Source organism: Microtus oregoni, unplaced genomic scaffold, assembly GCF_018167655.1.
Source record: "Microtus oregoni isolate MIOR12 unplaced genomic scaffold, Mior012 000038F_ref0000394, whole genome shotgun sequence".
Classification (NCBI taxonomy): Eukaryota; Metazoa; Chordata; class Mammalia; order Rodentia; family Cricetidae; genus Microtus; species Microtus oregoni.
In genome coordinates, this window is record NW_024543097.1 from 21,098,953 (window position 1) to 21,243,131 (window position 144,179).

A 144,179-nucleotide genomic window follows, 5' to 3' on the forward strand; every position below is an offset into this window, starting at 1 on the left:
TTAAACTAAATTTACTTGTCTAAAGAAAATATATGCTTGTTATTTTATATAAAATTTTGGAGAATAACTCTGGAACAATAACTACAAGAAATTAACAACCCAAATCCTATGGTGGTTGTGATTCAAAATCTTTTTATTTTTCTATATAAATAGTGGAAATCTCTGCAGTCAGTTTTAAATAATATTATTTTAAATAATAGTTTGATGTAATATTTATCAACAACCATGTCCTAAAAGTTGAAAAAAGAAACTCTGAATACCCAAACAAACCTACTGGAAACTATATTAGATACTCTCTAATTGTTCACATACAAAAATCTCAGCACCTCATCAGTAAAATCTTTCTCTTTATGTTAGTTACACCCTGGGTGCATTATTTAGAGTTTTCCAAGATTAACATGCTTATTTTAATGCTCCAGGAAGATGCTGTCATCTTGCAGACATCTATGTGCTGTGATTTTGGTTATGACTTTGATATGTTGTATGAATATTTAGCCAAGAAAGTGTTGGAGAAAAGATGTGCTTACTATTATCGAAATTTGATAATATGACTCTGTTTGATTTCAGTTTTATTTCTCTTTCTTCATAAAATGGTTGATATTAATAAGCAAGAAACTATGGCAGCAAGAGACAGCATCCTCATGGAGCATTAAAATTGTATTGATCTGGTTTGATCATTTTCTAATACATGTATTAATGAAAAACATTGCATTATTCTTGTTAAATATGCAGCACTTTTCTCTATCCAGTTAAAAATAGTATAAAACTTCGACAAAAATCAATTCAGTACTTCTTGCCGTGGAATAGAAGGAGAAAGCCAATATGTTTTCCTTTCCACAGAACATTGGACAACGTATCTGTTTTGATGTGACTATAAATGTCCTTAGCAGTACAATACTTAGGAGCCATTATTTGTTATGTTCCTTTAGCAAAATAGTACTGCTTGGTTTTCTACTAGGACCCAAAATGAATGAAGTGAAATTTATGCCCTGTCAATACTGAAGTATACATGGACAACCTTTATATGAACTTGTCCATACTGGGTTTCACGGTCTAAGTTGATGAGGACGATTGACCAGGTTTCTTCCTCAAGAAGGCACCAGCTCTCATTACAGATGGTTGTGAGCCACCATATGGTTGCTGAGAATTGAGCTCAGGACCTTTGGAAGAGGAGATAATGCTCTTAAACGCTGAGCCAATTCTCCAGGCCACTAGAACAGTTATAATGATATTTTATTCATGTTTTAATAAATAAAGCTTGCCTAAAGATCAGTAAGGAAAGGTTAAGCCACTGAGGTCAAGATATGGCTCTATTTTCATTCTTCAACATGTTGATATCCAGTTATGGCAGCACCACTTGTTAAATATGCTTTCTTTTTTTTCCAAATGATATTTTTTGCTTCTTTATCATATACTTAGTTCTTAACTCAAAATTATTACTAGCAGAATGGCTATAAGCTTAAAGATGCTGCTAATAATTTATGTGGTCAAGAAAAACATTCACATTTTATTTTTCTTAACATAAAAAACAAAGCAAAGCAAAAATATATTACATAGTTTTGATCTTTTATCTTTTTTGAATTATTCTAAAGTGTGAATTTGTATTTTAGTCATTATTCTTTCTTTTGTCTAAAGGGCAGTTTAATCTTAACATATGGATTTAAGTAATGTCAATTTTAAGAGAGAAGAAAATACTCTCTAATGAAGAAGAGAATCATTATGAGTAAGATGAAGTGGACCAAAATTTTGACTTCCTTCTCTTTCATATGCAGCAACTGTTAAATATTCAGTACCCTATTTCAATACCTCTCTTGGCTATTACTGTATGAATAAAATATGTTGTCAGAGAGCTTCTGAAACTGCTTATGAGCCAGTTGAAGACTAACTAACCAGAGAGACTGTTTGTATGAGATTCACTTCAGATAAAGAATATAGAAGAAAATTCATTTCTAATAATACTTAATCAGTTTAACTGCATAATGAAATTATCTGTTTTAATTAGGGTTTCTAATGCTGTGAAGAGACACTTTGACTATGGTAGCTTTTCTAAAGGAAAGCATTTAATTAGGGCTAGCTTATAGTTCAGAAGTTCAATCCATTGTCATCATGGCAGGAAGCATGGTGGGATTCAGGAAGATATGGTACTGGAGAGATACCTGAGAGTCCTATAAACAGATTGGCAGACATCAGTGAGAGACAATGAACCTTGCCTGGCTTAAGCTTCAAAATCCTATAAGCCTATCCCCAAAGGTACACTTCCTCCTACAAGGCAATACATACTCCAAAAAGACTTTGCTTCCTAATGGGTACCACTCCTTGTGAACAATATGAGAACCATTTATATTCAAACCACCACATCATCCAAGTCGCTTTTAAAATGCCTGATTGCTAATCTTGAGAATGAATTTAACTAGAATAGGATACGGGTCTAAACATCAGATGACACAAAGCCCTCCAAAAATATTCTACTCTATATACAAGGTAGAGAAATACTGAAGTTATATTTGAGTTTGACTAAACATTTAAGATATAGGTAATTTTAGATGCAAACAGAATGTGTCTCATTTTTATATGTCACTCAACTTTTGTGAATCTAAAATATCTCCATGACAAACCCAAACAGATATAAAATAATGAATCTATTCAAATACATCTGTTATAATTGTGTATTTGATATAACATTATATGTACTCGATATTTTTACATGTTGATTTTTACATTAAAAATAAATGTAATCATGGTAGGGAGAGTTTGTTCTTAAGGTGTGGTTATTGGTATCCATTCATAATGCTTTCCTCAGAAAAAACAATTTGTGTTACAGAAATCAGGAAAAGAGAACACAAGACAAAAGAAGAAACAATGTTAAATTATTTTGTTTTGCGTTTAAAGAGCAGATATTTTTGTAGGTTTATCTAATGCAATGAATAATTAAATTGATAATATTTTCTTGCAATTTTGATATTTACTTGATTATACTCTCACACATGCAGTTTTCAATCTACTAATCAATGTACATTAAATGGTGCAATTAATAATTGTCTAGGAAGTTATAGTAGTTCAGTTTATTAAATGCTTGCATCATAATTATGAATGTAAGCAATTCACTTTAAATTATAATTGTGCTGATTTAAGGATGGTTTTAAATGTATAATCTTTTATTAAGAGAATATTAAGATGGTCTTTATTATTTTTCATGTACTCACTACTATTCTTTATATCGATGAAGTGGGTTACTCAATTAAGATAAAGATTTTTATTTTATTTATTTATTTCTTATCCTGTGAGGGATTTTTTTAAAATTATAATCCCTTTTTTTTACTTTATTGAAAAAACGGGAAAAAAAAGTTTCCGCCTCCTCCCAGCCTCCCAATCCCCTCCCCCTCCTCCCACGCTTCTCCCCCCCCCCACCACTCCTCTCCCCCTCCCTCTACAGTCCCAAGAGCAGTCAAGGTTCCCTGCCCTGTGGAAAGTCCAAGGTCCTCCCCCCTCCATCCATATCTAGGAAGGTGAACATCCAAACTGGCTAGGCTCCCACAAAGCCAGAACATTAAGTAGGATCAAAACCCCGTGCCATTGTCCTTGGCTTCTCATCAGCCCTCATTGTTCGCCATGCTCAGAGAGTCCAGTTTTATCCCATGCTTATTCAGTCACAGTCCAGCTGGCCTTGGTGAGCTCCCAATAGATCAGCCCCACTGTCTCGTGGGTGCACCCCTCGTGGTCCTGACTTCCTTGCTCTTGTTCTCCCTCCTGCTGCTCCTCATTGGGACCTTGGATGCTCAGTCCAGTGCTCCAGTGTGGGTCTCTGTCTCTATCTCCATCCATCACCAGATGAAGGTGCTATGGTGATATGCAAGATATTCGTCAGTATTATTATAGGATAGGGTCATTTCAGGTTCCCTATCCTCAGCTGCCCAGTCACGGAGTCTACAATTGGTGAACCTAAAGAAGCTAAGTAAGAAGATGAACCCAAGGAAAAACATATAGTGATCCTCTTGGCTATGGGAAGTAGACAAAATTGCTGGGGAGAAAATTGGGATCTTGGGGGTGGGGTGGGATGGGGGTAAGGGGAGATGGGGAGAGAAAAGGGAGAAGGGGAGGACGGGGGGAGCTTGGAGAAAAAGGATGTTTGGGATAAAGGAAGGTTGGATAGGGGAGCACGGAAGCACAATTTTTAGTTAAGGGAGCCACCTTAGGGTTGGCAAGAGACGTGAACCTAGAGTGGCTCCCAGAAGCCCAAGGCGATAAAGATTTTTAAAAGGAACAAATAGAACTAGTCTTTAACAATCTATGAAACATACCACATAACCTGAAGATCATGTTAGGAAGGCATGATAAACTTCTAGGATGGCTATAATATTAAAATTATGAAAGTTGAAGGTAAGTATAGTGGTATTTTTTGTGTTTTTATAAATAAGCCTTGCCTAAAGGTCAGTGCAAAGAAGCCACACTAGTCAGCCATACAGGCCAGTTAGTTGTTTCACACACCTTTAACCCCAGCAGCCATACTAGTTAGACATGGAGGTTGGGCATTGCTCATACACACCTTTAATCTCAGCACTAGAGAGGAATAAAAGAGGAGAGGAGACAGGGCTTACACTCAGTCTCATTCTGAGATTTCAAGGAGGATTCATTTTAGACTGAGGCAGAGGTAAGAGCCAGTGACAGGCTGCTTTATTTTTCTGATCTTCAGGTTGAACCCCCATATCTCTCCCTGGGTTTTTATTAATTGTGTTACAGGTATGAGAAAATTAAAGTGTGTGTGTGTGTGTTTATATGTATGTTTATTTTTTCTTAAAACTTTTGTACCATTATACATAATACAGAGATAATATGTTAAAGGTATTTATGTATATGAAAGTTTAAATAGATAACAGTCAGAATGAGCATGAATTAAAGATCATACTGACTAAATAATTTAGGAAGCCAATGATTTCACTGATAACTCAGAGCACATGAACTTTCCAACTGAAGTTATATTACAAAATATATAATTAACTAAATTAGATTTTTTTCACATGATCCAGGAGTTATTTTTGTATTTAAAAAAAATTTAATATATTTTAGTTACATAATTTTGAGAAGCTACAACATCTTTATCCAGACAGGATGACAAAGTGTACAAACCCGTCGAGAATGGCGGCATTCATCTCTCCTCCAGAAAAAGCACCAAGACCTGCTGAGGTGCTTGCAGAGGGTAGAGGAGGTACAGAATAGGTAGCAGAAGGAGATAGTTATAAATATCATCTAAGGACACATGACCAGAAATGAGGATTATAACTGAGTGCTTCTGTTGTCTGTTGTCTTTTTTTAGAATGCATTTGTACAGATATTTGGGCTCTGTTTAAATTTATTTAACAACAATTAAAAGAATATCATGGTTCTCTTATTTAAGTTTGAAATGTTAAGAAGATAGTCTACAAGGGGCCATCTATTCAAAATTTTAAATGTGTTTGTGGTTGTACAAGGGATAGTTATATCATGTTACGTGTAATTATCACCTGGTTAAATATATGTGTTTGCAAGTGTATGTGGGATAGTTATATTCTGTTTAGATGTTAATACTTCAATTTGGAATTAAGTATGACATTGACATAAGGAGATATGATTGTATGTCTAGGTGACAAGGGATGAAAGAGTCCTCCTTTCTCCTTGCACTGATCATACAACTAGAATCCTTCTACACTCCTCTCTATAGCTCCCCAAGCCTCCTATTCTTTCAATATTCTTGTTTTACTTTTTTAGTTCCTTTAGTTACTATAGGCTATGAACCCACATCATAAAATTTGGAGCTAGGATCTTACAAATACGGAGAACAAGTGACATCAGTCTTCTTGGATCTGTGTTACTTCACCCAATATGATCTTTTAAAGTTATGCATATTTACCTACAACCTTCAATATTTCATTTTATATTAGAACTGAACATATTCCTTAGTGTATATGGACCACATTTTCATTATCCATTCATCTGTGGAAGGATATTTAAATTTTTTTTCATTCCTTAAGAATAATGAATGGAGCAACAATGAATGTGGCTGAGCAAGTACCATGTAGCAGAATATGTTGAGTCATTTGATTATATGACATAAAGCCATATAGATTGACTGCATAGTAGATTGAAATTTAGCTTTTTAGGAATTCTACGCACTTATTTTCATAGTGCCGCACCAGCTTAAAATTCTATGAACCATGAATCAGAGATCCTTTTTTTCTTGCATTTCTTTTAATATTTATTAGTTGATTCCTTTTTTTATAAATTTATTTATTTATTAAAGATTTCTTTCACTTCCCCGCCAACTAATTTTCTCCCCCTCCCCCAATCAAGTCCCCCTCCCTCCTCAGCCCAAAGAGCAATTAGGGTTCCCTGCCCTGTGGGAAGTCCAAGAAACCCCACCTCCATCCAGGTCTAATAAGGTGAGCATCCAAACTGCCTAGGCTCCCACAAAGCCAGTACGTGCAGTAGGATCAAAAACCCATTGCCATTGTTCTTGAGTTCTCAGTAGTCCTCATTGTCCGCTATGTTCAGCAAGTCCGGTTTTATCCCATGCTTTCTCAGACCCAGGCCAGCTGGCCTTGGTGAGTTCCCAGTAGAACATCCCCATTGTCTCAGTGTGTGGGTGCACCCCTCGCGGTCCTGAGTTCCTTGTTCGTGCTCTCTCTCCTTCTGCTCCTGATTTGGACCTTGAGATTTCTGTTCTGTGCTCCAATGTGGGTCTCTGTCTCTGTCTCCTTTCATCACCTGATGAAGGTTAATATTCAGGAGGATGCCTATATGTTTTTCTTTGGGTTCTCCTCATTTAGCTTCTCTAGGATCACTAATTATAGGCTCAATGTCCTTTGTTTATGGCTAGAAATCAAATATGAGTGAGTACATCCCATGCTCCTCTTTTTGGGTCTGGCTTACCTCACTCAGGATAGTGTTTTCTATTTCCATCCATTTGTATGCAAAATTCAAGAAGTCCTTGTTTTTTACTGATGAGTAGGACTCTAATATGTATATATTCCATACTTTCTTCATCGATTCTTCCATTGATTAATCAATGGGGTGAAATGAAATCTCAAAGTTATCATCTGCATATCTATTATTACTAGGAACAATGAAATTTGTTAAGTATTTTTAAAGCAACTTTTTTTTTTTGTCCTTTGAGAGCTTTTTTTCATGCCTCAGGTCCATTTTTTGAATGGGTCGTTTCTTCTTTGGACTCCTTGTCGTTTTTAGTTTTCTTGAATATTCCAGTTATTAATTCTTTGTCAAATGTTTAGCTGGCAAAGATTGTCCCCCTGTCTGTGGGTTTCTTAGTTACCGTGTTGATATTTTTCTTTTGTTGTGTAGAAACCTTTTAGTTAGGTGAAGTCCCACTAGTCGATTATTGGCTCCAAATCTTGGGCAAATTGAATCCTATTCAGAATGTTCTTTTCTACATCATGTAGGATATGTTTATGTTTTATTCTAACACTTTCAGGTTTCATGTGTAGGTCTTTGTTCCAACTGCAGTTGGTTTTTGAGTGAGGGGATAGGTATGTGTCTAATGTCTTTCTTCTGTTTAGGTCTTTGGTCCAACTGCAGTTGGTTTTTGTGTGAGGGGATAGGTATGTGTCTAATGTCTTTCTTCTGTTTAGGTCTTTGGTCCAACTGCAGTTGGTTTTTGTGTGAGGGGATAGGTATGCATCTAATGTCTTTCTTCTGTTTAGGTCTTTGGTCCAACTGCAGTTGGTTTTTGTGTGAGGGGATAGGTATGTGTCTAATGTCTTTCTTCGACGTACAGCCATCCAGTCTCCTCATCTCTGTGTGTTGGAAATGATTTACTTTCTACATCATAGATTTTTCATGATTTTTTGCCAAATATTAAATGGCTGAAGTTATATATACTCATTTTGAGTCTTTTATTTTGTTCCATTACTCAACATGCCTGATTTTGTGCCAATATCATATTGTTTTTTATTATTATGACTCTTTAATGTATCTTAAAATCTGGGATTGTAATCCCACCAGCATTCTTCTTTTATACTCAAGATTATTTTGACTATCAGGGTTCTTTTGTGCCTCCATATAACTTGTAAGATAGGTTTCATGTGAAGAAGATGGATATTTTGAATGAGATTTACTAAATCTGTAAATAGCTTTTGGTAAAATAGCCACTTTCACATGTTTATCATACCAATTCATGAGCATGGTATGTATTTTCATTTTTAGTGGCTTCCTTTGTCTCTTTTCTCGGAGATTTAAATTTCTCATTATAGAAGTCCTCAAATTATTTTTAGTGGTTTATTCTTTTATATTTTATTTTCCTTGAGTCTACCCTACATGAAAACATGCTTCTATATTTGTTGCTGTGTAGAAGAGATATTGATTTATGCAAGTTAATTCTATATCCTGCCACATTGCTGAATTTGTTTATTGAATTTATATGGCAGGATGTTGGAAAGTTATAGTGTACATTTTATCATGTAATCTGCAAATATGAATAGTTTGACTTCTTTGCTTATTTGGATTCCTTTAATTTCCTTCTCCTGCCAATGCTGTTGGCTGTGCATATTTATAGTGTCTAGCATGTTCCCTATAACCATGTATACTATTTATTTATTTATTTATTTATTTATTTATTTATGTTTTTCAGAGAGGGTTTCTCTGTAGCTTTGGAATCTGTCCTGGAAATAGCTCTTATATACCAGGCTGGCCTCAAACTCATGGAGATCCGCCTGCCTCTGCCTTCCAATTGCTGGGATTAAAGGCATGTACCACCACCTCCCAGTTTATCCTGCATTCTTTACAACTTTTATCAGAAAGACATGCTTGATTTTGTCAAATGATTTCACTTGCATCTACAGAGATGAGAATCAATTTTTCTTTAAATAAATTTATCTTTTACTACATTTTTGCCTTGTATATGATGAGGAATATCTGCATTTCAAGGATAGAGCCAACTTGGTCATGGTTTATAATCTATTTTATTGATATATGTCTGTATACTGTCTGTAAGTATTATAGTGAGCAGTTTTTAGCCTATTTTATGTAGGCATAATGTCTTGTAAATTTCTTCTTTTTGTCTTTTCCTGGTTTGGGTGTGCTCCTTCTCTTTCTTTTTTCTTTTTCCTCCCTTCCTTTCTTCCTCCCTTTCTTCCTTTCTTCCTTCCTTCTTTACTTCCTTCCTTTTTTCCTTCCTTCTTTCCTTTCTTCCCTCCTTCCCTCTAGTTCTAGAAGGATTAGCTATGACGCTTCTTCATAGCTAATTCTGATATATCTGACATGAATTTATCTGGTGCTGGGTTTTTGTTTTATTTTGCTTTTGGTAGAAAGTTATTTTTTTAATGAGAGGTTTTTTATTATTATATCAATATCCTAATTCTTTATAACTTTGTTTATGCTGTTGAATTCACCTTGGCTTAATTTTCATAAAGTAAAACCTTTTTTTATACTGACTGTAGCAAGTTCCTTCATTTGAATCCTATGGACGACTTATTTAATTAAAGAAAACTTCCATGTATACAACAAACTGTTCTATAAGAGAAAAAATGTTCAGAGTAGTTTACATATACGGAGTTTTAATGTCCTGTGAAAGAAAGTAATTATATTAACTTATATCATGGAAGTTTTATTCAGTTCTCCTAAGAGATTATAGACAGTTTTATTTTTTTTTTTTTGAGTGAGCTGCATTCAGCAAGGAAAGGTTTATACATAAATGACTGTTTAATTGTAACTACATCTCTTTAAGACATTTTTCTACTTACCCCTCAGCAGCATATCCTTACTCTTGTTTTCCTGCTGATCACTTCGATCTCAGCATGTCTTTGTTCATTTTTCTTTTTCTCATACAGTTGCATGTTCAGCCTTTCTAATGCTATCTTTAAGCTCATTTACCTTCAGAGGTTAATAGTTTATTGAACATTGAGCAGTTTTACATCAATTGTTATTTCTCACCAAATAATACATTACATAGTTAGAAAATAAAATAAATGACTAGAATTTGGATAAACTTTATGCTGTAATTTTTGTTCTATTTGGGTATTGATTTTCTCCAAGATTTTATTTGCAGCAGTAGATAGTTTAGAGTTTTCTACATACCACACTAACAGTCTTAACTCTCTGTATTAGTGCCCAGGAATTATAGCAGCACTAGGTATGAAGCCCACACATCCCTAAAAATAGATTCATATTGCTGGAAGAAAGTACTTTTCAACCTTAGGAAAATATAGTAATTAAAAACAAGCAGCAATTTTTTTGAAAAAACAAGTCTCAAAATCAGAAGAATGATTCAGTACAGTAAAATTTAAACAAAACAGTGTAGACCATTTCTACAGTGCTCATCATGTTACTTATATTGCTAAATACTGCTGCAATAATACATCAGAGATGCACAGAGCAGGCCCTAATATTCTCTTGTATGGGGACTGGTCTATTTATGATTTATGATAATACTACCATTTCAGAGAACAATGCATTTCGACTTATTTGCAGAACTTGGTAAACATGTCAGTGATTGATGACTTAGACGAGAGCTAAAAGGCTTAGTGTCACCTATAAATCAAAGCCTGAGCCTTCTTTGACCATCTTTAAAACAGCTTGTTTAAGCATTGCTGCTGCATATGTAAGCACTATTATTAAAGACGCATTAATGATTCTAAGCACTTACTACCAAACATTCCCTGTTGCTCTATTGTTTGAAAGATTCTTATTAAATATTTAGCATCAGGATATGTAAAATGTATTAGTGCTATAATTATATTTCTCTTAAAATAACTTTTATTATGTAAGTGGACAAAGCAATCTTTAGTGCTTAGAGACAGAATTTCATCCGGAGTTAAAAAATACAAGTCTCAATATAATTGAAGTTTTTAATATTATTTCACTCAGGGAACAGTATTTTTTATTCTTCTAACTTAACATGGAAATTCTAGCAAATTTTTATTCTTAAAGATTAAAATTACATCATGAAAATTTCTATAAAGCAATAAAAAAAAACTTTAAAAAGAAATACCTGGCATTGTCCTCAGCTGTGAGACAAAGGGGTGGGTGTCCATGGGTGAGAGAACTTACACCCTGTTCTGGGAAGGAAGGATGCTACGCAGGGAGTTTAGTACATCTTGGTCACAGGTCACAGGCTGGATACGTTTTTGTTTTTGTTTTTTCCAGAGACAGGATATCAATATTGTACCAGCGTAAATGAATGCAGACAGAAATTGTAATAAATATATACAGCTTTAATTGGGAAATAGACTTACAGAACCACTGGTTCCAGCGGAGAACAGGAAAGCAGAAGGGGCGGCCAGGAGCATGCCTGCAATCTTTATAAGTAAAAAATATCCTCGGGGGACCCCGCCCTACAAGTAAGGTGATTGGCTGGGTCTCTCCTACACATTATAGCCCAAGCTAGCCTTAAACTTTATGTAGCCAAGGAAGCCCTTAAGAATGTGATCTTCCTGCCTTTACCCCTCAAGAGCTATAGTCATGTACCCCTAACTACAGTTGATGGAGCATTGAGGATCTAACTAACCTCAGGTTTCTTGCATGCTAAGCAACCATTCTACCAACTGAGACCCAATCCTACAAATTGGGCTTTTGAAGAGATTTTTAGTTTATTACTTTGGGCATGGATTCTCCAACCTTGGCATCGAGTCACTTATATCTGGTGCCTCCATCAGTTACCCTGTGTTGATGTCAGAGGCTTTCGCTCTAGCTGGACCTAGTGAAGACACTTAACTGGACGATTCCACGGATGAATCTGAGGGAATAACACCCCTGGAGGGCCCCAAGGCTATTTCTATTATAACAATTAGGAAATGTCCTGGAGGTGGGACACACAAGCGATAGGAAGCCACTACATTGACAGTTATGAAGACACATGAAATTGATTTTTTAAAAAGTGAAATGAAAAATGTACACACAGTGCTTGGTGGATCTCCAGAGGGGTAACAGAATGGTGTGATGTGGGAGTCCCCTCTGTATGCTGTGAATACCATTGGTTAATAAAGAAACTGTCTTGGCCTGTGATAGGGCAAACGAATAGAGATAGGTGGTGGGAGGGGGAGAACTAAACTGAATGCTGGAAGAAAGGAGGCAGAGTCAGAGAAGCCATGGAGCTGCCGCTGGAGAAAGATGCACTGAAACGTTGCTGGTAGGCCATAACCTCGTGGTGATGCACAGATTAATAGAAATGGGTTAAGTTAAGATGTAAGAGTTAGCTAGTAAGAATCTAGAGCTAATGGCCCAAGCAGTGATTAAAATTAAAAACAAAATTCCATGCATTTGTTCATTTACTCATCCATCAACCCAAACATTGCTTAATTCATTATTTAATCACCCAAAAATATTTGATAAGCTATAACACAACCACAATATTTCCGCTCATGTAGGAACAAATAATTCCCTGCAAATTTTATTTTTGCCTGATCAATCAGAGCAAGTATTACCATCTCAACACGAAACACACAGCATTTTAAGACATGCAAGATTACCTTTAGATTTTATTTTGTTTATCTACACTCCCTTTATTTATTTAAAAGTATTTTTCCAATATTTCATATTTGTTTTCTTCATGCTGATGTGTTTACTCAATACCTCTTTTGTTTCTATTAAACTTATTGTTCTTTTCTTGAGCTGTTAGTTATTTTCGTATAAAAGAATTCAAGCCATCTGTTACCTTGCATTAGAAACTGATATAGGCTAATAATATTGGTTATTTATGCCACATTTTGCTTTGTTGCTTATAGATCATTCTAATTTCTCAACTCTAAGTAAATGCCTATAGTAGGCTGCTGGATAATTTCTAGGAATGCATATGGGGTTACCTTACTTAGAAGACACAAAAAGAATGGCCTCATAGGAAACTGGTCTTCAGCTTAGATGACCATCCTATGCTACTTATTGAGTTGAAGCCAACTGGGCATATGTGAGACCCAGTCATTTATATGTATATACAACCAGCCAATAAACAAATGAAAAGTCAACTGTGCTAGAGATCTAAAGCAGCATTACTTGAAAGATTATATGCAAATGGCCAACACATATTTAGGGAAGATGATAGTCTGTCTCATTAATCATCATCAGAAAGATCACATCCCAAACCATAATGAATTAGCATATAATTGCAATGACAATAACACAACTGAAAGCACAATGGACATGGAGAGCTGGAGATATGGCTTATTGGTTAAAGCACCCGCTGCTCTTGTACAGGACCTGAGTCCGACTTGTAGAACCTAATTGGTTGGCTCTCAACAATCTGTAACTCCAGCTAAAACAGATGAATAACCCTTTTTTTGGCATAGGCAACTATGCATACACACACACACACACACACACACACACACACACACCGAGAGAGAGAGAGACATAAAGAGAATAAATTAAAAAGAAACATAGCTAATATGTTGGCAACAATAATTAATAACTCTTAAACATGGCTGGTTGGAGTGGAATTAGTAAATTCATTATAGAAGCCAGTTATGAATATACTCAAAAAATATACCCTTAATAGTAATATCATTACTAGGTATGTATCCAAAACAGTGACATCAGTATGCTGAAACATTTGTACTCGCTGTTCACTGAAGCTCTATTGAAAATGGCCGAGTATAGAGGAAATGGAGTTTCCATCAGCTGAAGAAGGCATAAAGAGAATGTGATCTAAATACAAGCAGATACAAGACTACAATACAATACAATAATATTCAGCCATGAGACATCCACAAGAGAATAAATGTCATGAAATCTGATTGTTGTTTGTTCTAAAAGCATTGCTCTCCTAGAGAGGAACAGGAAGTGTGATATGAGAATGCATATAAGTCCCCTAGAAATATGGAAGAATACACATCCATGAAGTCTCATCAATATTGCTTTTGCAATAATGTGTAATCAAGGATGCTATTCATAGGTATATTAACATGGTAGAGAGAAAAGTTTTGGTGCCTCAAATCAAAAAAATCACTCCAGGCAACAAAAGAATGCTGTGAGTGTGAGCACAAAAAAAAATGTTCTTGGGAGCGGCGGCGGCGCCAGATGCATGGAGCAACAACGCATACAGGAAGAGGCTTTCGGGGACCAGCTCAGCGGCAGACCCAAGCGGCGGGGACAGGCGTGCAATAAGGAGAGCAGATCGCCCTACTACAATTGAATCAAAGAGGTAGGCCTTTGGTTGGCCAGGTCACTGGCACAAGGGGAGCCTGGTCCTGTCCTGAAGATCCTTCGGAGGGGTGAGAGGGTTCTTGGCCTGCAGCAGGAACCACGAAAGAGAGTGAGGGCATTTTGTAAGCGGAGCCCTTGGCCAGCAGGGAAACCTGATCCGGTTTCTAAAGGACCCATTGGATAGGATCAATAGGAGGAGATGGGCAGGCGCCAAGGCAAGAACTCACCCAATAATCCGAAAAACAACATGAAAACATCAGAACCCAATGATCTTACAACAGAAGTATTTGAACAACCTAACACAGAAGAAGTGGAAAAAATCGACTTTATGAAGATAATAGAGTCCCTTAAACAACATGTAAAAAATGCCCTTATAGAAATGGATGAGAAGTATCACAAAAAGTTTGAAGAAATGAGTAAATACGTACATGATACCATGGGAAACCAAGAAAAAACCATCAAACAGGTAATGGAAACAGTTCAAGAATTGAAAACTGAAATGAAGGCAAAGAAGAAAATACAAACTGAGGACCAGCTGGATATGGAAAATCTAGGCCAACGAGCAGAGTCTACAGAAATAAGCATAATCAATAGAATACAAGAGCTAGAAGAAAGACTCTCAGATGCTGAGGACACCATAGAGAAAATAAACGAACAGATCAAAGAAAACAGCAAAGCCAACAAATTCTCAACACAAAACATTCAGGAACTATGGGACACAATAAAAAAACCAAACCTAAGAATAATAGGAATAGAAGAAGGAGAAGAGTCACAGCTCAAAGGCCCAGAAAATATTTTCAACAAAATTATGGAAGAAAACTTTCCCAACTTAAAGAAAGATATTCATTTAAATATTCAAGAAGCATACAGAACACCAAACAGACTGGATCAAAGAAAAACATCTCCTCGCCATATAATAATCAAAACACAAAATATACAGGTTAAAGAAAGAATATTAAGAGCTGCAAAAGAAAAAGGGCAAGTAACTTATAAAGGTAAACCGATCAGACTTACACCTGACTTCTCGATGGAAACTATGAAAGCCAGAAGGTCCTGGATAGAGGTTCTGCAGAAGCTAAGAGACCATGGATGCAAACCCAAACTACTATACCCAGCCAAGCTATCGTTCACTATCAACGGAGAAAACAAGACATTCCAGGATAAGAACAAATTTAAACAATACGTAGCCACAAATCCAGCCCTACAGAAAGTAATAGAAGGAAAATCGCAACCCAAGGAATCCAACACTGCCAACACTGCCTACAATAACCCAGGCATCTAATGACCCTTCATGAGCACATCTCAAAGAAGGGAGACACACAATCTCTACTACCAAAAGCAATAACAATAACCGGAGTAAACAACCACTGGTCATTAATATCACTTAATATTAATGGGCTCAATACACCTATAAAAAGGCACAGGCTAAAAGATTGGATACGAAAACAGGATCCAACATTCTGCTGTTTGCAAGAAACACATCTCAACCACAAAGACAGGCACCTACTCAGAGTAAAGTGTTGGGAAAAGGTGTTTCAAGCAAATGGTCCTAAGAAAAAAGCAGGTGTGGCCATACTAATTTCTAACAAAACTGACTTCAAACTAAAATCAATCAGAAGAGAACGAGACGGTCACTTTATACTCATAACAGGAACATTTCATCAGGAGGACATCTCAATCCTGAATATATATGCCCCCAATATAAAAGCACCTACTTATGTAAAAGAAATATTACTAGAACTCAAGGCAGACATCAAACCACACACACTAGTAGTAGGAGACTTCAACACACCTCTCTCTCCAAGGGACAGGTCAATCAGACAGAAACCTAATAGAGAATTAAGAGAATTATTGGAGGTAATGAAGCAAATGGACTTAACAGACATCTATAGAACATTCCACCCAAATAGGAAAGAATATACCTTCTTCTCTGCAGCTCATGGAACCTTCTCAAAAATTGACCACATACTCGGAAACAAAGGAAACCTCCACAGATACAAAAAAATATCAGTGTCCACCTGTGTCTTATCAGATCATCACGGATTAAAGTTAGAAGGCAACAACCACGCTGCCCCCAAAAAACCGACAAACTCATGGAAACTGAACAGTCAACTACTGAACCACACCTGGGTCAAGGAAGAAATCAAGAAAGAAATTAAAGTCTTCCTTGAATTTAATGAAAATAAAGGGACAACATACTCAAACCTATGGGACACAATGAAAGCAGTGCTAAGAGGAAAGTTCATAGCACTAAGTGCCCACTTAAAGAAAACGGAGAATGCATACATTGGGGACTTAAAAACACACCTGAAAGCTCTAGAAAAAAAAGAAGCAGACGCGCCCAGGAGAAGTAGAAGACTGGAAATAATAAAACTGAGGGCTGAAATCAACAAAATAGAAACCCAGAAAACAGTCCAAAGAATCAATGAAACAAAAAGCTGGTTCTTAGAGAAAATCAACAAGATCGACAAACCCCTATCCAAACTAATTAAACGACAGAGAGAGAACACGCAAATAAATAAGATCAGAAATGAAAAGGGGGACATAACCACAGACACAGAGGAAATTCAGAGAATCATTTGATCTTACTACAAAAGCCTGTATGCCACAAAACTGGAAAATACAAAAGAAATGGACATTTTTTTAAATAAGTATCATATACCAAAGCTAAACCAAGACCAGGTGAATGATCTAAATAGACCGGTTTCTCGCGAAGAATTAGAAATGGTTATCAAAAATCTCCCTTCGAAAAAAAGCCCAGGACCTGATGGTTTCAATGCAGAATTCAACCAGAACTTCCAAGAAGAACTAATACCTATACTCCTTAATGTATTTCACAATATAGAATCAGAAGAGTCATTGCCAAATTCCTTTTATGAAGCTACAGTTACCCTGATACCAAAACCACAAAAAGACCCAACCAAGAAAGTGAATTACAGACCGATCTCACTCATGAACATCGACGCAAAAATTTTCAATAAAATACTGGCAAACCGAATCCAAGAACACATAAGAAAAATTATCCATTATGATCAAGTAGGCTTCATCCCAGAGATGCAGGGCTGGTTCAACATACGCAAATCTATCAATGTAATCCACCATATAAATAAACTGAAAGAAAAAAACCATATGATCATTTCACTAGATGCTGAAAAAGCATTCGACAAAATTCAACACCCCTTTATGATAAAGGTCTTGGAGAGAATAGGGATACAAGGGTCCTACCTAAATATAATAAAAGCTATTTACAGCAAGCCAACAGCTAACATTAAATTAAACGGAGAAAAACTCAAAGCCATCCCACTAAAATCAGGAACACGACAAGGATGTCCACTCTCTCCATACCTCTTCAATATAGTGCTTGAAATTCTAGCAATAGCAATAAGACAACATAAGGAGATCAAGGGGATTCGTATTGGAAAGGAAGAAGTTAAGCTTTCGTTATTTGCAGATGATATGATAGTGTACATAAGCGACCCCAAAAATTCTACCAAAGAACTCCTACAGCTGATAAACAGCTTTAGTAACGTGGCAGGATACAAGATCAACTCCAAAAAATCAGTTGCCTTCCTATACACCAAGGATAAGGAAGCAGAGAGGGAAATCAGAGAAGCATCACCTTTCACGATAGCCACAAATAGCATAAAATACCTTGGGGTAACCCTGACCAAGGAAGTGAAAGATCTACTTGACAAGAACTATAAGTCTTTGAAGAAAGAAATTGAAGAAGACACCAGAAAATGGAAAGACCTCCCTTGCTCTTGGATTGGGAGGACCAACATAGTAAAAATGGCAATTCTACCAAAAGCAATCTATAGATTCAATGCAATCCCCATCAAAATCCCATCAAAATTCTTCACAGATCTGGAGAAGACAATAATCAACTTTATATGGAAAAACAAAAAACCCAGGATAGCCAATACAATCTTATACAATAAAGGATTGTCTGGAGGCATTACCATCCCTGATTTCAAACTCTATTACAGAGCTACAGTATTGAAAACAGCTTGGTATTGGCATAAAAACAGAGAAGTCGACCAATGGAATCGAATAGAAGACCCTGACATTAACCCACAAACCTATGAACACCTGATCTTCGATAAAGGAGCTAAAAGTATACAATGGAAAAAAGAGAGCATTTTCAACAAATGGTGCTGGCAAAACTGGATGTCAATCTGTAGAAGAATGAAAATAGATCCATATCTATCACCATGCACAAAACTCAAATCCAAATGGATTAAAGACCTCAATATCAGTCCGAACACACTGAACCTGATAGAAGAGAAAGTGGGAAGTACTCTACAGCACATGGGCACAGGAGACCACTTCCTATGTATAACCCCAGCAGCACAGACACTAAGGGCATCATTGAATAAATGGGACTTCCTGAGGCTGAGAAGCTTCTGTAAAGCAAAGGACACTGTCACTAAGACAAAAAGACAACCCACTGACTGGGAGAAGATCTTCACCAACCCTGCAACTGACAAAGGTTTGATCTCCAAAATATATAAAGAACTCAAGAAACTAGACCGTAAAAGGCTAATCAACCCAATTATAAAATGGGGCACTGATCTGAACAGAGAATTCTCAACAGAAGAACTTCAAATTGCCAAAAGACACTTAAGGTCATGCTCAACTTCCTTAGCGATCAGGGAAATGCAAATCAAGACAACTTTAAGATACCACCTTACACCTGTCAGAATGGCTAAAATAAAAAACACCAATGATAGCCTTTGCTGGAGAGGTTGTGGAGAAAGGGGTACACTCACCCATTGCTGGTGGGAATGCAAACTTGTGCAACCACTCTGGAAAGCAGTGTTTCGGTTTCTCAGGAAATTCGGGATCAACCTACCCCTGGATCCAGCAATACCACTCTTGGGAATATACCCAAGAGAGGCCCTATCATACAACAAAAGTATATGCTCAACTATGTTCATGGCAGCATTGTTTGTAATAGCCAGAACCTGGAAACAACCTAGATGCCCTTCAACGGAAGAATGGATGAAGAAAGTATGGAATATGTACATATTAGAGTATTACTCAGCAGTAAAAAACAAGGACTTCTTGAATTTTGCATACAAATGGATGGAAATAGAAAACACTATCCTGAGTGAGGTAAGCCAGACCCAAAAAGAGGAACTTGGGATGTACTCACTCATATTTGGTTTCTAGCCATAAATAAAGGACATTGAGCCTATAATTCATGTTCCTAGAGAAGCTAAATAAGGTGACTCCAAAGACAAACACATAGGCATCCTCAGGAATATTAACCTTCATCAGGTGATGAAAGGAGACAGAGACAGAGACCCACACGGGAGCACCGGACAGAAATCTCAAGGTCCAAATCAGGAGCAGAAGGAGACGGAGCACGAGCAAGGAACTCAGGACCACGAGGGGTGCACCCACACACTAAGACAATGGGGATGTTCTATTGGGATCTCACCAAGGCCAGCTGGCCTAGGTCTGAAAAAGCATGGGATAAATCCGGACTAGCTGAACATAGCGGACAATGAGGAATACTGAGAATTCAAGAACAATTGCAGTGGGTTTTTGATCCTACTGCACGTACTGGCTTTGTGGGAGCCTAGGCAGTTTGAATGCTCACCTTACGAGACCTGGATAGAGGTGGGCAGTCCTTGGGCTTCCCACAGGTCAGGGAACCCTGATTGCTCTTCGAGCAGATGAGGGGGGGGGACTTGATCGGGGGAGGGGGAGGGAAATGGGAAGCGGTTGTGGGGACGAGGCAGAAATCCTTAATAAATAAATAAATTTAGAAGAGAAAACAAAAAAAAATGTTCTTTATCTCAAGACCCCACCCCAACTGGCCAGACCTGAAAATGTATACATATATGTACATATATAAGTAACACTAGATTGCGAAGGTAGCATTCATATATTTCAGAAAACACACATGTCTATATGTGTATCTATGCATATATAATATAACAATTAAATTAATAGAGGTCATGGAATTGAGAGAGATCAGCAGGGGATGTTTGGAAGGACTGGAGAGAGCAAAGGGGAGGGAGAATGGTATAGTTGTATTTACTTTAAAATATTTTTAAATAAGGTTTAGATGGAGCAATGGGTTGTACATCTGGAGAGAATAGAAGAGAGACAGAATGAGATACAATTTTCTAATATGCTATTGGACACAAGATCAATAACGGTGATGGATTAAGGGCTGTGTGTCTATAAGGGCAAGAAGACAATATGTAGAATATTTACATCATAATGAAATAATAAATATTTAAGAATGATATTTTTAACCTGACATAGTCTACAATATATGCACATATTACAATATTCTTATCATCTCAGTAATATTGGTAATTTTTTTTCAGTTGAAGATGAAGTTAGCTTAAATTAAAGAATATTATTAGGTCTTTGCATTTGGTCTGCAAAACATGCCTTTTAAGTATAAAACAAAATGATAATGTAGTTTTTAGTCCTGCTTTCACTGTATAAGTACCCTCAAGTCAAACATTAATATTAATAAGCATTAATAATATCTCTAACAATTAGTTATTAGGAAAATGATAGAAAACTTTAAATGTCAAGTATAATTCATTATTTTAAAATACTGCACTAATTTTTCTTTGTTTAATAAAATTTGGAGATATTCTTTTTTTTCATTGAAAAAAAAATTCCGCCCCCTCCCAGCCTCCCATTTCCCTCCTGCTCCTCCCCCTCCTCTCCCCCTCCCCCCACTCCTCTCCCCCTCCCTCACCAGTCTGAAGAGCAGTCAGGGTTCCCTGCCCTGTGGAAAGTCCAAAGTCCTCCCCCCTCCATCCTGGTCTAGGAAGGTGAACATCCAAACTGGCTAAGCTCCCACAAAGCCAGAACATGAAGTAGGATCAAAACCCAGTGCCATTGTCCTTGGCTTCTCAGCAGCCCTCATTGTCCGCCATATTCAGAGAGTCCGGTTTTATCCCCTGCTTTTTCAGTTACAGTCCAGCTGGCCTTGGTGAGCTCCCTATAGATCAGCCCCACTGTCTCCGTGGGTGGGTGCACCCCTTGTGGTCCTGACTTCTTTGCTCATGTTCTCCCTGCTTCTGCTCCTCATTGGGACATTGGGAGCTCAGTCCGGAGCTCCAGTGTGGGTCTCTGTCTCTATCTCCATCCATCACCAGATGAAGGTTCTATGGTGATATGCAAGATATTCTTAACAGATAATACTGTATAAGAGGGTATACGTCAAGAAAACTCACAGAATCAAGTAATCTGTGCTCATAGAGGCTCACAGAGATTCAACCAACAACTAGGGAGCCTACATGGAACTGCCATAGGCACTCTGCCTATAAGCTTCAGTTGTGATCCTTTTGTGGGACTACAAACAGGAACAGGAGCTGTCTCTGACTATTATAAGCTTTTGGGACCCAATTCCTCATCCTGAGTCATCTTACTCAGCCTTAAAACATGGAAAGGTGTTTCGTCCTACTGCAACTTGGTATGCTATGTTTTGTTGGTATTCATAGAAGACCTGCCTTTTCCTGAAGTTAATTGGAGGAGGAGTGGATTGAAGGATGGGAACAGCGGGGTATATGTAGTAGGGACAGGGAGGACAGGGGGGAGGGGAAACTACAGCTGAGATATAAAATAAATAAATAAATTTATAATAGAAAAAGAGTCTATAAGTAATGACACTCACTTAAAATCCCATGATCATGATAACCTTGTCATGTTCTTCTAGAAACATATTGATCATTTTTTTTAGTACATGTCAATGCTCATTGATTTTCTTTTGTAGAATAATAATTTATTACTGTCTGCCTAGGCTTCTCGGGGACACTGGCAATGTTTAATTCTTAGTTGCAGCACATATAATTTATATGTTAAAACTAAAATTAAGTTTTTCTTAGCATGTAGTACCAGTTATGATCACAGCATGACAATTTTATGTTTCATAATAGAACCTTACACAATTACTTGTCACATTGTTAAGATATGGTCTGCATTTGAGGACATGTATATGTTTGAGCTCACATGTATATTTAAATTTTAAAGTGAGAGGTATTAGAACTAGCTCTTAGTAAACTACAGGAGACAACAGCACTTGGCCTGGGTCTGGAAAAGGCTGGGATAAAACCAGACTCTCTGAACATAGCAGACAATGAGGACTACTGAGAACTCAAGAACAATGGCAATGGGTTTCTGATCCTACTGCACGCACTGGCTTTGTGGGAGCCTAGGCAGTTTGGATGCTCAACTTACTAGACCTGGATGGAGGTAGGGGTTCCTTGGACAACCCACAGGACAGGGAACCCTGATTGCTTTTTGGGCTGAGGAGGGGGGGGGGGCTTAGTTGGGGGAGGGGGAGGGAAATGGGAGGCGGTGGCGGGGAAGAGACAGAAATCTTTAATAAATAAATAAATTTTAAAAAAATTAAAAAAATAATATATAAGATGAAATTTCTATTCAAGTTAAAAATGTACAAATTAATGTGTCTGGCTAAATATTTTTACATATGCATAGATATATCAAAACAGAAGTATATCCTCATAAATCATCTCATATTAATAAAATAGTTAAATATAAAGGGACTTATCCATGTGCTGAGAATCCAAGCAAAGTCAAACCTGGCTTGTATACATTGGCCAATATGAAACTAATGGCTACACTAAATTAAGCAGAAAAGCATGCTTTTGAATCTGTCTCTCTCTTCTTCTAATCTAACTTGCTCCATTTAACTTCTATTAATGGATAAATATTTTTTTGTAAAAATATGAATGATCGAAACATGATATACTCAAAATATGCACAATAGAAAGTGCTTTACAGCTGCAAAATATGTAAATGTCATCTTTTATAAAGAACAAGGCTACTAAAATTAGGCTTAGTTTATCACAACATCATCACTTCAAAACCTTTCTATCAGTTCAGCATAGTAAATGGAAATTCCTTGTAGGGTGGTAGAGTCCCAGAGATGAGTGTAAACCTGAAAGCAAAATTATACACACAAACAAACATGAGTTTTATGTCTTTTCTAAGTGGAATAAAGCTTCTTTAGGAGTTTATTTTGCTTTACACACTTGCCTTCTTAGTAACTTTTTTGTTATACTACGTTTACATAATTTTTGAATCTATCCATTTCTTCATAGTTTATTCTTTGCACTGAGGTCAAAGCTTCATACATACTTGGGGAAATTCTTTCACATCCCTGCTGATTCTCTTCTGGTTCTATATGATTGTCTTCCTTCATGTTTTGTGCACACCTGCCCTCCCCCTGGTAAATACTCAGTTATCTGTTTGTATATTCAGGAGGTATGTACTTGGTAACTCTTTAGCCAGATGATAACTTTGAAATCTATAGTGATGCAAACTATTGGAAGTCTTTTCAGTCTACAGGTATCAGATTCCTCAAATAGCCAGAAAAGCATGTTGTGCCACTCAAAGCTCAAACATGGATATGAGAACTGCATCAATGATATTTCCTCCGGCTTGTCTCAAATGTGCATGAACTATCTGTACAACAAAATGGAAGATATTGTTTTAAATTTGCTAATAATTTTGATGAAGGTATATTTTTATACTAAAAAAAATGCCTGTCCAGCTAATATTTCAACATAGAACAATGATCCATTATTTAGAAATAATTGACCCGTATGTGGTTACTTATCAAGGAGTAGATGAAATTTGGGCCTAAGTCATACATTTAAAAACTGATATTTGGAGTCAAAAATGTAAAGTTTACAAGTTATAATTGTAAAAATAGTACCGTAGAAATGGTAGACTTGAACCATACTGATGGAGGAAGGTCATTGGCTAATAAAGGCATTGCCCTGGCCCATTTTATTCTAGGCTAATTCTCACATATTAATTTAGCCCATTTCTAATCATCTGTGTGTAGCACCCCAAGGTGCGCTTACCGGGGAGATTCTAGCCTAGTCCATCCTGGGTCGGAGCTTCATGGTGTGTGTCTGCCTGGGAGCGGGGCATGGCATCTCTGCTGAGGCATCTGCTCAGGAGAGCAGAGCTGTGGAGTCTGACCTCACTTCCTCTTCCTCCCAGCATTTTGTTCTGTTTACTCCTCCCACCTATCCTCTAACCAATAAAATGGGCCAGGGCAGTGCCTTTATTAGCCAATGACCTTCCTCCATCACCATACCCAGAATTTTGAAGGCAGAAGACATAGTCTTCCTTAGGGAAAAGTACAGCAAATATTATCCAATACCAAACTGTCAACCTTGAAAACATACATCCAAGTAACCTTATACAAACTGAACAAGCTATATTTGTGTATTTAGAAATTTATATGCATATAAGTGTATACTTATATATGTAGCTGCAATTAATGAAAGAGAGGCCATGAATTTCAGAGAGAGGAAGGGGTGCATATGAAGAATTGGATGTAGGAAAGAGAAAGTAGAAATTATCTAATTATATTATAATCTCAAACAAAAAGAAGAAATAATAAAACTGGCTGGAACTCCAATATTTTTATTTATTGACTCTATGTCTATAAATTTCTGTGCATATATGTTTTCTTGCTGTTTTAAAATTATTTTCAATAATGATTTTTTTTAACATGATAGTTTAGCAGAATATATTTTACCTTTAAATAAAACATGCCAGCTCAGAATATTTAGGTGCCTCTGATACAAACTAGATCCAGGATTTGGTTTCATTTGTTATTTTATAAATATCTCTATTGTCATACCTTTTTTATCTCAAATTCTTGAACACATTGGCTGATACAGGTGGCTTCCTTAGTTGGTAAAGACACCTGCTGCAGTAACATGTACAAAGTCCACATATACAACACCCACACAGAAACAAAGCATAGCTGCACATGCCTGGACCTCCCAGCCCTGCTAGGAACAGAGTTTTGCTGGGGTTCACTGATAGCCTAGCCCCAAGTTCAAAGAAATCAACTGTGCCAAAGGAATCAGGCAGAGTAATAGACAGAACACTAAGTGTCCCTATCTCCTCCCAAAAGCACACATACATGCACACACACACATACACACACACACACACACACACACACACGCACACACACACTCACACACACACACACACATGTACAGGCACAGGCACATGCACACCCAAAGCACACACTTACACATACCATACCCACGTGCTATGTACTTTCATACATATGCAAAAAATGGGAGGGAAAGCTTGTATTTGTACCATTTACTTAAATTATTCTGATTTTTATATTGGGATTATTGGTGACACTAATACCACCAGCAAATCACCCCAGAACTATATGTGGCCTGGGTTTATTATTTTGATTATTTTAAACCAGGCTTCTGGGCATTTTGTAATTTTTCAGCATGTTGAAACCTTCAAAAGACTCCTCCAGAAAAATTCTCTCAGTCATTTGCATTTTACTTCTCCTAGCCTTCTTTAGACTAAACAATTGGTTAAAAAAAACATGGTTCACTGTTCTATTAGAACAAACAAAAAAAAATCTAAAAGGAATCAATGTACTTTTGAAAAAAATACACCTCGAATCCAACTAAGTATATATCAGATTTTCTCAAGGGCATGCTAATGCATACTTGTTAACTTCAAGCAATTTTACAACCAAGTCACACATAGCAATGACATCTTTAAAATAAGAATTAGACTACTAAGACAAGCTCTGTTAAAAATTAATTCCCCAGTGGCTCTCTACCAAGTCATTGTTTTTGCAGACTGGGCATCAGAAAGGAATGTGAACAGTTCTTCCATGGTCCAGGAAGGCATACTTATCAAACCGAAAGCAATAACTTTGCGTATTATTAATGAAAGGCCAAACAGGCAAATCTTGCCAAGGAAACTGTGAAATGGCTTATTTCTAGGACACTATATCTTACTTTTGTTATTTCCTTGTCATAGGATCAGTTGATTAAAGGAAGGACTGGAAGCCACAACTGCTGAAATCTAATTCAAGCCTGGACTTTTATTGATGCACTTAATCTTGATTCACTTGTTCTGTTCTAAGCTGTGTACGATTTTTCTGAGTGCATATTTCTGAGAACAATTCCCTTTAGGAATTTATCAATCATAAAAATTAAGTTAGTAGTTTAACAGTAAAAGGAAAGCTAATGTATACCTCAGTGTGCTTTTATTTTATTCTGTTTTGTTTAAACCATTTACTCTTACCTTTTCCCAAAGGATGCCATAAGCAAAAACAGATAGCTTTAGCAAATAGTAAGTAGTTTGATCTATTTGAGTAACTAGTTTAATATATTAAGCTCATCTATGTACATGTTTTAATCTTCTATTATATAATATGAATGTGGGAAGAAACTACTGGTATGGGAAGTCCTTCTGTATATGCGTTGCTTTTATTGATGAATAAATTTATTAAATTTATTAATGAATAAAGAAACTGCTCTTAGTCAATGGCTTAACAGAATACAGCCAGGCTGGAAAAGATATATACAGAGAGTGTTGAGGGAGCTGCGGGCTGCGTTCCTGCCACCCAGCTCTGGCTGCCTGGCTAGCTTATGCCCCAAAATAACAACACACAAACTGTATTCTTTTAAACACTGCTTGGCCCATTAGCTCTAGCTTCTTACTGGCTAATTCTTACATCTTGATTACACATTTCTATTAATGTGTGTAGCACCCCAAGGTGCACTTACCAGGAAGATTCTAGTTTATGTTCATCCTGGGTCGGAGCTTCCTCGCGTCTGCTCTGGAGAGGAGCGGCCTGGCTTCTGAGCTCACATCCTCTTCCTCCCAGCATTCTGTTCTGTTTACAACACCCACCTATGTTCTAACCTATGAGGCCAAGCAGTTTCTTTATTGATTAACCAATGACCTTCCCACATCAAGAGAGTAAAACAGAGTCAAGGAGATGCCATGTAGCTGCCAGAGGGGAAAGATGTGAGCTACCATGTGGTATCTTGCCAGTAGGCCCTGAGTCTCATGGTAAAATATAAAATAGTGTTAATGGGTTAATACTATATGTAAGAGCTAGCTAGCAATACTTTTAAGTGATTGGCAAGCAGTGATTTAATTAACACAGTTTCTGTGTGATTATTTCAGTAGTCTGGGAGGCTGGGAAATGATCAGGCACCCCCCTACTACAAATTGCCATACCCATGTGGGACCTGACTAAATCCACATAAAACCCAAGAAAGCCTGAAAAAAAGAATTCTAGGCACACACACAAAGTTTAGCCACATTCTTTTTTTTGGGGGGGGGGCTGGCAGTGTTCCACAGCCCCCTTAAAAGAGGTCTTCCTGATTCAGCAGTAGCAGAAAAGACAAAAACAAACAAATAAAATACATAGTTTTGAAATGGCAGCTCCCTAGGTCATACTGCCAGCACAAACTCTGGCTATTTCAGAAGACAGAGCTTTTAAATGGAGTTTGGGGGAACAACTTGCTTAATAGCAACATGGATCTGCTGTATGCCTGAAAATGGGGCTGCAAGCATGTCTCATGCTGAATGGATCTCTACCATGTTGGACTGGGCAGAGGCATAAGGCAAAGCAGCCTTAGTCTTAGTAACGCTGCTAAGCATTTTAAGAAATGCTCCTGGACAGAAAAGGATTTCAGATACACAATAGGACAGATTCAGACATTAAAGACCTCCAAACCAGACACAGTGTTTCTTAAAATACGTATGTAGGCTTGGGAGAGAGAAGAAAAAGAGTATAGGGAGTTTTAAAAAGAAGCAAATGTTTTTAAAACATAAATGGTGGGGAAGAGACAGAAATCTTTAATAAATAAATAAATAAAAACAAAAAAAAACAAAGTCTTTAAAGATATAGAGTAAACTTGTAGAAAAAAGTAATAGAGTAGGAAAAATAAGCCATGTAAAGATGGAAAATACATAGAAAATCTAGATTATGTATATTATTGTGTTTTCCTTACATTTTTTTTTTTGACTGAGAATCTGTGGAATCTTTCCAGACTAATATGATTTGATGGATGAAGTCTGCCTGAAAGGTTACTGGGAACAACCTAAAAATACTTCACTCAACAAAAATAGGAAACAATTTGAAGGGAAATATGCCCAAATTCCCAAATACTGTTTATAATTTTTTTTTTACATTTAAAGGGGATATGCTATAGATATGAATACTTTGGTATGGATCTTGGCCTATTGATACAAATTTAAGGTGAATTTTGTTATACTGTGTATATATATTTCTACTCTTGTTTAAGATATTGTGTTTGTGCAGGTCAATTAAAAATGTAATGTATAATTAAGAAATATAGGCTAATGGATAATCATCTAAAATAGTCAAGCTTCTAGGCATATTAGTTAGGTTTTCTAGATATACAGAGATATATTTCAGTTAGATAGGTTTTCTTCAAATCTTTCAGAGACCTTAGGAATATGGAATTTCAAACGTTTTAATAACTAAGACTCTTTATGACAATGAGACACATCTGCTCCCAGCATCACCATAACTTCAAGAGGAAGATGGGCATCAGAGAGGCTCCTTATTGAGTTGGTTAGCCATTTGGGCAAGAAACTGCTCCTGACTGTGTCTTCATGATTTTTCAGTTACTTGAGTGGATATTTAAAATTGCAAATATGGCTATTTGTATACTTTATAATTTTATTATTCTTTTATCTAATTTTTACTTTAGAATTGTGAACTTTCCCTGACAAGTTTCACAAGAGTCAATTGCCAACTGTTACTCTACAGACTATCCTAGGACATGAAAGTGACTCTTTGCCTAAGGTTTGTCTAGGTAAATTTTTTGTGTGTGTTTTAGAAAAATAGAGGAAAAAGTAAATCTGGAGTCTATCTCTTATATTTTTTTCCTAATCTTGTTCCATGTATCTTTTTGGTATATGAACTGCAATTAAAATGGATGTTGTTAAATTGAAAGCAAAAGTAGATAGAAATAAGTTAGATGAGTTATCTGTTTCGTTCTTTCTTTTGGGGAGGTGGGTTTGGAGTATTTGTTCCCTGAGAATCACTATTCACATTTCTTCATCTTGCTTTGTAGCCAGAAGAGTTTCCCAGAGGGAAGCAATGTCTCTTAACAGATTTCTCTTCAACTTTCATAAGCTGGGCTTTGTGACCATTGTCTCTCTTACCATTTGCTTTATTTCATGTTAGTGAAGACACTTGGCTGCTGTCACCTTATGAAATGGAAGCTCAATTCATTTGCTTTGCCACATAAACCATCCATGAAATTTAGAGCTCACTAGCCATTGGCACCACATTTAAGTATAAGCATGAAAGAACATAACAGGAAAACCTTAGCTTTAGGCACACATGGAGAGGATTTCAGTCTTGCAAGGAATTAGACATTGCTTTAGGCAAAATGGATGTCAAAACATATAGAAAATAAATGTTCTTGAAAAAAAAAACAACAACGGAAGAAAGGAAGATGTAGTGGGAGCCGTGGGCTACATTCCTGCCACCCGGCTCCTGGCTGCCTGGCTAACTTATGCCCTGAAATATCAACACACAAACTGTATTCATATAAACACTGCTTGGCCCATTTCTATTATTGTGCGCTTACCAGGAACATTCTAGCCTACGTCCATCCTGGGTCCTTCACCGCGTCTGCCCCAGAGAGGAGAGCTATGGAGTCTGAGCTCACTTCCTCTTCTTCCCAGCATTCTGTTCTGTTTACTCCACCCACCTAAAGGCTGGCCTATCAAATGGGCCAAGGCAGTTTCTTTATTAGCCAATGACCTTCCTCCATCTGGAAGATGTTCTGAAAAGCAAAGTAAATCAAACAAACAAACCTATCCCATAGAGGGAAAATGTGACAAGGCTCTTGTAAGGGGAAATAGACATAGAAAAGGAGCTGCAAAGACAAAATGTTAGACATGAAAACACACTGTGAATAAGGTTATTTATTGTGCATGCCAATACCAAAACCCACTGAGGCATTGGAAGCCGAAAGAGGGTTACACTCATATATCTGGCCAGAACTACAGAGAGAATGGGATTTCAGGAATGCAAATATCACTAAACACTTAAGCAAATAAAAAGACAATAAAGTATTAGAGATCAGTGATTACAACTATTGCTTCATAGGAACTTGACAGTGTGAAAGGAAATGAATCCACAACAAAAATTACATTAAATCTGGAAAATATAAACATCTTTAAAGGACTCAGATGATGTTGAGAAGACAGAGAAAAAAACTTTTTTTCCTTTGTGGAAATACACACTATATCCACATAGAACAGTACATGATATATTGTTATGTTCAACAGATTGACTACTTAATATAAAAGATTTAAACTAATCTTGTTAGGTAACCATAAAAGAGTAAAAGGAATAAAAACCAGCTAAAATTTAAAATTTGCTGCTAATGTATTTTTGGATTTTATGTTTTAAAAGACTATTATTTTTAAAGGTGTGTGTGTGTGATTATATATAGTGTTTCATTTTCTAGTATGTATTTATTAATTTTACATCCTTTCTGCTGTTTTCCCTTCCTCCTCTCTTCCCAGTCTATCCTACTATGTCCCCTTCTGCCTTCCCCCATCCACTCCTCCTCCTGTTCTATTCAGAAAAGGGCAGGCCTCACATGGATATCAATAAAACATGGCTTACAAGTTTCAGTGAGACTAAGCACCTTGTTTTGTATTATGGCTGAGCAATGTGACCAAGTACGAGGAATAGGATCTCCAAAGCCAGTAAAAGAGTCAGACAGTCCCTGTTGCCACTGTTAGGAGTTCCACAAGAGGCAAAAGAACACAGTTATCAAGCTACTTGGGTTGGTACCTACATCAGTCTCATGCAGGCACCCTGCTTATCTGTTCAGTCTCTGTGAGCGCCTATAGCACAGATTAATTGATTCTGTGAGTTTTCTTGTGATGTCCTTGAACCCTCTGGTTCCTACAATATCTTAGCCCTCTCTTCAGCAGGATTCCCTTAGTTTGATCTAATGTTTGACTGTAGGTCTCTGCATCTGTTTCCACTTATTGCTGGATGAATCATCTGATAGTTGAGCTAGGCACCAATTCATGAGTATAGCAGAATATTATTCGGCTTCATTATATTGACCTTATTTTTCCTCCAGTAATATCTGAAGCAATAACTAAAATAAATGGTGAACATCTTCAAATTCTTGGAAATTCGTAGTTTCATCAGGCTATTTCAGCAACCTGTAGGGATTGAGTATTATTCTTCCATGTGACACAAAATAAATTAAAATTAAAATTAAAAAGGCTACTGTGTCTTTAGAATAGTGACTTATTTTCTCCTCCTCTGAAATCAATATTTGATAAACTTCAGAGTTCTCTTCTTTTCACATAGGATGTTATTAGTTAAACTGAGCAGTTCTGAGAAAACCATGATGTATTTACCTTAAGTGTATTATTACACAAAAAAGTAATGTGGACAAGAGCTATGTATCTTGTACATGAAATCATGTCTTCCATAATTCTACCAGTAACAAAAATTCAGAATCTTAGATAGAATTCTCTTTTGTATTTACAAATGTGGTTTGTCAAAAAAAAGCTGTATTGACATATTAATGGTCATATTCAATTATGAGATATATGTTCATCTGATAAAAAAATCATACTTAGTATTATGTTAATGAATGTTAAATAATTTCTGTCTCAAAAAGATGGGATAATAACTATTTTGAGAAGCATATTTTCAAGTGGAGATGGATAATATTATAATACAAATATGTATGACCATTGAACCACACAACTAAGAAAAGTAAGAAGTAATAGAATTATTAGAGTAACAACCCTTCCTTTTACGTTTTCCTTTTTATTTCTGTATTGCAATTTTATTTCTATTGTCCATTCAACTTTAAGGTAGTGGTGTATGAGGATCTTCTGTCTATGTGTTACTTTCATTGGTTAAATAAAGAGACAGCCTTGGCTTTTTGATAGGACAGAAAATTAGGTGGGTGGAGTAGACAGAACAGAATTCTGAGAGGAAGAAGGCAGAGTCAGAGAGAGCTGCCATGGAGCCATCCATGCTGAATCTTTCCCTGTAAGCCACAACCCCATGGTGACATACAGATTATTAGAAATGGGTTGAATCAAGATGTGAGAGTTAGCCAATAAGAGGCTAGAAATAATGGGCCAGGCAGTATTTTAATGAATACAATTTGGTGTGGTTATTTCAGGTATAACCTAGCCAGGTGGCAGGGATGTAGCCTGCCGCTCTTTTTACAACAAGGTAGCAACATAGGAGAACTCAAGAAACTCCAATGCTAATCTGAAATAATTTGTTTTACCTGGGATAGTTATTGATGTTAATATGATAGTACATATTTTTAGGCAGATATTATGTGTGGCAAGAAGTTTCTTGACTGCTTAACTATATAGACAAGAAAATATAAACACAATTACCAACAATTGTTTAGGTGGGAGCCCTATTAGTATAAATATATATTCAAAAATGTTGGAATGTTTGGAATCTCCAGCTTGGGGGACCCATTTCACATTTAGGGCTCACTCTTCCCATTCCAAACCCCATGTTCAGTGTGTCAAGCAGCAGCCCCTCCTCTGGAGCTGCACTCTTCAAACTCCACCCCTGAAAAAACTCACGAAAAGTCAACCTCTCCTTGGGGCTGCTAAGACCAGGCCTATAGGCAACTTAAGACATGGTAGCAATATTTGCCTCGTGATTCCTCTCCTGCCCGCCTGTGTTTCTGTTCTCTCCTTAGAGCATCTGATGACCTGGTCCTCAACAGGACACCTGTGTGCTAGTCTGCAGCCTACTTCTCCCACATAAACATTTTCCTGTTTGCTCTCTTCTCCCATCAGCCTGGTAGACCCATGGCTTGGCTTCTAGCCCACTGAATGCCACCCATAACTTCTGCTCCTTCCTGGCTTTCTTTCACCTTGATGTCTCTCAGGCTCTTCCTATAGTTTTGCAATCCGTGCTTTCTAGGTCTCAGTATGGCAGCTGAAAACTAGAGACTGAAATACTCCCTCTAATCTTCTTGCTTTTACTAACATTGGTAATGATACCCTGGTCCTCAAGTACATTTACATATATGAGAAAATGGCATTTAAAAAATGCTTCTTATGACAGAGAGACATGCCAGCTCCTGACAATATCCTGTATCTCCCTAGAGAAGATGGTTGGCTGCAGAATAACATCCACCTGGAGACTGCATTTGGATGTGGAATGTGTAGTCACACAGCGAAAAAAAAAAAAACTGTCTTTCACCTCAGCTGCCTAGACCCTGCCTGCACTGGAAAAAAGAATACTGGGGGAATCAATCATCCCATCCTATCAAGACTGGTAGATCTATCTCCAAATTCCTACTCCACAGAAAAAGTCTGTCAGGCCTCCTTGGCTTAGCAGCTAAAGGCAAGTACTGCTTCTGAGACTTGTGTTCATCACAGACCACAGAGAGACCTGAGATTGCTGTCTAGGTAGCAGGTGTCTCACTTCTGCTCATTTACTTATCCCTCAGATCTGTCTGATGGTGTTTATGATGAGGATCTGGTAGCTCATCAGTTCATTAGTTGTTTCTTGTTAAAACCGAAGAGCTGTGCCTCTTGCACAGGCTTCATAGTCTAGGATTACCAAGTTTCAGATGTAATCTCAGAGGTTCAGAATTTTAAATTTCCTCTGACTGTCTTCTAAAATGTTCATGACTTTTAATCCAGAGACATGGCCTTTTTGCCATGATATTAAGATGTAAATCTGTTTGATTGTTTTACAGACACCTGTACATTCCTGGGAAGAGCTCTGTTTCTGTATCAAGAAATCTGGTCTGGTGAAAACTAAGTCTCCAGAGCACATCCTGACCCTACCCATTCTCGAGGTATTTTACAGGTTCATCCCCCCTGTGTTGGCCAAGGCCAATCCAAGAGGGCCTTCCAATATGCCAGACCCGGCACCAGCTCCTGGGACTTCACCACTGCAACCTGACTTCTCTGCCTCCTCAAGGAACTGATGCCTGAGGTCTCCAGGATGGCAGTTAACAGAATCCTGATCCACTCATACCTCCTACTGAGTCCACCAATCCCTGACTCTCCCTCCCCACATCATTCCATGCCCACTGGAAGTATCCAGACTTGAACCAGCACCCTGTTCCCAAGGAGTCTGGGATGTTTAGGTGAAAGCCCTACTAGTATCTATATTTACCCAAAAAGGTTGTAATGTTTGGAATCTCCAGTTTGTGGCCCCATTCCACTCTCAGGTCTCACTCTTACCATTACAAACCCCAACCTCAGTGTGCCAAGTGGTGGACCTTCCCTGGAGCTTCCCTTTTCAAACTGAGAAAGTACTCTAAATGCCTCTCCTTGGGGGCTGCTCAAGACCAGGACTAAAGGCTACATAACACCTGGTATCCATTTTTGCCAAATGATTCCTCTCTTGTCCTCCTAAGGGTTACCCAGGAGTTGCTTTGCTCTGTTCATTAAAGCTAGATTTAATAATTTGTCTTAATTGACTTATTACATCAGCAGTCATGTATTTACATTAACAGGGACTCATAATTTGGTTTGATTGGCCTATTGCATCCATGGCAGCTAATTTCGAATAACTGAGGATTCAAAACTTATCAGTAAGTAGATGCTTAAAAATTCTTGAAATCATTAGTGAGAATGTTTGCTTGCATGAACACAGCTTCATGTCTTTGGTTTCTCCCATAGTACAGTTTCAAACATACATGGTTTATGCTGTCATTCTCTAACTTCTCACATAGTTACAATGCATAATACTTATTTGCATTTCCTGCAGTTATTTCTCAGCATGTTAAAAGTACATAAGAAATGGAAAAATATCTCAACCAATCCTACATCCAACACAGGGCTGATTTCCAAAATATATAAAGAACTCAAGAAACTAGATATCAACAAATCAAATAATCTAATTTAGAAAATGGGGTATACAAATCTAAACAGAATTCTCAACAGAAAAATCTCAAATGGCAGAGAAACACTTGAGATGTTCAACATCTTTAGCCGTCAAGAAAATACAAATCAAAATGACTCTGAGATTCCATCTTACACCTGTCAGAATAGCTAAGGTCAAAGACACAAGCAACATCTCATGTTGAAAAGGATCTGGAGTGAGTGGAACACTCCTCCATTGCTAGTGGGAATGTAAACTTGTACAGTTATTCTGGAAGTCAGTGTGGTAGTTCCTCAGGAAACAGAGAATCAACCTACTGCAAGACTCAGCTATACTGTTCTTAGGCATATACCCAAAGGATGCCCAATTATACCTCAAGGAATTGGTCAACTATGTTAGTAGCATATTAGTTTGTAATAGCCAGGAACTGAAAAAAACCTAGATGTCCCTCAACTGAGAAGCAGACGAAGAAAATGTGGTACATTTGCAAAACAAAGTATTACTCAGCTGTTAAAAACAAGGACCCTAGGAAAATTTGAAGGCAAATGGAGGAAACTAGAAAAATCATCCTCAGTAAGGTAACCCAGACTCTGAAAAAATAAAAATATGATCTGGACTCACTCATAAACAGATATTAGCTGTAAAGTAAAGGATAACTATGCTATAATCCACAGACCCAGAGACTAGGTAACAAGGATGGTTCATGGAGGGGCACCCAGATCTCCATAGGAAGGGAAAATAGAAAAGGTTTTGTGTGTGGACTGAGGACAGATGGATATGAGACCATGGGTTCCAGGTGGGGGAGGGACAGAGGGAGAGAGTACTGAAAGAGATTATGGGGGGGGGCACATTTCTGGATCAGGTAAAAGCTTGGCTCATGGGAATCTCTTAGGAATCTGCAAGGAAAATCTCATTTTAGACTCTTAGCAAATGGCAGATGTGTAGCCTAAACTGACCATCGCTTGTGGCCAGATTTGTGCCTAGCCCAATATTCACGAGAGAGGTGTCATCCAGCAATTGATGGAAGCCAACACAGGCCCATAGCCAAACATTAGGCAGAGTTCAGGGAATCCTACAGAAGAGAAGGAGAAAGAAAAGTAGGAACCATAAGGGCCAAGGACACTGCAAGAAAAGTCAGAGAATCTGTTGGGGAATATTGTTTTAAGATGTGTAACTTTTGTTTGTGTTGCATTTATTTAGCTCTGCAAAGCTGTGTTACTGTGCCCACAGCACCTGATGGTCTAAAAAGAACTAAAGGGTCAATAATGAGGCATGAGAGAGTAAAAGGCAGGACTGACGGGCAGAGAAAATAAATATGAGGAGAAAATGAGGAGGAAAAGGGATCTGGGAATGAAAAAGGAAAGAGCAGGAGTTCAGGGACCAGCCACCCAGCTACACAGCCAGTCACAAAGTAAGAAGGAAAGAAATGATATATAGGAATAGCAAAAGATAAAAGCCCTGAGGCCAAAGACAGATGGGATCATTTAAATTAAAAGATGACAAGAAAGAAGACAGGCTAAGACCAGGCATTCATAACTAAGAATAAGCCTCCATGTTTGATTTATTTGGGAACTGGGTGGTGTGCACCCCAAAAGTCAAGACTAAAGAGCCAAAAGTGTAAGAGCAAAAACATCACTCAACAATAATCAACTAATCTTGGATCACAGGGGCTCACAGACAACCAGGTAGCATGCATGGGACCTAAGCACTCTGCACATATGTTACAGTTGTATAACTTGATCTGCTTGTTGAACTCCTAAGAGCAGAAACAGGTGTAGTGGCATTTTATTTGTATTTTAATAAATAAAGCTTTCCTAAAGATCAGAGAGCAAAACAGCCACACTGGTTAGTCTTACAGACCAGGCAGTGGTAACACACACCATTAATCACAGTAGCCACACTAGTTGTCATAGAAACCGGGAGGTGCATGCCTTTAATCCCAGCCCTAGAGAGGAATATAAAATGGGAGGAGACAGCTCTCAAGATTAGTCTCATTCTGAAATTCCTGGAGGCAGTATTGCCACTTTCAGACCAAGGTCAAGGTAAGCACCAGTGGCTGGCTGCTTTGATTTTTCTGGTCTTCAGGTTGAACATCAATTTTTGTCTCTGAATTTTTAGTATCGTCCTTCAAACAGGGGCTGACCCCCACTCTTTTACAGGCTTTTGGGATCCTATTCCTCATACTGGGTCACCTTTCCCAGCCTTAATATATGAGGAGGTGCTTAGTCTTACTGCAACTTAATATATCATGTTTTATTTGTTCTCAATGGAGACCTGCCCTATTCTAAATAGAAATGGAGGATTGGGGAATGGGAACAGAGTAGGAATGGAGGGACTGGGAGAAGAGGAGAGAAGGGAAAATGTGAGCAAGATACAACATAAAATTTTAAAAAGTATGTAGCAAAATGATTATAATACCTTTATTTTTAGTAGAAGCTTTAAGCATAAAAAGCAAAATGCGATTTTGAACATGATCTGCATGTCTTCTTGATGCCACCTCATGCATCTTCATATACTTCTCAAAAGAACCCAAACTCTAGAAATTGATGCTTATCTTACCTTTAACCTAGAACACTGCCAGGTTCTTTGTTTGTACTTATCAAATACTCGTTAACTCTCTTGATAAATATTTAATTATATTTTAAAATACATGAAGCAGAAATTGCTAACTATTCTATAGCAAAAATGTCCTTAGTTTAAAATTTTTCCCAGAGAATGGTCACATACAGATTTAAAAATAAGAAATGCTTTTGATTTATAAAGGACATTGAGAAAATGGATTTGCTCATTCTACTGTTACTATTGACGGATACTGAGGAATTTAGCTTCTTCAAGGAAGAGTATGTGTCCTTTGTTCCCTTATTTGTTGTCCAAGGGCTTGACACAAAACAGATGTTGAAGGAGCAGCTTTTGAATAAATTGGCCTTGCTTGAATATCTTCTTTATTGATTGAAGACAAAACAGTATACAAATCTAGATCCTACTATTTCAGATCCTGTGAACTTATCTTTTCAGTACATGAACAGCTCCCTGATATAGAAAAGGAAAGACATCCCCAGAGCTAATAGTTCATACTGCATAGACTTACCACAATTTAAGTTAGAATTCTCAGTGCTGTGTAGATATGCCTCAGAAACACAGCTTAGATGAGAAAGAATTTGTTCTGTCTCATAGATTTGGAAGTTTCAATTCAAAGTTGACGAGGGCCATTGCTTTGGGCCTAAGAGATTACAGAAAGTCATGATCATGGGAGGTTTTGATGAACAAACCTAATCAGGGCAGTAAAGCAAATTAGAGTGGAAGGGAAATATGGCCAGCATGGTCAAATTCACACACCTCTGTTATATCTACTTAAGGCATTCATCTCTACATTTCAAATAATGACAAGGCAATCAAATATTTCCATTGCTCATATAAACAGTTCATTTTGTATCCTATAGGTTTATATTTGACTGTCACATCAACATTTAGAAAATTCAAACAAGAGTCACTGAATTTCAATAACAACTAAAAAGAAAAGGCATTCCTAAGATAGCGCTGGCATTCATGTGAAAGATTCCAGTTTCATATCCTCCTGTCATTCACTCTCATATCTGCTGCTTTACGTTCTTCATAGTTAGCACACCTTGAATCACCTGGTGAGGAATAGCCCTTTCCACACGCTGACCTCATTCAAATGCAAACTCTCTCTGCAGACACTTTGTATCACTTGTAACCCCAGTATCTACACAATATATTGCCTTCTGGTAGATGCCTGCAAGTATTTAGGGAATAAGTGAACATTTCTAAATATTGTTGAAGATTGTAGAGAACATAATACATATGACATGAATAATTTTCCACTGTCTATTTTGGACAGGCAGCTTCCATAGTTGGATTTAAGACTAAACAGAACACACATTCAGAATGTGAAATTGTAATTCAGAGTATGACTTTCAATTCCATAAAAGACCTTTGAAGTACAAACAGATGTATTTGTAATCAGGGAAGAGTGATATGTAAAAGACCCTGTAAAAGAAAATTGTGCTTCGAAAGGAGTCATGTGCTACACACCAAATTGACTTTTACTTTTCCCATAATGTAACATTTTCAGTAATGGAATATTTTCTCCAATACTGATTGAAATTCCCATTTAACTCTGTTTCTTCCTAGTAGACTATAAGCTTGTTAAGGAAAATATTTTTTCTAGCATGACCCTGTTTGAAAATACAGATGTAGGAAATTGGAAAATTGTCGGGTGAAAATAGGGAGGGAAGAACAGCAATACAGAGTAGAGTAGAGCAAACATGCAGATTTTATGTCCAGTGTTTCTGAGTGCATGCATAGAAGACACATAGGTCACCCTGTTGTTTCCACGTGTGCTCTTGGAAACACACACATGCACACTCATGTTTATGCACAAAAATAGGGAAGAAAGGGAAATACACATATAATTCTTTGTATAATAAAATGTACAAATAATAGGCGTGTACAGTTAATTACACTCTTTTCTCAAAATATATTTGATTATGAGAAGGAAGTCATTTGGATATAACATTTATAGGATAATGTGGTTTTTAACTTTGTGGCTTTTCCTTTTTTCAGCAGTAGACAATGTAACATAGCAATGTTTCCTTGTTAAAATGGCTATAATCTTCATATGTGTATATGTGTGTACTTACAAGAACTGGTATGTGCATAGTAGGCAATATATATATATATATATATATATATATATATTGATACTTGAATTCATTTTTCCAACTGAAGTAGGAGCAGACTATGTAAGTAAGCACAGACTCAAAATTATTCACTCCACTATTTATTTAAATTGAAATAATATTCTTAAAACTCATTAATTTAACTTATAATTGAAATATTGTAACTGAATGCTAATTTATTCTCTCAGTAGTTTGAAAAATAATTGCCTATTTTCATAGTATCTCTATCAGCTAACTAAATTGAAATTTAGAACTGATATCAATTATTTACTTGCAGATTTAAGCATAGCAAAATTAATATTTTTCTCAACCATGAAATGTTTAAGATTTTATTATTTTTAAAATAAATTTCAAAATAAATCCTTAGAATCATCAAAATTGTAAAGATAAATAAAGGCACTGTCTACTATCAGCCAATTAACTAAAAATACCTTATATTAGTTTATTAATTTAAATAACTGACTCTCGTTTTAGTTAAAAATTAATATTAACTGTTGTGCAGGCAACAAGTATTATAGTCCAGTCATGTACAGAAGATAACTGAGTTTATCCTCTAGTCTTTCCACGTGCGTATACACACAGAAACATATTTATCCATACACATAAAAATAAAAAACATAAATGCAGTCCTACTTACTTAGTATAATATACAAATATCATATTACAAATATCAACTTTTACAAATCAATACATTTTCTCAATATAGGTTTGACTATGATATGAAGGTCATATAAAAATTATTCTCAGGTCTTACAGTGCATGGTACTTCCCTTGTCTAAAACCATATATTCCCTGTCTTCTTGTTAGGCCATATAATTCGTTGTCAGATATTTGAAGTGCTGAGGACAGTATTTAACTCTCAAAGCAAACTAGTATTTATTTCACTTTTGTATGAAATGGGTATTAGATATGGTTCTATGTACCTTGTTTTACACATCAGCATCCAGTTATGCCAGCACCATTTGTTGAAAATACTTTATTTTCTCCTTTGTATAGTTTCATCTTCTTTGGCAAAAATCAAGTGACCATAGGTGTGTAGATTTAGGTCTGTTTCTTCAATTTGATTCAAGCAATCAATGTGTCTTTTTTACATTGATACCATAATTTTCATTACTATAGCTCTGAGGTAGAGTTTGTGATCAGGGATGGTAATACCTCTGACAGTTCTTTTATTGTACAGGATAGTTTAAGCTATACTGTGTTTTTTTATTTTTCCATATGAACTTGAGTATTGTTCTTTTGAGGTCTGTAAAGAATTGTGTTTGAATTTTGGTAGTAGTTGTGTTGAATCTGGAGATTGTTTTGAAGTCATCCTGATCTACAGTGTGAATTCCAGGATGGCCAAAGATACATGGTTTTTGTCTCAAAAAACCAAAGCCAAACAAACAAAATTGGACATTTTTATTTTGTTAATCCTACTGAATCATGAGCATGAGAAATATTTCCATCTTCTGATGTCTTCTCCAATTTCTTTCTTCAAAGTCTTGAAGTTCTTGTAATAAAGCTCTTTCACTTACTTGATTAGTTACCCCAAGATATCTTATATTGTTTGTGGCTATTGGGAAGGGTGCTGTTTCTCTGATTTCTTTTTCAGTCCTTATATCATTTGTATATTAAAGGGCTATTAATTTTTTCAGCTTATCTCGTATCCAGGCACATCACTGATGGTGTTTATCAGATGTAGGAGTTTCTTGGTAGAGATTTGGGGGCCACTTATATATACAGTAATGTTATCTGCAAATAGCAATACTTTCCCTTCTTCCTTTCCAATTTGTATCCCCTGGATCTCCTTTTGTTGTCTTATTGCTCCAGCTGCTATAGTGAATAGATATGGAGAGAGTAGACGCCCTTGTCTTGTTCTTGATTTTAGTGTAATTGCTTTGAGTTTCTCTCCATTTAATTTAATATTGAACGTTGACTTGCTGTATATTGCTTTTATTATATTTAGGTATATTTCTTGTGTCCCTGATCTCTCCAAAACTTCTATCATGAAGGGGTGTTGGTTTTTGTCAAAAGTGTATTCAGCATCTAATGAGATGATCATGTGATTTTTTTTCTCTCATTGTGTTTATATGGAGGAACACCTTGGCAGATTTACATATGGTGAATTATCTCTGGGATGAAGCCCACTTGGTCATTATGGATGATCTTTTACAAAATGTATTATTGCCTTTTGTTTTCCAGTATTTTATTGAGTACTTTTGCATCAATGTTCATGAGGGAGGCTGATCTGTAATTCTCTTTCTTTGTTGAGTCTTTATGTAGTTTTAGTATCAAGGTAACTGTGGCCACATAAAAAGTATTTGGCAATGTTCCTTCTGTTTCTATTTTGCATAAATTTTAGGGGTACTGGAATTAGTTCTGCTTTGAAAGTCTGATAGAATTCTTCACTGAAGCCATCTGGCCCTGGGCTTTTCTTGGTTGGGAAACTTTCCATGACTACTTCTATTTACTAAGGGTTAATATATCTATTTAAATTGTTTATCTGTTCTTGGTTTAAATTCAAGTGGATCAAAGACCTCAATATAAATCCAGTTACACTGAAGCTGATAAAAGACAAAGTGGGGAATAGCCTTGAAAGCACAGGAGACAACTTCCTGAATAGAACACCAGTGGTACAGACACCAAGATCAACAATTAATAAATGTGATCTCAGTGGTGGCACACGCCTTTGATCCCAGCACTCGGGAGGCAGAGGCAGGCAGATCTCTGTGAGTTCTAGGCCAGCCTGATCTACAAGAGATAGTTCCAGGACAGGCTCTAAAGCAACACACAGAAACTGTGTCTCAAAAAACAAAATAAATAAATAAATAAATGGAATCTCAAAAAACTGAAAAGCTTTTGTAAGGCAAGGACATTGTCAATAAGACAAAACAAAAACGGGAAAAATCTTCACTAATCACACATGCGAAAGAGGGTTGACCTCCAAAATGTATTAAGAAATTAGACATCAAAACCCCGAATAATCTGATTTAAAAATGGAATACAAACCTAAACAGAGAATTATAAAAAGAATTATCAAATGAATTATCAACACAGAGAAACTTAAATAAATGTTCATTACCCTTAGCTATCAGGAAAATGCAAATCAAAATGAATATGAGAGTCCATCTTATACCTGTCAGAAAGACTAAGATCAAAATCACAAAAGACAGCTTAGGCTGGAGAAGATGGGGAACAAGGGAGACAATACTCCATTGCTGGTGGGAGTGCAAACTTGTGCAGACATTTTGGAAACCAATATGGTGGTTTCTCAAAAACTTGGGTGTCAATCTACCTCAAGACCCATCGATACCACTCTTGGGCATGTACCCAAAGGACATTCAAACATACCACAAGGATACTTACTCAATTAGCATACCAATGTTCTTCATAATATATGGAGCTTGGAAACAACCTAGATGCCTATCAATCAAAAAATAGATAAAGAAAATTTAGTACATTAACTCAGTTGTTAAAAACAATGACGTCAGGAATTTTGAAGACAAATGGATGGAAATAGAAAAGATCTTCCTAATGAGTTAATACAGACCCAGAAAGAAAAACATGGCATGTACTCACTCATAGGATATTAACTGTAAAGAAAAGAATAACTATGCTACAATCCACAGATCCAGAGAGACTAGGTAACAAGAAGGGCCAAAGGGGAATCATGGCTCTCCCTGGCCACTGGAAATAGAGGAGATCTTTTGAGTAGATTGGGGATAGGTGGGTATGGGAAACCGATTGAGTTGGGAATGGGCAGAGGAGGAGACTGCTGAGAGAGATGACTGGAAAGGGGCGTTTTTCAGGTCAGGTAGACTCCTGATGCAAGAGAAACTCCCAGGAATTTACAAGGTTGGTTCCAACTGGGACTCCTGGTAGAAGTGGATGTGTTGCCTGAACTGGCCACTCTCTGTGGTCAGATTGGTGACTATACTGCTTGTCATCAGAGAACCTTCGTCACTTCATCAGGTGACTGACGAAGGCAGATTCAGAGACCCATGGCCAAACACTGGACTTAGCTTAGAGAGTCCTTCTAAGGAGAGAAAGGGGCTATTGTAGGAGCCAGAGGGCCGGGGACATTGCAGGAAAACCAACAGGAATGGCGATCCTGCTTCATGAAAACTCACAGAGTCTGAACCAACAACCAGGGAGCTGGTATGGGACTGACCGAGGCCCTCTGCATATATGTGATAGTTGTGTAATTTGGTCTTTTTATGGGACTCCTGACTATAGGAGCAGTGTCTCTGGTGCTTTGGCTGCCTCCTGGGAACCTATTCCTCATGTTGGATTACATTGCCCACTCTGAATACACGGGGAGGTGCCATGCTTTGCTGGTTCCAATGGGAAACATGCCCATTTCTGAGCTGATACAGTGGAAGGTGGATTGTGGAGGGACAAAAGGAAAGGAAAGGAAAGAGAGGAGGGAGAGAAGGCTATAGTAGGGGCATAAATAGACAAACAAATAAAACTTAAAAAGTGTATGAAGTGATTGGCTTTAATCACTATATGTTTATTTTTCTAATTTGTTAATAAATTATTGATACCACAGAAAGAAAAGTCTTAGTCCATGACTCATCCTTTTCCATTTATGTGAACTGTCACTCTTAACTGGGTCCTGGATAGAAAATGAAGTATTTACCCACCCTTTGTTGTTTTCTTTCTAAATGAAATTGTCAAAGACTGCTTTCTAAATTCCTGAAATATAGGCACCCAGATCACTTTACAAACAAAAAAAGAAAAGCATGTCAGGGCATAATAAAATCTGGAATGGACTTTTTTAAAAATTTATTTAAATATTATTAGGTTTACTACCTGAGGTGTTACAGAGAAATATCTAAAAGAACATGGTTAAACTCAGAACCTCAATTGAATCTGTCCATTGAAGATAACACCAAACAGGCACCACTGTAATTACAAAATTTGTTCAGCATTGCCTCTGGCTGACATATGTTTACTTACAGAGAAAGCACAGATCATTATATATGCTTGTATCTTTTTCTAAAAATAAAAAGAAATCAGGCCTGACCTCCAATACATCTGGAGGATGACGACTTTCAGGCAACTCTATAGGAGCCACATGAATTATCTTCAAAGTGTTAGCATGCTCCAAACATTATTAACAATCTTCTGAATTTTAATATTTTATAATAGAAGTCACCTTAAATGTGTATGGGACTGTAATATACTTAAGCCAGCTGAAGGGCAATGTACAATCCCTTACACATTTAAGGTGACACTGTCAAGCAGAAAAACATAAAATTTATGTGATTATATATCTATGCAAGCATCTTACTCTAGTTGCATATTTCAGAGTCTCTTTCTTGCTTAACATACTTTGCTCTAATTAGTTTTATTATTTTGTGTGTGTGAGAATGTGTATGTGTGTATACATATATGTAAGTGAGTTCACATGTGTGCCACGGCAGACAGCATTTAGGTGGAGTTCAGTTGACAACTCTGGAGTTGATCTTCTCTGCTCTCTTTTATGTGGGTTTATGCATGAAACTTAGGTCATCGGGCTCTTGGGACGAGCTCTTGTACTGCTGGCACCATCTCTCCAGGCAGTTTGGTGTGCTTGTCTGCATAAGGAATTAAATTCATTCTTCTACTTCTCTACCCTGTTTCACTTCCTAGCCTGGCTCAATAGTCTCTAGGTTCACAGCCTCTAACAGGGAAGAGAAATTAGTGTGCTCCTAGGTAGATTCCCAGGGTGAAAAAATGGCTATATCCAGAGTATTTGGAAGGCCTGTACTACAGATCTAAACATAAATAATTCATGTATATGGAGATTGGGATTCAATGCTACAAACTGCTGGACAAATAAATAAAAACTTGGGTTTTCTTCCAATCGTGTAATTGTAAGTGATAAAAGGTTACTTTTCGTTCTGGTACAGTAAGAAGAAATCAGAACTTTAAAGGGTTCTCTTGCCATTCAGGAGAATTCTCTCTTTACAAATGATTGAAGAAGGAACTTTGCTCTAAGAAAGTCTGTGGCTCCTCAGACCTTCGCAGTTCCTGCTGGAAGAGCACTTTCAATAGTAGTCAACTCTCTCAGTGTTTAGAAGCTTAGCACAGGCTGTCCCTTATGTCTTGGACAGTGTGTGCCCTGTCATCCTTTACTCTGAGTGCATGTTAGTACTGTTACAGTTCTGATTTTAGGAATGTATTTACATGGATATGGACTTTATGAGAAACAGGCCACAAAGATAAAGATTGTGTAACCTCATTAAAAAAGAAGGCAATGAGCACATGTATAACAATAATTCAGCAATAATGGCCATAAAAATTTCAGGCCTATGTGAAATATAATCAGTTGCAATTGCAGAGATATTTGTTCATAAAAGGTTATGCATGGATTACAATTGAAGTTACACTTGCTGTCTCACTATGAGCATGACTATCAATGCCCATTCTGTATAGACTAGATATATGAAATGAAAAAACAAAACAAAGAATAGCATAATGTTGGAGAACATGGTGAATCTTGCTCTACCCAATTGGGGAAGCAAAGGAAGAACTAAAAATTTATATTCACTCTCAACATGAAGATAAATCAAATTTCAAAACAAATATACACATATCTTTTTAAAACGCAAAATAGGATGGGTGGAGTGACAGGGTCTGTGGTTTCCATGGAACTATTTTGGATGTGACTCATTGAAGCTGGAAGTTGGATGTATTCAAATAAATTTTTATAATTAAATGATATGTTAGAAACTCATACATCAATATGTAATTTAAATGCCTGATGAGTTCACAAGCAACCAAATAGTTATTTTGTGTTAATATTGCAGTCCAATTCACCAGACACATGAATGCCTCTTCCTTAACTAAAATGCAATTAGCATCCATGAAATTATACAATTTTTCCATTTTCCTTTGGCCACCTATGATAATTGTGGCTAATGACCATCTAAATTATTCATTTTCTATGGAGAACAAATGATTATTTTTTTAAAAGACTCTGTGTTCTTTCAAATTGCTTTTCTCCACTTGGCCCAGATCATTACTGAGTTAAACATTTCTTAATGAAGAATATTGCCTCCCTGAGCCTTGCTTCTTCTGAGAATTAGAGGAATACTTTAAAATTCCTGAAGGCCAGAATTTCATCTCAAAGTAAGCTTGTGAAATGCCAGAATTCTCTATTTTATCATCTTTAATCTTCTTCAGAAATACATTTTGATTTTATTTTACAAATAATGGACCCTTTGTGGACATATTTTAAGCTTGCAGACCCAGATACAAATATTTGTTGCATTTATTATTTTATATAGTTGCTTTGGCAGACAAGACACAAACAAAAATCATGAAATAATTTTTAAAATAACTACTTGGAATATGAAAAGGAAAGTAGACAAGCTATATCTCATTTTACTCTGAGCCTCCATCCTGGCCTTCTTTTGCAAAGAGAAGCAGCCAAACAGCTTGAGTCAAAGGGACTAATAGACTACCCCATGTAAAATGTGAATTCGGGTTAATCTCTGTTTTGTACTTTTATTGTATGGAATTCACTGCTCTTGGGGTAAGCCATTCCAATGGTGGCTATATATGTCTGATGATCTTGTTTGTCTTTTTCTGTTTTGTTGAAGAGATGTGTGAAGAGAAAGAAATGCTAATTTAAGGAACAAAGGAAGTATGTCTGTATGTCTGCTAATGTACACACCACATGGCAGTCTATACCAGACACAACATCATGATAGAAATTAAATCTATCTCCTGATGATGCAGAATTTTGACTTGAATGTAACGTACCACTGTCTTCCTGGTATGCATGAATATGTTTGACACTCATTACAGATATCTGGTGGTGTGCTGCTGGTATTCTGTTCAAATAACATAAAGCAACCACAAGATATTCTTAATTCTATATACTTTACATGAATATGCAGACTTGGAATTGTGTTAATATTTTTTAATTCAATGGCCGAAAACTTGGTTTACTTTATGAAATTATTTTAGTGAGCAAATAATTGCTCTTAAGTGCTTGTGTGCCTGGCTCCATGGCTCTGCAATCAGTGGGTGCAAACATACCAAATTGGAATTTGAAAGTTTCAAAATCCAGTAACATTTACTTTTAGTTTACCTGTATTTGCTTGAGCTCCTGGCTGACACAGCACATCTCTAAGATATGGAAATCTTGTCTCCTTCACTCTCTTTAGCTGCCAGCAATTGAAATAGAGCCCCCGGAATAACATGACCAGGAGCGTCTTCTCATTTCTGCCTAGAGCTTAACTTTACCTTGCAGCAAAAAAGTAATCCAAAGACCCTACAGTGTCAATGTCTCAGTCTTCTAAACATGCTAGCTATGTTACTCTGAAAAGTAGCATACAAAACATTTGCTTTTTCTTAGGATCAAAGCTGCCCATGTGCCTAGCTAAGAAGGTATTCAATGAACTACGCTTTACTGAATCACTCACTTAACTTACTTATTATGCAAAAGTTCAAGGATTATTTTAAATCCAAACTTTCACTGTATTAATAAGATGTAACTTCAGTTATTATTCAAATATGAATTAAATTGCAAAAGCACATAGGCACAATTCGTTATAAATTCATGAATGTAATAAATTCACACGACATAGTGTAGCAATTATAAAATTTCTATTAGAAAATTACCACAAAGTCTTCGTAAGTCATAAGAACTGTATTAGCCACTTATATTTCTCATATCACATTTATTCTCATTTTTTAACCAGCACAATTATTCAAGAAAGAAGACATGAGATAAAATCATACTCATTTCCACGGACAATAAACACTACCAAAAATCTTGCAGAGGTTAGAGATTTTAAGCTATTCAAAAATCTTGTGAACAAAGATTTAGTAGAGTGTTTCTGAGGAAGAGGCCCCTCAAAGCATATTCGTATCTCTCAAGCATACAGGGGTCACAGTAGCAATCACAGAAGGGAGCAGTGAGAGCTGGCAAGTGCCACGACTCCAATATGACAGCAGAGAAGTCCTCATTACCACTCAATCACCGTAGCTGACTAGGAACTCATGCTCTCAGCATACAGCTCCTAAAATGCCTGAAAACTGATCTATAAAGTTATGGTATTTTCTACTTTGTGAAGCTGGAGAAAATGAATCTGAAACCTTTTTATGAAGACAGCCTTATACAACCAAAATAAACTCCACCTTCTAAAAGATTTAATCTGAGAATACTGAATAAATGTTTTCCTATAAAATTAATTAATTAATTTTACATACCAACCAGAGTTTCCCCTCCATCCTCTCCTCCCATTCCGTCCCCACACCTCCTTTTTATTCCCCATCCATTCCTGCTCCATCTCCATTCAGAAGGGGTAAAGCCTCCCATGAGAACCATCAAAGCATTGCTATATCAAGTTGTGGCAGGACCAAGCTCCACCCCTTGCATCAAGGCTGGGCAAGGCATTCCACCATAGGGAATAGGTTTTAAGAAGCCAGCTTATGTGTCAGAGACAGGTCCTGATCTCACTGCTAGGGGCCTCACAAAAGATGAAGCTGCACAACTATCACCTAGATGCTAAGGGCCTAGGTCAGCCCCATACTGGCTCCCTAGCTGCCCATCCAGAGTCGGTGAACTTCCACAACCCAGATTAGCTGTCTCTGTGGGTTTCCCCTTCATGATCTTGACCCCCCCCACACTTGCTGATATAATCCCTCCTCCTCTTTCTACAACTGGACTCCTGGAACTTGGCCCATTGATTGGCTGTGGATCTCTGCATCTGCTTCCAATCAGTTACAGGATGAAGGCTCTATGATGACAATTAGGGTAGTCATCAATCTGATTACAAGGGAAGGCCAGTTCAGGCACCCACTCCACTATTACTAGGAGTCATAGCTGGGGTCATCCTTGTGTGTTCTTGGGAGTGTCCCTATATTTTTCATTGTGTAAAACTGATTGATTTAGTAATTGTCTTTGTACCATCAACTAGATCCCAAATAAAGACAGAGACTTGATTTAATTATGAATTTTTTGCCCTAGCTAAAGCTTTTTTCTAGTGAGCTTAACTTTTTTAAATTTTTAAAAATTTAAGTTAACCCATTTCTATTAATCTCTGTGCTGCCCCGAGGCTTTTCTGCCTCATCTGCATACTTTCCATCCTGCTTTCCTGATTGCTCCATGTTTGACTGGCTGGTTCCCAGCTGGGTAGCGGGCTCCCTTTTTCTCTCTGCCCATCAGCACCCACCCCCCAACCGCAGTCTGCTCCCTCCTCTGCCTAGTTATTGACAGTTCAGTTTTTTAATAGGCCCAACAGGTTCCTTTGTCATGCAAGTTAAAACAGCAATACATCTTTACATAATTAAACAATTATTCTGCAACACAAAGAAATGCAACATGTCTTTATATAGTTAAATATTGTAGTTGACAGCAGATTTTGGTTCAAAACACTTTTTAAAATTTACCTAAAGCTAAACAATCCACCAAATGAGTACATATTTTTTCAGCATGATATGTATCTTTAATAAAGACAATGAACATCATTTAAATGCTTCTCTCTATTCCATTAATTATCATTCTGCCTTATTAAAAATATTTTCCCTTTTATATTTTATTTCGAGTCCTATGTACAGCACTATAATTTCCAAAGGGCTTCCCTTTCCTGATCCCCAAATGAGGCTTGATCTTTCCTCCATCTGATACTCATTTTTAAAATGGCTCAGAAATCAGTTTTCTCATTGGTCTTGGGTTTCCTTAGATGTTCATAGGTAGCTATCTGTGCCTGTGAACACAATCTACTTAAGAGCATGCCAGTTTTGGCTTGAACTATTAGAAAGCTTTATTACCATTAATATGACAAAATAGAAATAATATTTATGATGTCTTTATCCAAGTCCAGACATTTGCTGTCATGTTTGTTTCTGGTTTTGGAATTGCTAATGTTTCATTGGTGATCTTGTAAAAAATAAATCATAGTCAAGCCTCAAGAACTGATGTACTTGCATGGTACTTTCTGTGAGGAAACACACATATGCATGACAGATCTTCCATTCATGTCCAAATTGCTGTGCTCATCTTTGCTATTCTCTTGAAAGCATCATATTGTAATCATGTTTGAAAGACTTAAAGATTAGTGTGTGTGTGTTTGTGTGTGTGTGTGTGTGTGTGTGTGTGTGTGTGTGTGTGTGTGTCTGTGTGTGAGTGCAGATGCCATGAAATCCATTGGCAACAGAGCGCATGAGTTAAAGGCACTTGTAAGTAGCCTGAGGTGGGCTCTGAGAATCAAATTCAGTCATCTAGAAGATCAGCTTCTGCTCATCTATCTCTCAAGCCGCAGGCTGGTAAATTTGTATCTGATCCTTGTATGGACTCTAAAGCAAGCTGGTAATTCTCTTCTTTTGTCCAAAAACCTGCCATGACATTTCACAAACCGTTAAGAGTTCTTGGTTCTAAGGAAGAGTTCCTACTTCTGAGCAGCTTCTGAAGTAACATCTAACTGATGCTGGTGTCCCTTTTTCTCTTTCTTTCCCACCTTGCTGGGAGAACTTGCTGCCTTTGCACAAAGACATGAAGCCCTATCAGTCACAGATGAAGGCGCACTACCAAACATACATACAGTAGATAGAACAGATATAATCTAATGCAGAAAACTAAGTGACCATATGCAAATGGACGTTCTGAAGGCTGAAAATCAAACTCTTATCTACCTTGGATTCCAGGATTCCATGATTTCCATGGCAGTGAAGAACTGATATACTCAGCGATAAGATTTGGGGTCTTCAGACAGTTATAGACTCACTGTTTAGAAGGCAAGGCAAGGTTCTTTGAGAGAATGAATTATTTAACATTCAAAGAATGTGAACTCATAAAAAGAAGAGCCTGAAAAACAATTTAAATATTTAAGTATGTGAACAGATTGCCTTAGGTTTTATTTGTTTCCTAAAGCTAGATACTTAAGACAAAGATCAGATGAGATAGAGCTGGTTTATTCTACAGGTTTTGTCTTATCAAATCTTTAGCCCTAAGCCTTATAGCTATTTTTATTCCAATTTAATAGATGCAAAAATAATCTTTAAGATAATTTTTTCTCAATTCTCCTAATTTTATAGTCTCCAAGGCTCTTAGTTCAGTAAAGTGGTGTTTATTATGTTTACATTTTATTGCAAAACAAAAAGTAAAAATATAGTATAGATTTGAACAGATTTTAACTGGAAAGGTTAACCTCAGTAAAAAGGACAATTCTAAATTTATATGCCTGGGAAAAAATAATGTATTATTTAAATAGATGAAGTTGATTACTTGACAAATATTCAAGTTATATAGAGGACAAATGATACCATTTCCCGCTATGAACAGTTGTTGGGATAATGTGTACTCTTCCTTCTTAATAATTACATGTTCCTTCTTGTCTCTTCAGCACAAGTCCAAAATAATTAAAGTACATTAGCTGCCTTGTGGGAAGGACATTTGGTTTTAATTAACATTAGACAATGAGACAGGCAGTTTGGTTTCTATTACCATTTTCTATTTGATGTCCACAACTCTCACACAGTCTCCAACAGAAAGGTTACCGTGAAAGGCAAAGCAAAAGCTCTGAGGCTGCATTTTGCTAAATGTGTACAGAACATTTTATGAAAAAGTTACTTCTTTTCTTGGACAATTTTGAAAATTGTGTGCCATTCTAATGTGAAAAAGATTATAAGCCTGGAATCAGTTCTGTAGTAATCATTCCAAAAGTAAGCTGTATAATCTTTACATTTTGTGTCTGACAGGACTAGAAATCAGAAGTTCAGTGACAAGTGGGATCTTCATATATCTTCATATGACCTTAAACTATAAAGAAGGATGAGTGATACTTATGGTTTGATTCATATATTTTTTTGTGAAACACAAATTCACATTTAGTTGACTAAATTGTCTATCCCATTCATTGGTTATATGGTAGAAGTTCAGCTAGACGGACTGTGTGATACAGTCGAATAACCACTTTCCCTGCCCTTGGGATATTCAGATCTGTTCTTTTCTATCTAGCAAACCACTCCAAATTCAATGGTTAAAAATAGGAAGTGATTTATCAACCAATGATATTGTGATTTATATTAGGGTTGCTCTACCTGGATAATGCTCTCGTTCTCTTTGTGTCTTATGCTCCACCATGCTAGCCAGAAACTACTTACATAGTAAACTTGCAGGCCACCTCTCTCTCTCTCTCTCTCTCTCTCTCTCTCTCTCTCTCTCTCGCACACACACACACACACACACACACACACACACAAATACACTACCAAAAAGAAACAAACAAAACACAAAATAAACAACAACAACAAAAATGAAAAAGAGAAAAACATTGCCTGGACCAGTGAAACAAAGGTGCAGAGTTGGTAAGCTACCCCATTCAAAGTCCATGGTTAAACCAAGTCAACAGAATATCCAGTTTATTAAAAAAAAAAAAAGTAAGAAGAATGGATGAAGAAAGTGTGGAATATCTACACATTAGAGTACTATGCTGCGGTAAAAAACAATGACTTCTCAAATTTTGCATGCAAATGGATGGAAATAGAAAACACTATCCTGAGTGAGGTAACCCAGACCCAAAAAGATGAACATGGGATGTACTCACTCATAATTGGTTTCTAGCCATAAACAAGGGTCACGGAGTCTACAATTGGTGATCCCAAAGAAGCTAAGTAAGAAGGTGAACCAAAGGAAAAGCATATAGTTGTCCTCTTGGCTATGGGAAGTAGACAAAATTGCCAGGGAGAAAATTGAGATCTTGGGGGTGGGGTGTGATGGGGGTAAGGGGAGATGGGGAGAGAGGGGGGATAGGGGGAGAATGGGGGGAGCTTGGGGAAGGGGGAGGATTGGGATGAAGGAAGGTTGGATGGGGGAGCACGGAAGCACGGTTCTTAGTTAAGGGAGCCACCTTAGGGTTGGCAAGAGACTTGAACCTAGAGTGGCTCCCAGATGCCTAAGCCGAGGTCCCCAGTTAGTTCCTTGGGCAGCTGAGGATGGGGAACCTGAAATGACCCTATCCTATAGCAATATTGACGAATATCTTGCATATCATCATAGAACCTTCATCTGGTGATGCATGGAGACAGAGACAGAGACCCACACTGGAGCACTGGACTGAGCTCCCAAGGTCCCGATGAGGAGCAGAAGGAAGGAGAACATGAACAAAGAAGTCAGGACCACGAGGGGAGCACCCACCCACTGAGACAGTGGAGCTGATCTATTGGGAGCTCACCAAGGCCAGCTGAACTGTGACTGAAAAAGCAGGGGATAAAACCGGACTCTCTGAATATGGCGAACAACGAGGGCTGATGAGAACCCAAGGACAATGGTACGGGGTTTTGAACCTACGTAATGTGCTGGCTTTGTGGGAGCCTAGCCAGTTTGGATGTTCACCTTCCTAGAAATGGACGGAGGTGGGAGGTCCTGGGTCTTACCACAGGGCAGAAAACCCTGACTGCTCTTTGGACTGGAGAGGGAGGGGGACAGGAGTGGGAAGAGGGGGAGAAGGGTGGAAGGAGGGGGAGGGAAATGGGAGGCTGGGAGGAGGAGGAAATTTGTTTTTTTTTTCTTTTCTCAATAAAAAAAAAAAGTAAATTCCTTTACTTTCTTATTCTACCACTGGTTGGATATCTAGTTGAATCCATGTTTCAAAGATGTGAACATTTAGCCGGGCGTTGGTGGCGCACGCCTTTAATCCCAGCACTCGGGAGGCAGAGGCAGGCGGATCTCTGTGAGTTCGAGGCCAGCCTGGTCTATAAGAGCTAGTTCCAGGACAGGAACCAAAAGATACGGAGAAACCCTGTCTCGAAAAATCCAAAAAAAAAAAAAAAAAAAAAAAGATGTGAACATGAGGAGTGAAAGACCATGGTCCAGTTACTCAATTTACTTCACTGTAAATTCTAGAAAACAGGATCTTTGTTGCTATATTTACTTTCAAATTGTTTTTAGTTACTGTATTTGCTTGACATTATTAGTGATAATAAATAAAATTATGACAAGCAATATTTATTTGTATTACAAAATACAATTTGTTCATAAGCAATTCTCTTGATAATGGAGTATACTTCAGAACGATGAGATTTCTATGAAGAAAACAATGCCAGAAGAGAACCATTGCTTAGTTCTTCATGCTTTGTAGCCTTAAAGCATCACAGATAGATTTTCATTGCCTTCACATCTGACTGAAAATTTAGATTTTTTTTCTGTCTCATCTCTGCAAACTTGAAACTGCATCACCTCTTTGTTTTTTGCCCCCAGACATGGAGGGGGATTAACTCTCTGGGTCTTTTCTTTTTAAAAAACAAAAATAAAATTTATTTATTTATTTATTTTTATTGTGGATAAAACATTGGGTTTCCCACATGTAGGCAAGAACTGTATCTTTGTGCTATATCCCCATTCACTCTCTACCTTTTATTCTTTTTTACTATTCAGAACATTTTTTATTGTTTTTATTGAGATATACATTTTTCTCTGCTCCCATCCCTTCCTCCCCTTCCCTTCTATCCTCTCCCATGATCCTCAAGCTCTCAAATTACTCAGGAGATCTTGTCTTTTTCTACTTTCCATGTAGACAGATTCATGTATGTTTCTCTTAGCGTCTTCTTTGTTGTCTAGGTTCTCTGGGATTGTGAATTATAAGCTGATTTTGCTTTGCTTTATGTCTAAAACTTTATGAATGAGTACATTTATATTTGTCTTTCTGGGTCTGGGTTACTTTATTCAATATGATGTTTTCTAGATCCATCCATTTGCCCACAAATTCAAGATGCCATTATTATTTCCTGCTGTGTAGTACTCCATTGTGTAAATATACCACATCTTCTTTATTTATTATTTGGCCAAGGGGCATTTAGGTTGTTTCAAGGTTCTGGCTATTACAAACAATGCTGCTATAAACATAATTGAGCACATGTCCTTGTGGTATGATTGAGCATCCTTTGGGTATATATCCAAAAGTGTGGGTCTTGAGGTAGCTTGTTTCTTAATTTTCTGAGAAATATCCATACTATTTACCAAAGCAATTATACCAGGTTTTTCTGCCACCATCAATGGAGGAGTGTACCCTTTACCCTATATCCTCTCCAGCCTAAGTTGTCTTCGGTGTTTTTGATCTTAGCCATTCTCACAGGTGTAAGATGGATCTCAGAGTTGTTTCAATTTTCACTTCTATGATGGCTAAGGATGTTGAGGATTTCCTTAAGTGTCTTTCAGCCTTTTTATATTCATGTGCTGAGAGTTCTCTGTTTAGGTTTGTACCCTAATTTTTTAATTAATTTTTTGTTGTTTAGATTACCTACCTTAAAAATGTAATTAATGTAAAGCTAACCTGATGATATGAATATTATTTCAAGGAGAAAACATCATGCTCAGGCAGAAATAATAAAATAGCAACAACCCTTCACCTGTTTTACATAGTAATGCCATGTAGATAATCAATGACTTGATTTATAATTAGAATCAGTATATGTATCTATTTACCATATTTTCTTTCAGATTATAATAACAAGTCGCAAACAGAAAAGAGTTTAAAAACAAGGACAGATTCTTTCATGTAGCACACAATTACTGAGCTTAATGGCTTATTATCTAAATAGAATTGAAAATAAATTTGTGAATATATGTATTGTTTTCATAGAAGCTACAAATTTGGATGATATTAAGTTCAATTTTCTTCAGTTTTGCAAATGTTATAGTACTGTTTCAATTTAGAAGTCTTAAGGTTTCCTTGAAATATGTTTACTAAAAATACAATACAATTATTTTAGATGTAATATACACACACAGTTTATTTTAAATATATAAAACCATGAAATATTTACCAACATGAGTCACAATTGCAAGTAAAAAATGAAAGCAATGGATTTTCTCCTATATTATCTTAAAACACACACACACATATACATATGCACACACAAGTGCACCCATGGCACACTGGTATGTAAAAAGCTAGGAGAGTTTGTCTCATGTATATATTATTGCCCTGGTAGAAGGCTTACTCTATACCAGTTTCATGAAAAAGGGAATTTTATTGTTTTAAAATAAGAAGAATGAAGTTACTCTCCTATTTAATAGTTAGAATGTTGAGCACTAGAAAGTTTAAATATCTTTTTGTATGTTTCAGGAAGACAAGCAATTTAAGGGACTTATGTTTTCAGAGATTATAATGCATGGTTCCACAGAAGATTGATTGTCTCCTTGGAGGCTAAGGCAAAGCAGAACAGAGTGGCTGTGATACTCCTTGATGGGGCAGTACTACTTAGCTCATAACAGCTGAAAGGGAAGAAAGAGAGATGCACACACACACACACACACACAGAACAATAGAGAGGGGGAGGGAGAGAGAGACAGACAAGAGATTTAGAGAGACAGAGAGACATAGACACATGGAGAAAAATAGTGCCCAAGAGATACAGAGAGAAAGGAAAAGCAGTTAAATGATAGACCTTTCAAAGGCATACCCCTCGTTACCTACTTTCTCCCACCAAACCCCAGCTCTAATAGTGCAATCAGTATGAAGTCATTAATGAATTTTAGTACACTTACGATCTAATATGCTACCAGCTAGATACCAAAATTTCTTTTTTTCTTTGTAAAATTATGTTTATAAACCTTAGTATAAAAAGCCTTGCAAATAATTCAAAACATCACATATCAAAATTAACCAGGCTCAAAGTCTATATAATTCAGTGAACTTCTATACCATTAAAGTAGACATCCAGAACAGAAGATGCAGAGCTTTACCTTAAATGTTACACATTTGGAATCAAATATATTTTATGTTCTTACCTTCCACTAAATCCAAACCAAACCAAAAAATATCTATGCCAGAGTTAGAAGTAGAAAAGCAGTTATTTTTATCTCTTCCTTCATAACCCCTGTCTGTTACCTGCATTCAGTCCTTCCTCATCTCCTTTTCCTAGTCACCCTCTCTTATTCTGTCATCTTGATCTCTGTCATATCCACACCTGCATTTGCTTACTATATTCATATATCATTCACTAGATTCTACATGAGAGAGAACATGTAGTTTATTTTTGAGGTTTTATGATCTTGATTAATATCTCACATTCAATTCCATCTGTTTTCCTGACAAGTTTTAATTATTTACTGATTGATTGATTATTTGGAAATATCACATCATGTACCTCATTCACGATCACCTCCCAGTCCTTTCTCCTCCCATGTCCTCCCCATCCTCTGTAACTGCTCCCCCGCCCAAAGAAAACAAGTTGGTTTTGTATTTTCTTTTTTTTTTTAATTTATTTATTTATTAAGGATTTCTGCCTCGTCCCCACAACCGCTTCCCATTTCCCTCCCCCTCCCCCGATCAAGTCCCCCCCCCTCATCTGCTCGAAGAGCAATCAGGGTTCCCTGACCTGTGGGAAGCCCAAGGACTGCCCACCTCTATCCAGGTTTAGTAAGGTGAGCATTCAAACTGCCTAGGCTCCCACAAAGCCAGTACGTGCAGTAGGATCAAAAACCCACTGCAATTGTTCTTGAATTCTCAGTATTCCTCATTGTCCGCTATGGACATTGAGCCTATAATTCATGTTCCTAGAGAAGCTAAATAAGGTGAATCCAAAGACAAACACATAGGCATCCTCAGGAATATTAACCTTCATCAGGCGATGAAAGGAGACAGAGACAGAGACCCACACGGGAGCACCGGACAGAAATCTCAAGGTCCAAATCAGGAGCAGAAGGAGACGGAGCACGAGCAAGGAACTCAGGACCACGAGGGGTGCACCCACACACTAAGACAATGGGGATGTTCTATTGGGATCTCACCAAGGCCAGCTGGCCTAGGTCTGAAAAAGCATGGGATAAATCCGGACTAGCTGAACATAGTGGTTTTGTATTTTCCATGTACTCACTGGAGTATAGTCAAACTACTGCTGGCCAGCCCCTTATGGGAAGGTGAGCTTTTTTCAGCTTGCACTCCGGTAGAAGATATCAACTATGCAGAACCATGCAGCTGTTGGCAAGAGATAGAGGGCCAACCCTCTCATGTCCATGCCCATGCCACTGCCTCTACCACTGTGAGTAACCTGGTGAGCGGCCCAGCCAGGTCAGCACAGCCCATAAACATCAACATGAGTTTAAGAGGGAGGCCCAGACCATGGGCATGTGCATGGTCTTTATTAACAAAGGTCACAGATAGCAACATGGACCCTGGCCATATCAGAACAACCAACCCACTCATTCCCCTCAGTCTATGTGTGGGCCGTGAACCTCCACACAACCTCACATGGCTACACATTCCACTCCTTAGATACCAAACTTTCAATGTATGAATCAATTTAGAAAATATACCATCTTGGAAAAACATTATTAAAAGCATTTAAAGTTAAAGCATAAGGACCAACACAAAGATGCAGAAAAGTTAAGGACTTAATACTTGTTGATTAGACTGGAAAATATGCTTTAAGAACTGTGATAATACGAATATATAGCCATAAGTGATCAAAATAAAAATAATCCCCCTAACCAATCTTAAAATAACTAAGTAATCTAACATTAAAGGTTAAAAGGACTCAGATTTAGCTTTGTTGCAAAACCTTATAATAAATCTGACTATTATAACATTATTCCATTTATATGGACATGCCATTTCTCCTAAAAAAAAAAACCATTATCTGTACTCCAGTTATATAGATATGTCATTTCCACTAAAATTTATAATAAAGAATATATTATAAATCCTCATTTAGATCCTTTTAGTCACATGTTTATAGGTATGAGTCACGGGTTAATGCAAAATATCCTAGTGAAATAGTGAGATGAAATGTGGAAGTAGCCAACAACTATTTAATGGGATCTAAGGTCCGCTCACTCTGATGAAACCTATTTCAATCTTGCTCATATATCCAAGAACCTGAGAATCGATAGATTGGGGACTTAGGGGAAACCAATGTTGTTGTTCTGTTGAAGGCGCATAGCAATGAAATGCTGACAACATTCTGCCATAATCATAGCTCAGCACCTTGCTCAGCTGTCATCAGAGATTCTTCTTCCTGCAGTGGGTATGTGATAATGCAGAGACTCATAGTTGGGCAATGTGCAGAAAGGGAGACATCTTGGAACGCTCTGTCCTCAATGGGGTGCCTCCACTAAATTTCCCTGAAGCCACAGGAAACCCTGTGGAGGGGGAGACAGAAAGACTGTAAGAAACAGAGGAATAGAGGACACCAAGAAAGCAAGGCTTTCTAAACCTGTCTAAACCATCATACATGTGATCTCACAGAGCCTGGCAGTATGCACAGAGCCTGCATGAAAGGGGCCCAGAGCTGAGACAAGAGTGGACACAGGTCCCCATTTCTGGCCCAGAATCTGTCTCTAATTATAACCACTCTCAAATGAAAAACAAAATAGTTTTCTCCAATGGCTTCTTACTGGGGATACAAACTAAGTTAAGGTCAGAGCCCATGGCGATCAGTGGGCAGCCAACACAAAGTGAGTAAAGGTAGATCCCATAGCAAGCAGTGGATTGCCAAAGCAAGGTGAACTCAGTGGAATCTTTGGAAATTCTTTGTTTCGTATCACTCAGTCAGGGCATTAATTTATTATTTATTTATTTTTACCACAGAGGTTTTCACATACACATTATAGATTCCAGTTTTGTGTTTTTATGGGATTCTTGTATATGCAGGCATGTGTGTCTCTGGGTCCACATTTTATGTTTATTGTTCTTTTTCTTTGACTCCTTTTTCTGTTTATTTGTTTTGTCCTATTCCAATTATTTTGTTTTATTTTATTCTCTTATTATTCTTTAGATGCTTCATTGTTTTCTAAAAGAAACATAGGGGGTGTGGGTTTGGATTGAAGGGGTGGTTAAGGTCTAGAAGAAGTTGGGGTAGCAGAAACCATACTCAGAATATATTGTATACAATGTATTTTTATAAAAGAAAAATAGAAAAAAGGAACGAATTCAAAAGTCTTTAGGACCACCTGTAAATAACATCTGCAGGCTCATTTGATACTGGTGTTTTCTCTTTGTTTGCACCAACATGAATAGTTTCTCAAGGCTTCAAGAAATGAAAGATCACCTGTAAACATCTTTTGAACTCACTATAAAAATAAGACATCAAATGTTCCTTTAAAATTTGTCTCTTCCTCATTTTCTCTTGGATATAAAGTAGAAAAGACTGTTTTTCAGAAGAAGATGTGGTTTGGAGAACAAAGCCTGGGAAGCAAACAGGGGCCTTTTGTCAGGCTTCCTGGAACCTCTGAGAGAATGTCCAAGATGTAGAGAGGCTTCAAGCAAGACACAAGAATAGCTAGCAATTCTTAAAGGAATCTCCACTAAAACAGATGCTATGGACACTTATAACCAAAAATTAATACTATCAAACAGCTAATATTAGAAGAAATTAGCTTTACAAATGAATGAAATTGGAGCATTGACTTCTGTGCTCTTTTCACATGGTTTATTAGGTGGGTGAAATTTTATTTTTGTATTATGCTGCAAATAGATAAGGGGAAGCATGTAATTCAGGTATCAATCATATTTCAACAATAACAAACAAATCTGTTGCAATTTTAATGGGTATTATAACCAAAAATATTGTCAAGTTAAAGCAAGAAAATATGTTGTATTTAATGTGAATACATTACTTTTCTCAGAAAACTTAGTTCCCTATTTTCACCAAGTGTATGTTTCATATATATTTTAAATACAGTATTACAATTTTTCTTTACTTGTGTTTGCCTTCTTGGTCTCCAATCTTTGAATGAATGTGAAAACAAAGAACACAACTGTAGGCAATATTAGTTATGAATACTATATTTGAAAAAGCTGCAATACTGTTGATTAAGTTTATATCACATATGAACAGAATTTGGCCTTTATGTTCCTCAGTTTGTAGGCCAATCAGAGAATAAACATGTTAAATGGTGTTTGTTATCTTTTCAAGACTCAGTTTATTTTAATATTACCTCTTGGATCCTATTCTCTTTTTTCCTTTAGGTATATTACTTTTATGTCTGTCCTTCCTTACTTATTTTATTACCGTTGTTTTGAAATAGAGGAATATATATCTGTGAACTGAAATTTCCAGAAACAACAGTTTTGTTGAAGTTTCTACAAGACATATCGACCAGTCTGAACTTCCTGAATTGTGAAAGCTGGACATATTCCAAATCATTTTTATAGTGTTTTATTATAATCTTAAGTATGGAGTTATCATTTCCAACACTAATATGGGATTCTGGAAATTTCTTTGTATTATAATTATTAAAAGCTAAGTAATGAAAATTTGGAAGACTGCAATTTAATTGGCCAATGAATACATAACAGAAACTCTGCTTTTGAAATCATCATCATGAAAAGTTTTTAGGAAATTTATAAATTTATGTTTTCATACATGTGTTAGAATAATGAATGGCTTTAGCCAAGCATGTTCTAGAAAATTTTGACCCATTTGTAAAAAAGTATTTTACTGTTTGGTCCCATATTATCTTCAATTTATTTCAGCTTGTTATACACTAGTGACAATATATTAGTTGTCTCTCTAAGTTCCTGTAAGACTGCGTAAGTACATATAGGTGCACTATTACTACTGTGATATAATCACTTCTCCATATTCTTTTTTATCTCGTTGAGGACAAGGATCTATGGTATTATTCTTTTTTCAACTATTAACTTAATTTATGACATGAATCATGACTGATAAATTGAATATGTTTCTAAGTCTTTCCATGAAGAATTCGTGACTCATATTAGAAAAATCAAGTTAATTTTGCCTAATTTACTATAAACCCTGGTTGATAATTCTTTTACTAACAAGATATGTACATAATTGTAGCAGTTTGAATCAACCACAAGACTCCCAATACCATCATAGAATGTAGCCAATGCTCTATATATTGTACGTGACATGAGAGAATAAAAACCAGAAAAGACTAGAAGATCGGTATATAAAATTTTCAAAAGCCTAACCCTAGTCACCTCCTTCTATATGTCATGTCCCATGCAAAAATAAAGCTTCATAGTCTTCAAAATTACTGTCATACTACAAGCTAAAGACCAAGTGTTCAAACATGAATGTTGGGGAGCATCTTTGATTTATATCATAAAATTCTACTTGAGCTCAGTGAGGCACAAATCCAACTAACATTGCAAAATATGGTCATCCCTATATCAAAATTTCCTATAGTTTTAATATCTCCCAAACTGTCCAGAAACCTCAAGAATTTTCAGAGACTAAACTCATTGCCTTGGGACTATTCCTGGTAAAGTCAAAATGTAAATTTTATGTTTCCAATGGTACAGAATAAATATTTAAACATGGAAGAACTAGAGGGCTTCAGGAAACATTGCACACATGTAAACAAGTGAATAGAAGGTCAAACACTGAACCCAGTTCCCTCTCTGGCATTTGGCACATGTGATATCCTCTGAGTTACAAGAATCTGAGAAAACACCATCTGTATACACTTTCTATTTGCAGCACTTGAGGCCTCTCTCTGAAGCCGACCTCACTAATTACCTGCATTCTACATTGATAGAAATTCTATATTCTACTGAAACTGATGTTTCACTTTTAAGATCTGTGCATTGCCTTTTTAGAGACTTTTCCTGGGGAATTCAATACTGCTACAAATCATCTGGCCAGAGAGATTCTATCATTTCATAATTCTTGCATTCTGCATATCTGGAAAATCACCACAACATGAATTATTTCAGATTTTGTTGACAGCTAGAGAAGGTGTTCAGCATAACTGTATTTGCTTTTTGATTATTTGGAAACTAAACCTCAGATAACATTAGTAGAAGCTTTAAAAATGGGTTGGCATATTCAAACATTGGAGTCTTCAATAAAAAGAATGCTATCTTCTAGGTAACATTGATGTCCAAATCTAAAGTAGCCAGTGTGTTTCTTCGATGACATTAATTTCTTTTATAGTTAGGACTGTTTCATCTGTACTTGCTTTTTCTGTGACATCATGCCCATGCTCTTTATCTCATCAAGGCACACTATTTAATACCTCTCTGCTTTACTCTGCTGCAGGAGCTTCTTCCACTCCTTCAGCCAATGACTAAGAAGCTAAGGACAATGGCACTGGGTTTTGATCCTACTGCAAGTACTGGCTTTGTGGGAGCCTAGTCTGTTTGGATGCTCACCTTCCTAGACCTGGATGGTGGGGGGAGGACCTTGGACTTCCCACAGGGCAGGGAACCCTGACTGCTCTTTGGACTGGAGAGGGAGGGGAAGGAGGAGGGGGAGAGGGGGGAAGGAAATGGGAAGAGGGGAGGAGGCCTACTGACTGGAAGAAGATCTTTACCAACCCTGCAACAGACAAAGGTCTGATCTCCAAAATATATAAATAACTCAAGAAAGTAGACTTTAAAATGGTAATTAACACAATTAAAAATGGGGCACTGAAGTGAACAGAGAATTCTCAACATAAGAAGTTCAAATGGCCAAAAGACACTTAAGGTCATGCTCAACCTCCTTAGTGATCAGGGAAATGCAAATCAAAACAACTTTGAGATACCATTTTACACCTGTCAGAATGGCTAAAATCAAAAACACCAATGATAGTCTTTGCTGGAGAGGTTATGGAGTAAGGGGTACACTCATCCATTGCTGGTGGGAATGCAAACTTGTGCAACCATTTTGGAAATCAGTGTGGCGATTTCTCAGGAAATTCAGGATCAACCTACCGCTGGACCCAGCAATACCACTTTTGGGAATATACCCAAGAGGTGCCCTATCATATTACAAAAGCATTTGTTCAACTATGTTCATAGCAGCATTATTTGTAATAGCCAGAACCTGGAAACAACCTAGATGCCCTTCAATGGAAGAATTGATGAAGAAAGTGTGAAATATACACTTATTAGAGTACTACTCAGTGGTAAAAAACAAGGACACCTTGAATTTTGCATGCAAATGGATGGAATTAGAAAACACTATCCTGAGTGAGGTAACTCAGACCCAAAAAGATGAATATGGTATGTACTCACTCATAATTGGTTTCTAGCCATAAATAAAGGACATTGAGCCTATAATTCATGATACTAGAGAAGCTAAATAAGAAGGTCAATCCAAAGAAAAACACATAGTCATCCTCCTGGATATGGGATGTAGACAAGATTGCTAGGCAAAAATTGGGAACTTCGGGGTGGGGTGCAATGGGGGTAAGGGGAGATGGGGAGAGAAAAGTGAATAGGGGAGGATGAGGGGAGCTTGGGGGAATGGGATGGTTGGGATAAAGGAAGGGTGAATATGGGAGCAGGGAAGTATATATCCTAATTAAGGGAGCCATCTAAGGGTTGGCAAGAGACTTGACTCTAGAGGGGCTCGCAGGTGCCCAGGGAGATGTCCCCAGTTAGTTCCTCGGGCAACTGAGGAGAGGGAACCTGAAATGACCCTATCCTATAGCCATACTGATGAATATCTTGCATATCCCCTTAGAACCTTCATCTGGCGATGGATGGAGATAGAGACAGAGACCCACATTGGATCACCGGACTGAGCTCCCAAGGTCCCAATGAAGAGCAGAAGGAGGGAGAACATGAGCAAGGAAGTCAGGACCACGAGGGGTGCACCCACCCACTGTGACAGTGGGGCTGATCTATTGGGAGCTCACCAAGGCAAGCTTGACTGAGACTGAAAAAGCATGGGATAAAACTGGACTCTCGGAATATGGTGGACAATGAGGGCTGCCGAGAGGCCAAGGACAATGGCACTGGGTTTTGATCCTACTGCATGAACTGGGAGCCTAGTCTGTTTGGATGCTCACCTTCCTAGACCTGGATGGAAGGGGGAGGACCTTGGACTTCCCACAGGGCAAAGAACCCTGACTGCTCTTCAGACTGGAGAGGGAAGGGGAAAGGAGTGGGGGAAGAGGGAGAGGAATGGGGGGAGGGAGAGGGAAATGGGAGGCAGGGAGGAGACGGAATTTATTTCAATAAAAAAATAAATATAAATAAATAAATAAACAAATAAATAAAAAAAGATACCAGCGCACTTGTGCCTGGTCTCTTTGGCTTAAAAAAGCAGCCGTAGCCGTGTGCTCTCTCTTGCTTCGGTATCTGCTTCTAGCTACCGGATTCTTTTCTTGGTTGTACAGAGGACTGTTGTCTAGGACAGTGATCTGTAAGTTTTTCCCTTTAAATAAATAACCCTTTTATTAATCATAACTCCAAACTGGTGTGGGATTGTTTTGTGATTTACTCCTTTATTACCCTGTTCTCAAATCAGAACATAAACTTGGCTACAAAGAGAGAAAAATAAAACTATGACAAAGTTTAAACATTATGATGTCTCAATTTTTTTCATAAATAAATAATTTCATATATTTTTCATATTCAACTTTATGACAGTTGTGAGGATATGGGACAAAACAAAAACATTCTTTTCCATAATGTGATAAAAATGAATCCCAGCTCATTTCCTGAAAGTACGTGTCACTTGTGAAACTTTATTGGTACTGTCACAACTCTACCTTCCTACCATCATTCTGTATATTTCAGATTCCACTAGAATGGGCCAACAGACTCTGTGGACTTCTAGGGTTCTTGAGTGTTTGATTTTTGCATTATACTACTTTTACTCAAGGATATCTGTAAAGAAAGCTCTATAAGTCTACAACACTTTCCCAACATTACAAGTAAGCTTCTAAGTCTTACTTAATAAGCCAGATAATCAAGCTGACTTTATTTCATCCATATAAGCAAGTACATCTAATAGATAAAAAAATAAACTTCCAAAAAACAAAAAAGCAAATGAAGAGTATAAAAATTAAATTTTAATTTAGACTATTTTCTTAACAATGTCAAAATATTTAATAAGAGAATCCTTGTCACAATTATCAAGAAAACAGAAGGCTGACGGGAGGGCTCAGTAGATAAAGGAAGTTTCTGCCAAGCTTGTTGATGAGCATTCAATCCTTGAATCAACATGATGGGAGGAAAGAACCAACTCCTGCAAGTATCCCCCAAATTCCAGATAGGTACTCTGCTTATACCTCAAATAAACCATGAATCTAAAAATAATCAGACCATGAAACTGAAAACATAGCTTATTCATATAATCTTTGCCTAGCTCACATGAGGACCCAGGGCTATTAACCAGCCCTACAATCAGAGAAGCTGCTGTTGTTCACTTAATACCATGTTGGTGGTCTGAAAACAATCACAGCTGCTAAGAAACTATGTTATTGGGTTGACAGAGTAGTTTAGTGGCTGCACACTTGCATACCATAGGAAGCCTTGGGTTCAATTAAAATATAGCACATCTTTTAATTACATTTTATTGATTCATCAAAGTTGCTGTGATTAGTAGAAAGTTTTCAGTTATATTTTATGACAGTTGACAATGCTGCAAGTAAAAATACTTTCATATACTTGAAGCATTATTGATAATAAAATGTTTATAGCACACAATGGATATTTAACTTAATAAATGATGCAGTATTTGTAATTATTCTTTAAAGATAATAAATATTGATTATTTTTAATAGAAAAATCAAGTATTACTAATATTTCAAGATTATAATGTGTAAAATACTGGATTATAAATAATTGCAATAGCAAAATTGGGGACTGAAACCATCTCAACATACGTACAAATTTTCAGACTTTAACAACAGAGTATAGATACATGATGCAAATTTATTGAAACTTGGTTCATGAAAAATCTTAGAACCTTCAAAATCAGTGTTATGCTATCTTTTAAAAGCCACCAGGATAAAAAACTTACCATCTTCTCTTTTCACTCTTAAAAAATGTATTGGAGTCTACAAGCCAGCTGAGTATACCATAATTCTATAAACATATTATCATATAGTAAATATGAAACTCACCCAATCTTTGTTATCTAAACAAACAACCTATTTCAAAGAGAGTAAAACACCATTATCACTTGATCACATCATTTCTAATTTATATGATTCTGAACGAATTTTCTATTTTAAAAAGTTTGAAAGACATAGCCTTAGAATACTTGATTAACACCCACACTATATGGTTCAAGTCACACTACTGAAAACTGTTGTAAGAGGCTGCTTCTTTGTTTCTCAGCCACCCAGACTCCCAAAATAACCACACAGAAACTGTGTTAATTAAATCACTGCTTGGCCCATTAGCTCTAGCTTCTTATTGGCTAACTCTTATATTTTAATTTAAGCCATTTTTACTAATCTCTGTATCAGCACGTGGTTGTGGCTTATAGGCAAAGTTTCCTCTGGCCTGTGCCTGGCAGGGCTATATAGCATCTCTCTGACCCTGCCTACTTTCTCCCAGAATTGTTTAGTTTGCCCCGCCTAGCTCAATTCCACTTATCATGGGCTCCAGACAGTTTCTTTATTAACCAATGGTATTCACAGCATACACAGGGAATCCCACATCATCTCCCCTTTTCTGTTTAAATAAAAAGAAGGTTTTAACTTTAACATAATAAAATCACATAAAATAGGAAGAATTACAGTTACAAAATTTGTATCTATTAAATCTTTTATCATAACTAAAGAAAACTACATTATTACTATCTATTCTTCAACTCCATCAAATCCTCCAGAAGGATATAATATTACCTAAGTAAATATGAAGTGTATTATAAGCACCTTCTAAAACTCTAAAATTGACAGAGACATCTTGCTTCCTGGACAGTCACCTAAAGTTCTTCTGTATTGTTAGAGCATCCATCTGCAGTCTACAGATCCATAGTATTTGGTAGACTTTTCATGAAGCAGGAAATTTCATAAACAGTTCTGCTTATATTGACATTTTGTCAGTCACATTTTTCTGTGCCCTGCAGAATGTCTAGATGATTCTTTCATGAAGCAGGAACCTCAAATGACCATCTCACATTTAGGCAAGTTCAGCGGTCAATTTTCTGTGTGTCCTACATGTCCAGTTCATACAGCATAGCATCAAGTAGTGCAAGCAAGAGCAGTTTCTTGGCCAATGGTCAAATCAACATCATAAGGAATCTCTTTGATGCCCATCTTCCTTTTGAATTGGTACTGCCAGTAGCAAATGTATTTCATTGTTATGAAAAATCCTAAATTCTTAAAACATTTTAATGCCATATTCTGTAGTCTTTGAAAGGCCTGAAAATGCCTATACATCTGAAATACATCTCTATATATCTAGAAAATATAACTAATGTGACTACAAGCTTAACTATTATAGATGATTATCTATTAATCTATATTTCTTGATTACACATTGCATTTTTAAATGAGCTGTACAAATAACACCTTAATCAAGAGCAGAAATATACATATAACAAAATTTGACCTAAAATTTGTATCAAAAAACCAAAATTCATACCAAAGCAAATTATTCATATCTACAGCATGTCTCCCTTTAAATGTAAACAAAAATTTATAAATAGTTTTTGGGAGTATGGGCCTAATTCTCTCCAAACTACTTCCTACTTTTTGTTGAGCAATGTATTTTTTTGAGGTGTGTTCAAAGTGATCTTTCGGGGTCTTTGGTCCATCAAGCCATATTATCCTGGAATAAATCCATAGATTCTTATTCTCTGTGAAAACAAAAGCAGAACCTCTTTTTCAAAGAAGCAAATTCTTGGGCCCCAATGTTAAAATCAAGATAGCTTAGCAGTCTGTACAATGAAATGTTTCTCTGTACTTAGCTCCTTTGCAGTCAAAAATTCAAAGAAAACACAATAATGTATATAATTTAGACTCTCTGTTATTTTCCATATTTATGTGGCTTATTTTTCTCACCCTATTACTTTTACTACATGTTTAATATTTATTTTATTATCTTAACTCCTTTAGCCTATGACTTTTATACTCTTTTCTACTACATTCACTGTCTCTTTACTCTTTTTCTTCTCTCTCCCAAGCCTAAATACATTTATTCAACACTGTGACCCATTTAGAGATTTTTTTATCTGAATCTGTCCTTATTGCATATCTGTAATTATTTTCTGTCCAGGAATTTTTTTTAAATGCTAAGCACTTCTAAGGCTGCTTTGCCTTTTGGCTCGGCCCAGTCCAACATGGTGGGGTGGAGGTCTGTTTAGCATGAGCCATACTCAGAGCCCCATTTTCAGGCACACAGTGGGTCTACGTTGCCATTAAGCAAGTTGTAGCACTCTGCTCACAAATCCATTGAAATGCTCCATAGCTAGACCTCATCAGAGCTTGTATTGGCAGCACAGCTGAGGAAGCCGCCATTTCAAAACTGCTTGGCTTTTTTTTCTGCTACCACTGAATTAGAAGGAGTCACAGCATTAAGCCATGCTTAACTCTGTTTTGTTTGTTTGTTTGTTTGTTTGTTTGTTTTGCCTAGAATTCCTTCCCAAATTCTCTCTGGTTTTAGTTGGCCATGTTGACATGCCAATTTGTTGTAAGAGGCCTTTTGTTTATTTCCAACTGCTTAGCCCCAAAATAATTACACAGGAACCATATTATTTGTTATACTGCTTGGCCAATATTTCTGTTTAAGCAATAGTTTAAGCATATTTCTGGCCAACTCATATCTTAAATAACCCATATCCCTTGATCTGTGTATTGCCACTAGGCTGTGGCTTACTGGGTAAAGTTCTAGCATCTGTCTCTGGCAGGGCTACATGGCTTCTCTATAACTCTACCTTCTTTCTCCCAGCATTGAGTTTAGTTTTCCCTGCCTACCTAAGTTCTTCCTTGTGCAGACATAAGACAGTTTCTTTACTAATCAATGGTATTCACAGCATACAGAGGGGAATCCCACTTCAGAAAAACAAAATTATATTTTTTGTCACTTTTCTTTCTAAGACCTCCTAAATCATTGTCCCAATAATATCTATAAAATTTGATAAACTACTATACAGACTATTATAACTTCAGCTTTAAAATAATAATCACTGACCAGGCATGAGGATCTCTACATAGATTTCCTTGGGAAAGATCACTGGCTTTGTTACTAAATGAAGAACTTGTCCTCATAGGTCCTCCTTCCATTCTCTTCCCAATATCTTCATGATCCATTTGAAAAACTTTCTTGTTCTTCCATGTGTCTTTTTTATAGCACATGTTTTCTTTTATATGAATAAAAAATCAGTATCACAAAACAATTATGAAGTTAGATTACCATAGCCACTAAAAAACCCCATGTGGCCAGACCAAATCTGTATATCTTTTTTTTTTAATTTTTTTTATTGTGAAAAGAAGAAAAAAAACATAAACAAAAAACAAGTTTCCACCTCCTCCCAGCCTCCCATTTCCCTTCCCCTCCCCCACCCTTCTCCCCCTCCTCCCACCCTTCTCCCCCTCCTCCCACCCCTCTCCCCCTCCCCCCACTCCTATCCCCCCCCCCCTCTCCAGTACACAGAGCAGTCCGGGTTCCCTGCCCTGTGGTAAGTCCCAGGTCCTCCCCCCTCCGTCCATATCTAGGAAGGTGAACATCCAAACTGGCTAGGCTCCCACAAAGCCAGCACATTAAGTAGGATCAAAACCCCCTGCCATTGTCCTTGGTGTCTCATCAGCCCTCATTGTTCGCCATGTTCAGAGAGTCCGGTTTTATCCCATGCTCTATCGGTCACAGTCCAGCTGGCCTTGGTGAGCTCCCCGTAGATCAGCTCCACTGTCTCAGTGGGTGGATGCACGCCTCGTGGTCCCAAATTCCCTGCTCATGTTCTCCCTCCTTCTGCTCCTCCTTGGGACCTTGGGGGCTCAGTCCAGTGCTCCTGTGTGGGTCTCTGTCTCCACCTCTATCCATCACCAGATGAAGATTCTATGATGATATGCAAGACATTCGTCAGTATTGCTCTAGGATAGGGTCATTTCAGGTTCCCAATCCTCAGCTGCCCAAGGAACTAACTGGGAACCTCATCTTGGGCACTAGGGAGCCCCTCTAGGGTCAAGTCTCTTGCCCACCCTAAACTGGCTCCCTTAACTAAGAATTGTGGTTCCGTGCTCCCCTATCCACCTTTCCTTTATCCCAATTCTCCTGTTTCCCAGGTCCCCCCTCCTTCCCTTCTACCTTTTCACTCCCCATCTCCCTTTACCCCCATCCCACCCCATCCCCAAGATCCCATTTTCTCCCCGGAAATTTGGTCTACTTCCCTTAGCCAAGAGGACAACTATATGTTTTTCCTTGGGTTCACCTTCTTACTTAGCTTCTTTAGGTTCACCACTTGTAGACTCCGTGGTCCTATTTATGGCTAGAAACAAATTATGAGTGAGTACATCCCATATTCATCTTTTTGGGTCTGGGACACCTCACTCAGGATAGTGTTTTCTATTTCCATCCATTTGCATGCAAAATTCGAGAAGTGATTGTTTTTTACCGCAGCGTAGTACTCTAGTGTGTATATATTCCATACTTTCTTCATCCATTCTTCCATTGAAGGGCATCTAGGTTGTTTCCAAGTTCTGGCTATTACAAATAATACTGCTATGAACATAGTTGAACAAATGCTTTTGACATTTGGTAAAGCATCTCTTGGGTATATTCCCAAGAGTGGTATTGCTGGGTCCAGGGGTAAGTTGATCCCGAATTTCCTGAGAAACCGAAACACTGACTTCCACAGTGGTTGCACAAGATTGCATTCCCACCAGCAATGGATGAGGGTACCCCTTCCTCCACAGCCTCTCCAGCAAAGGTTATCCTTGGTGTTTTTGACTTTAGCCATTCTGACAGGTGTAAGATGATATCTCAAAGTTGTTTTGATTTGCATTTCCCTGATTTCTAAGGAAGTTGAACACGACCTTAAGTGTCTTTTGGCCATTTGAAATTCTTCTGTTGAGAATTCTCTGTTCAGTTCAGTGCCCCATTTTTTAATTGGGTTAATTAGCATTTTAAAGTCTAGTTTCTTGAGTTCTCTATATATTTTGGAGATCAGACCTTTGTCTGTTGTGGGGTTGGTGAAAATCTTCTCCCAGTCTGTAGGTTGCCTTTGTGTCTTAGTGACCATGTCCTTTGCTTTACAGAAGCTTCTCAGTTTAAGTAGGTCCCATTTATTCAATGTTGCCCTTAATGTCTGTGCTTCTGGGGTTATACATAGGAAGCGATCTCCTGTGCCCATCTGTTGTAGGGTATTTCCCACTTTCTCTTCTATCAGGTTCAGTGTGTTCGGGCTAATATTGAGGTCTTTAATCCATTTGGAGTTGAGTTTTGTGCACGGTGAGAGATATGGGTCTATTTTCATTCTTCTACATGTTGACATCCAGTTGTGCCAGCACCATTTGTTGAAGATGCTTTCTTTCTTCCATTGTATACTTTTAGCTCCTTTATCGAAAATGAGGTGTTCATAGGTTTGTGGGATAAAATCCGGGTCTTCTATACGATTCCATTGTTCGACTTCTCTGTTTTTATGCCAGTACCACACTGTTTTCATTACTGTAGCTCTGTAATACAGTTTGAAGTCAGGGATGGTAATGCCTCCAGAAGATCCTTTATTGTATAGGATTGTTTTGTCTATCCTGGGTTTTTTGTTTTTCCATATAAAGTTGATTATTGTCTTCTCCAGATCTGTGAAGAATTTTGATGGGATCTTGATGGGGATTGCATTGAATCTATAAATTGCCTTAGGTAGAATTGCCATTTTTACTATGTTCATCCTCCCAATCCAAGAGCAAGGGAGGTCCATCCATTTTTTGGTATCCTCTTCAATTTCTTTCTTCAATGCCTTAAAGTTCTTGTCAAATAGATCTTTCACTTCCTTGGTTAGATTTACCCCAAGATATTTTATGCTGTTTGTGGCTATCGTGAATGGTGAAGCTTCTCTGATTTCCCTCTCTGCTTCCTTATCCTTTGTGTATAAGAGGGCGACTGATTTTTTGGAGTTGATCTTGTATCCTGCAACATTACTAAAGCTGTTTATCAGCTGTATAAGTTCTTTGGTGGAGTTTTTGGGGTCGCTTATGTACACTATCATATCATCTGCAAATAACGAAAGTTTAACTTCTTCCTTTCCAATTTGAATCCCCTTGATCCCCTTATGTTGTCTTATTGCTATTGCTAGAACTTCAAGCACTATATTGAAGAGGTATGGCGAGAGTGTACAGCCTTGCCGTGTTCCTGAGTTAAGTGGGATGGCTTTGAGTTTCTCTCCGTTTAATCTGATGTTAGCTGTCGGCTTGCTGTATATAGCTTTTATTATATTTAGGTATGACCCTTGTATCCCTAATCTCTCCAAGACTTTTAACATAAATGGATGTTGAATTTTGTCAAATGCTTTTTCAGCATCTAATGAAATGATCATATGGTTTTTTTCTTTCAGTTTATTTATATGCTGGATTACATTGATAGATTTTCGTATGTTGAACCAGCCCTGCATCTGAGGAATGAAGCCTACTTGATCATAATGGATAATTTTTCGGATGTGTTCTTGGATTCGATTTGCCAGTATTTTGTTGAGGATTTTTGCGTCGATATTCATGAGTGAGATTGGCCTGTAGTTCTCTTTCCTGGTTGAGTCTTTGAGTGGTTTTGGTATCAGAGTAATTGTGGCTTCATAAAAGGAATTTGGTAATGACCCTTCTGTTTCTATATTGTGGAATACATTAAGGAGTATTGGTATTAGGTCTTCTTGGAAGTTCTGGTAGAATTCTGCATTGAAACCATCTGGTCCTGGGCTTTTTTTGGTAGGGAGGTTTTTGATAAACAGCTTCTAATTCTTCGCGACTTACAGGTCTGTTTAGATTGTTCACCTGGTCCTGGTTTAGTTTTGGTAAATGGTATTTATCTAAAAAAGAGTCCATTTCTTTTACATTTTCCAGTTTTGTGGCATACAGGCTTTTGTAGTAAGATCTAATGACTCTCTGAATTTCCTCTGTGTCTGTGGTTATGTCCCCCTTTTCATTTCTGATCTTATTAATTTGCGTGTTCTCTCGCTGTCGTTTGATTAGTTTGGATAGGGGTTTATCAATCTTGTTGATTTTCTCCAGGAACCAGCTTTTTGTTTCATTGATTCTTTGGATTGTTTTCTGTGTTTCTATTTTGTTGATTTCAGCCCTCAATTTTATTATTTCCAGTCTTCTACTCCTCCTAGGTGAGTCTGCTTCTTTTTTTTCTAGAGCTTTCAAGTGGGCTGTTAAGTCTCCAATATGTGCTTTCTCTGTTTTCTTTAGGTGGGCACTTAGTGCTATGAACTTTCCTCTCAGGACTGCTTTCATAGTGTCCCATAAGTTCGAGTATGTTGTTTCTTTATTTTCATTGAATTCAAGGAAGACGTTAATTTCTTTCTTTATTTCTTCCTTAATCCAGGTATGGTTCAGTAGTTGACTGTTCTGTTTCCATGAGTTTGTAGGCTTTCTGGGGGTAGCATTGTTGTTGAATTCTAACTTTAATCCATGGTGATCTGATAAGACACAGGTGGTTACTAATATTTTTTTGTAACTGTGTAAGTTCGCTTTGTTACCAAGTATGTGGTCAATTTTCGAGAAGGTTCCATGAGCTGCAGAGAAGAAGGTATATTCTTTCCTCTTTGGGTGGAATAATCTATAGATGTCTGTTAAGTCCATTTGCTTCATTACCTCCATTAATTCTCTAATTTCTCTGTTAGGTTTCTGTCTGATTGACCTGTCCATTGGTGAGAGAGGAGTGTTGAAGTCTCCTACTATTAGTGTGTGCGGTTTGATGGGTGCCTTGTGTTTTAGTAATGTTTCTTTTACGTACGTGGGTGCTTTTATATTAGGGGCATAGATATTCAGGATTGAGACTTCTTCCTGATGAATTGTTCCTGTTATGAGTATAAAATGTCCCTCTCCATCTCTTCTGATTGATTTAAGTTTGAAGTCAACTTTGTTAGAAATTAGTATGGCCACACCTGCTTGTTTCTTAGGTCCATTTGCTTGATAAGCCTTTTCCCAGCACTTTACTCTGAGTAGGTGCCTGTCTTTGTGGTTGAGGTGTGTTTCTTGTAGACAGCAGAATGTTGGATCCTGTTTTCTTCTCCAATCTCTTAGCCTGTGCCTTTTTATAGGTGAGTTGAGCCCATTGATATTAAGTGATTTTAATGACCAGTGGTTGTTAACTCCGGTCACTTTTTTCGTAGTAGGTTTTGTGTGTTTTCCTTCTTTGATTTGCGCTGGTGAAGAGTCTCTAGATGTCTGAGTTATTCTGGTCATTGTTGGACTCCTTGGTTAGTGATTTTCCTTCTATTATTTTCTGTAAGGCTGGATTTGTGGCTACGTATTGTTTAAATTTGTTTTTATCCTGGAAAATTTTGTTTTCTCCATTTATAGTGAATGAAAGTTTGGCTGGATATAGTAGTCTGGGCTTGCATCCGTGGTCTCTTAGTTTTTGGAGAACATCTATCTAGGACCTTCTGGCTTTCATGGCTTCCATAGAGAAGTCAGGTGTAAATCTGATAGGTTTACCTTTATAAGTAACTTGGCCTTTTTCCTTTGCGGCTCTTAATATTCTTTCTTTATTCTGTATATTTTGTGTTTTGATTATTATATGGCGAGGTGATGTTTTCTTTTGATCCAGCCTATTTGGTGTTCTGTATGCTTCTTGAACCTTCATAGGTACATCTGTCTTCAGTTTGGGAAAGTTTTCTTCTATAATTTTATTAAGTATATTTTCTGTACCGTTGAGCTTCACTTCTTCTCCTTCTTCTACTCCAATTATTCTTAGGTTTGGTCTTTTTATTGTGTCCCATATTTCCTGAATGTTTTGTGATGAGAGTTTGTTGGACTTGCTGTTTTCTTTGATCAGAGTGTTTATTTTCTCTATGTTATCCTCAGAATCTGAGATTCTTTCTTCTATCTCTTGTATTCTGCTGGTTATACTTGATTCTGTAGTCTCTATTCGTTTACCTAGATTTTCCATGTCCAGCCGGCCCTCTGTTTGTGTTTTCTTCTTTGCCTCCATTTCAGTTTTCAAGTCATGAACTGTTTCCTTTATCTGCTTGATTGTTTTTCCTTTGTTTCCTTGGGTATCATTCACTGATTTACTCAATTCCTCGAACTTTCTATTATACTTCTCATCCATTTCTATAAGGGCGTTTTTTATATGCTGTTTAAGGGTGTCAATCACTTTCATGAAGTCAGTTTTTTCTACTTCTTCTTGATTAAGGTGTTCATGTCCTCCTGTTGTGGGGTCACTGGCTTCTGGTGGTTTCGTGTTGTTTTTCAGATTGTTGGGAGAATTCCTGCATTGGCGTCTGCCCATCTCTTCCTCCCAATACTCCCCTTTGGATCTTCTTTTACAGGATCAGGTCTTCTTGCCCACTGATGTACCTTCCCAGTGATGTCACTCCCCACAGATGTTTCTCCACAATGATGTTTCACTCGGTGCCCAGATCAAAACTCCTCGCTGCTTGGTTAGCTCGCGAACAAAGGGCCCACCCCGCTCGCTGCGGGCAGGCTATGGGAACAAAGGAGCTACTGGCCACCCCTTTGTCCTCCGGGTTTGGTCCCAGTGTCCTAGCAGGCTGGGCAGGGAGGCGCTATGCCCCAAAGGAGGGAGAGAGGGAGGGAGACAGGGGGTGTGGGGATCTGGATGTAAGCTGAATGGGATAGAAATACAGAGGCGGTTTGGGCAGTATAGCCCCTGTAGGATGGCCTGGAAGTGTGGGCGGGCTGAGGTATGTTCCCAGCTGCCGCAGCACTCACTCACCACAATGATGTTTCACTTGGTGCCCAGATCGAAACTCCACGCTGCCTGGTTAGCTCGCGAACAAAGGGCCCACCCCGCTCGCTGCGGGCAGGCTATGGGAACAAAGGAGCTACCGGCCACCCCTTTGTCCTCCCAGTTCGGTCCCAGCGTCCTCGCAGGCTGGGCAGGGAGGCGCTATACCCCAAAGGAGGGAGAGAGGGAGGGAGACAGGGGGTGTGGGGATCTGGATGTAAGCTGAATGGGATAGAAATAGAGAGGCGGTTTGGGCAGTATAGCCCCTGTAGGATGGCCTGGAAGTGTGGGCGGGCTGAGGTATGTTCCCAGCTGCCTCAGCACTCACTCACCACAATGATGTTTCACTTGGTGCCCAGATCGAAACTCCGCGCTGCCTGGTTAGCTCGCGAACAAAGGGACAAATCTGTATATCTTTCATTAAGTTTTTACATACACATATCAATATGTACATAATACATCAATACACATAAATGCAACCTGCTTAGTATGTATAATGTTTCCTGCATGTATGCTTTTAGGATTGACTGTTGGCGTAAAAAAGAGTTCCACAATAGCCTGCAATGGCATATAACAAAGGTTTATTCATCTGTGGATAAACTCACAAAAATAGCTGTGATCCACAGTCCTCTTCATGACCTGGGAACTGAAACCAAATCCAGCAGTCAAGGAAACCCATAAATAATTTTTATCTACATTTGTAGTACATGGGACCATGCCCAAAGTGGGCTGGTATCTTAAAGGCTGTGGCTGAAGAAGTTCCCACAGCACCTCCCCCCATTTTATCTAAATAAGAGAGTCCTAAGCCTAAGACAAAACTTTATACAATAAGAATAAATAACAAGTATCATCCAGGGTAAAGAAGAGGTGAAAACATACATTAAAAATTAGAATTACAACCAGCATAAACAACATCCAACAAGAAACACAAGTTAAATGTTTCAATAGTTAGCCTATCATAAGGAGTCTCAATCTTATATTAAAAGTGGTTTGGATAAGTCATAAGAGAAAAGCAAATAGTCTTCAAACCCATCAAAGACCTGAGAAGGGAAATAATATTATGTGAGTAAACAGGAAGTGCAATCAAGCAATTTTCAAAACAACTGGCTTTGTAGACAATCACCCAAAGTCCCAACATTGGGGCAAACAACTTTGGCTAAGGCCTAGAGTAACTGACAGATCATTTTCAGAAGCAGGAAACTTTTTAAAACCATATTACCCTGTGTTGGCAAGGTTTGGAGGTCTTTTTACTTGTACCCTGCTTGTCCAGTCTGGACACCATGCCTTTTTTTCAGTGGTCAAGGAAGCAGCATTTCTTTGCCAAAGACCAGTTTTGCCAAGAAGAAAACAGGCTCGAAATGAAGTGTCTTCAGTGACCAACATTCTCTTGGAAATAGATTGGTGCTGCCAGGAGCAACTGTGTTTTACACCAACAGAATCCTAAGTTATTAAAACGCCATATTCTACATTTCCTTGAAGTGTTTGTAAATTACCTATCTATCTGAAATATATCTCTGTACATCTCGAAAACCTAACTAACATTATCACAATGTTTGATTATTACAGATGACTGTCTATTATCTTTATTTCTTAACTATACATTACATTTTTAAATGAGTGGCATAAACACAATACCTTAAACAATAGCAGAAATACATACACACAATGTAGCTAATCAACTTTAAATTTGTATCAAAGAAGTCAATATCAGTGAAAAGTATTCACCTATATATATCATATCCCCCTTTAAATAAAAAACACATTTATCAACAATAATTGTAAGACTTTGGGCATATTTTTCGAGACTACTTCCTGCTGATTGTTGGGCAAAGAATTCTTAGGGTTCATGGAGACGTTTGGGGGAATTGTTCCATCAAGCACATTATATCCTGGAAGGAATCCACAGATTCTCATTTCCTGTGAAAACAAAAGCAGAACCTCTTTTCCAAAGTAACATATCCTTAGACTCAAAATTTGAAATCAAGATACATTTATGTTCATTTAACTTAGTAGCCGCAGAATCAAATGTCTCTCTGCAGTAAAAAATTCAATAAAAACACAATAATGTACATAGGACAGAAACTGTTATGTATATTCTCCACTTTTACTTGGCTTATTATTCTTTACTCCTTTAAACTATGACTGTCTGTGCTCCTTTATATTACTTCTACTGTCTCTTTAAAACTGTTTACTATTTTTAAACTGTCTATACTCTTTTTCCTCTCTCTCTCCCAAGCCTATGTATACTTAAAACACACTGTGACCTGTTCAGAGGTTTATTTTTTTTTCCAAATCTGTCTTTATTGCATATCTGCAATTATTTTCTGAACAGGATTGCCTTTTAAGAAATGCTAATTGGGTATGGCTAGGACCAACTCCATGGTCCAGTCTGTTTGTTTTGTCCAGTCCAACATGGAAGAGGCATGTTGACCACCTCTGTGAGCCATGCACCCTGCCCCAGCTCCAGGAATGTAGTGGGTCTATGTCACCATTAAGCAATTTGTAACATACTGCTCACAGAGCCGATTTAAGTGCAGGACCTCCCAAAAGAGCCAGAGTACCTTTGTCCTGACAGCAGAAATAAGGAAGCCACTTTGTAAGGAATCCGTGCCTCTGCAGGCTGCCAGCAAATAGAGCCCATCTGAAAAAATATGGCAACCAAGAAGCTGTACTTAACTCTGTTCATTTGTATCTAGACTTGATGTGGGATTCCCCTCTGTATGCTGTGAATACCATTGGTGAATAAAGAAACTGACTTGGGCTTGTGCAGGGAATAGAGGTAGGCAGGGAAAACTAAACTGAATGCCAGGAGAAAGGAGGCAGAGTCAAGAGAGAAGCCATGTAGCCACTGCCAAAGACAGAAACTGGACAGAACTTTACCAGGTAAGCCACAGCCACATGGTGATGCACAGATTAATGGAGATGGGTTAAATTCATATGTAAGAGTTAGCCAATAAGAAGTTAGAGCTAACAGGGCAAGCAGTGATTTAATTAATACAGTTTCTGTATGATTATTTCTGGGCTAAGCAGCCGGAACCAACAAGTGGCTCTCTTCTCCAACATAGAATTACTTCCCAAGCTCTCTCAGTTTTTATGTGGATGTAGCCACCCTCATTGTTGTACCATTTTGTTGGCTTACAAAAGAGTTCCACAATAGCCCAACGTGGAATATAACAAAGGTTTATTTATCTGGGAATAAACTCACAGAAAGAGTAGCAATTCAGAGTCTTCTGCATGTGCTGGAAATTGGAGCTGAATACAGCAGCCAAGAGGCCTACACATTATTTTTGTTTGCATTTATAGTACATGAGACCATGCCCAAAGTGGACTGGAATCTTAAAGGCTATTGGCTGAAGAATTTCCCACAGCAATTGACCATTTGGTATGGATAACCTATTAGTGTGTCCTGGAAAAGACTATTTCTTCTTCTCTCAGCATTTTTTACTTCTTTGTTCTTAGTGTCAAGTTTACACCTCTTAGGCTTTCTACCATCTACTATTGATATCTATTGATGTTTGTCTTGTTCAGTTCATGTTTAGGCCGCCATGTTTATGAAACTTTTATGAGCATAGCTTTTGACATATTTAAAAGACACAATTTCACAACAAACTCCTGTTCCTCTGGATATTACAATTTCTCAATCCCCTCTTCCATAATAAGGCCTGAGACTTAAGTGTAAGAGTTGTACTGATAGATACATTTTATCCTTTGTAGAGTCCTCTTTCAAAATCACTCTGCCATTTGTCAAGTTGACATTATACTATCTAGTGCACATTCTCAGCTATTTTATGTTTATGACAGGTGGCATATCATAATTTTAATAGCTGCCATTAAGAACTTAGTATGAACTCTTCAAAATTTGTATATTTCACTCTTGTGCTGTCATCTAGCACATATGCAGTGTGTAATGCTGACTGTACAGTATCATAGTGCAGTTTAATGCTGTTTCTCATCTGTCTACTCCAATGTTTGTCAGTGCTTTCAAAACTACTTTTAACATTTCTCAATATTTCTTCTAACACGTATTTTTTATTTAGCACACTGTACTATATTGCATTTTTATGCTTTTATGTCTTCTTTGGATCCAACTTTGTTAACATACTATGTTATATGCCTCAATATTGAATCATATATGGGCATGTACGTATATGGGCATTCAATAGCAAAGAAATCACATCACCCTTTTTGACATTCTATTTATTTAACAATCCTGAAAGAATGTTTACTGTTAAATATTTAACTATGTCAGAGTATATCAATGTCAGAAACAAAACACCGAAATTACCTGACTTCTGTTTTAACTAGAAGTCATACAGTTTTGGAACAGGTGTTTCTCTTCTGCTATATGCCTTGCTCTTGTTTCATTGACATGACAGCATTCACTGTATTATTCTACTTTTCAAACTTAGTCTGAGGATCAATTCTTGTCATCTGAAGGCACCACATGCATAATCTAGCTAATTATTCAAATCATATGATTTACAGTTTCACCACATTAATGCATTGGCTCTTTAAGTTTGCATGCACATTGCTATAATATTTTAAAATAAAGGATGTTGTAATTTCAGTACTTATAATAAGGTGTAGATACTCATTACATTTGGTCTGATTCTTTAAATGAGTGGCCAATTTTTTCCTATAATAAATACCACCAACTAAAAAGGTAAATCATTCTTTTTACAACACATTTGTTTGGTGTTAATAGAAAAAATATTTTTCTAAATTGTAACATAATGTAGTTGAATCAATTTTGATTTAATATTATATTGTTTTACAAGAGGAGAGTTCAATATAGATGTCTATATTTACAATAATATCATAGCAATGAATTTTAAATGCTGGGACTGGGGAGATAGCTCAGTGGTTAAGAGCACTGGCTGTTTTTACAGAGGACCTGATTTAATTTCCAAGCAACCACATGGAAGCTCCCAATCCCATACTTTATTTGTGTGTGCAGAATATACATGCAGAATAAATACCCATATACATGAAATATATAATAAAAGCTAAAAAATAAAATGCTTTGTTAAGTATATGTTCTTATGGCCCTTTGTTAAAAGTAAAGATACTTCATATTAATGTCACCATAATAATTTCTACTTTGAAAAGAAACTTCTGCCATTAGTCAACATAAAGGCATAAGGTTAATCCAAACACCCTCCTGAATCCATTCTGAATTGTATTCATGTACCACTCATAGTTTTAAGCCCACTTATCACATCATGGAAGCTGTTGACTCTAATTCAACTTGATTTTAAATATTCTTGCAATGTTTTTACAAATGGGCAAGATGCTTCTGCAGTTTTCTATAGAGGTCCCTCAGGTTCCAGAATAAAGATTCCAAGCAACAATAAAAATGTTACTTGTTTTTACAAGCTTTAGCAACGAGTACAAACCTGCTTGATTACACTCATTTCTTTCTGCTTACAGTAGGTACAAACCTAAAGAACTTATTTTCATTTTCAAGATGTAACTTTATGGTAGCAGTTTTAGTCATAAACAAGTTAAAATCATGTTTATTGTTTTTAGAAAACTCAATTATGCACACAATTTGTTAAAGAAAGGGAGAGGCAGAAAGAGAAGATCCAATCAACATTTAGCCTTTTGAAATATCCACAGTTATATGTATTTGTATATATTATTAGTAAACTTTCTGGATAAGTTGACAATGGTACAAAATTCTTGTGGTTTCTGACTGGCCGTGTTTTGAAATCAGTAGTTACCCTGAGCATTTATAAAGGAACACGGCTTGAGCACTTGGAAGAGGAATTCTTATGTACTCAGATGGTTCAAGAGCACTCAGGATATGGATCTCCAGCATGCATTTTGTGTGTTGGGTTCAGGGGTTCTTCTGTCATTGTCAACTTCTTGAGAAAGTCAATAGCATTTGAAAAGAAATACCACAAAAAAGTTAAATTACACTGCATTTTAAAGAGAAAGATACAGCAAACAGAAGGTTTATGTGTCCAATTATTTATTCAGCTCTGAGAGCAATGTCTTATTTAGAAAAAATGAGAGATCAACTTTGAGGGTAGTTAAGCATATTTTTTTTGACAGATAAAATGACCAGTTGTGGGATACAGTGCCATACATCTTCTTCTTGCCTTGAGAGCTTTCCAAAAGATAAGAGACAGAAGCAAATTTCCTATGTGACTTTCAAGTAAGAAATAAATAAAAGTATATTTGTACATAGTTAAACTTATTGCCTTCTAAGTTATAAGATAATAGTTACAATAATGTGGTACAATTGCTACTGATAAGAGTTTAATAAGACAATGAAGAGCATTTTCAATGCATCTCTTTGCGATGATGTAGACCGCATAAAGACGTACTTCAAATGTATTTCTCACATTTATTTATTTCACTCAATATCATGCTATACCATTTAGTTTGTAGAAAATATAGGTATCATTAATTTTATATATAATAAGATGTATATTTAAGATATATTGTGGGTATAAACAATGTCTTCTATCTAAAAACAAATATAATTATAGCATTTATGAACATATAGCTGCTAACATTCTTTGTTCTAAATCACTAGCAAATAATTTGTTGAACTTTCTTATCTTCCTTCCTTGAATATTACTCCATCTGCATTCATATATTTTCAATATTGCTTCTGTAATATCTATAAAACTACTTAGGGTAAAAAAGATAAGATCTAATTAATTCTTAACTGTGAAAATATTATTCCTTTTCTAGATAATAAATAATCACATTATCATTAATGTGTTGAAAAGCCTTTATTCAAAGCAATAGTGAGCAGAAATTTTTAAAGAGTTTTAATGGGAAATTGCTAATTTACTTGAGTGCACATTATGAGTTAACTTGAAGATGAGATGTTAAACCTGAAATTAACTTAATCTTCTCAAATAACTTTCACAATTTTCATAAAAATGTCACACAAAATTAAAGAAAATATATCAAGGAAACAAAATATTTCTTATTGTGGAATATCCATTTATTATGCCTGATCAGTGCTCAAAGAAATTTATTTTCAAGTCGGTTTTAGATTAAAAAATAAATAGCAATCTATGTTTACTACTTTTAAAAAATGCTGAAGTTTTCCTGCTTTGCTGTTACTTTAATTTCCAATATTTTAAAAAGATTTTAATATTGATGCTGGTTGGCTTACAGTATATCCTTCTTTGCTGTGAAAAATTTCTAAGCTTTAGAAGGAAAATTCTGTCATTCACTATTTTCAGATGATTTGAAGGTAGCTCACCATAACAAAAAGGTTGCTTCTCTAGAGGCAGGAAAATGCAGGCTCGGGTGCTATTCCAACATTGTGAGTCCTTACAGTCTTCCTCAGCTCTGGCCTCTGAATCTGATTACAAATTTTACTCATTACAAATGAGTAAAGCCATTCATTGTTTTGTTACCTGGGCAGGGTGGTGTTTTACACTGAATGAATCTGTAGGCACTGTGTTTATCCTTAAGGTGAGCTGTCTTTCCTTTATCCTTTGTCTGGAAAACTTGTGTGATGACATTCTAGAAAACATACTTTTATTATTATAAAACATTACATTGGTTAAACTGACAGTTTATGCCTTATTTCTTTCCCCTGGTGTATAGTAAAACAATATCATAAGTTTTCCTTAGGATCTATGATCTCCTAAATCATACAGTTTGATGAAGCTAGAAGTATCAGGCAAGAAAATTTTCCTGTGGTGTCAACCTCAAATTCAGCCAGTTGTTGGTTAAAACTGCCATGCCACTATTGCATCAGTCTGCACAATTTGCCTGCTTGGATGGTATTGTAGTATGTAATAACCAGTGCTTGGTAAAGCCATTAATAAGTTTCCCTCTAGCAGCCCGCAGAGGGAAAGCTCTTTCTAATACTTGAGTCAAAAAATAACAGAATAATTTTCAATGAAGGTATGGCAGTCTGCATGAACTCCACTAAAACTAGAAACTACCAGTACTGAGGAATCCCAGTGTGTAAATTGCTACTTTAAGACTACTTATGAAAACTACATTTCTAAATATGAATTAAAAGATTTAAATATGTAATACCATCAAATTTTAAACTCAATTTTGTCTGGCATGATAACAACCACTCAACATTGTATTGTACTATTATTACAATAGAAAATTTTTACCATTCATGAAAAAAGTAAATTTGTTTTTTAAAAACTGACATAGTTGCCGGGCGGTGGTGGCGCACGCCTTTAATCCCAGCACTCGGGAGGCAGAGGCAGGCGGATCTCTGTGAGTTCGAGGCCAGCCTGGTCTACAAGAGCTAGTTCCAGGACAGGAACCAAAAAGCTACGGAGAAACCCTGTCTCGAAAAATCAAAAAAAAAAAAAAAACTGACATAGTTATAGGAATAGATATTTTTTATTTAATTTTGTATATTCAGTTAAAACTCATAAAATAAATCTGTGAAGTTCAAATTTTCATAGTTCAATAAAATAAATTAAATTAGCTACAGTGAGTTCATTCTTCCACCTTTAGATTTACTGAGTGCCCTTGATGCTGTCCAGCAATAACTCTATAATAAACTTTGGTTTTTCAAGGACTTGGCAGATAATCACTGTCCATTGTGAATCTAATGCATTCTAATGTATCTAATAATATATATGTCATTATGTCATGGGATATTTGATCTCCCTGTGAAATTCCAAGACTGTGATAATAAAATTAACCTTGAATCATGGGTTGGAGACAAGAATTAGTCTTTGATCAGGTTTAAAAAAAGTTTGTTAAAACCCCTTTTACTTAACAAAGATATAACCTGCCAAGAAAGGAACTCCCCAAAGTCAGGAATGTGACAGGGTTTTGTTTGTATTTTTCCAGGGGAAAGAAAGAATCCAAATAAGGAATCTAAGTCTAAAATCCATTGGATAATTGAGACATCTGAAAAAGAAAGTCATCAAGAGAAAATTTCCCAAGAAAAAAAGTAAATTGGCCTAATGTACAGCTCTAACGGGGTAGAATTTCCCAGATATTTTTAAATGCTTGCCTTTGCTTTTCTCTAAAAACATAAAAGGCAAATAGTCTTCCTGTAGTTCCAATAAGGCTACTTTTGGAGATGTACTATGACTCTCTCCTTCTCTAAACCCAAATGTGCTTATTAAAGAAAAGTCATTCTGAGATCAGAAGAGTCACCAGGTATGGGACAGAAGAAAACAAAAACAAAGGGGCTATTTTGTTGCCACTAATCTTGTAAGCATTTGACTTTATTTTTACTCTCTAAAACTTTTCTTAATATGTAAATTTATTTAGCTTCTCTAGGATCACTAACTATAGGCTCAATGTCCTTTGTTTATAGCTAGAAACCAAATATGAGTGAGTACATCCCATGTTCCTCTTTTTGGGTCTCGCTTACCTCACTCAGGATAGTGTTTTCTATTTCCATCCATTTGCATGCAAAATTCAAGAAGCCCTTGTTTTTTACTGCTGAGTAGTACTCTAATATGTATATATTCCATACTTTCTTCATCCATTCTTCTATTGAAGGGCATCTAGGTTGTTTCCAGGTTCTGGCTATTACAAACAATGCTGCTATGAACATAGTAGAGCATATATTTTTGTTGTATGATAAGGCCTCTCTTGGGTATATTCCCAAGAGTGGTATTGCTGGGTCCAGGGGTAAGTTGATCCCGAATTTCCTGACAAACCGCCACACTGATTTCCAAAGTGGTTGCACAAGTTTGTATTCCCACCAGCAATGGATGAGTGTACCCCTTTCTCCACAACCTCTCCAACAAAGGCTGTCATTGGTGTTTTTTATTTTAGCCATTCTGACAGGTGTAACATGGTATCTTAAAGTTGTCTTGATTTGCATTGCCCTGATCGCTAAGGAAGTTAAGCATGACCTTAAGTGTCTCTTGGCCATTTGGACGTTTTCTGTTGAGAATTCTCTGTTCAGCTCCGTGCCCCATTTTATAATTGGGTTGATTAGCCTTTTACGGTCTAGTTTCTTGAGATCTTTATATATTTTGGAGATCAAAAACATATAGGCATCCTCCTGAATATTAACCTTCATCAGGCGATGAAAGGAGACAGAGACAGAGACCCACTTTGGAGCACAGGACTGAAATCTCAAGGTCCAAATCAGGTGCAGAAGGAGAGAGAGCACCAGCAAGGAACTCAGGACTGCAAGGGGTGCACCCACACACTGAGACAATGGGGATATTCTATTGGGAACTCACCAAGGCCAGCTGGCCTGGGTCTGAAAAATCCTGGGATAAAACTGGACTCGCTGAACATAGGGGACAATGAGGACTACTGAGAACTCCAGAACAATTGCAATGGGTTTCTGATCCTACTGCACGTACTGGCTTTGTAGGAGCCTAGGCAGTTTGGATGCTCACCTTACTAGAACTGGATGGAGGTGGGGTTCCTTGGACTTTCCACAGGGCAGGGAACCCTGATTGCTCTTCGGGCTGAGGAGGGAGGGGGACTTGATTGGGGGAGGGGGAGGGAAATGGGAGGCGGTGGCGGGGAAGTGACAGAAATCTTTAATAAATAAATAAATTAATATATATATAAATTTATCTCATAATCTATAAAATTATATACATATATACAGTCATACATACATATATATAAAATTTGTTGGGATATTAGTAGTCATACAGAATACTAACTAATTTTAGAAATAATCTTCATTTTGTATTATCTATGTGTTTTGGGGTTTGAGTCTAAAGCAGATAATCAGGAAGGAAGTTTGTGTACCCCATATGCACTTAATATATTGTGGCCCTCTAGCCTTTAGGAGATATGCTTTATGTGACATTTTAAGTGTCTAAGTGTTCTGCAATACGCCATGACTATCCCTAACAGTGACCTTTGAGGTCTCTAAAAGATTTAGTCCTGCAATGACAAATATACCTAGACTGTAATAATGCCATTAAGTTGACAAACACCAGCCAAAGATCAGTTTAGGACTACAAATTTCTCCAGTCAACTTCAAAGTGATTAGCTAAGATGATGTAGCCTCATAGACTACTCTAGCCAAGACTTCGGATAAGCCATGTACTTTCCCATTACATGGAGACAGGGCAACAAATGATACAGTTAGCTCTTCCAGAACTTGAACAATAAACTAAAATCAACTACTAATCTCAAATATTTTATGTTAGTATTCATTATTGCATATTGAAACAAATTTGAGCCTATTTTTGTTACAACATGCTGCAAGGTATTGTAACTATGCAACTCATATAAAAGTGTAATGCAAAGTCTAGTCTTTGAAAGTTACTATTACAATCTGTTTAGGATAATAAAGATAACAATGAAGCTTGTATTAGTCATGTTAGGTATGTTTTCAAGGTCAAGCAGAGATATACTTTTGATAAATAGGTATTGTTCAAAAACTTCAGAGATCTGCAGAATATGACATTTGCAATATTTTAATACAATAAATGTAGACAGAATTTGCTTTCCTGCCTAGTCCCACAAGAAACACACAGAAGCTTATATTGATCATAAACTGTTTGTACTATTAGTTGAGGCTTACTATTAACTAGCTCTTGCAACTTGAGTTAATCCATATTTCTTAAATACATGGCTTGGTAATTTTTCTGAGTAAGGCATTCTCATCTGTCTTCCTCTGCATCTGGCAGGTGACTGAGTCTCTCTTTTCTCTTCCTAGAATTATCTCTTAGACTGGTTGCCTCACCTATACTTCCTGCCTGGCTACTGGCCAATCAGCATTGTATTAAACCAGTATGAGTGACAAATATTTGCAGTGTAAAAGAGTATTCTCTCACAGTAGATAGGTTGTTTATGACAGTGAGACACTTCTGTTGCTAGCAGCAACAACATACTACATAGAAAATAATGGTCATTGAAGAACCTCCATATGAGTTTGCTTTAATTGTTACAAAGTTAGTCAAAAAACTGCTCTTGCCTCAATGCTGACAGTATGCTCTCCATATCGAACAAGCAGGACACAAGGAAGTTGACTGACAATTTTTTCCAAGATAAGGTATTAAAAATCCTCAAAATTCCTGCTTCGCAGAAAAGTCTATCAGATATTTTAAGCCTATAGGACGAAGATGGATTCCTCATTATTGAACAAGAAACTTGTGTGACTGTCCAGGCAACTAGATGTCTTTGCCACTTCTATGGTTTTTGAAGTTGCTTGCCCTTCATTCCTGTTTATTCAGGTAATATATATCCTTCTCAGGTCTCTGATTGGGGTTCAAGACTAGATAGTTACACCACTTTCATTGTTACCAAACTCAGAAAAAAAGCTTACAAATGAAAATTACACAAGAAAGAAACTTACAAAATAGATGAAATGTTAATAATATTGAGAGGCATAAAATTTTAAGTTGCTTATCTATGAAAATGTGTTAAGGTCTTAAAAGACATTTTTAGGTTTCTAACACAGGTTATGATAGAAAGTAGTTTAGCTATAAAACTTTGAACTCACAAAGATAAGATAGATAATGAAATGTTTTCTACTAATTTGCCAAACACTAATGAACTAGAAATTGTGAATTAATTGTTAGCTGATATTTGTACTTATTGTATATAGTTTTACTATGTTAGAGTAAAAAACCTTTCATTTTTATTTAGAGAAAGAGAGGTAAATGTGAGATGTTTGATCTCAATGTGAAACTCTGGGACTGTGTTAAATAAAATTAACCTCAGATCAGGGGGCAGAGCCAGTGACTAACTTACAAGAATTGGCCATAGAGAGTATTGAAGACCCAGACAGATGGATACAGATGTGCACAGGAAGAAGTAAGGAGGACCATTTTGATTTGGGAGAGGTGGAAAGACACTCTTTTGCTGGGTCTCTGGTCAAAATGCAAGGTCAATCGGTTGCTTCTTGGCTTCTCTGATCTAAAAGGCTTTCATGCCAATATTTGACTCCCAAGTCTTTGCTGGTGAATAGAACAATTTAGATAAAAAAACAACAGTTTTCCCTGGTTTCACAGATCCTCCAATGGTTGACTTTTTCAAGCATAATTAATCCTTTCTTTTTAAAAAAATTCATGGGCTCCCATGGGAAGTCAAAGTTATCAAAGTCTGGCACATTAAATTGGGGCAGGACAAGTTTCTCCATCCTGTTTTAAGGCTGAGCAAAGCATCCCAACATAGGCTATGGGATTGAACAAGCTAGCTCATCCACCAGGGATAGATCCTTGTCCTACTGCCAGGGGCCTCTCAGATTGTCCAAGCTTTGCCACTGTCTCCCACATATGGAGGGTTTTGTTTGGTTCCTTGGAGGCTCTATAGCTGCCAGCCTAGATTTCATAAGTTTCCATGAGCTTGGTTCAGCAGTGGCTGTAGATTTCTTCATCACATCTGCCATCCACAGCTCCCAGAAAATCCACAGGGTGACAAAGAAGAACCTAAGAAGGATTCATGGATTTCCTTGGGAAGGGGAGTGAGATGAGGTCCCCTAGGTAAATTGGGGGGTAAAAAAGAGGTGGTAAAGGGGAGGAAATGAAAGACAAGAAAGTGAGGGAACCAGATGGTTGAGTGGGAAGAGGGATGGAGTGTGAGAGCAATGAAAGAGAGATCTTGGTAGAGAGGGCCACAATGTGTTTAGGGAGAAATCTGGTGCTAGAAAATTCTCAAGAATCTGCAAGAATGACCACAGCTAAGACATCTAGCAATAATGGAGTAGGTGCCTGAACCGGCTGTCTTCTGAAATAAGATTGGTGAATATCCCCAGTTCTTTCATTCTTGTAGTCATATACTAGCAGAGGTTTAATTTTCAATCATTTGGGGAACATGTTTGAAATTCAAAATCACAGGTTTCCATGTTAAAGATTTTAGGTATGCTTAATTTCTTATAATCTATAAAAAGAATCGTTAATCAACATCTTTTGCATTATATCAAAACATAACATGAAATCCAAGCATCTTCCCATCCACCCTCTCCCCTTTACATAAACCTTGTCTTTCTCTTTTCTCATTTTGAATATCTTTGACTTCCAGCAGGATTTATACATTACACTATTGATTACTGTCCACTGTGACTCTAATGCCTTTGCTTCCCTCCTTAAAAGACAAAGCTCTCCACTGCCTAATTAAAATCATTCTTTCCTGTTTTCTTCATTTCAAAACACTGTCAAGGAAAACCTCAATTCTCATTAATTACTTTTTTCTTCTGCTTCATGAAGAAATCTGCCCAAAGGAACATAGCTAATAAACCATAGTTGTTTTCAATTAAAATTTATGATGACTAATGTAAGCTCTCTAAGACACAGACTGTTTTGTTTACTCTCACATCATAAGTGCCCGAGGAATACTTAGAAAATAGAAAAAGTTCAATAAATATTTGTTAAATAAATGCATATGTGCAAGATTATTCATTAATGAGGTACAGATTGGATGATTATAATTTTATTGACTCCTTTCCTTTATATTTCTTATCTTATGCCTTATCTTTCAAGGCATCACTAGCATCCCATTATAACTCTTAGATAATGAGTCTCTCTCTTTATCTGTCTTAAAAAAGTAGATCAAGTATAGAGGATACAGCTCCCACTGCAAAATGCACACTGCATTCAAGAATATAAATTGAGTATTTCTCCTTAAAAGGTATCTAAATTCTTTACTTATCTCCTATATTCCACTGCTTGCCTAACAAGTTCCAAGATTTAGCTGGATAACCATTTTATATCTTGTTAATAAAATAATATAACCAGCAATTTTAGAGGGATTTTTTTTCTTAAGAAATATCACTTATGGGCAAAGGAAGCTGGCTTGTTGGGTAAAAGCACTCATTGTTGGCACAAAAGCATCAAGACACCCCTCTCCTCCCCCCTCACCCTCCCTCACCCTTCCTCCCTTTCTCATTCCCTCTCCTCCCCTCCTTTCTCTCTCTCTCACACACAAACAGAATATAGCTCTGTTTGTAAGACTGGGCAGGAAGGAAGGAGAATTACTGTGATTTCTTTGGCCACCTGTCTATTTTCAGTTTCAAAAAATACCCGATTTTAAATAAGTTGTTAAGAATATGATAGGGGAAGACATCTTGTGTCTTCTTCTGTATCTATGGATATTTGGATGGTTTAATCTGTGAGCATATGAGCACATGCATTATAAACTTACACCACATATAACACGTATAAGAAAAAGAACACAAAATCGCAATGTTCCCATAATTATACTATGAGATTGTACACATTATAATGCACTTTTAGTTCAGGCTCCCCTAAATAAGACTTTTAATCTCAAATCCAAGCCCATGTTCATCTATTTTACTTCATTGCTATTGCTTTTATAAAAACATTCAAAACCTCTCCATTTGTAAATTTTTTAGTTAATTCTTAGATCTCATTCTACAGAATTTATCAGTTTGACTTTGAAACGGTAATCATACTCATTTTATTTACTATTGTGATGATAGAATAACTTGTTTTTCCCTCCTGTCAGTGGCTGGGTTCATAAATGTATTACTAATTTTCTATCATTCCAATATGAAGACATAGCAGTCTATGCTATTACATTGGTGATTTCAAATCAGTATGCAGTTCAAATATATCTGCACTGGAAAGGTGTTTATAACTATATCGTCATTCTAAACATGTTCCATCAACACACACAATCAGCTTTCCTGGCACAATCATGTCAAACTATTGGTTCTAAGTCAAACTCATGACCTTCCCCATGATTTCAGAAAATATCATCTTTGCTTCTACAGTTTTCTTTGTTCAAAATTCTTGTATTACTTACTACTAATTATTTTCTTTCACATAATAAATTATTCCAGAAAAGTTTTTGATTCCTCATTTTGATGATTCCTCTCCATCTCTATTGACATAAATATAATGAATTATTATAATTTTTTGTTGTAGTATCTTCTATATTAGTAAATTTTGCATCATTGTGATAGACATCGTAGATAAACAATATAAGGAGAGAAAAAACTATTGGAACTCACCATTTCAAAGGGATCAGTCCTTGGTTGGTTGGCAGAATAGAATGTCAGTCAGTGAGCTTAAAGCTGTGCACATCATAGCAAACAGGAAGCATATATGAAAACACACGGGAAGAGGCCAATATAAGATATAGCACTCAGGTATACCTGAGAGACCTACTTCCTGCAACTAGAGTCTATTTCTTACATTTGGTTAACTCCCAATATAGTTTCAAATAACTGCCTTCAAATCAATATCTAATCCATTCATTATATGAGAGCTCTCAGAATGTAATCTTTCTTCCTCTCTTTATTTTTAAGACATACCATATTTTAAGTATTAAGTTGATGGACAGTTGAGTTATTTCCACTTTTCATGAACTATGCAGCTTTGACATTCATAAATAATTTCCTGTTTTCCCCAAAATAAAGATATTTCCATTACTTATCACCTAGTATACAGTAATTTTTTCTTTATGTTTTTAACTTTTTTTTTACACAAAATTAAATATAAGTTAAAATACAAACCATCACATTGAAGTTGGGCAAGGCAAACCAAGAGATGAAAAGAGCCAAGAATCAGATACCCACATATTCAAAGGGATCATTCACATATTCAGAAGTACAATAAAAGCACTAAACTGAAAGCTATAATATATATGCAGAGGATCTGGTGTAGACCTGTGCAGTTCCTGTGCTTTCTGCCTTCTTCTCTGTGAGTATATATAAGCTTTGCTCAGTTGATTTAGAAAGCATTCTTCTCCTGATTTTCTCCTTCCCCTCTGGCTCTAACACTCCTCTATCTCCTCTTTCATGAAGTTCATGAACTCCAAGGAGAGGGACTTGATGGAGAAAACCTCATTTAGAGGTGTGTTTTTTAAGGCTTCTCTGCCCTCCTCTCTCTCTCTCTCTCTCTCTCTCTCTCTCTCTCTCTCTCTCCATGTACAGCATGTTTTAACACAATTATTCTTAAATTTGTATCAATATACAAAATTTGTATACAATATACAAAAGTAAAACCAATGTAAAACATTTAAAAATAATAGTTTATTTTAAAAGTAGAGTCAATAATCTACCTTTCTATTTTATTATTTTTATATCCTTTTTAGGTATGTTTTTAAGGATGAACAAAGATATAATTTAGATATATAGGTCATCTTCAAACACTTCAGGGATCTACAGAATATGGCATTTAAGATGTTTTAATAACCTTGGTTCTTCTTTTTCTAAAAATGAGACTGTGTTTGAGAGTTCTCTCTTCCCATTTTGTAATGTTCTCTAGGGCTGGGGTTAAAGGTGTCCACCATCATGACTGAAGTCACGCACCACCCTATTTCTATGGCAACTAGTGTGACCACTGAGATTAAAGGTGTGTGTTACCATAACCTTGTCTGTAAGGCTGATCAATGGGACTTTTTTACTCTCAGATATTCAGGCAGTCTTTATATATTAAAACACAATTAAAACTCCACTACACCTGTCCCTTGTGACCTTTGTCAAAGAAATTAAATAAGACATGGACAGGCAGAGTTCACAACAAAATGATATGAGATACTCTCAAGGGTTAGAACAACCATTATCAAAGAACTATTGCATAGTGAAACTCTCTACTGAGTAGACAATATACAGACTTTTTTGTCATCTACATGCCTAGTCAGGCTTCTGGTATGGAGCGATAGACACCTAATTGAGGGAATCTTTTTTATTGAGATTCCTTAAGTCCCAGAAAGTTCCAAGTTAAATCTTCCATCCTGGATGGGAGTTCATTAAGACTTAGAACGTAAACAACTGACTACTTCCAGAAAGTTAATGAAATGTAGATTAGTAATGCCCTTTTCTTCCCAAGTTTATATAAGCAATAATGACTGATACATCAGAAAGCAGTCTTTTACATTTTGAGCTGCAGGAAAGTCAAGCAGAGAGTTTCATGGTGGAAGATTTTGTAAGTCCTTACACATGATGGAATGGGCTTTTTAGTGATGCAGCTGCCCTATCCTTCATGCTTTTGTAAAAACCCCTTACTCAAATTCCTTTGAGGAAGTACAATAAACTGACTGGTTTTACAAGTTGAACTTTTTGACTTATTTCTTTGGTTTTTCATTAGTCCCTTACCTGGAGCTGATAGAATTTTGTTCATATTTTCTCAAGAAGAAGCATATAACAGTTTTATACTATTTTCCAAAATTTCTGAACGAATCAATTTTCCTGTGGTTTACTTTCTTCAACAGGTGATTTGACAGATCTAAGTAGAATAACTATTATGGGAGGAAACCATGATATATCATTTTTTTTATTACTAAAAATGTTCTTGTTAGATAGCACTTACAATGTCCTGGAAAATTCTAGAATGTCCCATCTATACCCAGAGACACAGAAATGACTTAGATCCTATACTGTTAAGCAGAAATCAATGTTATATAGCTGCAGTTTTATTTTTCATGTTGCTAATTACAAAGGCATTGATCCACAGTGGACTTCAGCTCAACTAATGGTACCTACAATAAAGAGAATGAAACTTTACTGTTACTGTGTGTCACTTGACCAGTTCCTTTAGTCACTCTAGAGTGGTTAGCTTTGTGATCCCATGGCCACATGCGTCTTTAGTAACAGTCACAAAAGATATGTTAACATTCTCCTTTCTTTCATTGTGTAGACACCTTTTCATCCACAGTGTGTGGTATACTAGGAGTGATCAAAGTGACCTTTACATTTCTTACCTTGACTAAAAATTATTGAAATTTTATCCTCAGTTTTTGGCTTTTGACCTCATTTTCCACAAAATATTTACTTGAAGAAAATTGTCACTGTAAATTCTGCTCCAACCTTTTTGGGATAGTACTATTTAAAAACCTAGTTGTCAGTTTTAGAAACCAGGCAGTCTTTATCCAGGATCAAGATCAGGGCATTTTTCCTTTAAAATGAAGCACTCAGTGAAGATGTAGCCTCTATTTCTCAGTCTCTGTAGGAAAAGGTCTCATTTTGCTGAAGTTTAAAAAGTATATTTTCTCACAAAAATGAGGAAGTTTAATTTGTCCTCATGATTAAGGTCAATGAGCAAACATAAACACATGGCCCTTTTCCATTCAGCTCCTAAAAAGCCTGTTGCCCTTTGCTCAGATTTCATTTTCCCCTCTTTCCTTTTACATTGCCCTTGAACAAACCCCATATGCCTGTGGTTTTTGTCATTGTTTCAAATTAGCAGTTTATTTTGGAATAATAACAGACATAGTGATAACTCTAATTTTAAAAAGAGCAAACATTAAATCAAATTTAAAAAAAAAAGTTTTGACAAAGCATTATTAGATAAAGGACCTAACAAAATGTCATTGAGTTTATTTTGTTTGGCTTTGTACTTCTGGGCATAGGGCCTGCCATTCAGAGTGAGACTCCATTGAAGATAATGGCTTTTCACTTGCAAGCTGTTATCAGTTAGAGATAGATTCCAGGTTAAGACTGCACACTTGCCTTCTTGGCACCGGGATTTCATTTGGCCCAGACCTGTGCACCCCTAGGCATTCTGCAATAGTCTCTACGGGTTCATATGCACATTTGGCTTTCTGTGTTTAACAGGTCTTACTTTCTTGATGTCATCCAAACCCTCTGGTTCTTACAACCTTTCTGCCTCTTCTTCAGCAGGGTTATCTTTCCCTCGAGCATCAGGATTTGATGGCTACTTCCCATTTTGGACAGATTTGCAAAGGTCTCTTACTCTCCGCATATTGTCAGCTGTGGGTCTTTGCATTTGTTTTTATCTACTGCAGGAGGAAGCTTCTCTGACGATGGTTGAGCAAAGACTGATGTATAAGTAAAGCAGAATGCCATGAAGAGTCATTTTATTGCTACATTACTTATGCAGAGCAGTAAATGCTTCAACAGAGGAGTATTTATCATTTTCTGAAGCCCATGGCCTTTCTAACATTAGGTTCTTGACTGCCTGGGCAGTTTCAGGGATGAGTTCTATCTCATAGACTGGCCTCAAATCCAAACAGATACTAGATTTAAGGCTAGCTAGCCCTATAAACTTTGTGTCACTGTTGCACTGGGGCATCTTGCAGGTAGGTCACCTTGGAAGAATTTTCTTCCTAGGATGATCCAGTTTTCCTCCCTGGTGTTTTTTCTCTATACTGACCCTTTAGTGTTATAGGAATATAGACTTTTTATCAAAGACTTAACAGCTAACATCAACATAAAAAGCAAGTGCAGATTATGTTTATTTTTCTGGGTTATCTCATTCAGGATGATGTTTTGTCTAGCTCCAACCATTTATCTAAAATTTTCATGATTTTTTTAAATGGCCGAGTAATATTCTATTGTATAAATTGCCAACTCTTAAAATACATTCATTCTTTGATGGACATATAGTCTGTTTCCAATTTCTGATTATGACGAATAGTTCACCAATAAACATGGTTGAGCAACTGTCTCTGTAGTGGGATGCCAAATTTTTTGAGTATATGCTCAAAGATGATATAACTAGATCTTGAGGAATACCTATTCCCAGCTTCCTGATGGACTGTTACCCTGGTTTCCATAATTACTTTATAAGTTTACAATCCTACCAGGAATGGATGAGTTTTCCCCTTATTCTGCATCGTGAACATATGAACTGTAATTTTTAAAAATCGATTTTGGCCATTTCTGGGTAGATATGGCTGGAAAGAAATGTTGGCTATGATGTGGGAGGGTCCTCTGAGTGAATGGATAGGTAGTAAGTAGCCTGATGATAGCCTAGAGTTCCTTTGTGGTAAAGTCAGGGAAGGTCAGTCTAGGCCGGGTTGTAGGATTCAGGCAAGGTCTGGAACATTGTAGGAAAGGCATGGTTGGGGAGGCCAGGGATACCAACAGGAATAAACTCTGAAACAGGGCATGGGAGTCTAGCCGCAAAATAAGGTAGTTGGAGAAGATACAGTATGGCAAGAGCTTACAGTTTAGCTAACAAGCATGCAAAGGTAGCCAGAGAGAATGCAGAGGCCATTCTGAGGCTGTTACTAGATCTGGAGAGTTGCAGAAAAGGCATAGTGACTTCAAGGGGACTCATTGGCCTAGACCTTGGAAACGAGTGTATGTGTGTGTGCCTGTGTGTGTCTCTCTGTGTGTTTGTTTAATTGATTCTTTTAAAATTCTAACCTTAAGTAGCTGTATATAATTAAAATAGGCAGTCTTAGTATTTCAGTCAGTACTTTTAGAAAATTATTTTCCAAAGAAGTGAGTACTCAAAAATCAGTGATTGAGAAAGGTTTATGGGGTTTCCATAGAATATAACATTATCACCTTAGTATTCCAGAAGGGAGGGGTAAATCAACCTAGGATCTTTAATCATAAAGGGAAGAAGCCATTGAAATAAGATGAGTATTGAAGACTGTAGCATAATGTAATGTGTGGCTGGCCTAAACCTAAAATCTGTTTAGGAAGATGGACAGTTTCTGAAAATAATGGGAAGGAAAATGCACTTTGTAGTGAATAACTTTAATTTGGGTCTAATTTAGGGATTGGTATTGGCAATTATTCGTCATTGAAATGATGCAGGTGAGTATCCCTTTGCTACTTGTTAAAACTGACCCAGTTTCAATACAGATAAACGAATAGGCCACTTAAAAAATGACACTGTCGGTGGTCCTTAGACTCTACATGCACAGGCCTTAACACATAAACACACACACACACAGAGAGAGAGAGAGAGAGAGAGAGAGAGAGAGAGAGAGAGAAGAGGAGAGGAGAGGAGAGGAGAGGAGAGGAGAGGAGAGGAGAGGAGAGGAGAGGAGAGGAGAGGAGAGGAGAGAGAGGAGAGGAGAGAGAGGAGAAGGAGGAGGAGGAGGACGAGGAGGACGAGGAGGAGGAGGAAGAGAGAGAGAAAGAGAGACACCACTTGTCCAAAAGACCATAAACTAATGAGGAGTTTGGAGAAGTTTACTCTGGTAAATAATGTGTCGCAGGATGTTCAAATCTGGGGAAGCAGTATATATTAGGAGAAAGCTGCAAATAGAAAAACCACGGTCATAAACTGATTTTGTCTTTAAAATGAAATTATTGCCAAGTGTAATTATTTCTCTGTGACCCATTTCAATTCTGGGAGAATTTAAAGTATTTTGGACCTCAGAGTTAATATAATTCTGGACATTAATTGACCATCAGTCTGCCTGGTCATGAAGAAAACTAACACATTATAATTTATTAATAGCAATCACAGCAGGACAGAGGAAACCACGGAGAATATTTAGTGATTCTGAGAACACTCATTATAATTATATTTAAAGAAAATTAAATTTCCAGGAGAAGTTAAATTGTTTAGAGCTTTGATGAGTTTTATTTGCTTTCATTGGCTTTTATACCATAGTGGTAAAGAAATATTTATTCTTGACTTTTATTGTACATAAATTTGAAAGCAAATGTAGTTCATCCTCTGTGTTGTCTTCATGTCCAACAGATTCTCAGCTTCTCACATGCTTTAAACAGATAGTTGATTATGTATACTTTCATAGCTTACAAATTTGCACTATCTGTATAAATTGCCTGATGTTTTTAATCATTATTTTTTGAGAATTTATGCATGATTTTTTATATTTTACATTGTTCATACCCTTCTTGTTTCTCTTCAAATCTTCTGATGATACTCTACAACTTACTATTTAGTTCAAGATCTATTCATGATATATGTCTATTTTTTTTCATATATGTGTTTAGGGCTGATCACTTAGGGTTGAATGATTCATCCTTGGTCTTGTCCCTGGAAAAGACAGAATCTCCCTCACAGCAGCTGTTTACTGCCTAAAGCTCTCTAAGTTTGGGACCCTCTGAGTTTTTCCCTATCCACCCTGGCATGTCGACATTTATTGTCATTATGCTTTCACGTGTGTGACTTCACTGGGCCATATAGACCACACTATCTCATGGACGATATTGTGATCCCCTGGTTCACAGAATTTTTCCACCCCCTCCTCTGCAATGTTTCCTGAGCCACAGATGGAGGTGTTGTGTTGTAGATATATCAGACTGAGCTATGCATACTGTACTCAGTTATTTTTGACTTTGATCAGTTGCGTCTTTCTGTAAAGTCCTTTGTGTCCTAGAAGAGAAGCTTTTTTGATGATGGCTGAGAGCTACACTTATCTGTGGTACTAAGTTATAAATTGTACTGCTATTGGAAGTAACAGTAGAAGGTTCTCTTTAGGGTCCATAGCCCCAACATCCTTAGGAGGTTGGCTAGGTTTACAATATGAGACATGAATTTCCTCCTGTTGATTTGGCCATGAGTCTAGTTAGATAGCTCTTTGTCACCCTCAATTTTTTTTTATTTTATTTTTAAAATTAAATTTTTTTTTTGCTTTTCCTCCTCCTCCCAGCCTCCCATTTCCCTCCCCCTCCTCCCACCCTTCTCCCCCTCCTCCCACCCTTCTCCCCCTCCCCCCACTCCTCTCCCCCTCCCTCTCCAGCCCAAAGAGCAGTCAGATTTCCCTGCCCTGTGGTAAGTCCTAGGTCCTCCCACCTCCGTCCATTTCTAGGAGGGTGAACATCCAAACTGGCTAGGCTACCACAAAGCCAGCACATTACATAGGTTCAAAACCCCGTGCCATTGTCCTTGGGTTCTCATCAACCCTCATTGTTCGCCATGCTCAGAGAGTCCGGTTTTATCCCATGCTTTTTCACAGTTCAGCTGGCCTTGGTGAGCTCCCAATAGATCAGCTACACTGTCTCAGTGGGTGGGTGCTCCCCTCGTGGTCCCGACTTCTTTGCTCATGTTCTCCCTCCTTCTGCTCCTTATCGGGACGTTGGGAGCTCAGTCCAGTGCTCCAGTGTGGGTCTCTGTCTCTGTCTCCATCCATCACCAGATGAAGGTTCTATGATGATATGCAAGATATTCGTCAGTATTGTTATAGGATAGGGTCATTTCAGGTTCCCCATCCTCAGCTGCCCAAGGAACTAACTGGGGACCTCGGCTTGGGCATCTGGGAGCCACTCTAGGTTCAAGTCACTTGCCAACCCTAAGGTGGCTCCCTTAACTAACTAAGAACCGTGCTTCCGTGCTCCCCCATCCAACCTTTCTTCATCCCAATCCTCCCCCTCCCCCAAGCTCCCCCCATTCTCCCCCTATCCCCCCTCTCTCCCCATCTCCCCTTACCCCCATCACACCCCACCCCCAAGATCTCAATTTTCTCCCCGGCAATTTTGTCTACTTCCCATAGCCAAGAGGACAACTATATGCTTTTCCTTTGGTTCACCTTCTTACTTAGCTTCTTTGGGATTACCAATTGTAGACTCCGTGACCCTTGTTTATGGCTAGAAACCAATTATGAGTGAGTACATCCCATGTTCTTCTTTTTGGGTCTGGGTTACCTCACTCAGGATAGTGTTTTCTATTTCCATCCATTTGCATGCAAAATTAGAGAAGTCATTGTTTTTTACCGCAGCATAGTACTCTAATGTGTAGATATTCCACACTTTCTTCATCCATTCTTCAACACCCCTCTCTCACCAATGGACAGGTCAATCAGACAGAAACCTAACAGAGAAATAAGAGAATTAATGGAGGTAATGAATCAAATGGACTTAACAGACATCTATAGAACATTCCACCCAAATAGGAAAGAATATACCTTCTTCTCTGCAGCTCATGGAACCTTCTCAAAAATCGACCACATAGTCGGTAACAAAGCAAACATCCACAGTTACAAAAAATTATTAGTAACCACCTGTGTCTTATCAGATCACCATGGATTAAAGTTAGAATTCAACAACAATGCTACCCCCAAAAAGCCTACAAACTCATGGAAACTGAACAGTCAACTACTGAACCATACCTGGATTAAGGAAGAAATTAAGAAAGAAATTAAAGTCTTCCTGGAATTCAATGAAAATAAAGAAACAACATACTTAAACTTATGGGACACTATGAAAGCAGTCCTAAGAGGAAAGTTCATAGCACTAAGTGCCCACTTAAAGAAAACAGAGAAAGCTCACATTGGAGACTTAACAGCCCAACTGAAATCTCTAGAAAAAAAGAAGCAGACTCACCTAGGAGGAGTAGAAGACTGGAAATAATCAAACTGAGGGCTGAAATCAACAAAATAGAAACACAGAAAACAATCCAAAGAGTCAGTGAAACAAAAAGCTGGTTCCTGGAGAAAATCAACAAAATTGACAAACCACTATCCAAACTAATCAAACGGCAGAGAGAGAATTTGCAAATTAATAAGATCAGAAATGAAAAGGGGGACATAACCACAGACACAGAGGAAATTCAGAGAATCATTAGATCTTACTACAAAAACCTATATGCCACAAAACTGGAAAATGTAAAGGAAATGGACACTTTTTTAGATAAATACCATATACCAAAGTTAAACCAGGACCAGGTGAACAATCTAAATAGACCTGTTAGTCGTGAAGAAATAGAAGCTGTTATCAAAAACCTCCCTACCAAAAAAAGCCCAGAACCAGATGGTTTCAATGCGGAATTCTACCAGAACTTCCAAGAAGACCTAATACCTATACTCCTTAATGTATTTCACAATATAGAAACAGAAGAGTCATTGCCAAATTCCTTTTATGAAGTCAACCTCAATTTTTATGTGCCAACACTGAGATGGTTATCCTACCACATTGTTTGCTTTGTGGTTTGCAGGCATCCTGCTGGGAAGGGCTACTAATAGCTTTTCTCCTTTGGCAGTAGGTATAGCAATTTCAGACACTATGAGAGCCACCCACCAGTGAGGAGACTTCAAGGTCATTTCCAGCTCAATTCCTCCAAGTTCTGTGTCTGAACTGTGTGCTCTCTTCAGCATTAAGGATTGACCATCAAGATCAGGAAGAAAACCAAGGGCAAGAAAAATAACTTATATGGTTAGATGAATCACTTGAACTCTCATACACAAAATCTTGAAGAGATATTCTCCATGCCTGGCAGTGATGATTTTGTCAGCAATCTGTGGCAGATGGGGAGAATTATAATCCTGAGTGGTGAAGCTTCATATCTACATTTTTAAATAAACACAAACACATACACATACACAATACACACACATACACAATGTATTTTTAAGTAAACCTATATACTATTTCCCTATTTGCCTTTCAAATATTCACAATGTAATTTACAACTCCTCCTTCCTTCTCCCTCTAGATTGCCCTCTTCTCACACTTCCCTAGTTAAAATCCCCACCCAGTTTTCTCAGTTTTTAGTGAATAGGATACGGGTCCCATCATCCACTTCTTTATAACCCCTTTCCATACCTGGTACATGTTTAACATTCTGAATTTCTGAGGTTACTACAGGCTACTTATTCACATCTAGAGACATAAAAAGAGATAGCTTTCTATGTCCTTCTGGTTTTTAGGGTTTTTGTTGATGTTGTTTTGCTTTATTTAGTTTATTTGTATTGTGGTTTCATTTGCTTTTTAACACAAACACTCAGAATTCTAATTTAGATTCTAACTTAAAGTTAAAAATAAGAACACTTTACTTCAGAGATGTATACTGGTTTATTTTCAGCATTAGCACTTCTTTTTTCTTAGTTGATGAAAATCTTTCTTGATCTGAAGGTTGTATACTGTCCCTAAGTTCATATTTGATCTCAAGGTAGTTTGATGCCTTTTCTTTCATGTATCTTTGTAAATTTTATGTTGCATAACTAATGAAACAAATGAACTAGAAATGTTTAATATAACTCTAATCCAATTATAGAAAAATATGTATGCATAATATTATAGAGATTGGCTGGTGAGTTTTGGCTATATACATCCATACCTATATAAAATTATATGTAAATCCTGGAATAAAGTCACTGAAAAATTCCTGTATGTATCAAGAAAGAAATACAAATATTTAAACTAGAAAATGTTCAAGAAGATAAAGAAGTCTTTTAGCATATATTTTAATTTAATTTTGATAAAGATATAAGTATAGAAAGAATTACAAATTGAATTATGCTTCCTAAAAAGGGAATATTGAAATTAACGTTGACACAGGAGCATTGCCTTGGTGGTTAGTATTAGAAATTTTCCCCATAAGCTCATGTATTTGAACACTTGGTCCTCAGACCGTGGCACTGCCTGGTTAGTGTTGTAGCTTTGTTGGAGGTGAATTTTGAGAATTCATAGCCTCATCTAACTTCAAGTTTACTTCTTTTCTTCAGTTTGTGTTTGAAGTTGTAATCTCAACTTCTTGTTATGACTTCCTGCTAACACTTCTCACTACCACCCAGACTCTCTCTTCTTTCTATAAGTTGCCTTGAATATGCTGTTTATCACAGCATCAGGAGAGTAACCAATTTACACCTTACTTGGCAATGGAATCATGACAGATACTAGTTAATAACAGTGGTTCTCAACCTTCCTAATGCTATGACCCTTTAATAAAGCTCATCAAGTTGTGGTAAACCCCAACCATAAAATTTTTTTTGATGCTACTTCATAACTGTAATTTTGCTACTGTTATGAATCGTAGTGTAAATATATAATATGTGACCCCTGAGTCATGAACCACAGGTTGATAATTACTGATTAAAAAGTACATATTGTAGTAAGATAGCCAATACCTCTAACATATATTGTCATGTTTCGAGATTCCTGACATATAAGACAATGCATTTCTGTTTATTTGTCTAATCCGGACTGTAGTGCTCTGTGTGGGTGTCCTAGAAAACCACACGAGATAGTTAAGGGACAAATGTAACAAATACAAGAAAGTATTGAATTGAATTCAGAATTAGACCACGAGTACAGGTTGGAGTCATTTTGAGAACCATGAGAGAAGCCCTGAGTTGTCTTAATAGTCTACTACTTTTAATTAAAAACAGTAAACATGATTTTACCGTATATCAGAAAGAAATTAGTAATAGATCTAAAGTAATAAAAGAGGGGGTTATGGGTAGGTTTGGAAGGAATAAAGGAAATGGGAAAATTATATAATTTTATTATACTATCAAAAATAAAAGAAATAATTTTGAGTCAATATATCATGATGTATGAGTAGAAATGTGGTCGTTGTTATAAATGAATAGAAAAGGTACCCAATGAACATGGATTCCAAGAAGTAATGCTGAATGTGCATCCTGATTTCTCCTTGCTATGTGCATTAATATAAAGGATTAGCTGAAGTGAAGAAACAGTCAGCAATAAAAAGCACAAACAACTAACAATAGTTGACATATAAATCTCGAAAGTTTGAAAACCTATGAAAAGACAATATTCTGTGAAACATTAGGTATGTGACTGAAGAGCCAATTAACAACTCAGTGAAAGACAGAGGTAGCAATATAATTACCTAGGATAGGTCTTTGGAGACCCCTCTGGGTGGCTGGCTTAGCTTCTAGACAATTGGAAAGGAGGTTGAAGAAGATTTTGAGGATAGTAAATCAGGAGCAATGTTGCTAACTTGGACAGAGGGAAAAGAGTTAAGAAGAGTGGCCCCAAGGCTAAGTTATCAAAGCATCGAGTTGGATGCCAGAACATCCTGCATATGTTTCTGTCCAAGGCTGAAGAAATACCCCTGTATTTCTATATGCTTGGAGAACGTCAAGTCCATTACAAATAATTTTATGGCTGTGATTCTAGCTTGCTTTAGGCCAGTGTTCCTATTCTTCCCTCCTAATCCTTCTCTTTGGAATACATATGTCTGTCTTATAATGATAATTTTTCTTTTCACATCAACAGAAGGAGAAGAATTCTGCCTCAGGATCCACATATGTTGAATTCCAACCACACCTAATTTAGATTACCTGAATTTAAGATTTGGAGTAGTAGTTCGAATGCATTAAGATTTTTGAAAATATTAAAATGGCATAGGCTTAATTTGTGTGAGAGAAAATGTGAACGATGAGGATTTGCACCCAGCAATTATGCTTTCCCCACAAGCTATTTTGAGACACTAATATTTGGTCTCTCAAAAAGAACCCACTAAAAGTGGGATCATTGTGGATATACCCAAGATGATATCTGATAATTACATCTCATTCAATGGAAAGTGGATTAAGCGTTAACCTGTATGGTTATTGCTTGTATAAAAAGACGTAAACATGGAGGTTATCCCATATGGGAAACATCACATGAAGACAAAGGCAGGGTGAGTAAGTCTTGCAATGGCAAGTGAAGAAACTGCAGTGACTTCCTACAGCCACCAGAAGCTAGACCAGTTAAAGAAAGAATCACCAAGAGGTTCCAGTGGGAACCTGGTCCTCTCTGTTGTTTAATTTTAGACCTCTGGATTTTAAATCATGAGATAACACAATTGGTTTTCGAGCCATCTAAGAGTTAATTGCTAGCAACAAAGGCACTGATCTACTCAGAAGTCACCCTACCTCCTTAGATGTTTGAAGAACTCCCTTTCCCTTATTTTTATTAGTGACTTATAGAGCTTTGATTTATGAATTTCCCACAGAAATCAATTACAGGATGAGCCAATATATAGTAGAGGAATGCATTTTTACAGAAGTTCAACTAATAACTAAGAGACACCCATGTTCGTCACATGTGGGGATGGGCTTTGAAAGTAAATCACAATGAGGTTTAGCATGTGTATTTGTGGATCTGTGTGTGCACATCTCTCTCTCGCTCTCTTTCTGTGTGTGTGTGTGTGTGTGTGTGTGTGTGTGTGTGTGTGTGTGTGTGTGTGATTTAGGGGCTCTCAAGTTACATCTTTAAAGTCTGCTAAGAAACCTCACCTCTTTTGTCAACATGGCTCAAAGCGTAGTTTACAGTAAGATTAGAGGTTAAAGAATTGTCTTCTGTAAACTGATTCATAAAGTGGGATTATGAGAGATATTGGTTACATGTAGGGATGAGATTTGGGCCCTATATGAGAATTTTACTTATGGTCTTTGTCAAGGTGTCTTTGGAAAACATGTGTTATTACTGTGTGTAATTTGGTCTCTACCAGTGGCATCCAAAGGTTCGGGTCTCTCAACTGGATAGGCAAACCAGAACTGGAAGGGAAGGCCTGTTCCTTTCTTCCTCGTGCTTTTCTTTCTGTGTCCCCACTTTTTTCAAATCTTTCAATCCTGTTTTATAAAGTCCAAATAGCATGATGCATAGCAGCTGGCATGCAATTATTTGGGTGGGAAATATAACAACTGAAAGACATGCTGTCCTGTCTGGATAATGTACACACAATCTTTTTCCTAGATCATGGTTGTTTGGGTATCAATTTTCCATTGTTTTTCCAAGAAAACATTCAATCAGAATTTTTTTTCATTTTACATTATCAACTGATAGAGTCCCATCATAGCAAATAAAATCGATTGCAGTGAATGTTATGTGGTCACTGCTTTGCAGCTCCCAAACCTGTTTGCGTGAGTAGTGGAAAGAAAGTACATTACTAAATCGTGAGAGACTCTTAAGAAGTTCAGGTCAGTGGGGCTGATCTATTGGGAGGTCACCAAGGCCAGCTGGACTGGGACTGAATAAACATGGGATAAAACCGGACTTTCTGAACATGGCAGACAATGAAGGCTGATGAGAAGCCAAGGACAATGGCACTGGGTTTTGATCCTACTTCATATTCTGGCTTTGTGGGAGCCTAGCCTGTTTGGATGCTCACCTTCCTGGACCTGGATGGAGGGCCTTGGACTTCCCACAGGGCAGGGAATCTAGACTGCTCTTCAGACTTGGGAAGGAGGGGGAATGGAGTGGGGGGAGGGAGAGAGGAGTCAGGAGAGGGGGAGAGGAGTGGGAGGAGGGGGAGGGAAATGGGAGGTGGGGAGGAGCCAGAAATTTTTTCAACAAAAAATGAATGAATGAATGAATGAATAAATAAATAAGTAAATAAATAAGAAGTTCAGGTCTGCTAAAGTTTTTTCAGTCATCGGGCATGTTACATAAACCTTCTTCCATTTTAATCTTCAACAAGAACAATTTACTGATGTGGGAAAGTGAAAGATTTGGCTCCCTTGACCTGGGGTTTTGCAACCTGGTTAATTTATACCAGGAATTCTGTCATTCTTATACACCTTGATTGCTAGAACACCTCAAATTCACCATGTAGCCATCCTACTCAGCTGGTAGAAGCACAAAATTTGAAATATTCACAATTTATAACAATGACAGAAACTATGACTCTCTAGTGCAGTCTTTGTCATTCTTGTTCAATTCATATGACATATAGCACATCTATTTTTTTCTGAGAAATACTGACTAAATCATTATTAAACCACACTAAATGTACTCATCTGATTGTGGTCCTTTTAAAATTATGTTTTATCTAGATATAACCTAATTCCTATATTGTGTTTGATTTTTCACAACTGCATACACAAAACCTTATGAAAATGATATCAAAATTGCCATATATATCTAAAATAGTCATGACCATATATATGGCCATGCCTGTCTCTCTACTAAATATTATCTGTTTTTGAATGTATGCTTACCTACAATCATGATAGCATATTTTTAAAATTACTTTACCTTCTTGTACTTTACAGAAAAGCTATTTCTCTTCATTCTATACTTGGGCTTAGATATAAATTGATTTATAATGTGAGTTTTTTCATCACTAGGAAAAAGTTTTTAGGGACTAAATTAATTAATATTCAAACTGGTTTCACAAATGAAATACGTTAAATATGAATTCCATTTTCTTATTTTCAAATGTGAAGGAAAAATCCTTTTACAGATGCAGCATTTCATTTGGTTTGGTTTTAAATCCATTATTCTAATAAACTAGCCTTTATTCATGTGAATACTGATTTAAGCTTTATTCTTAAAGAGAAAGAAAATGTATTTAAGAAAAGCCATGAATTTAAAACACCAGAATAGGAAAGAAATAAATGAACATAAAAACAAGTCCTAGAGAAGCATACATTTATCCTGTGTTTTAATACTACTTTGCAAATGAAAACATACTGTTTATGATACCTGTAAAAGAGAGAAAAACCTTTGTAGAAACTGTTAATTTATAATTCTTTAATACTTACTAGAAACAGTTTATGGATTTATCTCAGAAGATACCAGCACACCTCTGTCTGGTTGTCAATAAACTGTTGGTAATTAACAGGTTGCCATCTGTTTTTCTAAAACACCCATATCTCTAGTTCCCATGAGTGCCACTCAGTCTAAATCCGTGTTTCAAATATTCAATTCTGTTCTGTAAAATATAGAAGTATGTTTACATAGCTTCCTGCCAGTGTCTGAGTATTACAAATATTAAAAGTATTTTTGAATGTATTTCTTTTCATTTAAAAACATCCAAGGACACAACATCCTCCTAAAATTAGTGTTTATAAATGCCGCAGAGTAATGTATATAATATCTATTACCACAATCATAAATGAGTCACTGTTATAAGAAAATGTGGCATTTACTTTTTTTCTATGGTAATTTTTCCCAACTCATCCCAGAGCACAGCTGTCCCCTGGAGAAGATCTGAGTGTACCTTCTAAAATGTACTGCTGTCATCACTACTGCCTATCAAAGGAGAACAGTAACAGGTCACCTAGATCAGGTCAGCTCCCTAATCATAAAGAACTTACACCTGAAACAATTTCATACTACGGGAGCTCAGAACTATTTTCGTCCATCAATCTTGAACATATTAGTTGGAGATTCAAACTATCTATGAAAAGAAACAATCAGAGGCATTGATCCACATGCTTAGCCTTTTCCTTGTCCCAATACTGACCTTATGGGTCTAGTGCCTCTCCATCACAGAGCTGTAAAAATATCTGCTTGAGAGTCTATGAGGCAGTATTTTTAGAAGTTACAGATAAAGTAACAATAATCTCTTAACATATCCCCTTTTGTCCACATCCATTCCTTTTTATTAACATGAGCCTTGTGCAAGGAGAGCAGCCTGTGATAGTTGAGACCATAGTTATGAAAAACAATTAATCACAGGGCTGTGACTGCAAATGTGAAGATGTCATAATTATATCCCCTATCTTTACAATACTTAACATGCATAAAAATGCTTTTGTGCCCTAAGAGAGTGATTAATACATTTTATTTCTATCTTTTTGTCTCATACCTGTTGCCTTTAAAGATAAGAAATGCAACAACTTTAAGTAAAATTATATGTTATATAAAAAGTATAGTTATATAGAATAAAAACTATAAACTATGAAAGAATTTAATACTTTACTATAAAGTTATTAAAAAGTGTTTAATTAAGTATCAGAAGGCACACATACCCACTGAATTTAATCTTAGCTCAGATACAGAAAATAGTGATCATCCTGCAAAAATTGATTTGTAGCTTAGAATTGCACAATGAAAACACTTCCACTTTTCCAGTTGTTAGGTAGGAAGTTACCTCTAAGAGCAAACAACCAACAACCCTTTGGTAACAACATATAAAAAACAATAGGTTGCACTTTCAAATACATGAAATACTATGTACAGATAAAAGTGTTGGTGGATGCTGGACAGGATATAAAGATAAAGCTGTAAGCTATGAGCTATGGCTTCAAATATATATTTATTCACAGCAAGGGTATTTTGTATAAGTTCGAGCTTATTGAAACAACTTGAAGACTGTCTCGGTTGGGGAGCATGCAGAGGGTTCCTTCCACCTTTTCTAGTTTAATTTGTCCCTTTTAGAGATTCTTATACATTATCTTTTGGGGGGGTGGTTTATTTATTTATTTTTATATTTTATTAAATATTTCTGCCTCCTCCTCTCCTCCCTTTTCCCTCCTTCTCCCCCCACTCCCCACACCGCACTCCTCTTCCCCTTCCTCTCCAGTCCAAAATCCAGGCAGGGTTCCCTGCCCTGTTGGCAGTCCAAGGTCTTCCCCACTCCATCCAGGTCTAGGAAGGTGAGCATCCAAACAGGCTAGGCTCCCACAAAGCCAGTACATGCAGTAGGATCAAAACCCAGTGCCATTGTCCTTGGCTTCTCAGCAGCCCTCATTGTCCACCATATTCAGAGAGTCGGGTTTTATCCCATGCTTTTTCAGTCCCAGTCCAGCTGGCCTTGGTGACCTCCCAATAGATCAGCCCCACTGTCTCAGTGGTGGGTGCCCCTTTCACAGTCTTGACTTCCTTGCTCATGTTCTCCCTCCTTCTTTTGCTCATTTGGACCTTGGGAGCTCAGTCCATTGCTCCTGTGTGGTTGTCTGTCTCTATCTCCATCCATCGCCAGATGAAGGTTCTATGGTGATATGCAGGATATTCATTAGTATGGTTATAGGATCAGGCCTTTTCAGGCACTCTCTCCTCAGCTGCCCAAGGACCTAGTTGGGGACATCTCTCTGGACCCCTGGGAATCCTTCTATGGACACATATCAGACTGAATTCTTGGTTAAATGAATTTCCCACAAAATCACACCTCTTTCCTAAACAAACCCAGATAAGGGAAGCATCAGGGAGGAGACAGAAAAGAGAAGAACAAGGTCCAGTGTCCCCAGCATCATGCCTTTGCTCTTTGGCCATCTCTTCTCTAAAAAGTATACTTTTGCTCCCTTGTTTTCTCTGCTTAAATTCTAGACTACTTAGACTTTTACTATGTCCAGTCCAAATTTTCCTCTTTGGGGAATATAAGAATAGAGTTTTCTACTGAATCAAGACCAGAATAAATTATGGAGTGTCACATAATATAATTATATTGACATGCTGCTAAGCACACACACACACACACACACACACACACACACACACACACATTTAGTTCCAACTAGGATGGAAGCTATTCATGTAGAAGATTATCCTTCATAAAGCTGTTCTAGAAACTTCAAGAAACTTGATATACCTAAAGTTGCGAAGCTAGGAGGAATAATTAACCCATGAATGGCATATGCATTTGCGGAATCTAAAAGGACCTCCCTTTATTCAGTACTTACAGAACCTGGCACAAATTGTGCTTGCTTTCTTGAGTAACATTTTATGTTATCCTGTTCCTTTCTTCCTTATGCAGATACCAACCAGAATCCTTGCACTGCTTGCAGTGTTACTGTTGACCTCTCACTTGTACAGGCATAAATGAATTTAGACTGATTGTAATAATATATACAGCTTTAATGGGGAAATAGACTCACAGAACCTCCGGTTCTCACAGAGAACAGGGAAGCAGAGAGAGCGGCGGGCTCATGCTCGCTAGATTTATAAGTAAACATTAGCCCGAGGTGAACACGCCCCCTAATGGGCTGGGCTTATCCCTACATCTCCCCCTTTTGTCTAAATAAGATAGAACTATACCAAATACAACGATATACAATAATAACAAATAATAAATATAACAAACAATATTGAGAACAAAAGTTTTGCTAAACATTTTATCTCAAGGAGTCTAAATAATGTAGAGAGTAACTACAATTATATAATCTTTAACTCCGTCAAAGATCTGAGAAGGGAATAAATATTACTTAACAAATGAGAGATATCCAAAATGTGTAGCAAATGATAAAGACAACTGACTACCTGGGCAATCACACAGTCTTGTTTATAATGTTGAGTCAACCAACTTTGGCTAAGGCCTAACATAACTGAAGGCAAGGAACTTTTTTAGAATTATCCTACCCTGTCTTGGCAAGATAAGACAATCCTGTTTTATATCTTTGTCAGTAGTTGAGGTATGGGCTTTTCTTAACCCAAAGGCCAGTTCTGCCAAGAAGACAAGCTCCCAGTGGAGTGTCTTTGGTGCTTAACGTTCTCTCGGGAGTAGAGTGGCGTTGCCAGGAGTAATTGTGTCTCGTTGGCATGGAATTCTAGGTTAGATTAAAGGCCATTTTTTACAGCTCTTCGAAGAGGCTGAAGATTATACCACCTATACTAAATTTAATCTCTATGTATCTAGAAGACCCGATTAACCTAAAAATAAATATGACAAACATATAATTCTCAATACCTATCTAACTTGAAGACTAAAAAAATAAACAACCGTGCAATATATGAAGACAATGATCTTTAACTGTAAACAATGTCATTATATAAATAGTATCAGAGGTAGAAAAGTACATTGTAATATGGTAGATGTATCAATACAATATAGACAAAGTTATAAGCATATTCTTATACAAAAATAGAGGTAGGAACATTCATATTTAATATTCAACATATCAATATACAAAAAACAGTACCAATACAATTTTCTAAAAACCGTAATTCATAAATACCAATCATTCCATCAAACCATATAGTACCAAGGAAAACTCTAAATCCCAGAAATATCCATAGATACGGGGTAATAGACACCTCTTGTAAAATCTCCCATATGCTACAATCAAAAAGGATGTTAAAGTCTTGAATGGTAACATTTTCAGAAATTTTTAATCAAATCAGTATTTATTTTTATTTAAAAATTTTTTACCTGTAATGACGTTTTCCTGCCAGTGGTGGCGAAAGAAATGCACGTGAGTCCATGTGGCCTAAGTCAGAGGCGGTCTGAAACAAATCAAAACTGAAAGTTAAATAGCAGTTGGGGGTAGGGCCTGGAATCCTGGCAGAGCCAAGGCCGGATTGAATTAGATGTGGATTGTTTCGCCTGAGGAGTTAGAGTGGTCGCGGAAGCGATCCCTCTGTATCAGACAAAATCTGCTGCCATGGTGGCTGTGGCGGTGCAAATGGGGAACTGCCCTGGTGTTGCAAAATCGCAGGCACCTGAGCTTTTGCTAATTTAGGCAGCGGGGTTCCCCTGCAAACTTTTGCCGACCAGGAAAAATCGAGTCCCTGCAGATGCTCAGTGACTCAGAATCTCAGTTGCTTCTGCTGCTGTAGTCGGGCAGAGCAAACCGGCAAGGGGGAGAGACCTGGGGGGGGGGGGGGGGTCTGGCTCCCAGTGGTCACCAGGGCGGATATCCGCAAAGCCCCAAGTTTGGTGCCAAGTGTACCTGCGTAAATGAATTTAGACAGATTGTAATAATATATACAGCTTTAATGGGGAAATAGACTTACAGAACCACCGGTTCTCACAGAGAACAGGGAAGCAGAGAAAGTGGCGGGCTCACGCTCACTAGATTTATAAGAAAACATTAGCCCGAGGTGAACACCCCCCCTAATGGGCTGGGCTTATCCCTATACTCACTCTTTCTCTCTCTGCTTTCATTTACTTTATTGTTAATTTTCACACCACAGAAATTGATTTGTTTGTCTTGTAAGAAAACTAGGTTGACACCATTGATCCTTCATAGAACTAAAACAAAAGAGAGTAAAGGATGAAAGAATTCCTACCATATTTTCCTTTTACATGCTCTCCCTAAGAAATAAGAGAAAATAAGATGTTGAGAAACAAACTAACCCCAAAAGTCACACTTTAGAGATGGGCAACCACTTAGGATAGCAGAACCTTAATTGGCACCAGGACCTCACTGATGCTGGAACCCACTCCTAACTTAAGAATGTGAGAAAGACCCATCATGTTGGTGAGGCAAAACCCCAGAGACCTGCCCAGGAGAATTCCTGTAGAGAAGCTGCATCCATAGGGGTTAGTTAATTAGAACCACAGTGATATAGAGAGGTAGGAATGCATCAAGTCTAGAGGCAATTCCTGTGCTAGCTTTAATCCCCTAATAGCTTCTCTTTTACTGCCTAACTAACATCCTATGACTAATATATAAAAAAAACCTTTTGGAATCTATTGACTTAGCAGACCACTATATTCCACCAACCTTAAAGCTAAAGAATATTAGCAGATAGCGTCTGAGTCCTATAGAAAAGCTTCCCCATCTTGTTGTACCCACCAATATTTTTTTCCTTAGGATATGGTTTTTCTGTTTGTTTTCTCTTTTATTGATTTATTGAGCTATACATATTCTCTACTCCCTTCCTTTTATCCCTTTCCCTTTCCAATCCCTCTTGTGGTCCCCTCACATTTCCAGTTTACTCAGGAGATTTTGTTATTTTCTCCTTCCTATGTAGAACCATGTATGTCTCTCCTAGGTTAGGGACATCTTTGTTTTCTAGGTTCTCCAGGGTTGTGGCCTGTAAGCTGCTTTTGCTTTGCTTTATGTCTAAAAGTCACTTATGAGTGAGTACATATTATATTTGTCTTTCTGGGTCTGGGTTACCTCACTCAAAATGTTTTTTTCTAGACCCATCTATTTGCCTGCAAATTTCAAGATGTCACTAATTTTCACCACTGAGTAGTACTCCATTGTATAAATGGACCATATTTTCTTTATCCATTCTTCAGTTGAGGGTCACCTAGGTTGTTTCAAATTCTGGCTATTATGAATAACGCTATTATGAACATAGGTGAGAACTTGTTCTTATGGTATGATTGAGCATCTTTGGGTATATACCCAAAAGTGGCATTACTGAGTCTTGAGGTAGGTTGTTCCCTAATTTACTGAGAAATCATCATACTGTCATCCAAATGACTGTACTAGTTCACACTCCCACCAGCAATGGAGAAGTATTCCCTCTACCCCACATACTCTCCAGAAAAAGCTGTCCTCATTGTTTTTTTTTTTATCTTGGTCTTTCTGACAGATATAAGATGGAATCTCAGATTTGTTTTGAATTACATTTCTCTGATGGCTAAGCATGTTGAGCATTTCCTTAAGTGTCTTTCATCCATTTGATATTCATTTGTTGAGAGTTCTCTGTTTATGAATGCACCCCATTTTTTAATTGTTTTTTTTTGTTGTTATTTTGATGTTAAGTTTCTTGAGTTCTTTGTGTATTTTGGAGATGAGTCTTCTGTCCAATGAGGGGTTGGTGAAGATCTTTTTCCATTCTATAGGCTGCGAATTTGTGTTGTTGTCTATGTCTTTTGCTTTACAGAAGCTTCTCAGTTTCAGAAGGTCCTATTTATTAATTTTTACTCTCAGGGTCTGTGCTACCGGGGTTATATCTAGGAAGCAGTCACCTTGCCAATGCATTTAAGTATACTTCCCACTTTCCCTTCAATGAAGATTGGTGTTTGATGTTGGATTCTCCTCTGTATGCTGTGAATATGTTTTATCACCATTCATTAATAAAGAAATTGCTTTGGCCTGTTGTCAGAACAGAGGTTAGAACAGAGCTAAGGAGAAAAACTAAACTGAATACTGAGAGAAAGAAGCCAAAGTCAGGCACATGCCATTTAATTACCAGTAACTTAAGGGTTATCCACAGCATTGGGGGATACACAAATTAATAAAAATGGGTTAATTTAAGACATAAGAGCTAGCTAGGATAAATCTGAGTCATTGGTCAAACAGTGTTGTAACTAATGCAGTTTTTGTGTGATTATTTGGGTCTGGGTGGCTAGGAAACAAAGCACATTCTCTGTTTATACAATGGTGCCCTTTTGTCTATTTAAAAAGGAAGGATTTACTCCTGATTTGGACCTTGAGATTTCTGTCCGGTGCTCCCGTGTGGGTCTCTGTCTTTGTCTCCTTTCATCGCCTGATGAAGGTTAATATTCCTGAGGATGCCTATGTGTTTGTCTTTGGATTCACCTTATTTAGCTTCTCTAGGAACATGAATTATAGGCTCAATGTCCTTTATTTATGGCTAGAAACCAAATATGAGTGAGTACATCCCATGTTCCTCTTTTTGGGTCTGGCTTACCTCACTCAGGATAGTGTTTTCTATTTCCATCCATTTGTATGCAAAATTCAGGAGCAGAAGGAGACGGAGCACGAGCAAGGAACTCAGGACCACGAGGGGTGCACCCACACACTAAGACAATGGGGATGTTCTATTGGGATCTCACCAAGGCCAGCTGGCCTACGTCTGAAAAAGCATGGGATAAATCCGGACTAGCTGAACATAGCGGACAATGAGGAATACTGAGAATTCAAGAACAATTGCAGTGGGTTTTTGATCCTACTGCACGTACTGGCTTTGTGGGAGCCTAGGCAGTTTGGGTGCTCACCTTACGAGACCTCGATGGAGGTGGGCAGTCCTTGGGCTTCCCACAGGTCAGGGAACCCTGATTGCTCTTCGAGCAGATGAGGGGGGGGGGAACTTGATCGGGAGTGGGGGAGGGAAATGGGAAGCGGTTGTGGGGACGAGGCAGAAATCCTTAATAAATAAATAAATTTAAAAAATAAAAAAAAGGAAGGATTTAACTTTAACATGGTAAAATTACATAAAAAAAGCAGGTATCAAGTAAGAGTTGCACTTACAATATTTAGTTTAGCTGTATATGGCAAAATTAAAGAAAATATTCTATCATCTATTTTATCTATGTGAATATAAAGTTTCATATCTAATTTATCTTTTATCATAACTAAGTTTGACTATTAAAATAGCTATTTATTAATATTTAATTATTAATTATACATTACATTTTTAAATGAGCTGTATAAATATAATACCTTAAACAAGAGTATAAATGTACATATAACAAAATTAACCTTAAATTTTTAGCAATAAACCAAAGTCCATACGAATGTAAAATATTTATTCTATATCATGTTAAACTCCCCTTTTTTAGAAAGAGATTGACTATGATCATTAAGTACTTAGAACCAATCCTTTTATAATAAAAATAAATATTTATTAACAATCGTTTGGGAAATTTGGGTGTAGTTTTCTCCAAACTGCTTCCTGTTGTTAGTGGGCAAATTAATTTTTGGGTTCACAGCGACCTTTCCAAGAGGTCTTATTCTATCAACAACATTAGCCTGGAAGGAAACCACAGTTTCTCATCTTCTGTGGAAACAAAAGCAAAACCTCTTTTATAAAATGACATATCCTTAGACTAAAATTTTGAAGTCAAATGCCTTAAAATATATATGTTGGTTTAGCTCAGCACCACCCAGAATCAAATGTTTTTCAGCGGTTATTTCATTAATAGTCAAAAAGTCCAAAGAAAACACAATAATATAATATTTCAACTACTCTGTATCTAGTCAATGTAGCTTATTTATTTTTACTCTATTATATTTAGCATCATTTTTTAATTTTTGTTTTTTCGAGACAGGGTTTCACAGTGTATCTTTGGTAGTCCTGGAACTCACTCTGTAGACCAGACTGGTTTTAAAGTCACAGAAATCTGCCTACCTTTACCTCCCAAATCTCAAGATTAAATGTGTGCACCCCTGTGCCTGACTGTAGTAGGAGGAGCGGGCTTGTAGTGTCCTGTCACCTGGCTAGCTTATACTCTGAAATAATCACACAGAAATTGTATTAATTAAATTACTGCCTGGCCCATTAGCTCTAGCCTCTTATTGGCTAATTCTCACATCTTGATTAATCCATTTTTATTAAATCTCTGTTTCACCACGTGACTGTGGCTTACCGGCAAGATTCTAGCCTACGTCTGTCTCAGGCCGCCGGAGATTCATGATGTCTCTCCCTGACTATGCTACTTCTTTTTAAAAGGATTTTCTCTATCCTTTTTCTTTTCTCACCCAAGTCTACATACATTTTTAAACACACTGTAAACTGTTCAGAGGTTTTTCTTTCTCATCTGATTCTGTTCTTACTGTATATCTCGACCTTTTTATGAGCACATGAGTCTTAAATCTGCTAAGAAAAATGACTAGGATTAAAGCTATAGCTTTGGAGGCTGGCTCTGTCAGTTGCTTAGATTACTGAGAGTCTAACTTTGTAGCAGAGGTACTGATGTAAGCCATGGTTATTATCAAAACCCTGTGGACTTTCTAGGTCCATGCTACCACCAAGAAGCATGCTGTAGGCTGGTTAAAAATGCCATTTAAGTGTTGGGAGGCAAAGTCTCTTAAAATTGCTGGGAGGTTTTGGTGACTGAAGTTGAGTCAGGAAGCATCTCTTAAAGGAGCTGTGCCTCTGCTGGCTACGAGCAAAGAGATCAAAGTAAACAGGAGTAAAGAGGGTTACCAGGAATCTGCTTCATTCTGTTCTTGTCTGTCTAGAATCCATTTTTAAAAGTTTTCTTAGGCTTTATGTGGAAATTCTTGCCAAACGTATGGGCATCATTTATACATAGAAATTTCTTTCCTGCCTGGCCCCACAGCCATTGACCAAAGCAGCTTTATTCATCAACCAATAAAAACAACACATTTACAGAAGGACATCCCCCATCAGGTATTATGTTGAGTTCTTTGATCCATTTGAACTTGAGTTTTGTGCACAGCAATAGATATGATCTATTTGCATTCTTCTACATGTTGATAGCCAGTTATGACAGCATCATTTGCTGAATATGCTTTCTTTTTTCCAGTTTATATTTTTAGCTTCTTTGTCAAAAATCAGGTGTTCATAGGTGTGTAAATTGATATCTGTGTCTTTGATTCAATTCTATTGGTTCTCCTGTTTGTTTTTATGCCAATACCAGATTGTTTTTATTACTGTAGCTCTATAGTAGAGTTTGAAATCAGGGATGGTGATGTCTTCAGAAGTTTCTTTGTTGTACATGATTGTTTTGGGTAACCTGTATTTTTTGCTTTTACAAATGAAGTTGAGTATTGTTCTTTCAAGGTCTATAAAGAATTTCGCTAGGATTTTAATTGTCTTTGTATTGAATCTGTGGATTGCTTTGGTAAGATTACCATGTTACTATGTTTTGTCTACCTACCCCAAAGCATGGAAGATCTTTTCATTTTCTGGTGTCTTCTTCAAGTTTTTTCTGTAAAGATTTAAAATTCTTGTGATATAGGTCTTTCACTTGTTTAGTTAGAGTTACCCCAAGATATTTTACATTACTTGTTGCTATTGTGAAGAATGATGTTTTCCTAATTTCTTTTTCAACCAATTTATCATCTGTATAAAGGAGGGCTACTAATTTTTTTTAATTAATCTTGTATCCTGCTACATTAGTGAAGGTGTTTATAGGACTTCCATGGAAGAATTCTTGGAGTCACTTATGTATAATATTATATCATCAGTAACTAGTAAAAGTTTGATTTCTTCTTTTCCAATTTATATCCCCTTATCTCCTTTTGTCTTATTGTTCTAGCTAGAACAACAAGTACTATACTGAATGGATATAGAAAGAGTGGAGAATCTTGTCTTGTTCCTGATTTCAGTAGGATTACTTTGATTATCTCCTCATTTAAATTGAGGTTGGCTGTTGGCTTGCTGTATGTTGTATTTTTTGTGTTTAGATATGTTCCTTGAATCTCTGTGCTCTCTAAGACTTTTATCATGAAGGGATGTTCAATTGTGGTGATGACTTTTTCAGTTTATAATAAGATTATCATGTGTTTCTTTTTCCTTTCAGTTTGTTTATATGGTGGATTTTATTGACAGATTTTTGTATGTTGAACCATCCCTACATATCTGGGATGAAGATTACTTGGTCATGGTGGATAATGTTTCTGATGTGTTCTTGGATCCAGTTTCCAGAATTTTATTGAGTACTTTTGCATCAGTGTTCATGAGGGAATTGGTCTGTAATTCTCTTTCTTAGTTGTGTCTTTGTATGGTTTGGGTATCATGGTAGCTATGATCTCATAAAAAGAGTTTGGCAATGTTCTTTCAGATTCTGTCGTGGAGAATAATTTGAGGAGTATTGGTATTAGTTTTTCTTTGAAAATCTTGTAGAATTCTGTGCTGAAACCATTTGATCATGGATTTTTTTTTTTTTTTTGGCTGGGAGGCTTTTGATGACTGTTTCTATTTCCTTAGAAGTTATAGGTCTATTTATTTTACTTATCTTGTCTTGATTTAATTTTGGCAACTAATACTTATCCAAGAAATTGTCCATTTCCTTTAAGTTTTCCAGTTTTGTGTAGTACAGTTTTTTGAATTATGAGCTGATGATTCTCTGGATTTTCTCTGTGCCTGTAGTTATATTCTCCTTTCCACTTCTGATTTTGCTAATTTGGATATTCTCTCTCTACCTTTTTGTTAGTTTGGATAAAGGTTGTCTATTTTGTCTGCATAATACTTGTCTAGGACCTTCTGAGTTTCAGTGTTTCCTTTGAGAAGTCAGGCGACATTTTATTAGGTCTGCCTTTATATATTACTTAGCATTTTTCCTTTGCAGTTCCCGATATTATTTCTTTATTCTTTTTGTTTAATATTTTGATTGTTATGTTATGGAGGTCTTTTGTTCTTTGGTCCAGTCTATTTGGAGGTCTTTGAGTTTCTTGTATTTTCAAAAGCATGTCGTTCTTTGTTGACAGAGGTTTTCTGTCCCACCTGGTCCTGCAGTCATTCAGAACCAAAGCAACACACAGAGGTCTACATTCATCATAAACTGGTTGGCCTATTAGCAGACTTATTATTAACTCTTTCTTACAGATGGTTGTGAGCCAGCCATGAGATGGCTCAGAAGTTAATAGCATTAGCTACTCTTCCAAAGGTCATGAGTTCAATTCCCAGCAACCACATGGTGGCTCACAACCATCTGTAATGAGATTTGGTGCCCTCTTCTGGACTGCAGGCAAATATAGAGACAGAACATTCCATACATAATAAACAAAATAAATCTTTCATAAAATAAAGAATTCCAGAGAACAATACAAAGCTACTTTGTATATCCAGTGAGTACCCTGTGTACTGGATTTCACTGTTTAGTGGGGTCTTTTTAAATGCAATTTAAAAGGACCAACTGCAGCTCCAAATTCAGCAAAGATGTGTGTTTTTTCAAAGAAGGACCATTTCCCACCAGTATCCTAAGTATACAGAGCAGAACAAATTACTAATATTTCTCGCACACCTCTAATTCTCCTTGATGTTTTCTTCATATGAAAAATTTACTGAGATCTTTTTATTTTGTTTTTAATTTTGTTTTTGTAAATTACATCTACTTAAGAAAGAAGAAAGCAGCCAAACACATTATATCAGCATTTGGGAGATGGTGGCAGGTGAATCAGAAATTCACGACTACCCTTGGCTATATAACAAGTACAAGATCCTGCCTTAATATTTAAGTTAATCCTTATGTTACAAAGAATAAGCCCAGGTTTAGGTTTTCTGTTTGAAAACTTGGGTAATTTTTCTGAAGTTATTTTTAAAGTTGTTTTCTTCTGCATCATCTGTGTTGGGGTGTGCATATCCTGATGTTGTAGAGCCACTAGTTTGTGGTAGTGCCATGTTGCTCATTGTGCTGTTGAGTGTGTTCTTACCTTGTTGTCTACCCATCCCTCCAATTGGTTAGTTGTGGTTGTGCCTCTAGTGCTCACTCCTCCAGGTGCCAGTGTGTTCAAAGCCCAGATGGTTACTCCTGGAAAACAGGGTCACAGTTCTGGTTGCTAAGCATTCCCTGAGGTCCCTTGGGCCTTGCCTTGCCTGGCCCAAGCAATGTGTTTCCATTTTTGTTTTGTTTTGTTTTGTCTTTTCGAGGAAGGGTTTCACTGTAGCTTTGGAGCCTATCCTGTAACTAACACTTGTAGGCGAGGCTGACCTCAAACTCACAGAGATCTGCATGCCCCTGCCTTTCCAATGCTGGGATTAACACATGCACCACCACCACCCAGCTCTAACCAAAGTGTTTGAAACCTGCCTGGATTTAGGACATTCTTTGTTTTGTAAAAATGGAAAACTTCATGCCAAGCTATGGTGTACACTTTGAATCCCAGCACTTGGGAAGCAGGGGTGTGTATTTAGAGCTAGCCTGAATATGCTACCTGTTTTTTGTCAATTTGACACAAATCCTCACTCTTTCTCCCAAAAAAATCTTTTCTGACTATGCACACTGCCCTTATTTTCACTTTTCAGATGATCATCAGACCCCAAAGAACTAGAGCTTTCCTAAAATAAATAAAATAAAATAAAATAAAATAAAATAAAAATGGGGAAATCTTGGTGCCAGTAAGAGGGGAGCTAATCTCTTAGAAAGATAAGTCATCCACTATTTTCAATATGAAAGGAGAACAATCTGTGATGGAATCATAATGACTGGAATATACTTTGACCAGAACTGCAGAGTCAGACATACATCTTGAGCTTTTGATCCAACATCAAGACCTCATAGATAGACTTGAGGTGGGGGCTTTTTGAGAACTCATTTTTATCTAACTTGTCCATAATGTAAATTTCTTTCCTCTGTTTTGTTTTATTGAGAATGGGTGATCAAGACCACCTTCTTAGCACTAAGTGTACAAATTTCAACCTCCAAAACTATACTAAGAAATCAAATTCCACAGCACACAGTCTTCCCACTGATCTTAAGCTTAACTTCCTCTTTTACTTGTTTCCCCTCCTGGAAGTCACCAATAACTATAGCTGCCTGACCTGTTATATAGAATTGTAGTACAATCTCCCAAATTGTGGTAAAATTGCCCATGAGCTTTCTTCTGAGCCCTGTTTTTAAATTCTTTTATCTATAAGATGAAGAAGTTGCAAAAAGGACACTGTGTTCCTTGGTAAAATTGTTCTTCTTGTACAAACTAGATTGATGTCCTCAATGAATGACAGTGATAAGTGCTTCCTTGAGACACTTTGCAGAACCAGAATAGAGTAACAGATGGGAAGAACTGTGCCTTTATCAGAACTGTTGAATTATGCAGACCTCTGGTCCCTGACTTACTCTATTTAAACTGAATACTCACACCAGTACCTTGAATCTTGTGAGTCTGCTGTTAGAAATATAGACAAACATGCCTTGCCTTTCCACAATATTACAATTTACTGACTAAAAATGAATTCTCAAGTTACTGTGGTTTCATTTTGCAGCAATTTTCCAGATACTCCTGATTTCTCTGATTGCCTTGTTTTAGGAAAACATGTTTACTGCTTCCAATATTTGTTGCTAACAGTAACTCTTAGATCACAATTGTACATCACACAATAAATACATTTATGTATATGTATAGTGAAGTGTACAGAAACACTCTAACAATTTAGAGAGGCAAGATATTTCAAGAAAAATTTAAGCATCTTGATACGTCAGAATGAGAAAAACGTTGGAAATATAAGGACCCTGTAAAGTGAGATAACAAACCAGCGTACAGTCTCTGGAAAGGTCCTGTATCTACTGTTGTACCATCTTGATAGAGAGTCAGAGAGGAGCTGTGCAGTCAAGTTCAGCTGCAGAGGTAATCAGGTAGGAATAGTTCCAGAGGAAATAAAAGGAAGATAGGAGAGTGAAAAAGTAAACAAGAAGATTGGCAGATGGCAACTGGAGCAGAGTATACCGACAGCTGTAACCCAGCGGAGCCAAAGTCCTTGGGACAGTCAACAGTTCTTTGTTTTATGAGTACAGCAAAATGTTAGGGATCATTTTATTGATTTTTTGCTTTGATTTTTAGACAGTAATGTTTGCTTATTCTAGGCTTCTGGGCTATCTATTCATGGTTCTTTGATTATCCAAGCAGTGTCGGGTATGAGTTACTTCTCGTGGAGTAGGTCTTAAGTCAAATCAAACATTGGTTGTCTAGGCCCACAAGTTCTGTCCCACCACTGCCCTAGCAGTTTTTGAAGGCAGGATAGACAGTAGGCCATTGACCTGGGTTTCTTCTTCTTTTTTGATTCCTAGTACTGTTAGAGTTAGTCTTTTTGTGGTGTCTCTAATTTCCATGATATATTTGTTTGGTCAGGAATTTTTTAGATCTATCCATTTCTTTGACCAATGTATCCATTTATTCTCATGTATCTTCAACACCTGAGATTCTCTCTTCCGTCTATTTTATTTTGTTGGTAAAGTTTGCCCTGGAAGTTTGTGTTCAAATTTCTAGTTTTGTCATTTCCAGAATTTTCTCTGTCTGTTTTCTTTATTAATTCTATTTAAAAATTGAAGTTTTGAGTAGTTTTATTTATTTCCCTACACTGCTTGTTTGTGTTTTCCTGTTTTTCTTTAAGGGATTTATTCCTTTATTTATTTATTTGTTTCCTCTTCAAGGATTTCTATCAGATATTCCAAGAATGAAAAGTTAATCACTGCATATATTTCTATTAAAAAGAATTGGTTACAACCAGTTGACAACAAGTTGATCTTTCATGTCACCTGAAACATTGTTTTCAATTACAATAATATGATTCGGCCTTTTATATGCAGATGTGGTTTATTTAATTTGATTATAGAAAAGATGAAAGTCATGTTAGCATGATTTTTAACCAAATGTATTAATGTAATTTAAGTTAATTTTGTGCTGCATATGGGGCAAAAAATTCAATTACCTAGTATATTTTGAATAATAAAAAACTTCCTAGAAATGTGTACTTTATTGAAGTTACTGTAATGTATGGTCTCACTCACATGAACAGAAAAAAAGGAAACACTAAATACAGTGATGGGTATTAGAGAGAGACAAAGAGAGCAAATAATGTTAGGAGAAAAACGGAAGGATAGAAGGGTATTCTAAATCCAAACACACTATACCATGTATGAATATTAAATAAAATACTTTAAAAGAGAAAGAACAATTTATTGAAAAGCAAGACAATAGGGAAAATAATACAGTTGAAATTAAAATATCACAAGTGCATGAGAGGGTAATTCATTGATGAGTTTTATGTAAACTTATTAAATAAAATGGAATAATATTAAATGCATAATTCAGGATAATAGTTATAATTCTCAAGTTTATAAACGTAAATTTGTGTATCCACTTTAAAAGAAACTTGAATTTATCTTGCTAAGTGTATCCTCCTTGTAACACAAATCACACTCAAATATTGAGACCTTGGAGACATATTATACAGGAATAGAACAAAATAAAACATGAACACTGGAGGAAATTTTAGCCACTGAACCCTGAAGACATAACACTAAACAAAGACATATTTATACCTGATAAACATAATTGCCATATTAAAGGTCAATTTACCAGGTCCTTTTACATTACATTATTAGGTAAAATTTACATGCCACATTAAACTTTGCATTTAGCTATAGTTTAAATAGTTTGTTTCATCACATGTTGTAGTCTCAATAAGAATCTGTAAGACACAAAGAAAGGACAAAGCAATCTGAAAACCCTTCACATTAAACTCAAACATGACCTAGATTTTGGAGCAGGAATTTAGAAACATCATGAAGAATATAATAAGGTATCTGCTTTAAAAATATTCAAAATGAAGAAGTACCCGTGTAATATTAGCTAATGATGGAAACAGAAAATATCAAAAATTAATACTATAGATCACAACATGATAACTTAATTGACTAGGACTTTTTACCTATACCGGTATATATCTAAGAATCTTTTTGGGTTTTTCTTTTTTTAATTTCCCTGGTTCTCCTTATCAAACGACTCCATTTCTGGAGCTCAGGCAGGAGGAACAAGGGTATGGGGCATCTGGGACTACATAGTGAGACACTGAGGTCAACATGACCAAATGAAACAAAACCTCCCAGGATGAAACAAATCTAAAGCTACTGATGAACTTTTAAAATGAATGACAAATATCAGATTACAGATTCAGAAAGGTCACAGATTGTCTAGCTGCATAGAAATGCATGGAAATCTATTACAGTCATACAGTAGAAAGCAATGACAAAGCCAAAAGAAGTTATAAAATTTAATAAGAATAGGACAGGGCTAATTACATGGTTTTTGTTTGTATTTTGAGAAGAAACAGATTGATGTTAGTGAGAACAAAGAATTAAATGATAGGTTCTGTTTACTAGGAAGCCTTTCTATTTCTTTGAGAGCTAGAAAACTGTCGAGACTTTGAGAAACAGAACCCTTGACTTGTACATCTTTTGATAGAGATGGGAAATCCGGCTCAACTCTTAAAGTAGCTTTTTAAATTCCCATATAACATATGCCATAGACTCCTTCTCTATGAAGACAGAACTAACAACATTTATAAAAACATAAAGAACAGCTATAAAGTTTGTCTTTGACTTTGGAGCTTTGAGCACAGATGAAGCTGTTAAGCACACATCCACCAAATGTCTGAATATATTGACATTGACCATATACAGTACTTGGATCTATGCAACTCTTTCAAGGAGCTATTTCACAAAGCATTTTTCATAATAAATGCCAGACATTTAGAAATAATTTCAAAAGCTAAGGATATGGAGTTTTAAATCCAGTCCTGTATCCAAACGAGGAAAGTTGTGCGGCTTCTGTTATTCCAGATAACAGATTCCAAGCAGTAATGTAATAGATATGTCGGTCAAAGTAAACCATTGTGGAGGCAATCCAATTTATTGGTTCACTTCATTTGGTGATACCGGCAAGCTCAGCTGTAATTGCTGAAAAAAGATTAAGAGAGGAATATGATGTGACTCGGCGGAAATCAAATAAAGTTACACAGCAAATCAGTGGGAAAATGAAATGTAACTTTGATTGCTCATGCTTTAACACTTGTTGTGTTTGTCTGTTTTTACCTATTTTGACTCACTTAATGGTTGCAAGCTATGTTCGTTGGTAGAATATGATAGTGAAACATGAAGTTAATTAGTTCTATATTCCCAGATACTGTATTTGTGAATATGGTGACAATCAAACGTTTTCAAGGTTAGTGATTAGGTTCGTCACTTTCTGTAATAAAGTTCCGAAGCGCCTTGGATGGCACTAAGAAAACTTGCCATAACACGTGAAAAAGCAGACTGATGGCAGCAAGTATTTACTGACCTGGCTTGGTAACTAGATATTTTTTTAACTTTTTTTTTTATTGAAAAAAAATTTCCGCCTCCTCCCAGCCTCCCATTTCCCTCCCCCTCCTCCCACTCCTCTCCCCCTCCCCCCACTCCTCCCTCCCTCTCCAGTCTGAAGAGCTGTCAGGGTTCCCTGCCCTGTGGAAAGTCCAAAGTCCTCCCCCCTCCATCTGGTCTAGGAAGGTGAACATCCAAACTGGCTAGGCTCCCACAAAGCCAGAATATGAAGTAGGATCAAAACCCAGTGCCACTGTCCTTGGCTTCTCAGCAGCCCTCATTGTCCGCCATATTCAGAGAGTCCAGTTTTTATCCCATGCTTATTCAGTCCCAGTCCAGCTAACCTTGGTGAGCTCCCAATAGATCAGCCCCACTGTCTCAGTGGGTGGGTGCACCCCTTGTGGTCCTGACTTCTTTGCTCATGTTCTTCCTCCTTCTGCTCCTCATTGGGACATTGGGAGCTCAGTCCGGTGCTCCAGTGTGGGTCTCTGTCTCTATCTCCATCTATCGCCAGATGAAGGTTCTATGGTGATATGCAAGATATTCATCAGTATGGCTATAGGATAGGGTTATTTCAGGATCCCTATCCTCAGCTGCCCCAGGAACTAACTGGGGACATCGCCCTGGGCACCTGGGAGCCCCTCTAGGTCCAAGTCTCTTGCCAACCCAAAGATGGCTCCCTTAATTAAGATATGTGCTTCCCTACTCCCCTATCCAACCTTCCTTTATCCCAATCATCCCGTTTCCCCAAGTTTCCCCCATCCTCCCCTTCTCACTTTTCTCTCCCCATCTTCCCTTACCCCCCTCCCACCCCACCCCCAAGATCCCAATTTTTTGCCCGGCAATCTTGTCTACTTCCCATAACCAGGAGGATAGCTATATGTTTTTCTTTGGGTTCACCTTCTTATTTAGCTTCCTTAGGATATCAAATTATGGACTCAATGACCTTTATTTATGGCTAGAAACCAATTATGAGTGAGTACATCCCATGTTCATCTTTTTGGGTCTGGCTTACCTCACTCAGGATAGTGTTTTCTATTTCCATCAATTTGCATGCAAAATTCGAGAAGTCATTGTTTTTTACCACTGAGTAGTACTCTCGGCTAGCTTAGGCGGTAGAGCATGAGACTCTTAAATAGATATTTTAAGCTGACTTGTTTTCATAGTTCCTCATCGACAGTATTATGAAGATAAATCTATTGACTGCCTCAATGTGCACTTGTCAAACTGACCAAAATATTGTACCACCAATCTCTGTCACCAACATATGAAATGTGACATCACCCCTAGAGAAGCTAAAGTGGATTGTGACACTTGATTTACAGTGTTTATAATAGTGGAGAACTTTTAATACAAAGCCTTGGAAAAAAGTAACCCTCACCAGAAACTTTACTGTCTTACTGAGTTTGAAACTATTAAATGGGCCAGCAGAATGTTCTCATTTTTCTTTTTAAATGATTACATAAGAGTCACATAATTACCGTTGTACATATTTATGTTTGTACATACTTTAATTGTTCACATTCTATAGATATACTTTGAATACTTTAATCGAGTTTTTCAGATTTATGAATTTTATGCTCATTACAATTAAAAAGAAGCTAGTAGCCATACTTAATCATCCCACTAAAATTGCTTGCAGACATAAGGCATAGCAGCATTAAGTATTGGATTCTGACTGGGTAGCTAAGATGATGAATTCCTAGAATGAAATGTCAGGCGTTTTCCATTTTTGCTTACTATTTATAGCTAGACTACAAGTCATAAGGCAGCTATTACAATAAGTTCTAGTCTATGTTGCCTTGCTTTTTCAGTATTCTCGTTTTATTACAGAGTGTTACCTATATATAACAATGACATAATATGGCAATAAAGATTAATATGGGGATGTAAACACTCCATCTAAATATATGCCAATGATGAGAGTGGTGTCTAATATTGTACACTTAAGCTCAATTTATTTGATAAAATTGGCAACCCTATTGTTTTGCACTTATTGTATTCAGCAGTTAAAAAACTTAGTGTCTGCTTCACTAATTTGGTTACAAGAATGATATATAAAATGTAATAACATAAGAATAAATGCTCAGAAAATAGTGGAATGCAAGTTATTCTTTAAAACAATGTAATCTGCATTATAAATCATTTATAAGAACAACAGACCTTTGGATAAAACGGGAAGCTGAAGCTCTACGATTCAGGAAGACTCCATGAGAAAAGGAATGGACTGTGTCCCGAACAAGAAAAGGAAAAAGACTGCTGGAATTCATAATGATAGGGTGCCTGAAAAATCCAGTACAAAAATAGATGACTCAGTTTTAAGAAGTTGAGCCACACAGAACAGAGCTCTAGGCAAGGAAAGTAAAGCAGAACAGAGGTCTTGAGCAAAATATGATTGAGACGGCCCCATTAAAAGAGGGTAGTACAAATGCCATCCGGAAAGCCCACCATCTTCGCAGGCCTCTAATCCAGCTGCAGGTTCTACTGGCATGGTGACTTCTTAGGCAGTTGGTTCAGCAGTGGAAAAGACTCATTTTGTGTATAGGAATCAAAGGTCAGTGACACAAGTGTCATCATAAAAGACATTTTAGTGTAGAATACTAAGCCCTAGTAGTGAATGAGGACAAAGACAATTACAAGTTTCAAAGAGTCTGAATTTAACCTGTCACTGGACCTAAGCAAGAGGCAGCCATGGAGAGTGGGACGGCTGGACCCCTACAAGCTGATGAGTTCAGATTGCAAGAAACTCAGCTACGAAAGTGCTGAACATAGCTCTGTATTTGGTGGCAGGAGTAGATCTCATCAACAGAAAATAACCATGGTGATATTTTATATATGTTTTAACAAATAAAACTTGCCTGAAAATCAGAGGGCAAAACTAAGCCACTAGAGGCCAGGCAGTGGTGGCATACATCTTTAATTCCAGGATTCGGGAGACAGACAGATGGATCTCAGTGACTTCAAGGCCACTCTGGGCTACACAAGATCTATGCAGAAACTGATCCAGGTAGTTATGGTTCACACCTTTTATCTCAGTACTAGAGAGTCAATTCCAGCACTAAAGGGGAATATAAGACAAAAAACGGAGGCCCAGAGAAGAGTCTGCGGTCCCACAGGCTTGGTAGAGGTAAGATTTCTCTAGTGACTTGGCTGTTTGGCTTTTCTGATTTTCATCTTGAACCCCAATGTTTGCCTCTGAGTTTTTATTATTCGTGCTACAAAAGAATCTTGGAGTTTCATAATCCAGAGTCTAAGGTTAGTAGAGGACCAACCTCTTGAGTCACATATCTGTCTTTTAGCTGTTCTAGATGCAGAAAACTCTGAGGTGCACCTTTGTAAATAATACTTAGAAAATCTAAAGTTATAAAGACCTTTTCTCTGTATTGTTCTCTGTTCTGTGGTTTCTTTACACACTTCTAATATACTTGGGATATGTCTCCCTGTTAGACCCTTGGGCTGTGAGCTGGAGAATCTCCATATTGTGAGGAATAACCTGTGTAGCTCACTCTGTGTAAACCTAAGTGTGGCCAGATAGAAACCTGAAATGCAAATACGGGAGATAATGGAGTGAAAACATCTTCAGAGCTGTTTGTGTCCCAATACAGGGCGAAGAGAATCATAAAACTTTAGAAAAACAGAGTTAGGAATTCAAATGAATGATGTCATATATAAACTAGCAGCATCCAAGTTTTGATGACCTGGACAGACTTTGTTTTTATCAGTAATCTTTCTCTTTGTTTTGCTTCTGTTTTTTTTATTATTATTATTACACTGTTGCCAGTATTTTAACTATATTGTATCAAAAGAATTAAGCTTTTTAATATCCCCCTTAATATTTTCACTTGATTTTATTTACATGCCATTTTCATTATATAACAATAGTTTGTCTTCTCAATTCCCCAATATGCTTTTAACTATCCCTCATATCCCTCCTGTATTTTTTAATATTATTCCTGTATTATCTTATTTTCCTTATCTCACCCATGCTTTTGAAATTTCTCTTTTTGGGAAATCATTTTTAGTCTTTGCTTTTTATTTAGTATGTTTTTGTAATATCGTTCTCTTTTCTTCCCTGATGTTTGTCATTATTTCTATTTTTCCCTTCCTTCACTTAACATTTTCTCCTTCATTGTCCTCCATTTCTTATCTGCTTCCTTTATTGTATTTTACACTTTACACATTTATTGTAAAGTTCATCATTCATACTACATTTCTTAACAATATTCTGTTTTAAGAAAATTCTTTATATATACATGAACTTTAATAGCTATGGGTGTACTGATGTATCTTAAATCTCTGATGTTGCTCTACAGTAGACTGTCTTTTACAATTTTACATTTTTGAGAACTTTATTCACAAGCACTATATTTATACCACTTCCACATTCCTTGTCAAACTCTGTGTCCTCCTCCAAAATCCATTGTCTCCTCTTTAGCTTTTGTTAGATATATATGTATAGATAACCCACTGAGTCCATTTAGCAGTGTGAACATGTACAGATTCCTAGGACTAACTGCTTGAGCTTAAGCATTCTGTACAGGAATTCCTTCCCGAAGAAAATGAATTCTCCCTTTTCAGCATCCTTTGACCACCTGTAGATCTTCACCTAGTGCCTGGATTGCATACAGTAGTAATTAACTCTGAGCTATGAATAATGCATGATTGTAGCATTAAGGAAAGAAACAAAAGCACATCCCCCTGTAGTTGTTTAAACAAGTGTGAATTCAAGTTTGAATTATCTGCTTCACAGTGTCTGTGGCTTTCATCCTCTGTCTGCCTGTTGCATGAATCTGAATGTGTGCCTGCCTAAAGGCTGACCTAGGAATCTGTCTCTGTGCCTTTATCTGTGGCTGTCTTGGATGTGTCTCTCAGTGTTATTGTGTGTCTTTGTCTCTGGTCTGCTTTATGTGTCTCTCTGTGCCTTTTCTGTGTGTACATCTGTTGTGTGACTCTGTGCTAAACTGTCTAACTCTTTTGTCTCTCTATGTCTATCTGTCCCTAATAAAGGGCTTCACTCTGTTTTTATTGACAAGCACAGAAAGTATCGTATGGAAGAAGGAATGGGAGATGTTTACAGAAATATTTAACAGAGTTTACAAGGCATTATGTCACTGGCTACAACTCGTCACAACAGATACATATAATAAATGTTATTTATCAAACAATATCCAAGCACAAAACATTTATGATAGATTTTAGAAAGCTCATTTCAACATCTGTACATTGAGATACATCATGAAATTATGCAAGAAGCCTCTAACTTTTTAGTGCAAACATTCAGATTACAAATTTCCTTTTATGAACTGTTAAAATTATTACCAGCAGTTTGAACAACATGAGCTTCCACTTCCGTTTCATTCTAAAAATAATTTCATTCCAGTATATTTCTGAGGCTCCTAGATACAAATATTCAAATTCAAGTGTAGTTTCACCCCTGATCAAGGAAATTTGCAACAGAAAGAGGCCATTACACAAAACCTCATCCAAACAAAATGCATAGTTTTGTAGCTCAGTTTCAGCACACATGTCTATTAATACAACACCCTCAGTTAAGTCTCAGGGATCATCACAGAAGAGGGGGAAGAACATAAGAGCCAGAGGTTGAGGGAGTTTGGTTTGAGACTTTGTCTTCTAGTAATGTCGTAAGCTCCACCCATAAAGTCTGTCGACATGATTGCCCAAACTGAGATGAACAAGGACCGCAACAGCAGAAATGCTAAAGTGGACAGGAGAATTTCTGGTTGCCCACAAATTTCTGTGTATGAATGATTTCTTTGTTCCCCATTATTTTATAGAGATAAAGTACTGTGCTTTCTAAAAAATGTTCTATACAATAAAAGTCAAATAAGTGAAGCTGGGCAGCAGTGATAAACACCTTTAATCCCAGCACTTGGGAGGCAGAGGCAGAGGCAGGTGGATCTCTGTGAATTCGAGGCCAGCTTGGTTTACAAAGAGAGTTCCAGGAGAGGCTCCAAGGCAACACAAAGAAACCATGTCTCAAAAAATGAAAACAAACAAAACAAACAAAAATTTAAACAATAAAATGGGCAGGGGAAAGTCCAGGTGGGCTTCAGTCCTGCATAAGAATTACAGGCTGTCACTAAGACAAAAAGGCAACCCACTGACTGGGAGAAGATCGTCACCAACCCTGCAACAGACAAAGGTCTGACCTCCAAAATATATAAAGAACTCAAGAAACTAGACTTTAAAATGCTAATTAACCCAATTAAAAAATGGGGAACTGAACTGAACAGAGAATTCTTAACAGAAGAAATTCAAATGGCCAAAAGACACTAAAGGTCATGCTCAACCTCCTTAGCAATCAGGGAAATGCAAATTAAAACAACTTTGAGATACCATCTTACACCTGTCAGAATGGCTGAAATCAAAAACACCAATGATAGCCTTTGCTGGAGAGGTTGTGGAGTAAGGGGTACACGCATCCATTGCTGGTGGGAATGCAATCTTGTGCAACCACTTTGGAAATCAGTGTGGCGATTTCTCAGGAAATTTGGGATCAACCTACCCCAAGATCCAGTAATACCACTCTTGGGAATATACCCAAGAGATGCCCTATCATATGACAAAAGCATTTGTTCAACTATGTTCATAGCAGTATTATTTGTAATAGCCAGAACCTGGAAACAACCTAGATGCCCTTAAATGGAAGAATGGATGAAGAAAGTGTGGAATATATACATATTAGAGTACTACTCATCTGTAAAAAACAATGACATCGTGAATTTTGCATGCAAATGGATGGAATTAGAAAACACTATCCTGAGTGAGGTAACCCAGACCCAAAAAGATGAATATGGGATATATTAACTCATAATTGGTTTCTAACCATAAATAAAGGACAATGAGCCTATAATTTGTGATCCTAGTGAAGCTAAATAAGAAGGTGAACCCGAGAAAAACATATAGTCATCCACCTGGATATGGGAAGTAGACAAGATTGCCAGCCAAAACTAGGAACTTGGGGGTGAGGTGGCATGAGGGTAAGGGGAAATGGGGTGATAAAAGTGAGAAGGGGAGGATAGGGGGAGCTTGGGAGAATGGGATGGTTGGGATAAAGGAAGGGTGAATATGGAAGCAGGGTAGTATATATCCTAATTAAGGGAGCTATCTTAGGGTTGGCAAGAGACTTGACTCTAGAGGTGTAGTAATAAGGGCGGCGGGGCTGCGTCCCCAGCACCCCGGCTGCCTGGCTAGCTTATGCCCGAAATAACAACACACAAAGTGTATTCATTTAAACACTGCTTGGCCCTTTAGCTCTAGCCCTTACAGGCTAATTCTCACATCCTGATCAACCCATCTCTAATAATCTGTGAGCACTGGTCTTACCGGGAAAGGTTCAGCATGTCTAACCTGGCGGCTTGCTTCATCGCATGCGTCTGCCCGGGAGAGCGGAGCATGGTGTCTCTCTGAGGCATCTGCTCCCGAGAGGAGAGCTGTGGAGTCTGGGCTCACTTCCTCTTCCTCCCAGGGTTCTGTTCTGTTTACTCCTCCCACCTATCTTCTAACCAATGAGAGCCAAGCAGTTTCTTTTTATTTAACCAATGACCTTCCTCCATCATAGAGGGGCTCGCAGGTGTCCAGGGAGATGTCCCCAGCTAGTACCTTGGGCAACTGAGGAGAGGGATCCTGAAATGACCCTATCCTATAGCCATACTGATGAATATCTTGCATATCACCTTAGAACCTTCATCTGGTGATGGATGGAGATAGAGACAGAGACCCACATTGGAGCACCAGACTGAGCTCCCAAGGTCCAAATGAGGAGCAGAAGGAGGGAGATCATGAGCAAAGAAGTCAGGACCACAAGGGGTGCACCCACCCACTGAGACAGTGGGGCTGATCTATTGGGAGCTGTGACTGAATAAGCATGGGATAAAACTGAACTCTCTGAACATGGTGGACAATGAAAGCTGATGAGAATCCAAGGACAATGGCACAAGGTTTCGATCCTACTGCATGAACTGGCTTCGTGGGAGCCTAGCCTGTTTGGATGCTCACCTTCCTGGACCTGGATGGAGGTGGGGGGAACCTTGGACTTCCCACAGGGCAGGGAATCTGGACTGCTCTTCAGACTAGAGAGGGAGAGGGAATGGGGTGGGGGGAGGGAGAGTAGAGGGGGAGGGAAAGGGGAGGCTGGGAGGAGGTAGAATTTTTTTCAACCAAAAAAAAATAATTAATTAATTGATTAATTAATTAAAAAAAAGAATTACAGGCAGCTAAGAAATGAGAGAGTGAAAAAAATCTTTTCTAGGGAAGAGCACTCTAGCTGATTATTCAATACCAAATGGCCAGCTCTGAAATATACATACAAGTAATAATACATAGATTTAGCATGTTATATTTAGTAATATTTATGTATATGCATATACATATATGCACTGAAAAACAAATGATACTACAAAATCATAGTGAAGAGAATGTTTCACTATCCCCAAAACAGACATTGAGATAAACCATCCTTCATACTTAGATATCTCATAGGTAAAAGTAAAAAAAGATTGATATCCTTCAACTTAGAAAAATATAAAAATGAAGTGATCCAAAGTCATTAAATGTAAGACATAGCATTTGAAAACTGTTAAAGTAAGATATAGGAAAGGCACTTTGTAGTTTAAACGTAGGTGTGAGCTTTTAGCAGCACAGGAAATTTTACCAAAACCTGACAGAGTCTCATAGGATTAAGATTTCAGTATAGCAAAGGAAACAACTGCCACAGCTAATACGCATCCTACAAATAGATAAAAGTGTATATAAACCACAGATCAGTCAGACAATTAATATCTTGAATACAAACAGAACTGCAAAAGTAAATATCGGAAATAAACTGATAAAAGGGCTAATGAACTGAAGAAGAAATACATGATCAATACAGTTTTAAGAAATACTCAACATACTAGCTATCAAGAAAACACAAATTCAAACCATTTTGAGAGCTGTATAACCTTATTAAAAGTGGCCACTCCAAGAAAAAAAAATGACAATAATCCTGGTGAGAATTAAGGAAGAATACTTGGTGGGAGTGTAAACAGGCAGACTCACAGTGAAAGTAGGTACTTAACTCTGCTGAAAAAAACAGAAACTAGAACTGTCATAAGATTTAACTGTCTCACTCTATCTGTGCTTGTGACTCCTGTGCATCTGATGGATGGAATCTAAGTAACTAAATCACACTGATACATGTAAATTAATTTTATCTCTTCACTTTTTACAACACCTAAGAAATGGAATCGGCCTCATATCATTAACCAATCAGTGAATAAAGTAAAGGAAATACACATCATCATCATCATAAAAATGAAATAAACATTTTATTTTTCAGAGTAAAAGACAGACAACATTTATTGAAATATGTCACAGTCACAAAGATACATACCTCATGTTTTCTCTCATATAGGAAAGTGTGTGTGTGTGTGTGTGTGTGTGTGTGTGTGTGTGTGAAAGTTTGATAAAAATAGAATGGAACCCATGAGAGAGGAGGATGAAATCTTAAATAAGGGGGAAGGCAGGTAATGAAATACATGTCTCATGAACGCAGACAGAATATTATTATGGTAAATAGGGACCAAGCAATCAGTGTTCAGGTAACACAAAAGAGAATAAAGGGATGGGATTCTTGATAAGAAAATAGTTGAAGGGAAACATAAAATGAATGAATATAGGTAAAAATAGTATACTAATATCCATTACTTTTCTTGCTAGTTAAATGAACTAATTTTAAAACGTTATGAAGAATGTATGAAGTCAATAAATTATGAGAAATAATATTATTATATAAGTCTCAATAATTCATTCACATTTTGAGAGTTATAACATCATTTATAATAACTTTGTGTGGCCAGTAGGACCTACTCATTATTTTTTGTTGATTTTTATTGAGCTCTACATTTTTCTCTGTTCACCTCTCTGCCTCTCCCCTTCCCCTTTCAACCCTCCCCCAAGGTCTCCATGCTTCCAATTTACTCAGGAGATCTTGTCTTTTTCTACTTCTCATGTAGATTAGATCTATGTGAGTCTCTCTTGGGGTCCTCCTTGTTGTCTAGGTTTTCTGGGATTGTGGTTTGCAGGCTGTTTTTCTTTGCTTTATGTTTAAACACCACATATGAGTAACATGTGATAATTGTTTTTCTGTGTCTGGGTTACCTCACTCAAAATAATGTTTTCTAGCTCCATCCATTTTCCTGCAAAATTCAAGCTGTCGTTATTTTTTCTGCTGTGTAGTATTCTACTGTGTAAATGTATCACATTTTCTTTATCCATTCTTTTGTCAAGGGTCATTTAGGTTGTTTCCAGATTCTGGCTATGACAAACAAAGCTGCTATGAACATAGTTGAACACATGTCCTTGTGGAATGATTGAGCATCCTTTGAATATATACCCAAAAGTGGTATTACTGGGTTTTGAGAAAGGTTGTTTCCTAATTTTCTGAGAAATTGCCACATTGACATCCAAAGGGGTTGTACCAGCTTGCATTGACACCAGCAATGCAGAAGTGTTCCCTTTTCCCCACATCCTCTCCAGCATAAGTTGTCATCAGTGTTTTTGATCTTGGCCATTCTTACAGGTGAAAGATGGAAACTCAGAGCTGTTTTAATTTGCATTTCTCTTATGACTAAAGATGTTGAACATTTTTTAAAGTATCTTTCAGTCATTTTAGATTCCTCTGTTGAGAGTTCTCTGTGTAGGTCTGTACTCCATTTTTTTTTTCATTAGATTATGTGTTCTTTTTTGTGACCAATTTCTTGAGTTCTTTGTGTATTTTGGAGATCAGACCTCTGTCTGATGTGGGATTAGTGAAGATCTTTTCCGATTCTGTAGGCTGTCGTTCTGTCCTGTTGACTGTGTCCTTTGCTTTACAGAAGCTTTTCATTTTTTATCTTTTACCTACTCAATGCTTCCAGAAGTGCAAATTTAGATTCATATTCTACCACTTTTCATCAGATTATTTCTGTGCCTGGGTAGCAAGACTTAGAACCACAGCTATGGGCACAATGCTCAGAAGAGTAAGCTTTGTCCTAAGATGAAACATTCAAAGAAAATTGCTCCATTCAAGTGATGATTTATTACAGCAATTTTATATTGATAATCTCAATGGAAAGTACATTTTTACTAACCTACTAATCTTGTAGGCAACTCAGCAACCATTTGTAATGGAGCATGATTTTATAAGAAATAGATGATTTTTGTATATGCAATTGGATATTTAGCTTTTTCCTGATAACCTTTAGTTTAATTAAATTATTTTAAATCTACATTGAGAAGTTAATCAAATTCTTTGTAATTCACCCAAAATAACACAGAGAAATTTTTATCTTGAGATGAATGGTTCTTGACCTTTAACATGGAAATTACTACTGAGCAAAGTAAATGTGACAGGAAATGAACATGTGAGATTCTGAATGCTAGTTTTAGCTTTGAACTGCAAGATATAATATTTTATGACATGCTTAGACATACTTATTCCTCCCTCATACATTTAAAATAAAACAGAAATTCACTCTAACATCTTCCTAAGTGGTATACCTTTAATGCAGAGGAAACAATTTCACAAAATGGCTAAAAGTAAGACAAAATTCACTAGAAATGGAATCATGCACACAAGTGCTGAGGCTTCCTTCTAAAAGAAACCCAAATGTCATATTGGTTTCTGGGGCTATTGAGTCCAATATGCTATAAAAACAGAAGCTTTACAGAATGGAAATTTACTGTCTGTCATTTCCTGTGAATGAAGCTCTCATATCAAAGTGTGTGCAGAGCTTTCTTTGAAAGCATTCTCTCCTGACAATCCCACACTTCTGGTGGATGCCATCTGTACTTGGCATTTCCTGACATATATCTGTTATCACAACATCTTGTAACTATATGTTATTGTCTTTGCAGCTCTGCCTCCTGAGATCCATCTTCCTATAAGGATGACAGCCGCTGAATGTTAGAATCCTTTCACAAAAACAGTGTGTCCAAATAATATATTTAAGCGTCTTTTTCAAATCATATAATACTCACATATACCCAGAGTCAGAATTCAACTTATCATTAAGGAATACAATTCAATTCACAACACATACCATGACCTTGATATGGAATTTATATATATATATATATATATATATATATATTAACATATAATGAGTTCATCTACTAACACAGTAACAAAAGTCATAAGACAGTTGAAATTTAGAGAATATTTGCATCCATTTTAAGGAAGTATAATATACACTATGAGAATGATAAATTCACTTTTAAAGCCATCTTCGGGCAAGCGCAGTGGTGCACATCTGCAACTTCTGCTATTAGGGCAGTTGAGCTGAGGCCACCTAACCCATGAGTGCAAGAGATACCTGGGCTGGGTAGGCCGAGGGAATTCAGGCAGTCTCAGTTACTTCACCATGCAAACGAAAACTGATAAAAGATCAAAACAAAATTGGCAGGAATAAAAATGCTTCTAAGTTGGTTTTATTGAAATTATCTTATCAATAAAAATAATACCTTTTTGTTTTCAAAAGTACCATATCAAAAAAAGTCCCAGAGTGAGTGAGTTTAGGACTGGTGAGGGAAGGACAAGTGAACTCTGTTATAAGAAAGCCCAGGTTTTCTTGAACAGACTAATAGGAGAAATAGAGACTTTCAAGGCATCCTGGCTAGGGTCGCAGAGGAAGTGAGAACATAATAGAAATATTCTCAGTTATACACACAGAAACCTAAACCACAGTTAATAGACCTTATTGGAAAGTAAGACTCCTGAAAGGTTGTGGGAAGTGCATTTCTGGAAACCCCAGGAAAGCATTTTCATCAAAGCAGAAGGAAGTTGGGGATAGATAAGTGATTATCTTGTAATTATCAGAGGTCATATTTCTTATACCAAAGAATAATGTGTTAATAAATATTCCAGAAGATAAAGGGTGTAGAGAGGGAGGTGGATATATTGATGCTATGTGAGCAAAAAATGTGTCTTTCATGGGCTGTGGAGATCGCTCAAAGGTTAAGAGCATCATTTGCTCTGCATAAGAACTGGTTCAATTCTCATCACCCATTCATTTCCCAGAATCCACATGATTCTGTTCATGTAATTACACATTAAAGGATCCAACACCCTCTTCTGGCCCCTATAGGCATCTGTGCACATGGGGATCATGGGTACATGTACAAGCTTTAAGTCTCTGTAAGGAAATTCCCTACATACAACCATCTAAATATCTCTTAAGGCCATCTCCACCAGCCCACTTGAAAGACAAACTTCCTTCATCTTTCTCTCCTTTTAGCATGGTGAGTACCCCTGACTTCCCCATTCATGCATTCCAAACAACCCACTAATTTAGCTTGGGTCTACCAGCCTAGTCTGGCCTTCCCTGCCTTCACTGCAAAAGAATCCTAATCTGGGTCTAAAATTCTGTCTATCTATATTGCAAAACAAAGAGCTCTCCTATGTCATACGCAACTTTCCCATTCCAAAATGTCTACTACCTCACTCCAAGTTTGAACAGGATGTTTATCCTACATACCATCTAGTCCCCTCTTCCAAAATGACATAATTCCACCCAAACCACATCCAACCTCTAGACAATAAACACCCCAACACCTTCTATTCCTTCCCACCTGTTCAGTCCATAGCAGCCACAAAGCTAAAAAGAAAGCACACATGTCAATATCTCTTTGTAAGAATATCAATGGTGCAAAAGATCAAACCAGCAACTTCTATCCAAAACCTATTAGTACTGTAAAAATGCTCACCAATGGGAATTTTTGAAGCAAATTACAGGACATGGAATTAAAAAAATAAATTACGAAGTTCATCAATAAATCCAGGGAGTTTAACGAAGATACAAATAAACACCTCAAAAAATAAAGATAAAGGACTTAAGAATAAATATCTGAAAATTCCTCAAGAAAACACAAACTAAGAATGTTGGAAACAAGAAGGACAATCCATGACTTGAAAATGGATTTTAAACAACAGATAGAAATTGAAAGACGATTAATAAAAACTCGGGGTAAGAAATTGGAATTCAACTTAAAGATCCGAAAAGCAAACAGCCAGCCACTGACTCTTACCTCGACCTCAGTCTGAAATGGCGATCTTGCCTCCCAGAATCTCAGAATGAGACTGTGTTTGAGAGTTGTCTCCCCCCATTTTATATTCCTCTCTAAGGTTGGGATTAAAGGTGTGTACCACTGGGATTAAAGGCATGCACCACCTGATTTCTATGGCAACTAGTGTGGTTTCTGGGATTAAAAGTGCCTGTCATTGTGGCTACTGGGATTAAAGGTGTATGTTACCATTACCTGGTCTGTAAGGCAGACCAGTGGGGCTGCTTTACTCTCAGATCTTCAGGCAGGCTGTATTTATTAAAATACAATGGAAATTCCACTACAAGAAATATTAAGGAAGACTCAAAATAAAATCAAGACAGAGTTGAAAAACCTAGTAACTCAAGTAGGAAATTCAAAAGAAATCCTTACAAGCAGAATAAAACAAACAGAAGATAGAATATCAGGTCTCAAAGACAAAATAGAAGATTTGGACCAAATAAGAAAGGGACATGAAATATTTTTTTTAACAAAACACAGGAAGGGAACACACAGAAATTGTGGAACACTATAAAAAAAACCTTTGAATTTCAGGCATAGATGAGGGGAAAGAATCAGAACTCAATGGCATAGACAAACTCTTCAACAGACAGGCCTGTCTAAGAGACAGTCAAAACATACAGGCTATTCTGTTATGCTTGGGTACTTTAGAGTTAAAATAGAAGATCCTATTTCTGCAGACTTTATGAATTTAATAAACAGGGCCTAGAGCTCTCTGAGCTGGAACTGACCTTAAGGCCTTCTCCCTGAGGATTAACTTTTGTGATACTAAAAGTTATCACACAAACATCCAAAGGAGGGAAGTATAGTGTGTCTTCTAGTAATGTCATAAACTATATTCATAAATTCTCATCAACATACCTTCCCAGGCATGAAAGAAGCTAGATTGACACATGTCATAATGGGCCAGAAAGAGCCCACAATTACTTGATCTTACACACACACACACACACACACACACACAAAACTTCAGGCAAAGCTGAGAACCCACTCACAAAGATTTTCATGCTCCTAGCTGATATTTAATGAGAAAAAAATATATAGATGTGATTAGTTTGTAATGACAAATTAAAATTACAAGTTTAATTTATATGTTAGATATTGGGAATGTGAGTTATACCCCAATAAGATTGGATTTATAAGTCTGGTTTAATGACAAAATTGTTTTTTTTAAATGATATACAACAGTATTTCCAACATTATATAATTTTTAATGGGAATGATGTCCTTTGTGTCTTTAACAATCTTTAAAATCTTTAAGATTTGACCTTAAATATTTGAGCATTAATTTCTAGTTTTCCTGTGACTAATGATATTCTGTTTTGATAATCACACCTCTTTTCACATGAATGGGGAGATGTCTTACATCATTTTAAAATAGTGTTTACAACTTGGATTTCCTTTTTTAATCTTAATGGTCTTCACACAAAGAAATCAGAATGGCAAAATTCTGATGAAATCCATAACTCCTATTTTATAGTTGACTTTTGGCAAAAGTCAACTTGCCAAAAGAAAAGGATTTCTTTTCAAAAATCATGATATTAACCTTTCAGCTACAGATTTTGAGTGGATTTTTACACATGATTTAAGGTGTTGTTTTCTCCCCTTTTCCCTTTGGTAAACAGATATTCACATTTTCCGGCAACAGCTTATTGAGAATATTGACAAGTGTCATGCTTATATTCCTAGCACACTGAGGCTGGAGGACTGCACAGCGGAGGCCTGAGTTCCTTAAAAGATGAAAATCAGCCTATACTGTACAATGGGACCCTTTGTCAAATAAACAAGGTTTAGTGGTGGAAATAAGTCAAAGAGCATTTGAATAGCATGACAGTCCCTGAGGTTCCATTCCATATTAAATGAAATTAGTATATTATTAGGGATATTATTAGGGATTTCTCTCCTGAAAAAATATGCTTCTGTACTTCACCTCTTTCCACCTCCTAGATTACCACCAAATACATATTTGCATGTGGAATATTGTTATGAAAAGCATGAACACAAGTTTTCGAACTTGATTTTAATAATCGAAGAGTTAAAGTTTAAACAGTTAATAAAATTGAATTCTGTGTAAACTTGAAGGGCTATTAAAATCCAATCTTTCATTATGTAGAGTATCATATAAATCCTCTTGCCCATTTTGTGATGTTTTTTAAAAGAACCAAGAGTGATTTATTGTTCTTCTGAGTTGAACTTTCAAGGAAGTAATAAGAGTGTAGGATATATTTATAGCTTCCCAGGTTGTGGTGCCAATAGAGATATCAATAAGCTTGAATTCATGGCTCTAGTTTAATGACAAATTTGTTATTTTTGAAATGAGATGTCAAAAGTGTGGCTTTGTTTTTATAACCTCTAATGTAGGGAAGTGACTAAAAGGGCTTCAAAACCAAGCTCTACTGAAGTGCTCACGTTCACAGTCCAAGTGAATGCATTATGCTGCATGGCTTCTTCTATTCTGTTTGCTTTAAAAATATATGCATGCCCAGAGCATGCCTCAGACTCCAACATATTCATCTGAAGAGATTTTGTATTGATTAGTCCTCATTTAATTTTTGTTTCTTATTAAGCATCTCTGTTACCTAGATACTTTTATGACATCATAGGCATATATGGAAAATTATTATTCTTGTCACATATGAACAATTTTGGATAACTTTCATAACTTATTTCCCAGGTGTTTTCTTAATACATACCAATTTAAGTTGAACAAGAAAATTATAATTAGTTAGTAAAATATTTTTATCTCTAAGTGTATTTATATACATTCTGATACTGAAATGCTTATTTCTTTTGTAATATAAATGGTGCAGTCAATAAACATGGATCAGGAGACATCAGTGAAACGTAAGTTATTTTTCCCCACTAGTAATTAAGATTTATGTAGTAGAGAAAGTTCTTGTTATGGTTAGTGCATTGAATTTCTGGGGAAAATATTACATTTTATAATAGAACTATTTGTAAAAAT